Source organism: Petromyzon marinus (genome assembly GCF_048934315.1).
Source record: "Petromyzon marinus isolate PM22_M1 ecotype Great Lakes invasive population chromosome 68 unlocalized genomic scaffold, UKy_Petmar_22M1.pri1.0 chr68_unloc.1, whole genome shotgun sequence".
NCBI lineage: Eukaryota > Metazoa > Chordata > Hyperoartia > Petromyzontiformes > Petromyzontidae > Petromyzon > Petromyzon marinus.
The window spans coordinates 809,321-942,827 of NW_027422597.1; the positions used below are offsets into that span (position 1 = coordinate 809,321).

At 46.6% G+C, this 133,507-nt stretch overlaps 3 protein-coding genes across 7 annotated transcripts; 1 reads left to right on the top strand and 2 right to left on the bottom strand.

The window, feature by feature from the left end:
• Nucleotides 1–10,246: 10,246 nt before the first annotated feature.
• Nucleotides 10,247–39,616, bottom strand: LOC116958018 (uncharacterized). Of its 3 annotated transcripts, none has more exons than XM_076058085.1 (10): nt 37,985–39,616; nt 27,311–27,404; nt 24,932–25,060; nt 16,678–16,794; nt 14,876–14,998; nt 14,063–14,148; nt 13,638–13,926; nt 13,010–13,285; nt 12,413–12,591; nt 10,247–11,880 (listed from the first exon to the last, which is right to left on the bottom strand). In XM_076058085.1, the coding sequence occupies exons 1-10, from the start codon at nt 38,003–38,005 to the stop codon at nt 11,716–11,718; spliced, it is 1,479 nt and encodes a 492-aa protein (XP_075914200.1). In that variant the 5' UTR covers nt 38,006–39,616; the 3' UTR covers nt 10,247–11,715. The 3 variants fall into 3 exon arrangements, with proteins under 3 accessions (XP_075914200.1, XP_075914199.1, XP_075914201.1); XM_076058084.1 differs by having other exon boundaries at nt 16,675–16,794; XM_076058086.1 differs by lacking the exons at nt 16,678–16,794; nt 24,932–25,060; nt 27,311–27,404; nt 37,985–39,616 and adding an exon at nt 15,290–16,251.
• A 5,805-nt stretch (nt 39,617–45,421) lies between these two features.
• Nucleotides 45,422–85,328, top strand: LOC116958016 (uncharacterized). 2 transcript variants are annotated; one of them, XM_076058087.1, is made up of 11 exons: nt 45,422–46,566; nt 51,546–51,779; nt 61,605–61,701; nt 62,022–62,150; nt 69,458–69,571; nt 70,619–70,741; nt 71,437–71,522; nt 71,658–71,946; nt 72,308–72,583; nt 73,366–73,544; nt 76,961–85,328. In XM_076058087.1, the coding sequence occupies exons 2-11, from the start codon at nt 51,732–51,734 to the stop codon at nt 77,123–77,125; spliced, it is 1,506 nt and encodes a 501-aa protein (XP_075914202.1). In that variant the 5' UTR covers nt 45,422–46,566; nt 51,546–51,731; the 3' UTR covers nt 77,126–85,328. The 2 variants fall into 2 exon arrangements, with proteins under 2 accessions (XP_075914202.1, XP_075914203.1); XM_076058088.1 differs by lacking the exon at nt 45,422–46,566 and having other exon boundaries at nt 51,384–51,779.
• Nucleotides 85,329–102,384: 17,056 nt separating this feature from the next.
• Nucleotides 102,385–127,103, bottom strand: LOC116958027 (uncharacterized). 2 transcript variants are annotated; one of them, XM_076058090.1, is made up of 10 exons: nt 126,997–127,103; nt 119,964–120,057; nt 117,903–118,031; nt 110,328–110,444; nt 108,518–108,640; nt 107,705–107,790; nt 107,292–107,580; nt 106,657–106,932; nt 106,060–106,238; nt 102,385–105,529 (listed from the first exon to the last, which is right to left on the bottom strand). In XM_076058090.1, exons 1-9 carry the CDS (start codon nt 127,015–127,017, stop codon nt 106,171–106,173), a joined length of 1,203 nt encoding a protein of 400 aa, XP_075914205.1. In that variant the 5' UTR covers nt 127,018–127,103; the 3' UTR covers nt 102,385–105,529; nt 106,060–106,170. The 2 variants fall into 2 exon arrangements, with proteins under 2 accessions (XP_075914205.1, XP_075914204.1); XM_076058089.1 differs by having other exon boundaries at nt 110,325–110,444.
• Between the last annotated feature and the right edge of the window lie 6,404 nt (nt 127,104–133,507).

The window sequence follows — 133,507 nt, forward strand, 5'->3', positions numbered from 1 at the left end:
TCTTGGCTTCCAGGAGGACATCACCTCTCCCATCTAGCAGAAGTGCGGGACGCAGAACCGCACACGGTTTGTCGATATGTCGAGGTCACTTGGAGACAGCTTCTGTGACGGCCCAATTGGCTTGCACGCCTTCACGGGCTGCGACACTGTCAGTGCATTCGCCGGTCGACGGGAGCCGAATGCCCTGGAGAAGGTGAGAAAGGACACCGCCTGCCAAGAGACTTTTAGTCGACTGGGGCAGTCATGGAACGTGAAGCGATGAGCTGTCCCAGAAAAATGAGCAGCTCACCTGTCGCATGAACGTCGCTAACAGCTGCGCCGGCGAGGTGAACGAACTGCTCTACACCAGCTCTTCAGCACCAAAAGGTGGAGAAGTCGAGTCCAGCCAGCTGCCACCGTGTAGAGAACTGTCTCTCTTCACGCATGTTCAACGAGCCGACTATCAGGCAGCAATATGGAAGTGCTGTCTGCAGGCTAACCCCGTGGTGCAAAGCACGACCGAGTATGGGTGGACAGACGATGATGGCAAGCTGGCCATCTACTGGATGCGCTCCACCACCTGCACCAGATGTGGTCTTGGAACTGCTGGCGTGCAAGTGTGTGCGCGTTCATGCAAAAATTCCAAGCTGCACGTGCCTGTCCAATGGACTGACATGCACAGACACGTGCCGGTTACAGACCTGCAGTAACCAAAAACTGCAGGATGATCCAGAACCTGACTTTGAACTCGGGGAGTCAGATGACGAGATAGACGGGCAGTTTGATCAGTGACAGAGGGTGGTGATTCTGATGGTATTACTGTGGTAGTAGTAGTATACATTGATGCACAGTGTGGTGATTCTGGACTTGGTTACCCTTGTTAGCACCATCTAAGTACTCACAGAGCTTTATAACAATAATGTAACCTTCTTCACATAAACCCATCACTAATGATATATATGAGATTTCATGTATCATTGACTAAGTATATGCGAATGCGAATGTCAATGTTTATAATATCCAAGTAGCTCCTTACCCCACTATGGTGTTCCTTATTATCCTGTATTTTCATTGTGTATTTAAACCAATAAAGACCAAATTTTGATTTAAAGCTTTCGTGACTGCAGTAATTCATATTCTTAGTTTTTTCGGTAAAGTCACGTTGAAGAGAAACAACAGAATAACAAAATATATATAAAACAATAAAAAAAATAAAAAATTCTCACGACGTTTCGACCATAACTCAAACGGTCATCATCAGGTGTGTCGGTTTGCATAAATTTATTTTGAAAACGGCATATTTATTTATATATATATAAAAAAAACGTTTGCGTCACGCGCAGCGATTGGCAGTTTGCCCAGGACTAGTCCATCTATTTTTTGAAAAGAGGAGGGGGGAGACGAAATTTGTTTTTATGTATGCTGTCTGAAAGCCACTGTAAGCGTGAACAATCAATCAAGAACTGAAATGATTTATCAAATCTTTCCAATGATTGCTAAGATAGAATCCATCTTCTCGGTTGAAATTGTCTCTGTGCTTGTATATGTGGATAGCCTCATGAACAAATCTCTCATGGAAGCCAGATGGCTTACAAAGAACCTCCGTCTTGGAAAAGTCAATGGCATGTGAGCCTACTGAATTAGAACAATGATCTGCTACGGCCGAGGTGTTGGTCCTACCGTGTTTAAGGTCTGCTTTATGTTCACGAATGCGGTCCGAGATATGGCGTTTGGTTTCTCCAATGTAACTACTACCACAGAGGCAACTTAGTTTGTAGACACCAGTGTATTGTATGTCCGGAATCACATCTTTTACAGACGGAACCAGATCACGGATTTTATGTAATGTGTTGAAACGGACCTGGATCTTGTGTTTATTCAAGATTTTGGAGATCTTTTTTGTGATCCCAGCAATGTAGGGTAAAGTGATGGTTTTGAAAGGCTCCTCAAGAGGGTTCTTCTTCATGGTTTGAGTGATAGCTTTGCGGATTGTATAGTCGGAGTAACCATTAGCCCTAAGAGCTTGGTGTACGTGCTTGAGTTCACTGCTTATGTGTTCCTGGTCGGATATGCATTGGGCTCTATGATACAGAGTCTTGATGAGAGAATTCTTCTGTGATGGATGGTGGTGGGAATCCGGTTTCAGATAAGCATCCGTATGGGTAGCTTTCCTGTAGACAGAGTGGCTCATTGAACCATCAGGTCTCTTTTTAATTAGGACATCCAAAAAAGGTATCTTGCCATCTATTTCGACTTCCATGGTAAATCTGATGGCTGGGTGTATGGAATTGATGTGGTCGAAGAATTGGTCTAGAGCAGGCCGGCCATGTGGCCAGATGACAAAAGTACACTGAGGTACCCCCCCTGGTGAGACACTGTTTAACCAATACATACTTCACTTGGAATGGAACTTTCTACAAACAAACTGAGGGCACCCCAATGGGCTCCCCCCTTTCTCCAGTTATAGCTAACATTTTCATGGATAAATTTGAGACTGACGCCATCCAGACTGCCACTCTGCGCCCAACCTTATGGAAGAGGTACGTGGATGACACTTTTGTCATCTGGCCACATGGCCGGCCTGCTCTAGACCAATTCTTCGACCACATCAATTCCATACACCCAGCCATCAGATTTACCATGGAAGTCGAAATAGATGGCAACATACCTTTTTTGGATATCCTAATTAAAAAGAGACCTGATGGTTCAATGAGCCACTCTGTCTACAGGAAAGCTACCCATACGGATGCTTATCTGAAACCGGATTCCCACCACCATCCATCACAGAAGAATTCTCTCATCAAGACTCTGTATCATAGAGCCCAATGCATATCCGACCAGGAACACATAAGCAGTGAACTCAAGCACGTACACCAAGCTCTTAGGGCTAATGGTTACTCTGACTATACAATCCGCAAAGCTATCACTCAAACCATGAAGAAGAACCCTCTTGAGGAGCCTTTCAAAACCATCACTTTACCCTACATTGCTGGGATCACAAAAAAGATCTCCAAAATCTTGAATAAACACAAGATCCAGGTTCGTTTCAACACATTACATAAAATCCGTGATCTGGTTCCGTCTGTAAAAGATGTGATTCCGGACATACAATACCCTGGTGTCTACAAACTAAGTTGCCTCTGTGGTAGTAGTTACATTGGAGAAACCAAACGCCATATCTCGGACCGCATTCGTGAACATAAAGCAGACCTTAAACACGGTAGGACCAACACCTCGGCCGTAGCAGATCATTGTTCTAATTCAGTAGGCTCACATGCCATTGACTTTTCCAAGACGGAGGTTCTTTGTAAGCCATCTGGCTTCCATGAGAGATTCGTTCATGAGGCTATCCACATATACAAGCACAGAGACAATTTCAACCGAGAAGATGGATTCTATCTTAGCAATCATTGGAAAGATTTGATAAATCATTTCAGTTCTTGATTGATTGTTCACGCTTACAGTGGCTTTCAGACAGCATGCATAAAAACAAATTTCGTCTCCCCCCTCCTCTTTTCAAAAAATAGATGGACTAGTCCTGGGCAAACTGCCAATCGCTGCGCGTGACGCAAACGTTATTTTTTTAATATATATAAATAAATAAATATGCCGTTTTCTAAATAAATTTATGCAAACCGACACACCTGATGATGACCGTTTGAGTTATGGTCGAAACGTCGTGAGAATTTTTTATTGTTTTATATATATTTTGTTATTCTGTTGTTTCTCTTCAACGTGACTTTACCGAAAAAACTATCAATAAAGACCAGTTTGTCACCTAACTGGTTTTGCTCTAGGTAGTTTTTCATTAATAATAATAATGCCCGTTTCATCGTTCCGGACGCCTGTCATAGGGTATGGGTTATACAAGTCATGGTAACTACAACTAAGCTGCCACTCCGCAAAGGTTATCATATCAGAATGTGTCCCACACACACGTGGAGGATTACAAAAAAACAACTACTGGACTTTTACCACCTCAGGTGGTACCAAGAAGTGATTGTGTTTTGGTCTGGGCCCATCGACTACCTGGGCTCTGACCAACGTTCGCCAGCCCCCAAAAGCCCTCCTCACTGGCTGACCCCGTTGAGTCCAAACTGTGCCATTGCTACTACAGGCCACATGAAAGTTACAGCCCGATGTCTTCCCTTTGGTTGAAGTTACACTACAGGTGACTGTCTTATTGTTACATTGCCTTCCTGCATCAACTCCTTATCAGTGCCCCTACCTTATTACAGACAAATTCAGACCTCATTGGTCACCCTGTGCCCCTTAAAACTCAACGTTCATCCTACAAAGTCCCATCGCAAGGGGGAAACAAAAGCACCAACAGACTCAACACATTTTTTGCAACGTACTGGAACGGCTGTACGCCTGCAGAACAATACGGGTAAACCGTGGTGGGGTTGGCAACTACGACACTGCGTTCAACGGTCCGGTGTTGAAATTCGACGTTAAGTTGGTTGTGACGATGTTGGTAGCGCTTGTGCCAGGCGTATTGTCCACCTCATTGGCCACCCTGTGCCCCTTAAAACTCAGCGTTCATCCCTACAAAGTCCCATCGCAAGGGGGAAACAAAAGCACCAACAGACTCAACACATTTTTGCAACGTACTGAAACGGCTGTACGCCGCATGGACTTGAAAACGCAATTTCCCTGCACAACAATGCGGGTAAAACCGTGGTTGTGGGTGGCAACTATGACACTGCGATCAACGGTCCGGTGTTAAAATTCGACGTTAGGTTGTGCCGATGTTCTCCAGGTCACTTAAGGGAGCTTCCCTCTGGGTTGTGGAGCGAAACGCCAGGCACCGTGCACGGACGACAACAACAACAACACAGGCCGTGGAACCCGAAAACGCATCGGAGGAACTTTTCAGCACAAACTGCGAAAAACCTCCGCTAGTGCAGCATTTCAGAAAATAATTTTCCGCGAGGCAAGACAGCGGCACAGAGCGTATGCTGCGATACAGACACACAGCTGATTCGGGAGTGTTTGCAAGTTCCTATTTATTGAAACCCTAATACGTTGTTGTTGTTGTTGTTTTTTTAAAACGATAGATATTCAGTGTCGATTTGAAGCTTTCGTGACTGCAAGGATTCATCTTCTTTGGTTCCGTCGGTAAAGTCGCCACCACGTAGAATGAGAATTAAAATAATAAATTTATTTTATCAATTTATTTTATCAATTAAATTTATTTTATCAATTTATTATCACGTAGAATGAGAATAAAATAATAAATTGATAAAATACATTTATTATTTTATTCTCATTCTACGTGTTGACTTTACCGAAAGAACCAAAGAAGATATTCAGTCACCGTGGCCAAATAAGCAAGTTACAAAAGAAGACATTCTAGACAGAATCTCAACAAGTCCCAAGGCTTCGCTACTAGGCAAGTTAAGATGCATTGATTCCTAAACAAATTTCTTTTTAAAACTACAAAAAATAAACAATTGTTTTATTTTACCAGGCAATGCCTCCCTAAAGCTGTGTATCTCTTTTTTTTTCAGAAACGACTTGGCTATCACAAATGATGGCTCAACGAAGTGGCTTATCACGTGGAAATTTACAGCAGCCAAATGCACGTTGATCCTGAACGTGGAAGGGACAAAAAAAATCGGAGGCACCCGAAGGAAAAATCCACGCCACCGTGCGGAGAGACACGGACACTCCAAATATACAGCAGCAGGCGTCAGGTTCGGGATCGATCCCAACACACCCTGTACACCAGGCGAGGTAGTTAACATCTCGCCACCGTGGCGGCCCTTAACAAAAAAAAAACTAAAACTAGATTCCCACGCTTACTATACACGCTTCTAAATTGCCGCTCGTCACAATTCTTCGACCGTGCATATGATTCGCCAATGCCGCGTTTAGGCTTATGGAGAAAATACACGAGATGACGAAAAGAATCAATGGAGAAGAAGCGCATGGGACACACGGAACACTTTCCAGCTTTGCATCTGGCTTCAAAAGAACTCAGGTTAGCGATGATGACGATGTTGGCAGCGCTTGTGCCAGGCGAATTGTCCATAGGCTGGTGGTTTTGGAGGTCCTGACGTGCCACGGCCGCGGAGCGACTCCGCAAGCGCCGCCACTCCCCCCTGCCAGACACCCTGAGCACGCACACACACAGACACACACACACAGACACACACACAGACACACACAGACACACACACACACACAGACACACACACACAGACACACACACAGACACAGCACACACACAGACACACACACACAGACACACAGACACACACACAGACACACACACAGACACACAGCACACACAGCACACACACAGACACACACACACAGTACACACACACAGCACACACACACGCACACACACAGACACACACACACACAGACACACAGCACACAGACACACACACACACTCACAGCACACACACACAGCACACACACAGACACACATACAGCACAAACACAGCACACATACACACACAGTACACACACACAGCACACACACAGCACAAACACACACACAGCACACACACACAGCACACACACACACACAGACACACACACAGACACAGACACACACACACAGACACACATACACAGACACACACACAGACACACACACACAGACACACACACACAGACACACACACACAGAGACACATACACAGACACACACACACAGACACACATACACAGACACGCACACACAGACACACAGCACACACACACAGCACACACACACCACACACACAGCGCACACACAGCACACACACAGCACACACACAGACACACAGCACACATACACACACACAGCACACACACAGACACACAGCACACACAGCACACACAGCACACACACACGCAGCACACACACACAGACAGCACACACAGACACACACACAACAACAACCGCCATTCGCCACTAAGTGGCGGTGACGTCACCATGACGCTTGTGCCAGGCTATGTGCACCCTGAGGCCACGTGAAGTGTCGAACGCCCGCTGGCAGGAGGTCACGGGGCAGACCCAGGTGCCCTCCGTTGTTGTTGGAGGGCGACTACCTCCAACTGCCCAGTAGCATCCTTCACGAGCCTCCTCCAAAGAGGCCGATCTTGACACCGCTGGTACCAGTCATCGGCAAGTCCACTCAGCTCCACGTCCTCCTGTACCACATCACTCCATCTCTTCTCTAGCCCGTGCCGCGCCCGCTTAGCCCCCTCAATCCGGCCGAACAAAAGCTGTTTCGGCATGCGGTGGCTGGGCATGCGGGCTACATGACCCAGCCATCGCAGCCTTGCCCGCCGGAGGAGCTCACCGATGGGACCTTGCCCAGATCTTTCAAGGATTTGGGAGCTCCTCACACAATCCAGTCTGGTTAAACCCAGGATGGATCGTAGGCAGGCCAGCCTAAATGTTTCTAACCAGCGAAGATGTTCCATTAGGGGGGTCCACGTTTCGCAAGCGTAGAGAAGGGAGGGAATGACCGTGGCCGAGAAGACCTGTAGCTTAGTGCGGAGCGACAGACCAGGTAGCTTCCACACAGCGTTACGCAACCGATGAAAAGATATTGCCGCTCGACTGATTCGGAGTGAGTCCTCTGCTGTTAAACTGGAGCCAGTCATAAGCACACTGCCCAGGTATGGGAAACTCTCCACTCTCTCCACAACTGCCCCATCACCGATTGGGAGTTGTGGGGGTGGAGTGTCGGGCAAAACAACCCCCTACCTCCTCGAGGTGCCGGATGGGCAACTCTGTCGTGGACAGTGCTGTGGGGGGAGATCCAATTTTGATTGGCTCCTCCCCTCATGGCATATGTGTCCACCACAGGGGCTAAACGGGGGCTCTGGACGGGTGCGAGGGGCTGGTAACCCCTCCACCTTCAATTTATTACCACGAAACCACGAGTTAAACACACACACAGACACACACACACACACGCAGCACACACACACAGACACACAGACACACATACAGCACAAACACACAGACACACACACAGCACACACACACACGCAGCAGACACACACACACAGCACACACACACAGCACACACACACACATACACACACAGACACAGACACACACACACACAGACACACACACGCAGCACACACAGCACACACACACACAGCACACACACACACGCAGCACACACACACACGCAGCAAACACACACACGCAGCACACACAGCACACACACACAGCACACACACACACAGCACACAAACACTTAGCACACACACACACACAGCACACACACACACGCGCAGCACACACACACACACACACGTAGTGTCCCGGCAGGGGATTGCCGGGCACAACGGGTTTTCATCCGAAGGGCCCCTAGGTGGGATGTCCCGCGGTTTCCCGGTGCCAGCAGATTACCTGACCCTCCCAGGACAAATCACATGGTAGCGCCCCTAAATTGGGTTAAACTTGAATGGGCATACGAAGGTTTACCCCGGCCAGCCACAATGAATCATGCACGACATCGGGGAGAGGGCTGGGGTGAAATATTAAGCGAGCAGAGCAGACAATTAGGGAGGGGGACCGGCTAGTGTGTATTTGACAGCCGGACGCCCTCCCAGGTTATACCGGCTGAGTCAGGGATGAAGAGTACAGTGAGGGAAAAAAGTATTTGATCCCCTGCTGATTTTGTACGTTTGCCTACTGACAAAGAAATGATCAGTCTATAATTTTAATGGTAGGCTTATTTGAACAGGGAGAGACAGAATAACAACAATATCCAGCAAAACGCACGTCAAAAATGTTATAAATTGATTTGCATTTTAATGAGGGAAATAAGTATTTGACCCCTCTGCAAAACATGACTTAGCACTTGGTGGCAAAACCCTTGTTGGCAATCACAGAGGTCAGACGCTTCTTGTAGTTGGCCACCAGGTTTGCACGCATCTCAGGAGGGATTTTGTCCCACTCCTCTTTCGCAGATCTTCTCCCAAGTCGAAGTACCGGGACGCTGCACGGGCATCCCCTCGCAGTCCTCCTGCTGCATCATTCGCAGCTAAAGCGGTGACGGCGGCCAGGAGGTCTCCCATAATAATGCCTTTGGTGAGGTTTTCGGTCGTCTCCTTGCATCGCTGGCATAACAGCGTCCCGCTCCATCTCCGGCTCCTGAGCGCCCAGGGTCGATTGTGGGAGAGCCCCGTCGTCGTGGTCGTCCTCGTCCGAAGACTGAACGTGAACTCCACCCCAGGCAGAGTCACGGTACGTGGAAGCAGGAAAGCGGACGGGCTCGCCTCCGGGGCGAGCCGCGTCTGTCGCTCGGGCGGCACCGAACTGAGCAGGACACCGGGGGGGGGGGGGGGTGGCGCGTGCTGAAGCCGAGCGTCGCCGTCACAGGGCGAGAGGCCACGTCTGTCACCCGCGCACGCGACTGAGAACAACCGGGAGCACGGAGTGGCTCAAGAGCGCCTGACGAAAACCCAGGTTCATCCAGTCTGGCGGAGGAACTCGATTTTTTTTTTCCTGTGGAGGGGGTGGGGATGCTGCTGGCAAGACCCCTTGTCGCCCGCCAGGCTAGCAAGAAAGAAGCGGAACGGGGGGAGGGGCCCGAATGTCCGCTCGTGGCGGCCATCGCAGTTATCATGGCAAATGCCTGGTCAACAAACAAACACAAATTCAAGAGGGGTAATAATAACCTCAGTAGCCCCTTACCAACCCTTTACAAAACTATCCATAGCTACCAAATCGAATAGCCGTGTGGTACCCATTCATACTGCCGATGTCCTAAAGCGTTACTTAAATTGCAGCGCTGGGACATTGAATCAAAACCGGTGACCTCGAGATAGCAAGTCCAGTGTTCAAATTTACAGCACAGCAGCATTCTGGAAGATGCTTAATTTCTCCAGTGTTGTCTCCCATGATAAATGAACAGCACACACGGTGTGTGAACCTTCATTCTTAAAGGTGCTATATGAATGCAACGTTGTTGAATGTTATTGCGGGAAAGTTGGATGTCCTTAAATATGCTTAATAATCATAATGTACAGCCCTTGGTCAAACAACGACTTAGTGCAAGGTCCCTCTATCTGTCTCAGTCGCGGGGGTAGTTTGACCACAGTTCACTTTGGAAGTGGAGCTTCTTGGTCAGGGAGGATGGGGACACAGGACCCGTTCAGATGTCCCTCACTGGCGATGTGGCCCGTGGCTGGGATGAAAAATCTCGCTTGGAAAAGATAAAACATCGGCATCAGGGGTTGCCGAGCACAGGCTCAATATATATTAAAAAAAAGTAATGTTTGTGTCACAGACAATAATCAGAATCAGAATCAGAAAGGGTTTTATTCGCCATGTAAGTTCACACCGACACGGAATTTACTTTGGCAGGATGGTGCATACATTCAACATATAGGAATCTAAAATCTTAAAATAAGTTTTAAACAAGTCTTACTATAATAAGGGTCAAAAGTCTAACACCAAGGGGCTGAAGTATGTAAAATTAAATAAATATCGAATATAAAATCCGGCAAGGCTATACGAACTTGGGGAAAGCAGCTGATGGGACGGGAATGACAAAGTCAGGCACTGTGCTCGTGCAAACGCCTGTAATCGGGCACTGTAAAGGCAAGGGTTGGTGGATCAGACGAATGCTGAGACCTCCTTCCTGTGGACACCTGCCAACAGAATGCAGTCGAGCAGAGTGTGGACTGATATCTGTCCCTCATCTGTCAGAATTAAAATCTAACTTCATACTGGAGGAATTCAATGAGGTATATGCAATATTCACAGATGCCCGGTAGAGGCAGGTGAGAACGTAAAAACGACAAGCAAACCAAAAAAAAATGATAGCAGTACAAAGTATAGGAAAGGGAAACAAATAACTTAAAGAATAAACACAAATAAAACTATTTTTTGTGTATATATGTATCTTACGAAGGCTCACTGAGCTATGCAGCTCTTTTTCAGAAGCCACCTGGCCACAAATGATGACTCGACAAAGCGTCTTATATCACGTGGAAATGTGTATAGCAAGCCAAATAATCTAAATGCGAGGAACGATGGTCCGACTTACGATATTTCGATCTTACGGTGGCGATAGCGATGCGACAAAATTGCCATCAGCAACCTAAACATCGTTCAGGTATGCAGACGACGGACAGAATCTTGGTCAGTACAGTTACAATACGTTACGATCCGTTCAATGCGTCTATGATACGTAGCTTTAGCGATTTCATTTTAGGGTTACCGCGATACTTTACGTTCAATGCGTGTTAAAAGTTTTTTTTTATAGCGGATAAGGATTGTTTCCTGAAAAAAACTTTCGATGAAATTGCAGTTCACATCGGTAGGCTAAGAATTTACCTTGTTTTTTTACTTTACATTTTGCTGTGCAATGCAGTATTGTATTTAATAAATACATACAGTATATATTGTATATAGTACGGTACTTTAAATTGCTCTGTTTTGCTAAATTATCACCATTCTTTAAGACTCCATGGTAGGCTAGGCCAGGCCATCTTCGACCTACGATATTTTTGACTTACGATGGGGTCGTCCTTACACATCTCCATCGTAAGTAGAGGACTACCTGTACACAGCAGCCGTCAGTCAGGATCGAACCCAAGACCTCCTGCATATCAGCCGAGCGAAATAATTTCTTGCCTCAGCAATTGTGAGATGCAATTGTCGTGAACGCTCGTTAAAATGTGTCGATATAATTTGGGTGTCTCAATGCAGCGGTTATTACACGGTGCTAACCACTCCGCCACCTCTCTCCCAAACGAGATTAGAACTTCTCAAAGACGTACTCCAGGTCTGGGTATCTTTCCCTGAGGTCCCACAGCGCCTCCCAGAACTGCTTGACCCTGGGTCGCCCCCTCGCCATCACCAGCTCCACCATGTGCTGTGTCGCCTTCTCGCTGCCTTGCCGAGCTTGCATCTCCTTCACGGCCTGCGAGTGGACACACGAACGGAACGACGCGACGTTCAGAGCGGAACGACGTTTCTGTAGCGATGGCGGTTCTTCAGAGCCGCTTGCCTGCAACACTCCAGAAGCACTCTGTGTTTGCGTTGTAAAGCAGCAGCGTTTATGACCAAGTGTGACTCTTGTAAAGATGATCCAACATGACCAAGACTTCCAGATAAAGTTGTATTCCTATTCCCCGAGCTCTCATACTCTGATGGTGCATTGTCTTTGAGTTGTGTGCCTTTTGGCGTCTTCTGGTCCAACACCAACGTGAGACGAGGCTCTAAAGAAAGCTGTCTCGGGTGTGGACCAATCAATTTCAAAGACAGTGCCACATACATTATCAGAGTTGTTGTTTTTTGTTTGCGTTCCGACCGCAGGTATTGTGGTCAATGTAAACATGACTCCTTGTAAAAAAAAGGTGTCAGTTTTGTTACCAGATTAAAAGGGTAAAACACCAATTATCATATTTTGTTACTGGCAAATGAGGTTTCCAATGGTGTTAGTTGGACATTACCCGCACGCTGTTGTCGGTGAGGATGTTCCTGATCTGCAGTTGGGAGAGCAGAGGCGTCAGGTCGTCGCGCAGCGCCACGAGGAGCTCCCTCGTCTTGAAGCGGATTTTGTCTCGGAGGACAAAGTCGCTGTACTTGTTCAGAACCAGGGGGGACTTGTTGGAGAGTCTCCGGAGGAAGTCTGCGGCACCACAAAAGGGGGTAAAACGCAGCGGCAATTGGCGCCGTTTCAGCCTTCAAAGGTGGATGAGAGCAGGTTGGAGTGCTTTTGGAAAATTGAACAAAATAATGAAATGTAACGTAACCAATGTGCCTGAAGAATAAAGTTTTAATCGGCCCGCATTACCTGCTATGACGTACGAATCAGACACGTGGACACTGACAATTTAAAGGAACAGCACTGCAAGAGCATGAAATAGTACACGGTTTCAAGTTACGTAGAAAAACAGAACGACAGTGCATGGGTTATAGGACATTGCTTTGTTAATTAATTGCACCTGGGCAGGACATGTCACCAGAAGGAATGATGGCCGGTTAATGCGACAAATGTGGATTGTGTCTGAAATTAAACGTTAATTATAAATGTATTATTTTGTTACCAAGGCCTCCCAGCCACTCCTTGAGTCCAGGATACTCGTTCTGCCCGGCCTGCAGGGCAAAGAGCAGCTTGAGGCAGTCGTCATTCCCTCTCTCTTTGAAGAAGTTGAGCAGCAGCTCCGTGCACTCCACGCCATCCCGGATGCCCTTGGCCTCAGTGAAGAGCTCGTTCGGGATCCGTCCCCGACTCATCAGCTGCAGCAGAAGATGCTTGGGGTCTCTGGCGATCCAGAGCTTCAGATCCGACTCCTTATCTCGAATGGCCCTCAATGCCTCGCCTGCGATCGACAGAGGTTCATATGAATTCCACAAGTATCGTTCTACACAGACTTATTTGATTTTTTATTAAAATTAGGCCACGATTGTGAACCAAGGCACAACGTATAACATATTTAGGTTCATATTGGTACTTAAACAGTCAAGTGTGACGTGAAGTCGTTCAGTCACGCACAGCATGACATCATTCCTGTGCGGCTTTAAACGTAGCGACGTTGTCTCCGATCACTTCCCCGAGGACGAACTCGTGTTGGAAAGCATTACGGAAGCCACGCATATGCATGGTTCTTCTTCCTCGACTCTCACAAAATGGCATTCGATATCAATACACCGGTGCGTTCACGTGGGTCGTACCGTGTGTCTGAATCCACTTCCACAGCTGCACGTATTGCTTCCTCACAGAGTAGAGGGCGTCCCACAGCGTCTCACAGCGTGCCTCTCCCTGGCTGAGGAAGTGGTCCAGAACGAGCTCCACACTCTCCTCTCCGCCCTTGTCGACGGCCGCTTGGTGCACGTGTCGTGGAATCAATTTGAAGCCGTTGAGATGCTCCAGGAAAGCCGAGGGATCCGCTCCGATCCAGGCCTTGAGTTTCTCTTTGTTCTCTCGGATCTGTTGCATTGTCTCGCTGCTCTCATTGCTCCTCTGTAGCGTGTGGAGAAGACACGGTCACGATTATTTCTGTATCTCTGGGATGGAGTTTTCAGTGTACTAGTGCACGCCTACACACGGAAACAATGTAGAGTAGGGTCATCATGCCACCATGTTGCGTTGAGTTTACCTGAACTCCATATGGCACCTCGTGATCATTTTGCACGATAACAAGCGGTAGATTTTCATCATGCTCATTATTTGTATGAGTAGTGTCTGAAAGAAATCAGATAAAGTTAGTTCATCACTGATTCATAGCACAGTCGATGCGGTTGTATCATTTGATTATCGGTCCAAAACGAAAAACTGTTTTATTGTTCGACACAGAAAACTAAACATGGCGATCTTGGAGTCAGGGAGAACCTTTAAATGTTTCCTATAATTTTAAGATTGGATAGACCTTAACTGGAATGTAAAGTTGCATAATTTCATAGCCAAGATGAAGATGTCATCACCTGCGGCTAAAGACCATGAACAGACAGTTTTGAGGTCGTTTTTGAATCAGTCCAAATCCTACCTCGATGCCCCTCGGGACCTCGACAATTGTCAACTTCCTCCCTTTGTCACAAGAGCGGTAAGCACAGAACGAAGTAACGACGACGCTTCAATTGAGCGTCCTGTCCAACACGACTTTACTCGGGTGTGAAATATTGTCGGATGAGTGGAGGCACGGCAGAGGTGACTGTCACCAGTAGCAACACTCTCCAAGGGACTTTCAAATGACACCGAAGCCAAAGTTCTCAAAAGGGATGTAACTCATTTTCATCATTCTGTGCAGTGGTGTCTGCAGAGAGCATTCAGAGGCGGCTTTGTGCCGAGACGTGATTTCTCCACGCATCTTAATTCACTGTATAATGAGTAAAACACATTTTGGCAGATGTATAATTGCAGCCCCAATAACAGGATGTGATCTTTGGATTAAGCACAGAACGTTGCCACTTACCTGATTGCTTCACCATCGTTTTTAAAGTCAACCCCTTCTGCTTCATGTTGAAGTAAACTATGAGCAACACGAGTGCAGTCAGGACGAAGATGAGGACTGCCGCCAACACGACTGACGTGGCGTCTGAAAATTTTATGAAGGGAAAAAAAACAACAAGCTGTGAACAACAGTCCCCTCTCCACCAACTTATCAGGTCTATATGATACATTGCGATGAATACGAATGCAGTACGTTGCATTAACACAACCTCTATCAAAATCAAACCATCAAATCACTGCTCATAATAAAGGTTTTTGGGTTAGATCGCGTTATTTATGAATGTGTCGTAACCCTCCACCACCCGACAGGGCCAATCAGCAAAAATAAAAGTGTCACGTTGACAAAAGACACAAATAGTTCACTACTTTAGCCCACCGGTGTGTTGAAGAGTGAATCCACAACATTTACAGTTTGAGTTGTACTGTGACGTTTCGCTGGTAAATACATCCAGCATCATCGGGCAATTCGCCAGAATGGTAAAGCCCTCGCTTGCTCCCGGTTTTATATAGAGCAGGGTGACGTCATCACTTAACTCATATCAGGTGCAGTGATTAGAGGCGGAGGGGGGGGGGTATTGTAATTATGTAATCGATTAGTAATCAGTCAATGGTTATGATTAGTAATGAGTTGTAGATTAGTAATTAGTTGTAATGTGTGTTATTGTGATTATATGCTACGTTAGTAATCCGTTAATTAGTATGCGTTTCCCCTATGAGGAATTGTAATATGCATTATTTAATAATACGCCTCCAGGCCGCACTAAATCACTGCTCTTTGCATCATTTCTATAGTTTCTTTAAGCACGAAAATTTTCTGCGAAGGCGCTTTTTCACAGATTATCATCTGCAGCAGTTTCACAGTTGCGGGTGATGTTATTTTTTTTTTACGATTTGCCTTCCCCCCATAAAGGAACTTTGCAGATAATTTCACATTCGAACCACGATGCCAGAACACATGGCATTCTATTTTCAAAACAGGTCCCTGCAGGGTGGGCTGGTAGGAACATTGGCAAAGTAACGTCACGGTGCCTTCGAACTGCGCCTCGCAAATTGTATTCGGCTGTGGGCTGTCTGTGAATTTGCCACATCCCCAAAAGCGAAGTTCGCAAATGAGATAACGTCACTTCCAAATGTTGGGTGCAATAAGACATAATATCAAGTCTCTGCGCTGTCTATTGCTGATTTTATACACCCCAACAGCACGAGATTTCACTTCGTTAAAGTATTGAAAGGGGACGGACAGACGGACGGACGGAAGGACACATTAATCTATTGCAGGCTGGTACACTCAGTTTACAACCTCGTTCCTACCAGCATAAGGTTACCAGACCACTATCATTCACTGTGAAGCAGATGGCGCATTTCAATTTGTTGAATGCACCAGTCGCATTAACCAGGGTAGCCGATGGGGTTTTGAACTACAAACCTCCGAAACGAGCAGTAAAAGCGCTACTACCCAGTGTGAATATTTGGAGGCAAGGGGACTCCAGTCTAAAACTTGAGCGTAGATAAAATAAATAAAAAATTCGGTGTTCAGTATCTCACAGGGTCGTGAATTGATAACGTCACACGTGGCTGTGTTTGACCGTGCATGCAGTTCCTGAAGCTTTCAATAGACGTGAGGTTGAGTTTGAATTTCGTGCTTCTACTGCAGAATGCTTCTGCGGTTTCAGTGGACCAGGCTGTCCAGTGCTCTCCCTGACAGCTGAGAAATCAAACGGCGTGTTGCGGTTGACTTGAGCGGCTTTGTAATCCTACTACTACCTGGGGTTTGCAACTCCTGAGGCACACAAATTCCCAAGTCGTCGTCTCTCTTGAGGCCCTCTGCGCACCGACACACCGTGTCCTGGGCCACGGAGCAGTTCACAGCCGCCTCCTCGCCTGCGATTAGGAAACACCAACAAAAAGCATCCCAAGGGGGGTGAGAGGTGGTGGTTTAGATCGCGTAAATATGAATGTCGCGTCGTCATTTCAAGTTTTCAAGTTTTCATTTATGAGGCATAGAGCCCTGTGAGCCACGCGGCTCTTGAGTCGGGTACAACCGCAACAAACAAAACATGAACAGAGAAACATCTTAAAGCGACGACGCGCAACAGAAGCATCCTGGGATGAACCTGCAAATCATCATCGTCATGAAACCTGCCACCACCATCCGACACAGCCAATCAGTGGAGGGGTTTGTCACGTAACACAAAAACGTTGCCAATTAGTTACTAGTTTCAGTACTAACCGGTGGGTCAACTCCGCAAGAGCCACGATTCCCCCACTACCCCTCCCCCGGAACACGCACACACACACGCAGCACACACACACGCAGCACACACACACACACGCAGCACACACACACAGCACACACACACAGCACACACGCAGCACACACGCATCACACACACACGCAGCACACACACACGCAGCACACACAAACAGCACACACACGCAGCACACACACACGCAGCACACACACACACACACAATACACACACACACACACAACACACACACACGCACACAGACACACACACAACACACACACACAGCACACACACACAGCACACACGCAGCACACACACACACAACACACACACACACACAGCACACACACACACACACGCAGTGTCCCGGCGGGGGATCGCTTGGCACAACGGGTTTTCATCCGAAGGGCCCCTAGGTGGGAAGTCCCGTGGTTTCCCGGTGCCAGGAGGTTGGCCGACCCTCCCAGGACAAATCACCTTGGTGGCGCCCCTAAACTGGATTCAAATTGTAGGGGCGCACCAAGGTCCACCGGGCCAGCTGCGATGAGTTACGCATGACATCGGCAAAAGGGCTGGGGTGAAATATTAAGTGAGCAGAGCAGACAGTGAGGGTGGGTGGTGGGGGGGATCCTAGTGCCACCGACCAAGTACACACCGGGTGTGTATTTTTGCCAGCCGAACGCCCTCCCAGATATTAAACCGGCTGTGTCAGGGATTAATGGCCACGGGCGCAGAGACAATGGCCTGAACAATAACGTAACGTAACGTGACGCTCCACGTGAGGGCGGAGAATTCTTTGAAAATTTACCGGTAGGCCGCACGATCGTCTGCGCAGGCTATAACGTTAACCCCGGATGGGTTTTTTTTTTTTTTTCCGAAATCAAAGGGCCGTTAAAAAATGGGCGAAACCCGAAACTTGTTCAAGCGAGTTGTCTCATCCCCGACCCGCCTGGGCCGCCCAGACCGACTCCCCGCCCGCCTCCTCCTCCTCGAGCCGCCCGCAGCGCCCGCGCGACGCCGGCAGGGTGCGTCCGCGAGGTCCGCGACAGGGCGTGTGAGTATCTGGGGGGGGGAATTGGGGAGCGATGGGAGAGGCTCTAGCTCAGCGTCGGCGCAGTGTTTGCGACTCGAGTGTGCGGGGTCGTGCATGACCACCCGCCAGCGTTTGTGCAGTCGCCTTGGCGCCGCCGCTGTAGTGTTAACCGTGGGGCGTGCGCGTCGCAGAGTTCGATCACCAGCGGGAGAGTGGGCGTTGCGTGGAATAGCCCCATGCGGCGGTGAGCCAGCCCATTTAGCTGGGGGCCCGGCGGTGAGCCGATCGAGGCCGTGGTGGAGGGAGGGCGGTGGGGTGGATGCCGGCCCCCGCGGCCACCTCCTTTGAGGCGGTGAAGACGGCAGCGGTTTGCAACGCGGCCGATGGTTTTGGATTGATGGCCGCGATCGCCGGGCCCCACCGAATATTCCACGCGCTTCATTGCGCATCAGGTGGCCGCTTTGGCCATGCCCCGTCCTGATTCGGTTGATGGTCGGCCAGCGGCAGCGTGGATGGTTTGAAGCCGGGAGGCCGACGGAAGAATCCTGTACGAGAAGTTTACTACATTCTTAGTTTTATATATATTTTATTATTTTGTTGTTTCCCTTCAACGTGACTTTACCGAAAGAACTAAGAATATGAATTACTGCAGTCACGAAAGCTTTAAATCGAGAAGTTTACTTTTGATGTCGGCCTCAGTTCAGACTTGCATGCGTCTCTTGGCTTGATTTGTATTCGTGGCATGGAAGTCGTTGCCTGTGAATAAATCCTGCTGCGTCTCTTGGCTTGATGCACGATTCGAGTAGCCAGACTGTTTAGCGTGGCCCTTGGAATCGGCGAGGATGGCCATCATCATAGGCCCTTGTGTCTCGAGAGGCAATTCTTTTTTGCGCCTTACGAGGTCAGCTGTAGGCTTTGCAGCGCCTAGAATGACTTAGTAGGCCAATCCTTGAGTGACAATCCTTGCCAAAGCAATTGCAAGTGAATGCGGTTGCTTTTTCTTGACGTCGCTCCCTCTTGGTCTGCCAAGCGGTGCGTCTTTTCTCCTCGCCTCTCCCGAGGCCCGTCTTCACAGCCTGCTGCCAGCTGAGTCGGTCGCCGGCAGTTTTCTCCCAGTCACTTGGGTTGATGTCGCAGCTCTTCACGTCCCGTTCACAGACATCTTTGAAGCGTGGGACCGGGCGACCAGCGGCCCGTTTGCCTGATGCCAGCTCGCCGTACAAGACATCCCCTTGGGTATTCTGCCATCCTACATGCGGCGCACGTGTCCAAGCCATCTTAGGCGCCTACGACTGAGTAGAGAGTACATTCTGGGAATGTTGGCCAAGTTGAGAACTGAGGCGTTGGGAATGCGATCTTGCCATCTGATATCGAGGATGCGCCTGAGACATCGGAGGTGGAATGTGTTTAGTCGATGTTCTTGATGGGCGTATGTTGTCCAGGACTCAGACAACATAGAGGAGGGTGCTAAGGACGCAGGCCCGGTACACTTGTACTTTGGTGTTGAGCGTTAGGGATTTGTTCTCCCACACTCTTTTAGTCAACCTGAACGTAGCTGTTGACGCCTTCCCAATGCGCTCGTCAATCTCTGTGACAAGGGACAAATTGTTGTAGGTGATGGTAGAACCCAAGTAGGTGAAGTCCTGAATGACTTCCAGGGTGTAGCTCCCAACGTTTATGGAAGGGGTGTCTCTGACATCCTGGCCCATGACATTGTATCTTTTTTAGACTGATTGTGTAGGCCAAAGTTGTTGCAGGCATTGGCAAGGTGGTCGATGAGTGTCTGCAAACCGTGTTCTGTGTGAGGATGTACCCTGGAATGTTCAATTGTAGAGTGCCGCTTTTCTCCACACGCGTCTTGGATACATTGAGGATGTGAATGTTTTCTTGCCGGATGATCTTTGTGAGGATGCATGTTTCTGCACGGAATAGGCTCTCAACATTTAGCTGGCATAGACGAACCGATGGGGTTGATGGAACGGCTCGTCTGGCCCCGAGGAGGAGCTTCGTTGCCAGGCTCTGTTCTTTCCGCTGTAACCTCAGAGGTCGACTGGCAACAGACGGCTTCCTTAGTGATGTCGTTCGTTATGAACTTTGGTGTGGACTTCGTTCCACGTGACAGGGTGGGCCGCGAGAAGGCTGACATCACCCGCCCGCCGCTCTTAGAAGCTGCAGAGGTTTGAGTCTGGACAGAGTTTGTATGGGCGACCACCGCGCAAACTGAAAAATGCAAAAAAAGTTTTGCCTACTTTTCGACATTCCTTCGGTTTGCTGAAAAACCAAATCAACCGGTGCTTTTTTTAGCCACCTGACAACTTGAGTTTCTTTGTCGGGTGGTGGTGGATTTCAGGTTTTTTTTTTTTATTGGCTTCATACCAACACTATGTAACTTCAAAAACAAACTTAGTGTGAGCAATATTGGTAGTAAAAGCGCATGTACACAGGTAAAACAGTCGCTACAGGCTGATGCATGGGCTTCATTATAGGCAGTTCATAATTTTTATTTATTTATTGTACTATGTGCCCACGCCTGCTTCTACCTTTCCCAAACCTGAAGTATGGTCAAATAACTCCAGTTAAAATAAAAAAAAATAAGATATTGGCACTAGAAATATATCGCTATAGAAGATCACTCTGCTGTATCTAAGCTGCTGTATCCAAAGGATTCGCTAAACTCTTATATATATGAAAAAAAAGTATCTGCGCGTGCGTGCTTGCGAAGGATTTGTCTCTCAACCGGTGGGGTTCACGTTGAAAAAAAAAATTTGACGGGCAGCACGCCCTAAGCCCCACCGTGGGCATAGCCTAATTCCTTTCTCACGTCCGTCACCTTTACATTAGTTGAATTAGCGATGTAGTGGGATTTAGCTTTAGCTACTTATTTATGGCGTGACTTCGACCGTACCAACTCACGCCAATTGGGTGGGTGGGGGGGGGGTGGACCCTACCAAGTGATGCGTGTTCGGTCGAGCTCACATTTTGTTTGACGCGTTGAACATGCAATAAATATACACATAGCCCTGCGGCTATTTCTTCACAGTGTGATGTCCTCTTTACCCCTCCCCCCCAAACACAATGCGTGCAGGTTAATACTACAGAGTCCGTAGCTAATACTATTATAGTGTTATACGCTTAGTTCTTTCGGTAAAGTCACGTTGAAGGGAAACAACAAAATAATAAAATATATATAAAACAATATGTAAAAATAATATATACATATTTTATTATTTTGTTGTTTCCCTTCAACGTGGTGACTTTACCGAAAGAACTAAGAATGTGAATTACTGCAGTCACGAAAGCTTTCAATCAAAACTATTATAGTGCTTAGATAGCATTATTGTTGCACGGGCGGGGGGATGGTGGAGGGGTGGGTAGCGGCCCAGCCCCCAGCCTGCCAACGTGCCACCTCCGCCGGCTCGGCAATGTAGGTCAGGACGGGGGCTCCACACGGGACTAGGCCTCACCACGGCTATGGTAAGTACAAGTTTCCTTGCTTCTTACGCTACAATCACGCACGTACAAAAGTGTTGTTTTATTCATCACCTTGAAAATATTCTATTATTTTTGTTTGTGTGCTCACAACAAGACGATGTATTGCTTACTTTCATCTTCATTATTTGTGTGAACTCACGTTCAAATATCTGCTTTATTGTTGTGTGAACTCACGTTCTAATACACCTACTTTAAAAAAAAAATATCACCTTCCGATTATTACATTACTTCTCTTCACTTACAGCTTTCGTGACTGCTGGATTTCAACATCTTTGCCTCTTTCTCTTACGTCACATACCTACAAACATTTCAAGCAATTTTGCATTTATCACAATGCCATACACACCATAGTGTGTGCAAACAACAATTGTTTTTGCTTTGTAATTTGCCCATTCCTTTCATCTTCATTATTGTTTCAACTCACGTTGAAATTCACCTATTTATGCAAATATAACCTTCCCATTATTACATTACATTACCTCTTTATGCAACTATAACCTTCCCATTATTACATTACTTCTCTTCACTACAGCATTCGTGACTGCAGAAATTCATATCCTTTGCCGCCCGGGTAAAACCACATGGCCGGGAGTCGGAGCCATTCCCTCTACACCTTCGACTGCGACAGGGATGTCCTCTGGCCCCCACATTATTTTACATATATTTTTTTTTACCACGTACTTAGTGAAGCCTTCAATCTGCTACAGATACAATGGGAGGCTGATCGATGCCCGGGTGCCGTCAAGGGATGCCTCCTTATTGCTCAACCATGTTATGTATGCACATGATCTGGTAATTGCTGCTCACTCAGAGGACGAGTTGGAGGCCCTGCTGCTGAACCTTGGAGCTTGCCACTAAGAGGTGGGCCCTTGCCATCAGCCCCACCAAAACTAAGCACCTGCCTTGTTTTTTTGTACCATTGGACACTCCACCCCCACAACTCCCAATTGGTGATGGGCCGGTTGTGGAGAGAGTGGAGAGTTTGCCATACCTGGGCAGTGTGCTCATTACCGTCTCCGGTTTGACAGCAGAGGTCTCACTCCGAATCAGTCGAGCGGCATTATCTTTTCATCGGTTGCGTAACGCTGTGTGGAAGCTGCCTGGTCTGTCACTCCGCACTAAGCTTCAGGTCTTCTCGGCCACAGTCATTCCCTCCCTTCTCTACGCATGCCAAACATGGACCCCCCTAATGGAACATCTTAACCGGTTACAAATATTTATGCTGGCCTGCCTACGATCCATCCTGGGCTTAACCTGCAGGCTGGATTGTGTGAGGAGCTCACAAATCCTTAAAGGCTGCGTTGGCTGGCCCATGTAGCGCACATTTCCAGCCACCGCATGCCTAAACAGCTTTTGTTCGGCCGGATCGTGGGGGATAAACGGGCGCAACACGGGCTAGAGAAGAGATGGAGTGATGTGCTATAGGAGGATGTGCAGCTGAGTGGACTTGCTGATGACTGGTACCAGTGCTCTCAAGATCGGCCTCTGTGGAGAAGGCTCGTGAAGGACGCTACTGGGCAGTTGGAGGCATTCGCCTTCCAACAACAACGGGGGGCAGAGGAGCGATGCTCACAACAATGAGCGGAGCGCCGGGTGGCTAAAGCACAGCAAGTTGGCACAGTAGGGGGCACAGGTGGTGCATCAGCCAGTCATCTCAGTCATCTCAGCCAGTCGACCTGTGGCACCTAGGTCTGCCCCGTCACCTCCTGCCAGCAGGCATTCGACACTTCACGTGTCCTCAAAGTGCACCTAGCCTGGCACAAGCGTCGTGGTGATGTCACTTAGTGCCGAATGGCGGTTCTTGTTGTTGTATGGTATTGTGTGATTTTTTTACACTTTTCATTATTTTTCTATCCGTGTAACTTTGCCAAAAAGACAAAATCAATGTACATTCATAATGTGTTGTGGCTGAAACGTCGTGATTTTTTATTTTGATTTAAAGCTTTCGTGACTGCAGTGATTCATATTCCTGGTTCTTTCGGTAAAGTCACGTTGAAGGGAAACAATAAAATAATAAAATATATATAAAACAATAAAATTCTCACGACGTTTCGACTGTAACACAAACAGTCATCATCAGCGTGACTTTACCGAAAGAACCAAGAATATACATTAATAAAGTTTGTGTGCAGACAACAAATGTTTGTATTAAATTTTGATTTAAACCTTTCGTGACTGCAGTAATTCATATTCTTAGTTTTTTCGGTAAAGTCACGTTGAAGAGAAACAACAAAATAACAAAATATATATAAAACAATAATGATGACCGTTTGAGTTATGGTCGAAACGTCGTGAGAATTTTTTATTGTTTTATATATATTTTGTTATTTTGTTGTTTCTCTTCAACGTGACTTTACCGAAAAAACTAAGAATATAAATGTTTGTATTATTTTATTATTAACTTGCTCTGCGTTCCTTTTTTTTGGTGTCAAATCATCTTCACAGAAACCAATTTTTTCAATAATCACCTTGCTAATATTACAATCATAATGTTTGTGTGCCGACAAATGATATTATTGTTCCTTGCTTCTTCCACTAAACTCATGTACATAGAAAGCGTGTCTAAGTCGATGTGTGTGTGTCTGCCTTTTTCGCCCGGGCAACGCCGTGTACTTACCGCTAGTATAGAATAAAAAGGTTGCATTGTAGTATAAGACAACATGATGATGATGCTGATGCTGATGATGCTGATGATGATGCAGGGAGCGATGAGAAGGAAATTGACACTATTTGGAAAATGGAAGGAAATGGAAAGAGAGGAAGACCTAACAGATAACGGCTTGATGACATCGCAAGAGGGCGTTGCCAGAAAAATGTGCCACGACTTTAGCATATTGCCACAAGACGGAAGGTGAAAACATCAAATGACGATATTTTCAGTGAACACATACTACCATGGGCTATCTGCCCATGGATTGTAATTATGACGATACACTACACTACTAAACACTACACTACCAAACACTACACTATTGCACTATGCACCACTGCAATACGCTCCGCTCTACACCACTCATAAACTACAGTAGTATACACTACACCACTATGATGTAGCACTACAAGATAGGAAATTGGAAACGACCAATGATGAAATGTGCAGTGTGACCACCTACTACGGGCTCTCTGTCCATGGATCCTGACGATGATGAAGCAATATCTATGCCGCATGCAAGAAGACACAATTCTGAAACGCACAATGCATAGAGAGGGGAAACGCCTACTCTGCTGTGCTGACACTCACCTGGCCCACAGCTGCTGCACCACGAGCACACCTTCTCCTGGTTGTCTCTGTCCATGAATGTGCCCTTAGGGCACGACTCACACATGGCAGCACGACCATTAGCTATGCAGTCCGACATCTTGTACATCCCTGAAGGACAAAGGAGTTGTTGTTAGAACACAGACAAAGATCTCCCTGTATAGCCTTTAACAGACTCTTGGGGCAGATGCTCTACCGCCTTTTTCTCCACCGGTGGCGTTGTTTACACACTGCACCAGGTAGTCATTTGAGTCTGAGTCGACCTAGGGGAGGCCCAGGTCCGGTTCAGATAATCGTCACTGGCGTTGGCCCTGAGCTGGAATTCAACACTGGACACCGGGTTGGTAGCGCAGCGCGCTAACCGCTGCACCACCGCTCACACACACACACACACGTGATCACAAGTTGGTTTTGGGAGTCACGGGCTGCACTGACAGTCAACCAGCGTTTAAGTTATGTGACGGGCAGTGGCTCAACTGAACACGAATTTCTTCAGTCATCATCACGATCCATGGGTTTTCCACCGCACATTTCGTCGTTTGTATCACGCATTCCTGAGCCTTGTCGTGCAAATACGGCGAAGTAGTGGCCACCCGCATGGGACGTGGGCAATCCTGCCTCTCCCGCTGGCATTATTATTTTACTACTATTCGCATTAATCTGAGCTACTTTTAAGCTGTATTTGATTTTTTTCAACGTTCAGCACTTTATTAACTAGTTATTAATATGTTGCGATTTCGTTTTTGTCAAGAGTTTCTTACTTACAAGCTGGTGTAGCCGCCTTCCCTCATCGTCTCCATACACAGCCTGCACAAGGGATCATGTTTGCAATAACCACAACACAAGAGTTGTACGCCTTTTGGCGTCTTCTGGTCCAACACCAGTGGAGAGACTAAGGGGCTCTAAGAAAGGCCGTCTCGGGTATGGACCAATCAAATTCAAGGACAGTGCCAATATTATTATCAGAGTTGTCTCTTTTTTTGTTTGCATTTGGACTGCTTGTGTTGTGGTTATTGCAAACATCATGCCTTGAATAAAGGTGTCAGTTTTTGTGCCAGTTAAAAGGGTAAAACATATTACTATATCTTGTTACTGGCAAAGGAGGTCTCATAATGTAAATGCTCAATCCCGAGCCCTCAATAACTCTGATAGTGCGCTGTTTTTGAGTTGTACGCCTTTTGGCGTCTTCTGGTCCAACACCAGTGGAGAGACTAAAGGGGCTCTAAGAAAAGCCGTCTCGGGTGTGGACCAATCAAATTCAAGGACAGTGCCAATATCATTATCACAGTTGTCTTTCTTTGTTTGCATTTTGACTGCTTGTGTTGTGGTTATTGCAAACATGATGCCTTGAATAAAGGTGTCAGTTTTTGTGCCAGTTAAAAGGGGAAAACATATCACTATATCTTGCTACTGGCAACGGAGGTCTCATAATGTAAATGCTCACCCGGAGCCCTCAATACTCTGATAGTGCGCTGTTTTTGAGTTGTACGCCTTTTGGCGTCTTCTGGTCCAACACCAGTGGAGAGACTAAGGGGCTCTAAGAAAAGCCGTCTCGGGTGTGGACCAATCAAATTTAAGGACAGTGCCAATATCATTATCAGAGTTGTCTTTCTTTGTTGGCATTTTGACTACTTGTGCTGTGGTTATTGCAAACATGATGCCCTTGTATAAAGGTGTCAGTTTTTGTGCCGGATAAAAAGGGTAAAAACCTATTCCTATATCTTGTTACTGGCAAATGAGGTCTCATAATGTAAGTAACAACAACACACTTATGCATTTCTTGTCGTTGCCCGTCCGACGACACATGTGCGTCCAAATAGCACACCTGTCAACCCATATGTCTTACCGGGAAATTGAGTTTTCAGGTCCATACAGCGTTCAGCCGTTTCAATACAGGCAATTGTTGTGTCTATTTGTTGGTGTTTTGTTCGTTGTGATGGGATTTTGTCCTTTCAAATCTTAACGTTTATCCTACAAAGGGGTGACCAATAAGGTCTGAATTGACCTGTAATAAGGTAAGGCACTGAGATAAGAGGTTGACAGGTATGAAGTAGTGTCAGTTTCCCTTTGATCCCTGCCTGCATCATCATCATCAGGTTGTCTTCTTCTATGGCGCTACCTTTTTAATTGACTTCTACGTCGGTCAACTCTTTGACGCAGCAAGTATCCACCTCGACAGCAATACATTTCTCAAGTGGCAACATCTCTCATTTCTCATTTCTCCAGTAACCACCAACCCCATAGCCTAGAATGCAGTGAGAGGAGCTGACTTGGGTGGAGGAAAGGAAGCATCCGGTCACCACACTTTGTCATTCCACAGAGGCGCGTAGATCGGAAGCCTCCGTGTCTGTGTTGCTTTACCTGCACGGCACAGCTCACAGCAAACTCCTTGCGGTGTTTTGTAGAATCCATCGCCGCACTCCCCGGCGGAGGACAGTTGCTGCGGGAAAAGCATCTGCAGGGGAAGATTCGCGGCGGAATTGAGCGGCTGATTGTAGAGGGCAGAGCGACAGCTGCAAATTTCACATTCAGACGGAGCCACAGAGGCGAGTTCACTCGGCTGCACATGGGCCAATTCGGGGGCTCTCTCCCCCCTCGCCTTGCCCATTTTAAGGGAGGGCCTCGTTTGTAGTTGATGAGAGAGGCACAAAAACAAAGCGACCACCCCCCACCCACCGCCGACCAGGATGGCCCCACACACACTGCCGCTTGCTGTGACGGGGAAGCGCTGGTGGGGAGTGGTGGCGCAGCGGTTAGCGCACCGCACTGTGAACCCGGCGACCCGGGGTTTGATCCCCGCTCACAGCCATCACCAGTTGCGATTGTCTGAACCGGTCCCGGGCCTCCCCCCCCAAGGTCGACTCAGCCTCAAACGAGTACCTGGTGTAGCGGTGTGTGAACATGTTGCCGCTAGGGAGACAAAGGTGGCCACCCACTTCCCTCGTGTGACGTTACCGGCCTTCATAGGAGCTCGCCGACAGCACTTGCCCCGACAGTCTGGTAAGGCTATACGGGGAGTCGTTACCTTTGTCGTTACCTTTGTCGTGGTCGGCGCGTGGGCAGGACCACACCCCACGCCCACGTGCCAATGATGATAAGCACTAGTACACCGTACCAGGTCTATCTGTGTGTTTAGTTGCTGTTGTTGTTGTTAAGGCTGAGTCGACCTCCGGGGGATGCAGGGTACAGGTACCAGGTGGTGGTGGGGGGAGGGGTTTCTCGGAATTTTCCCGAGGTTGCAATCTCCGGACAGAATTCATTGAGTCTGGATGGAATGACACGTGGCTAAACATTCATCGGCGTCAATCAATGATTGATTATAATCAATCTGCTGCCTGATGAAGGCCTTACCCGAAGCCGTCTCAAATGTTTCACGGCTCTGCGATGCAAAGGATCCGCCAAACGCCGCGTCTCCTACGTTTGGACGTACTTGTACCCCTGCTACTTACTCCGTGTTATTTTACCAGGCAAGGTTCACAATGAGTTGCTGTGCAGATTTGATTTCAGGAGCGACCTGGTCGTCACAAATTGATAGAAGCTCAAGCAAGAGGCGCAAAGCATAAAGCTACGCATGGAGACTCATAGAGATGAATAGAGACCCATAGAGATGCATAGAGACCCATAGAGACTCAGATTCCCATAGATACACACAGAGACCTGTAGATACACACAGAGACCCAAAGAGATACAGACACCCATGGATACACAGAGACCCAGAGAGATACATACACATAGAGACCCATAGAGATGCATAGAGACCCATAGAGATGCATAGAGACCCATAGATACACACAGAGACAAGTAGATACACACAGAGACCTGTAGTTACACACATAAACCAATGGATACGCATAGAGACACATAGAGCTACAGATACCCAAATATGCACAAAGAGACCCATAGATACACACAGAGACCCATAGATACACACAGAGACCCATAGATACACACAGAGACCCATAGATACACACAGAGACCCATAGATACACACAGAGACCCATAGATAAACACAGAGACCCATAGATACGCATGGAGACCCATAGAGATGCATGGAGACCTATAGAGATACACACAGAGACCTATAGAGATGCATAGAGACCCATAGAGATACATACACGTAGAGACCCATAGAGTTACACGTAGAGACCCATAGAGATGCATAGAGACCCATAGAGACTCAGATTCCCATAGATACACACAGAGACCTGTAGATACACACAGAGACCCACGGATACACACAGAGACACATAGATACACACAGAGACACATAGACACACACAGAGACCCACAGATACACAGAGACCCACAAATACACAGAGACCCATAGATACACACAGAGACCCACGGATACACACAGAGACACATAGACACAAAGAGACCCATAGATACACACAGAGACCCATAGACACGCACAGAGACCCACAGATACACACAGAGACCCATAGCCCCACAGAGACCCATAGATACACACAGAGACCCAAAGATACACACAGAGACCCACAGATACACACAGAGACCCATAGATACACACAGAGACCCACGGATACACAGAGACACAGATACACACAGAGACCCACAGATACACACAGAGACCCATAGACGTACACAGAGACCCACAGATACACAGAGAGACCCATAGATACGCACAGAGACCCATAGATACACACAGAGACCCATAGATACACACAGAGACCCACGGATACACAGAGAGACCCACAGATAAACAGAGACCCACAGATACACACAGAGACCCACAGATACACAGAGAGACCCACAGATACACACAGAGACCCATAGATACACACAGAGACCCATAGACGTAGACAGAGACCCACAGATACACACAGAGACCCACAGATACACAGAGAGACCCACGGATACACAGAGACCCACGGATACACATAGAGACCCATAGATACACACAGAGACCCATAGATACACACAGACACATAGACACACAGAGACCCACAGATACACACAGAGACCCATAGACACACAGAGACCTACAGATACACACAGAGACCCACAGATACACAGAGACCCACGGATACACAGAGACCCATAGATACACACAGAGACCCACAGATACACAGAGAGACCCACAGATACACACAGAGACCCATAGATACACAGAGACCCACAGATACACAGAGACCCATAGATACACAGAGACCCATAGACACACAGAGACCCACGGATACACACAGAGACCCACGGATACACACAGAGACCCATAGATACACACAGAGACCCATAGATACACACAGAGACCCATAGACACACAGAGACCCACAGATACATACAGAGACACATAGACACACAGAGACCCATAGATACACACAGAGACCCATAGATACACACAGAGACCCATAGACACACAGAGACCCACAGATACACACAGAGACCCACAGATACACACAGAGACCCATAGATACACACAGAGACCCACAGATACACACAGAGACCCATAGATACACACAGAGACCCATAGATACACATAGAGACCCACAGATACACACAGAGACCCACAGATACACACAGAGACCCACAGATACACACAGAGACCCACAGATACACACAGAGACCCATAGATACACACAGAGACCCATAGATACACATAGAGACCCACAGATACACACAGAGACCCACATAGACACACAGAGACCCACAGATACACACAGAGACCCATAGATACACACAGAGACCCACAGATACACACAGAGACCCATAGATGCACACAGAGACCCATAGATGCACACAGAGACACATAGACACACAGAGACCCACAGATACACACAGAGACCGACGGATACACACAGAGACCCACGGATACACACAGAGACCCATAGATACACACAGACCCATAGATACACACAGAGACCCACGGATACACAGAGACCCATAGATACACACAGAGACCCACAGATACACACAGAGACCCATAGATGCACACAGAGACCCATAGATGCACACAGAGACCCATAGATACACATAGAGACCCACGGATACACCCAGACACCCACAGATACACACAGATACCCACAGATACACACAGAGACGCACAGATACACACAGAGACCCATAGATACACACAGAGACGCACAGATACACACAGAGACCCATAGATACACACAGAGACCCATAGATACACACAGAGACCCACAGATACACAGAGAGACCCATAGATACACACAGAGACCCATAGATACACAGAGAGATCCACGGATACACACAGAGACCCATAGATACACAGAGACCCACAGATACACACAGAGACCCACAGATACACACATAGACCCATAGATACACAGAGAGACCCACAGATACACACAGAGACCCACAGATACACAGAGACCCACGGATACACACAGAGACCCACAGATACACACAGAGACCCAAAAATACACACAGAGACCCACAGATACACACAGAGACCCATAGATACACACAGAGACCCATAGATACACACAGAGACCCACAGATACACACAGAGACCCATAGATACACACAGAGACCCACAGATACACACAGAGACCCATAGATACACACAGAGACCCACGGATACACAGAGACACAGATACACACAGAGACCCACAGATACACACAGAGACCCACAGATACACACAGAGACCCACGGATACACACAGCGACCCATAGATACACAGAGAGACCCACAGATACACACAGAGACCCACAGATACACAGAGACCCATAGATACACACAGAGACACATAGACACACACATAGACACACAGAGACCCACGGATACACAGAAACTCATAGACACACAGAGACCCACGGATACACAGAGAGACACATAGACACCCAGAGAGACCCACAGATACGCACAGAGACACACAGAGATGCATACAGCCCCATAGCCCCACAGAGACCCACGGATACACACAGAGCCCCACAGATACACAGAGAGACCCATAGATACACAGAGACCCATAGATACACACAGAGACCCATAGATACACACAGAGCCCCACAGATACACAGAGAGACCCACGGATACACAGAGACCCATAGACACACACAGAGACCCACAGATACACACAGAGACCCACAGATACACACAGAGACCCACAGATACACACAGAGACCCACGGATACACAGAGACACAGATACACACAGAGACCCATAGACACACACAGAGACCCACAGATACACACAGAGACCCACAGATACACACAGAGACCCACAGATACACACAGAGACCCACGGATACACAGAGACACAGATACACAGAGAGACCCACGGATACACAGAGACCCATAAATACACACAGAGACCCACGGATACACAGAGACACAGATACACACAGAGACCCATAGATACACACAGAGACCCACGGATACACACAGAGACCCACAGATACACACAGAGACCCACAGATACACACAGAGACCCATAGACGCACACAGAGACCCATAGATACACAGAGAGACCCACAGATATACACAGAGACCCATAGATACACACAGAGACCCATAGATACACACAGAGACCCACGGATACACACAGAGACCCACAGATACACAGATACTCATAGCCCTGCCACTCCGCCCCTGTTCGTGACCATCGGCCACAACGCATCACAGTGCAAGGCACTTCATTCATTATTTTTTTTAAATCCTAATCTGGTTGTCAACCTGTTTTTTTGGCCACTTGTTGAATTTGCATTTCAAGCCGAGTCGTTGGGACCCCACCCTTGCCTGTCGCCCCAACGTGGTTCTGAGAAATAATGTTAAGGGGCCGTCCATAAATGACGTCACGCGATTTTGGACGATTTTTTAACCCCCCCCCCCTCGTCACACGACGTCACAAAGAGTCAGACACCCCCCCCCTTAAATATGACGTCACAAAGCTCTGACCCCCCCCCCTCAAAAATAAAACACGCTTCAAATCGTATTCTTAGTTTTGAAAGGGAAACAACAAAATAAAATAATATATATAAAACAATAAAAAAATTCTCACGACGTTTCGACCATAACTCAAACGGTCATCTTCAGGTGTGTTGGTTTGGATAAATTTATTTATTAAACGGCGCATTTATTTATTTAAAAAAAAGTTAGCGCCACGCGCAACGATTTGGCAGTTATAAATAAATGCGCCGTTTAAAAATAAATTAATGCGAACCAACACACCTGAAGATGACCGTTTGAGTTATGGTCGAAACGTCGTGAGATTTTTTTAATTGTTTTATATATATTTATATATTATTTTGTTGTTTCTCTTCAACGTGGTGACTTTACCGAAAAAACTAAGAGTACGAATTACTGCAGTCACGAAAGCTTTAAATCAAAATTTTACGCTTCAAATCGCTTTAAACTATTGTCGTTGTAGTAGTTGCGTATTTAATGTGGCGCTGCACTCTGATGTTGTAGGTAGAAAACATTTATTTAAAAAAGTCTATTTAATTAAGTAGAACGTGTTGTCCGTATTTATTTATAAAGTTGCCGCGTTTTGATGTGACGTCACATTTCTGAACCCCTCTACCCCCACCCCCACCCCTCGTCACACATCGTCACAAATGTCTGACCCCTCACCCCCAAGGTGCGTGACGTCATTTATGGACGGTCCCCTAATTATAATCAACATCAAAAATATTTTTTTTTTCACGAAATCGTCCAAGTGTTACGTGCGGCCATACGCCAACCCTTCAAAGTAACCGCTTGACTCTAGGAAGCCCGCAAGCGTTGTTTGACGGTGGATGAGTTCACAAACGTCTTCAATACATCCTTCCGGGCTGCCGTACGGATTGACGTTTTTTTGATCGCGAGTTATCTTACAGAGGAGACTGCAGACTCCAAATCCGCAGCAGCGAGGGCCCCGGGGGGGAATCGAGATCGAAACGACGGAAAACCTCCCTGCATCCCAGGTGAGGACGATTCAATCACGCCATCGTGGCTGAACCAATGGGAGCGGGAATGCAGAGTTTGACGTCACTGACCTCATGGCCACCCAGGTGTGTGGGCAGGGTGGTGACCTTTGAGCTGCCTTAGTGGACGGGTGATTTTGTTTTTTTATCGCCGGTCCAAGTGTCCAAGTGTCCCCGGGGGGGAGTTGTAATGGCGGGCCTCCGGGTGGGTCGGCGAACAGCCTCATCGGGGGTTGACGGCTCATCGTGACGCCGGTTTTGCTCTCGTCCTCCTCCTCGTCCTCGTGGTCGTCGTCGTCGTCGTTGTGAATTTACCGGAGAAAAGTCACGGTGCACGATACGTAGACGTCGCGAGTGGCGTCGCCGTTTCGTCAGCGAAGTTGAGCTTGCAGGTCCATACGGCGTTGAGCTCTTGCTCAAACAATGCTCTTCATATTCGTTGGGTCTTTCGGTCAAGTCACGTGGATAGGTTCAAAGAAAATAACAAAATAAAATTACGAAAAAAAAAGCTACGACCACGTTTCGATCACAACACGAGCGATCTTTTATTTTGTTTTTTTCCTCCTGATGGCGATTGCTTGTTATTTTCTTTGAATCAATCCACGTGACTTTAACGTAAAGACCCAAAGAATGTGAATTCCTGCCATTCACGAAAGCCTTATTTAAGTCAAGAAAAGCCTTATTTAAGTCAAGAAAAGCCTTATTTAAGTCAAGAAAAGCCTTATTTAAGTCAAGAAAAGCCTTATTTAAGTCAAGAAAAGCCTTATTTAAGTCAAGAAAAGCCTTATTTAAGTCAAGAAAAGCCTTATTTAAGTCAAGAAAATCAAATATTGAGCGTGGTACAATTCGAGCCGTGAAAAAAAGGATTGTTTAAAAAATATATTTACATTTTTTTAATGATAGAATATGGTATTGTCATCCGTATGACATACATACACCAAGTTTTCAGTCGATACCACATTGGCAAGATGGTTGAAATTGAGTTACAAGATTTGAGAATACAACAGACAGTAAGTTAAATAAAAGCGTGTATAAAATGTTAAAAAATATATATATTTTAAAATTTTAACGATACAACACAGTCTTGTCATCAGTATGACATAAGTATACCAAGTTTTCAGTCGATACCACATTGGGAAGATGGTTGAAATTGAGTTACAAGATTTGAGGATACAACAGACAGTAAGTTAAATAAAAGCGTGTATAAAATGTAAAAAATATATATATTTTTAATTTTAACGATACAACACAGTCTTGTCATCAGTATGACATAAGTATACCAAGTTTTCAGTCGATACCACATTGGGAAGATGGTTGAAATTGAGTTACAAGATTTGAGGATACAACAGACAGTAAGTTAAATAAAAGCGTGTATAAAATGTTTCAAAATATATATTTTAAAATTTTAACGATAGAACACAGTCTTGCCATCAGTATGACATACATACACCAAGTTTTCAGTCGATACCACATTGGGAAGATGGTTGAAATTGAGTTACAAGATATGAGAATACAACAGACAGTAAGTTAAATAAAAGCGTGTATAAAATGTAAAAAAATATATATTTAAAATTTTTAACGATAGAACATAGTCTTGTCATCAGTATGACATACACACACCAAGTTTTCAGTCGATACCACATTGGGAAAATGGTTGAAATTGAGTTACAAGATTTGAGGATACAACAGACAGTAAGTTAAATGAAAGCGTGTATACAATGTAAAAAATATATATATTTTCAATTTTAACGATAGAACACAGTCTTGACATCAGTGTGACATAAGTATACCAAGTTTTCAGTCGATACCACATTGGGAAGCGGGTAAAAAATTTAGTCACAAGATTTTTTGAGGATAGGACAACACACTGAGTGAGTTAAATAAAAGCGTGTAGTAATAAAAAACAATGGTCTTTTTGTGTTTCTCCCACCTCATTGGACTTTGTCGTATGAGCTGTGAGATTTATGAGGGCATTGGGTGAGCAACGAGGTCTGAATTGGTCTGTAAAATGGGAGGCGCTAATAAGAGGTGGACATGTATTGGTATTTTTCAAGTAAGTAAACGATCCGGGTTTTCTCGATTTTATCAACTGCGCCATCTCTGCTGCTTGTTTACGTTCAGTCGGCTTCTTCTTTTCTCTGCAGACTTCTCCGGATTCATCTGAATAAAATCTCAATCGCGGAATGAATACCTGCCAACCCCTTATCAGTGCCCCTCCCTACCTTATTACAGATCAATTAAGACATTATTGGTCATCCCCGTGCCCCCTTTATTAATCTCAACGTTCATCCTACAAAGTCCCATCGCAAGGGGAGAAACTCAAACAACTAGACAATCACCACCACTGCACTCACAACTAGTACACACACCGCTACTGCCTGCATCAACTCCTAATCAGTGTCCCTACCTACCTTATTACAGACTAATTAAGACCCTATTGGTCACCCCCGTGCCCCCTTATAAATCTCAACGTTCATCCTACAAAGTCCCATCACAATTAGAGGTCTGAATTGGTCTGTAAAATGCTAATTCCTTTGTCAAGGCGCTTTGTTTCCTCTCACACAGCTTAAAGGTCGTGATCTGAACATGGCTTTTTTAACTCCAGCGCTGTCCTACCAGACAGTCTCGTCCCCTTCACCTGATGAAGGCCGCTTGTGTTGTGGCCGAAACGTCGTGAGAATATTATTGTGTTATTTTATTTTATCAATTTATTATTTTATTCTCATTCTACGTGGTGGTGGTGGTGACTTTACCGAAAGAACCAAAGAAGAAAAAAACAAATACTGTGTTTTTTTTTGTTTTGCCCGTAGCGAAACGGCTGTATGCTGTGTGGACCTGAAAACTCAATGTCCCTGTACAAGATCACGGAGCGATTCGTATGAATAGGGAGTACACGGTATGTATACTTGCTCTTGTTTCTTTCAGTAAAGCCACGTAGGTAAAGCAAAATAATAAAAACAAATAAAATAAATAAACATAGAAATAAACTAAAAGATATTAAAAAAATAAGTTAAATTAAATCACGACATTTTCATCGCAACACACGCAATCGTCATCGATGATGATTTGCTTGTGTTGCTACCGAAAGTCGTCATTTTAATTAGTAATCTTTTATTTTTCGATTTAAAGCTTTCGTGACTGCAATGATTCATCTTCTTTGGTTCTTTCGGTAAAGTCACGTAGAATGATAATAAAATAATAAATTGATAAAATAAAATAACACAATAAAATTCTCACGACGTTTCGGCCACAACACGAGATGAAGGCCGCTTGTGTTGTGGCCGAAACGTCGTGAGAATATTATTGTGTTATTTTATTTTATCAATTTATTATTTTATTCTCATTCTACGTGACTTTACCGAAAGAACCAAAGAAGATGAATCTTTTATTTTATTTATACCTTTCTTCGCCTACGTGACTTTACCAAAAGAACCAAGCGTAAGGATGCTTGCAGTCACGAAAACTTCAAATCTACAATAACCCGTACGTGTTGACAGTTGTGTAGTGGGGTTACTTTCCAACACAGAAACACGACCGGTTGGGTACTGAAACTAGTAACTCATTGGCTACGTTTTTAGTGTTACCTGACAAACCCCTCTTACTGACTGGCTGTGTCGGGTGGTGGTGGTGGCGGCTTGCACGACGACACAACATTAATATTCACGCGATATAACCACAACCTCTGCCCCCCTCACCCCCCCCCAAAAAAATAATAATATAAAACTCTTACGGAAGTGAAGTACAGGTTGCAATTACGCTCCAGAAATCTTGATTTGAAGCTTTCGTGACTGCAGGAATGAATCCATACTCTTTGGATCTTTCGGTAAAGTCATCACGTAGTTGGAAAAGCAAATAAATCACGACGTTTCGATCACAACGCAAGCGCTGTTTCTAGAGAACCCATGGGGCCCCAAAGAGATCCGGAGATCATCGTCACGTGGAGAAAAATCCACGCGACCATATTGTCGTGAGAGAGAGTGAGGGAGAGAGACACGCAAATTCTAAATAAACAGCAGCAGCAGCAGGCGTCGTCAGGGTCGGCATCGAACCCACGACATTCCCTGTGTACCGGGCGAGGTAGTTAACATCTCCTAGCCACCACCGTGACGATGACGAAGGTGAATGAATGAGGAGCGGTTGTCCTCACCATGAGAAACAGACGGAGCATCGCTGTCCAGGGGGTCGTGAGGATCTCCTGCCACTCGTCACGGACTCCGCTCAGTCTCCCAGTCGCTCGCCTCACTTTGCTGGCCGCCTGTCATGTGCGTCGAGTGTGAGTGTCTGAGTGTGTGTGAGTGACATTGAGTGTGTGTGTGTGAGTGTGTGTGAGATTGAGTGTGAGTGTGTGTGTGTGAGTGAGATTGAGTGTGTGTGTGTGAGTGTGTGTGAGATTGATTGTGAGTGTGTGTGAGTGAGATTGTGTGTGTGTGTGCGAGTGTGTGTGAGATTGAGTGTGTGTGTGTGTGTGAGTGTCTGAGTGTGTGTGAGTGAGATTGAGTGTGAGTGTGTGTGAGATTGAGTGTGAGCGTCTGAGTGTGTGTGTGTGTGAGTGTCTGTGTGTGTGTGAGATTGAGTGTGAGTGTGTGTGAGTGTCTGTGTGTGTGTGTGAGATTGAGTGTGAGTGTGTGTGTGAGATTGTGTGTGTGTGAGTGTCTGTGTGTGTGTGAGATTGAGTGTGAGTGTGTGTGTGTCTGAGTGTGTGTGAGATTGAGTGTGTGTGTGTGTGAGTGTCTGTGTGTGTGTGAGATTGAGTGTGAGTGTGTGTGTGAGATTGAGTGTGAGTGTGTGTGAGATTGAGTGTGAGTGTCTGTGTGTGTGTGTGAGATTGAGTTTGAGTGTCTGTGTGTGTGTGTGTGAGATTGAGTTTGAGTGTCTGAGTGTGTGTGAGATTGAGTGTGAGTGTCTGTGTGTGTGTGTGAGATTGAGTGTGAGTGAGTGTCTGTGTGTGTGTGTGAGATTGAGTGTGAGTGAGTGTCTGAGTGTGTGTGAGATTGAGTGTGAGTGTCTGAGTGTGTGTGTGAGATTGATTGTGAGTGTCTGAGTGTGTGTGAGTGAGATTGAGTGTGTGTGTGTGAGTGTCTGTGTGTGTGTGAGATTGAGTGTGAGTGTCTGTGTGTATGTGTGAGATTGAGTGTGAGTGAGTGTCTGAGTGTGTGTGAGATTGAGTGTGAGTGTCTGTGTGTGTGTGAGATTGAGTGTGAGTGTGTGTGAGATTGAGTGTGAGTGTCTAAGTGTGTGTGAGATTGAGTGTGAGTGTCTGAGTGTGTGTGAGTTTGAGTGTGAGTGTCTGTGTTTGTCTGTGTGTGAGATTGAGTGTGAGAGTGAGTGAGTGAGAATGAGTGTGTGGATGAGCGTGAGAGTGATTGAATGAGAGAGTGAGTGAGAGTGAATGAGAGTGAGTGAGTGTGAGAGTGTGTGAGTGTGTGAGTGAGTGTGAGAGTGAGTGAGTGAGTGTGAGAGTGAGTGTGTGGATGAGCGAGAGTGAGGGTGAGTGAGAGTGAGTGTGAGTGTGTGAGTGAGAGTGAGTGAGAGTGAGTGAGTGTGTATGGATGAGAGTGAGAGTGTGTGGATGAGAGTTAGTGTGAGTGTGTGAGTGAGAGTAAGTGAGAGTAAGCGAGAGTGAATGTGTGTATGAGCGAGAGTGAGTGAGAGTGAGTGAGTGTGTGGATGAGCGTGAGAGTGATTCGACTGGGATAAAAACGCGAGTGAGCTCCGCTTGGCCTTGTTCGTCTTCAACAAGCAACGCGACCCTTCCCGAATCAAATTAAAAACCCTGCACTGCGTTATATAATAAAAAAATAAACACCTGCCGCTTATCACAAAATATGCGGTCAGGTGAGCGTGACGTCAGTCGTGAGTTGCGCTAAGAGAAGGGAGTGGCAATGTACAAAGACAAAGGTTCTTCCCCGGTGTAGCCTGTAACAGACTGTTGGGGCAAGTGCTGTTAGCAGCAGCGCCTATGAAGGCTACCGGCACTGTGGCACACGAGGGGGTGGGTGGCCAGCACCAATCCCGCCCGCCCGTCCGCCTTTGTCTCCCCGGTGGCGATGTTTAGCGCGCACCACTGCAGCAGGTACTCGTTTGGGTCTGAGTAGACCTAGGGGAGGCCCAGCACCGGTTCATCTATTCCACCGGTGGTGGCGATGGCGGTGGCCGTGGCCGTGGGCGGGAATCGAACCCGGGTCTTAGGCCAGGTTGGTCGCGTAGCGCAGCGCGCTAACTGCTGCGCCACCGCTCCTCCGGTGGTTATGCACGCGTGGAATGCGAGGAATGCCCAGCGCCTCCTTGCCAGATGTGTATCTGCACCAAGGCCGCAATCTATATATACACATGTGTAAAAGGCAGAAGTTGTGATTATGTGTTGAAAATGTTTTAGCGTACTTCCCGACATGCAACAAACTTGAAATTTGGCACGTGGGTACTTTGCAGACTGTACACCATGCAAACATTATAAAAATAAAACTTTTGGATATTTTTTTTTGGGTGGGGGGGGGGAGGGGAGCTCATTAATGCATTTATTTTTTGCACGGGAAGTGAGCTGTGACGTCAATTCTGTCACGTGACCCGCGCACGTGGAAGCGTGACGCATTGTAGTGGAGTGGTTAGCGCGCTGTCTGTGTGTGTGTATGTGCATGTCTGTGTGTATGTGTGTGTGTCTGTGTGTCTGTGTGTTTGTGTGTCTGTGTGTGTGTCTGTGTGTGTGTCTGTAGCGGTTAGCGCTACGCTGCGCTATGAACCTGGCGACTCGGGTTCGATTCCCGCTCACGGCCAACACCAGTGACGATTATCTGAACCGGTCCCGGGCCTCCCCTAGGTCGACTCAGCCTCAAATGAGTACCTGGTGCGGTGTGTAAACATTGCCACTAGAGAGACAAAGGCGGTCGGGCGTGGTGCTGGCCACCCACCCCCTCGTGTACCGTTCCGGCCTTCATAGGTGCTCGCTAACAGCACTTGCCCCTACAGTCTGTTAAGGCTATACGGGGGATCTTTGTGTGTGTGTCTGTGTCTAGTGGGGAGCGATAGTGTAGCGGTTAGCGCTACGCTGCGCTATGAACCTGGCGACCCGGGTTCGATTCCCGCTCACGGCCACCACCAGTGACGATTATCTGAACCGGTCCCGGGCCTCCCCTAGGTCGACTCAGCCTCAAACGAGTAACTGGTGTGCTGTGTGAACATTGCCACTGGGGAGACAAAGGCGGCCGGGCGTGGTGAATCCAAGTCCCGGGCATAAGCCGGGTAGCACAGCTAGTTTTAATATATATTGGGGCGGAAACATCCCCCCCCCAATATTCAAATATGCTCAAAATGCCCCCCCTAATATATTGCTATAATAATTGCTATGCTATGTAAACAAAAATAACAATTTGCTAAACCTTGGCCACAATATCTGGACTCGTCTTCATATAAATCAACGCGTAGATTTATGTTTACTTGATTGTGGTCATGGTTGTACTTTATTAATCCCGAATCTTTGCCACATACATACAATGAAACAAAAACAAATACGGAGCAATGTAAATACAATGAAACACTATTAGACATTATTGTTAAACATAAATAAAAAAAATGTCCATCCCGTGTGTTAGTGAATTTTTTTTAAAATATATTTTAGGAAGGAAATGAATTTTTTAATGTCGATATTTCTCTGAGTTGGGACCCCCTCCCCCTCCCAATGTTGACTCCATGGCTACGGCCTTGATCTGCGCAGAGACTAAAACTAACTAACATTCGTGTTCATTTGACCAGGTGTAAGGCCCCACCCGAGCTATTGTGTAGCCATTTTATCAGAAGTGACCTGGCCATCACCTTCGGGCTACTATCAAAGGTGTGTTCATGAAGCCATCCAGGTATATAAACGTAACTTCAACCCGTGAAGATGGATACAAATTAAGCAATCATTGGAAGGACGTCATTAACCAGGTAAAAACCCTGGACGGCTTCATGGCTGTTGCCTTCATATCCGCGTCTCCAGTTTCTTCATCCTCCCAGTCCCAGCCACGCCCACTCCCAGCCCCGCCCACTTCCCCCTGCCTCCCCCTCCCCCGCTGTCTCTCCTCCTTGGCTCCTCCCCCCCCTCTCTCTGACCTATAAAGCCTCTTGTCACGGCAGCCCTTTTGCCCACTTCAGCAAATTGTTTATTGCTGCGGTCGTCCCACCCGGCGACGGACGCTTGTGTTGCACCCGAAACGTCGTGATTTAGTTAATTTTTTTTATTTTCTACCCAACTACGTGATGACTTCACCGGAAAAAAAAAAAACAGAGTATGGATCCCTGCAGTCACGAAAACTTCAAATCACAAATGGTAGGAGCTCAACAAAGTGGCTGATATCATCAGCACGTGGAAAATGTATGGCGGGCAGCCAAATAACTCTAAATGCGTGGTGATGTTGGTTCTGAATGTGGATGGGAGAACCGGAGGACCCGGATAAAGATCCACGCGACCACGGGGAGAAAGAGAGAGTGACATGCAAACTCCAAATATGCAGTAGGCGTCATGGCCGGGATCGAACCCATGACCTCCTGTATACCGGGCGAGGCAGATGACATCTTGCCACGTAATCATTTTATTCATGAATGTGTTTTTTTACGTTACGTGGATTGTTGACATGAACTTAGCAATGTCGTTCTTTAATGCAGTCGATGTTCGGTAAATAACCCGTCTCATTTTCATAGGCCTAACTGAGGCGTGGCGGTCCGATTGAGTTTGGCGTCCCTGCTCGTGACGCATGACGATGATTTTAAATGTAGAGGGAAAAACCCGGAGGCATTCTCAGAGTCGCTATCGAACCCATACCAGACGAGGAAGTTGATGTCTGCCTCACCGCCTTGGCAACAAATGAACGAATGTGATTGGCAATGTTGGTTCAATACAAGCGAAACTCTGGACTGGTTTTGACATCGAGTGTCTGGGCAATATAGTCAGGTGCGTTTTTTTAACCATTGTGTAGGGGACTGAATAGGGAATAAAACGTTCCATGGAGCTACTAAAGATTTATAAAAAAATACTAGCAGGAAGTAGCCGGCTGTTCACGGGGTAAAAAAATGTATTTCAAAACTTGTCTTCTCTTAAAAAAAAACATCGGTTATACTTACACAAATACTAGGCTGTTGTGAAAGCCCGGTGTTCCGTTTGTCTATCCATTTGTCCGTCAGAAGGAATTATAAGAGCCTTTCCGAAGTCCTGAATCAAAAAGTAATAGATGGTGGGGGGGGTAAATAGTTGATCTAAAATGTTTCCAAAAATTGTCAACCCCCACCCAAAATCATTTGACCACCCCCAGGAAATTTGTATCTTGTAGACATGTATACCTTACACGACCTACATACAATAGAGTCAGCAGTATCTAGTGACTCTGTAGTAGTAGTACCTATTGATAATACAGTAGTATATACTGACTCTACAGTAGTATATACTGACTATCGTAGTAACCAACGATGGTATTGTCGTAAAATACTGACTGAAATCTAGATTTGAAGTTTCCGTGACTGCAGGGATCCATGATCTTTTGGTTCTTTCGGTAAAGTCACGTGGGGGGGGCATAAAATAAAATCAGCTAAATCACGACGTTTCGGGTGCAACACAAGCGTCCATCATCAGGTGGGGACAGCCACAGCAATACACTTATTGCTGAAGTGGGCAAAAAGGGGGTTTGCTTGTAACAAGAGGCTTTATAAGTAAGAGAGGGGGGATAGGGGGGAGGAGGAGCCAGGGTGGAGAGATAGAGAGAGTTGGGGACGTGGGGTAGGGGGAGTGGAGAGGTGCTAGCTCCAACACCGAGTAGAACACAATGCCGGGGCTGGTGGGTAGGAGGCTGAAGAACTGGAGATGCGGATAGGTATTGAGGCAAACTATGAAGCAGTTAAGGTTGTACCTATATATCTTAGTTTTTTCGGTAACGTCACCACGTTGAAGAGAAACAACAAAATAATATATAAATATATATAAAACAATAAAAAAAATTCTCACGACGTTTCGACCATAACTCAAACGGTCATCTTCAGGTGTGTTGGTTTGCATAAATTAATTTTTAAACGGCGCATTTATTTATTTATAAAAAAACGTTAGCGCCACGCGCAACGATTTGGCAGATTATTTAGGACTAGTCCATCTATATTCTGAAAAGAGGAGGGGGGAGACGAATTTTTTTTTATAATGTATGCTGTCTGAAAGCCACTGTAAGCGTGAACAATCAGTTAAGAACCGAAATGGTTTATCAAATCTTTCCAATGATTGCTAAGATAGAATCCATCTTCTCGGTTGAAATTGTCTCTGTGCTTGTATATGTGGATAGCCTCATGAACGAATCTCTCATGTACCTGTGAAAACCTTAACACCCCCACTCGCTCTATCCCTCCTTCTTGGCTCCTCCCCCCCTCCCCCTTACTTATATAGCTCTCGCTGCGATTTTGGACGATCACATGACGTCACAAAAAGTCAGACCCCCCCTCAAATATGACGTCACAAAGGTCTGCCTCCCACCCCCAGCCAAAAAAAAATATGAAACATGCTTCAAATGGCTTTAAACTATTGTCACATTGTAGTGCGTATTTAATGCGGCGCTGCACCTTGATGTTGTAGGTAGATAACATTTGTTTAAAAAAGTCTATTTAATTAAGTAGAACGTGTTCTTAGTTCTTTCGGTAAAGTCACGTTGAAGGGAAACAATAAAATAATAATATACATAAAACAATATATATGTAATATATTTTATTATTTTATTGTTTCGCTTCAACGTGACTTTACCGAAAGAACCAAGAATATGAATCACTGCAGTCACGAAAGCTTTAAATCAAACTTTAAATAGAACGTGTCGTCTGTATTTATTTATAAAGTTGCGCATTTTGATGTGACGTCACATTTCTCAAACCCCCTCCCCATCCCCCCCCCCCCCTTCGTCACAAACGTCTGACCCCCCACCGCCCCTCCCCCAGGTGCGTGACGTCATTTATGGACGGCCCTTAATGGTCATCAGTGACACGATACTGAAACCCACTTGGCCGCATTCCAGGTGACCGTTTACCGGAAGTACTGAAGCGATCTCCGTATATGGCCAGGCCAATGTGATTCGTTTGTTCGAAGTGACATTTGTTCCAATGAGGCGCTTTGTGAAGACCCGCAATCGATCACCGCCAACGATGTTCGACAAAGATTGGTGACAAGAGACAGACTGACTGAGACACTCGTTCATACTCACACACACACACACAGCCCCCCAATCTCTCACACACACACACAGACATCCATACTCTAAAATCACACTTCTTACAGAGACACTCTCAAACCCACACACACACTCACCCACTCACTCACCCACTCACAAATACACACACTCACCCACTCACTCACCAACCCCCAAATACACACACTCACCCACTCACTCACTCATTCTCAAATACACACACTCACCCACTCACTCACCCACCCCCAAATACACACACTCACCCACTCACTCATCCACCCTCACATACACACACTCACTCATCCACTCTCAAATACACACACTCACCCACCCACTCATTCTGAAATACACACACTCACCCACTCACTCACCCACTCACTCACCCCCCCCCCCCCCCCCCCCCAAATACACACACTCACCCACTCACTCATCCACCCCCAAATACACACACTCACCCACTCACTCATCCACCCTCACATACACACAATCACTCATCCACTCTCAAATACACACACTCACCCACCCACTCATTCTGAAATACACACACTCACCCACTCACTCACCAACCCCCAAATACACACACTCACCCACTCACTCATTCTCAAATACACACACTCACCCACTCACTCACCCACCCCCAAATACACACAATCACCCACTCACTCATCCACCCTCACATACACACACTCACTCATCCACTCTCAAATACACACACTCACCCACTCACTCATTCTCAAATACACACACTCACCCACTCACTCACCAACCCACAAATACACACACTCACCCACTCACTCATTCTCAAATACACACAATCACCCACTCACTCACCCACCCCCCAAATACACACACTCACCCACTCACTCACCCGCTCTCAAATACACACATTCACCCACTGTCAAATACAGACACCCACTCACTCATCCACCCTCACATACGCACCCTCACATACACTCACCCATTCAATCTCTCACACCCACACTGAATCCTACACACGCTCATCCAATCTCAAATACACACATTCACTATCAAATACACACATACACTCACCCACTCACTCATTCACTATCAAATACACACACTCACCCACTCACTCATTTACTATCAAATACACACACTCACCCACTCATTCATCCACATTCAAATACACACACTCACCCACTCAATCTCTCAAACAAACACACCCACACTGAATCCTTCACACGCTCAAACACACAAACACCGATCCACGCTCGTTGAGACTGAATCTCACACGCACATTCATACTCACCCACACTCAATCACACACACACACATAAACAGCCTCAGCAACCTAATCACCCACTCGACATCTCACACACTCAAATGCACCCCAGCACATATCGATCCACTCACTCGTCCACACTAAAGCCTCTCTCACACACACACAACACAACACAAACACACTTCCACTCAATCGCAAGACCGACGGTCAACGCGTTAACGAGAGACTGCGACGAGGAGTCTGTGACGAGGAGAGGAGAGCGTCATGACCCCGGGGACAGAGACGCTGCTCTTATCACAACTACTGGTGAGGACGAACGCTCATCGTTCATTCACCACCATCATCATGGGCGTCGCGGTGGCTAGGAGATGTTGACTACCTCGCCCGGTGTACAGGGATGCTGTGTGGGTTCGCCTGCTGCTGGAATATTTTCAGTCTGCGTCTTTCTCTACCTTTAGGTGGTCGCGTGGATTGTTCTTACCGGGTCCTCCACATTTAGAAACACGCGATTGGAGTGATTGGCTGCTTCTATACATTCCCGCGTGAAAAGCCACTCCGTTGAGCTATCATTTGTACCTGTTAACATAACAAGATTTTTTTTATTATTTTGATTTAAAGCTTTCGTGACTGCAGGGATTCATATTCTTGGTTCTTTCGGTAAGGTCACCACCACGTAGACGGGAAACAATAAAATAATAAAAATATGAAACATTAAAATTCTCACGAAGTTTCGACTGCAACGCAAGCAATCATCATCAGGTGTGAAAACCACAGCAAGAACATTTTTAAAAAGTGGCGTTTTTTTTATAACGTTAGCACCACGGAGAGAGATTTGACAGTTTTGTTCAGGTGGACGAGTCCATCTATGTTCTGAAAAGAGGAGGGGGGAGACGAAAAATTAATGTATGCGGTCTGAAAGCCACCGTAAGCGTGAACAATCAATTAAGACCCGAAATGGTTTATCAAATCCTTCCAATGATTGCTAAGCCAGAATCCATCTTCTCGGTTGAAATAGTCTCTGTGTATATATGTGGATAGCCTCATGAACGAATCTCTCATGCTGGCCAGATGGCTTGCAAAGAACCTCTGTCTTGGAGAAGTCAATGTCATGTGAGCCTACTGAATTATAACAGTGATCTGCCATGGCTGAGGTGTTGGTCCTACCGTGTTTTAGGTCTGCTTTGTGTTCACAGATGCGGTCCGAGACATGGCGTTTGGTTTCTCCAATGTAACTACTACCACAGAGGCAACTTAGTTTGTAGACGCCAGGGTACTGTATGTCCGGAATCACATCTTTTACAGACAGAACCAGATCACGGATTTTATGTAATGTGTTAAATCGGACCTGGATCTTGTGTTTATTCAAGATTTTGGATATATTTTTTTGTGATCCCCGCAATGTAGGGTAAAGTGATGGTTTTGAATGGCTCCTCAAGAGGGTCCTTCTTCATGGTTGGAGTGATGGCTTTGCGGATTGTATAGTCGGAGTAATCATTAGCCTTAAGAGCTTGGTGTACGTGCTTGAGTTCACTGGCTATGTGTTCCTGGTCGGATATGCATTGGGCTCTATGGTGCAGAGTCTTGATGAGGGAATTCTTCTGGGATGGATGGTGGTGGGAATTCGGTTTCAGGTAAGCATCCGTATGGGTAGCTTTCCTGTAGACAGAGTGGCTCATTGAACCATCAGGTCTCTTTTTTTATTAGGACATTCAAAAAAAGGTGGCTTGCCATCTTTTTCGACTTCCATGGTAAATCTGATGGCTGGGTGTATGGAATTGATGTGGTCGAGGAATTGGTCTAGAGCAGGCCGGCCATGTGGCCAGATGACAAAAGTGTCATCCACTTACCTCTTCCATAAGGTTGGACGCAGAGTGGCAGTCTGGATGGCGTCAGTCTCAAATTTCTCCCTGAAAATGTTGGCTACAACCGGAGATATGGGGGAGCCCATTGGGGTGCCCTCAGTTTGTTTTGTAGAAAGTTCCATTCCAAGTGAAGTATGTATTGGTTAAGCAGTGTCTCACCAGGGGGGGTACCTCAGTGTTTAGTCCTTGATGAACCAAGTCTTCAATGATTGTGATGGTGTCAGGTACAGGAACCTTGGTGAATAAGGAAACTACATCAAAACTGACAAGCAGGTCGTCTGGGGCCAGGGGAATACCCTTGATTGTCGATACCAGGTGAGTATAATTTTGTACCGCAGAGGTGGTTTTCCCAGTGAAAGGCCGCAGGATTTCAGATAGAAAACGAGCCAGTTTGTAGGTGGGGGAGTTGATAGTAGAGACGATGGGACGATGGGGTGTATCTACTTTATGTATTTTTGGTAAGCCGTATAATCTTGGTGGCCTGGCAGCAGAAGGATTCAACGATAACTGTTTGGTTTGATCAATTCATGCGGTTGGTAGCTATACAAAAATAAAAAAAGAGATCCCACCAACAGCCTCGTCATACAAACCAACAAAATCATTTCTGCTGTAAAAATGTTCGCGTGATGATGATAGCAGCCACTTCGTTGAGCCGCTATCATTTGTGATGGCTGGTAAAATAAAATTTAGTTGGAGTTGACACAGGTGGCCGTGGGTGAAACGTAGGTGGCTGTATTTTTGTTGTTCTTATTGATCAAAGTTAGTTGGTGTTGACACAGGCGGTCGTGGGTGAAATGTAGGTGGCTGTATTTTTGTTGTGTTATTGATCAAAGTTAGTTGGTGTTGACATACGCGGTCGTGGGTGAAATTTAGGTGGCTGTATTTTTGTTGAGTTATTGATCAAAGTTAGTTGGAGTTGACACACGATGTCGTGGGTGAAATGTAAGTGGCTGTATTTTTGTTGTGTTATTGATCAAAGTTAGTTGGAGTTGACACACGTGGCCGTGGGTGAAATGTAGGTGGCTGTATTTTTGTTGAGTTATTGATCAAAGTTAGTTGGAGTTGACACAGGTGGCCGTGGGTGAAATGTAGGTGGCTGTATTTGTGTTGTTCTTATTGATCAAAGTTAGTTGGAGTTGACACGCGGCCGTGGGTGAAATGTAGGTGGCTGTATTTTTGTTGAGTTATTGATCAAAGTTAGTTGGAGTTGACACAGGTGGCCGTGGGTGAAATGTAGGTGGCTGTATTTTTGTTGTTCTTATTGATCAAAGTTAGTTGGAGTTGATACGCGGCCGTGGGTGAAATGTAGGTGGCTGTATTTTTGTTGAGTTATTGATCAAAGTTAGTTGGTGTCGACACAGGCGGTCGTGGGTGAAATGTAGGTGGCTGTATTTTTGTTGAGTTATTGATCAAAGTTAACTGGAGTTGACACAGGCGGCCGTGGGTGAAATGCAGGTGGCTGTATTTTTGTTGTGTTATTGATCAAAGTTAACTGGAGTTGACACAGGCGGCCGTGGGTGAAATGCAGGTGGCTGTATTTTTGTTGAGTTATTGATCAAAGTTAACTGGAGTTGACACAGGCGGCCGTGGGTGAAATGTAGGTGGCTGTATTTTTGTTGAGTTATTGATCAAAGTTAGTTGGTGTTGACACAGGCGGCCGTGGGTGAAACGTAGGTGGCTGTTTTTTTGTTGTGTTATTAATCAAAGTTAGTTGGTGTTGACACAGGCGGTCGTGGGTGAAATGTAGGTGGCTGTATTTTTGTTGTGTTATTGATCAAAGTTAGTTGGAGTTGACACACGCGGCCGTGGGTGAAATGTACGTGGCTGTATTTTTGTTGAGTTATTGATCAAAGTTAGTTGGAGTTGACACACGCGGCCGTGGGTGAAATTTAGGTGTCTGTATTTTTGTTGTGTTATTGATCAAAGTTAGTTGGAGTCGACACAGGCGGCCGTGGGTGAAATGTAGGTGGCTGTATTTTCGTTTGTTCTTATTGATCAAAGTTAGTTGGTGTTGACACAGGCGGTCGTGGGTGAAACGTAGGTGGCTGTATTTTTGTTGAGTTATTGATCAAAGTTAGTTGGAGTTGACACAGGCGATCGTGGGTGAAATGTACGTGGCTATATTTTTGTTTGTTCTTATTGATCAAAGTTAGTTGGTGTTGCTCATCCCATCTTGAGAACATTAAAAAACCCAACGTCGGAATGTGACAAGATGGAAAACCATCACGTTACCAATTCCCCTTGACGTGGTGTCTGTCGCCTCTGCATTTGGGCACATCACAAGTTGTTATTTCTCCGCGGCTAATGCTGTTTTACCCTTCCCTCGATTACCATCTCCGCTTTCTCTCCGCGTATGCTGGCCCCAGGGGGAGCTCGTTCCTCGCGGCGCTTCGCTCTGATACCGGCATGCTTGGCTAAGCCAATTTGAAACCTTTAAAAGATCCTGCTTTCAGTGGCCCCCACCCCACCCCCCCAACCTCACCCCCCTTATTTTCCACATGATAACGGTCAAATTAAAATTAAAATACTCGACAGCAACAACACGTTGAGATTGTACTCAGGCTTACACTCACATGCGAAAGACCCACGAAATTTGATTTGCCTGCAAGTCACGAAACGCTTTTGAATCGAAATAAAAATCTGAAATACAAGTTTAACATTTTTTTTTTACACAAATGTTAAAAAAATAATAATAATACAAACGGCCACCTGGAATGCGGCCAGGTGAGTTCTGGCGTCGTGTCACTGTTTAACTAATTCATCGTCAAGGTTTATCGATGATAGTTAGTTGGTGTTGACATAGTCAGCCGTGGCTGTCGTTGAGCATCGAATTGAGTGAGAAGTTGGGGCGACCGTCTGCGATCGGAGTAAATGTTCACGTGACATTAGGGGCAGTCCATAAATGACGTCACGCGATTTTGGACGATTTTTGACCCCCCACCCTCAAATATGACGTCACAAAGCTCTACCCCCCCCTCCCCCCAGAAAAAAACACGCTTCAAATCTCTTTAAACTATCGTCATTGTAGTAGCGTGTATTTAATGTGTAATTAAGTAGAACGTGTTGTTCGTGTTTACTTATTTATAAAGTTGCCGCATTTTGATGTGACGTCACATTTCTCAAACCCCCTCCCCCCCCCCCCCCCCCCGCATGGTCACACATCGTCACAAATGTCCGACCCCACCACCCAAGGTGCGTGACGTCATTTATGTACGGCCCCTTATTACGCAGACGTGCGTACAAAAACACACTGCGCGTGCTCCACTTGAAGTCTGGCAAGGAATGTGAAATGAGGTCACCTGTCACCTGCCCCGAAGGGTTTCCGAACGTCACGAAACCACCGTCGGGATGAGTGACGTGTCGCACGTGATTTCCAGGAATCTGAACGTGCCCCGATCACAGAGGAGCGTTTGTGCTCAACAGGCTCTTGTGTAGGACACAGCGGGACCAGAAACGTCAACAACAACAACAGCCACAACAACTGGGCGTGGGCGAGTGAATGAAACGTCGCGAGTTCGGCTATCTTGGGGTTGCAAGTGTGAACTGGGCAAGAGCTGGACTGGGTAGGAGTCGTGGGGAGTTGGTGGTGAGGAGAGACGGGGCAGCGTCATGCACCAGTGGAGGAGCATTCTGGTGCTGGGTGGAATGATCCTCGTGGTGAGTTACCTCTCATTATCATATATTACTTCTCATTAGCCCTATTACTTCTCATTACTCCTATTAATTCTTATTACTCCTATTACTTCTCATTAGTCCTATTAATTCTTATTACTCCTATGAATTCTTATTACTCCTATTACTTCTCATTAGCCCTATTAATTCTTGTTACTCCTATTACTTCTCATTAGCCCTATTAATTCTTATTACTCCTATTACTTCTTGTTACTCCTATTACTTCTTATTATCATATATTACTTCTCATTACTCCTATTACTTCTCATTAGCCCTATTACTTCTCATTATCATATATTACTTCTCATTAGCCCAATTAATTATTATTACTCCTATTAATTCTCATTACTCCTATTACTTCTCATTAGCCCTATTAATTCTTATTACTCCTATTACTTCTCATTAGCCCTATTACTTCTCATTATCATATATTACTTCTCATTAGCCCTATTAATTATTATTACTCCTATTAATTCTCATTAGCCCTATTACTTCTCATTATCATATATTACTTCTCATTAGCCCTATTACTTCTCATTACTCCTATTAATTCTTATTACTCCTATTAATTATTATTACTCCTATTACTTCTCATTAGCCCTATTAATTCTTATTACTCCTATTAATTCTTATTACTCCTATTACTTCTTATTACTCCTATTACGTCTCATTACTCCTATTACTTGTTATTACTCCTATTACTTCTCATTACTCCTATTACTTTTCATTATCATATATTACTTATCATTAGCCCTATTAATTCTTATTACCTCTTATTAATTCTTATTACTCCTATTACTTTTCATTACTCCTATTACTTCTAATACACCTATTACTTCTCATTAGCCCTATTAATTCGTATTACTCCTATTACTTGTTATTACTCCTATTACTTCTCATTACTCCTATTACTTTTCATTATCATATATTACTTCTCATTAGCCCTATTACTTCTCATTACTCCTATTACTTCTCATTAGCCCTATTAATTATTATTACTTCTAATACTTCTCATTACTCCTATTACTTATCATTAGCCCTATTAATTCTTATTACCCCTATTACTTCTTATTACTCCTATTACTTCTCATTAGCCCTATTAATTCGTATTACTCCTATTAATTCTTATTACTCCTATTACTTCTCATTACTCCTATTACTTCTCATTACTACTATTACTTCTTATTACCCCTATTAATTCTTATTACCCCTATTACTTCTCATTAGCCCTATTACTTCTCATTACTCCTATTACCTCATTACCCCTATTACTTCTCATTACTCCTATTACCTCTCACTCCCCCTATTACTTCTCATTACCCCTATTACCTCTCATTTCCCCTATTACCTCTCACTACCCCTATTACCTCTCATTTCCCCTATTACCTCTCATTTCCCCTATTACCACTCATTTCCCCTATTACCTCTCACTACCCCTATTACCCCTCTTTGTGGGGGGTTGGGAGAGCAGTGGTGGGGGATCCTGGAGGGGTGGACTCGGTAAGATGGATGAATATTTATATATACATGGTTCTTTTTAATATTTTATGGAATAGCCCAGGGTGCTTTTGCTGCTTCTGCGATGACAATACAACATTGCACCAAGACCTTAACAGCGAACTCAGCCTCCTGAACTTCCTCATGGCAGCCTGTAAAGGTAATGGCAATGCCTTTGTAGAGGCGACATTGGGGTTCGTGTGATTAAGCTCGGGACGAGTCAACTTCTAAACTGCGAGGTTTAACTCGCGAACTGAAATCGTGCCGAGCGGATGTCTGAATTCGCCGCTGCGTGGTTTGCTTGTGCAAACAGGGTCCCTGCAGGGTGGGCCGGTAGGAACATTGGAATTTTGCGCAATTTTAATTTTTACACCCCAGCAGCACGAGATTTCACTTCGTTAAAGTATTGAAAGGGGACGGACGGACGGACACATTAATCTATTGCAGGCTGGTACACTCAGTTTACAATCTTCGTGCCTACCAGCATAAAGGATGTCAGTGACAAGAGAGTGACTCTCAATGACGTCACTCACGTGGTTAAATAAAGGATGTCAGTGACAAGAGAGTGACTCTCAATGACGTCACTCACGTGGTTAAATAAAGGATGACAGTGACAAGAGAGTTAATCTCAATGACGTCACTCACGTGGTTAAATAAAGGATGATAGTGAGAAGAGAGTGACTCTCAATGACGTCACTGACGTGGTTAAATCAAGGATGACAGTGACAAGAGAGTGACTCTCAATGACGTCACTCACGTGGTTAAATAAAGGATGTCAGTGACAAGAGAGTGACTCTAAATGACGTCACTCACGTGGTTAAATAAAGGATGACAGCGACAAGAGAGTGAATCTCAATGACATCACTCACGTGGTTAAATCAAGGATTACAGTGACAAGAGAGTGACTCTCAATGACGTCACTCACGTGGTTAAATAAAGGATGTCAGCGACAAGAGAGTGACTCTCAATGACGTCACTCACGTGGTTAAATAAAGGATGACAGTGACAAGTGAGTGACTCTCAATGACGTCACTCACGTGGTTAAATAAAGGATGACAGTGACAAGAGAGTGACTCTCAATGACGTCACTCACGTGGTTAAATAAAGGATGGCAGTGTCAAGAGAGTGACTCTCAATGACGTCACTCACGTGGTTAAATAAAGGATGTCAGTGGCAAGGAGTGACTCTCAATGACGTCACTCACGTGGTTAAATAAAGGATGACAGTGACAAGTGAGTGACTCTCAATGGCGTCACTCACGTGGCTAAATAAAGGATGACAGTGACAAGAGAGTGACTCTCAATGACGTCACTCACGTGGTTAAATAAAGGATGACAGCGACAAGAGAGTGACTCTCAATGACGTCACTCACGTGGTTAAATAAAGGATGACAGTGACAAGAGAGTGACTCTCAATGACGTCACTCACGTGGTTAAATAAAGGATGTCAGTGACAAGAGAGTGACTCTCAATGACGTCACTCACGTGGTTAAATAAAGGATGACAGTGACAAGAGAGTGACTCTCAATGACGCCACTCACGTGGTTAAATAAAGGATGACAGTGACAAGAGAGTGAATCTCAATGACGTCACTCACGTTGTTAAATAAAGGATGTCAGTGACAAGAGAGTGAATCTCAATAATGTCACTCACGTGGTTAAATAAAGGATGACAGTGACAAGAGAGTGAATCTCAATGACGTCACTCACGTGGTTAAATAAAGGATGACAGTGACAAGAGAGTGACTCTCAATGACGCCACTCACGTGGTTAAATAAAGGATGACAGTGACAAGAGAGTGACTCTCAATGACGTCACTCACGTGGTTAAATAAAGGGTGTCGGTGACAAGAGAGTGACTCTCAATGACGTCACTCACGTGGTTAAATAAAGGATGTCAGCGACAAGAGAGTGACTCTCAATGACGTCACTCACGTGGTTAAATAAAGGATGACAGTGACAAGAGAGTGACTCTCAATGACGTCACTCACGTGGTTAAATAAAGGATGCCAGTGACAAGAGAGTGACTCTCAATGACGTCACTCACGTGGTTAAATAAAAGGATGACAGTCACACGAGATTTCACTTCGTTAAAGTATTGAAAGGGGACGGACGGACGGACACATTAATCTATTGCAGGCTGGTACACTCAGTTTATAACTTCGTGCCTACCAGTATAAAGGATGACACTGACAAGAGAGTGACTCTCAATGACGTCACCCACGTGGTTAAATAAAGGATGATAGTGAGAAGAGAGTGACTCTCAATGACGTCACTGACGTGGTTAAATCAAGGATGACAGTGACAAGAGAGTGACTCTCAATGACGTCACTCACGTGGTTAAATAAAGGATGTCAGTGACAAGAGAGTGACTCTAAATGACGTCACTCACGTGGTTAAATAAAGGATGACAGCGACAAGAGAGTGAATCTCAATGACATCACTCACGTGGTTAAATCAAGGATTACAGTGACAAGAGAGTGACTCTCAATGACGTCACTCACGTGGTTAAATAAAGGATGTCAGCGACAAGAGAGTGACTCTCAATGACGTCACTCACGTGGTTAAATAAAGGATGACAGTGACAAGTGAGTGACTCTCAATGACGTCACTCACGTGGTTAAATAAAGGATGACAGTGACAAGAGAGTGACTCTCAATGACGTCACTCACGTGGTTAAATAAAGGATGGCAGTGTCAAGAGAGTGACTCTCAATGACGTCACTCACGTGGTTAAATAAAGGATGTCAGTGGCAAGGAGTGACTCTCAATGACGTCACTCACGTGGTTAAATAAAGGATGACAGTGACAAGTGAGTGACTCTCAATGGCGTCACTCACGTGGCTAAATAAAGGATGACAGTGACAAGAGAGTGACTCTCAATGACGTCACTCACGTGGTTAAATAAAGGATGACAGCGACAAGAGAGTGACTCTCAATGACGTCACTCACGTGGTTAAATAAAGGATGACAGTGACAAGAGAGTGACTCTCAATGACGTCACTCACGTGGTTAAATAAAGGATGTCAGTGACAAGAGAGTGACTCTCAATGACGTCACTCACGTGGTTAAATAAAGGATGACAGTGACAAGAGAGTGACTCTCAATGACGCCACTCACGTGGTTAAATAAAGGATGACAGTGACAAGAGAGTGAATCTCAATGACGTCACTCACGTTGTTAAATAAAGGATGTCAGTGACAAGAGAGTGAATCTCAATAATGTCACTCACGTGGTTAAATAAAGGATGACAGTGACAAGAGAGTGAATCTCAATGACGTCACTCACGTGGTTAAATAAAGGATGACAGTGACAAGAGAGTGACTCTCAATGACGCCACTCACGTGGTTAAATAAAGGATGACAGTGACAAGAGAGTGACTCTCAATGACGTCACTCACGTGGTTAAATAAAGGGTGTCGGTGACAAGAGAGTGACTCTCAATGACGTCACTCACGTGGTTAAATAAAGGATGTCAGCGACAAGAGAGTGACTCTCAATGACGTCACTCACGTGGTTAAATAAAGGATGACAGTGACAAGAGAGTGACTCTCAATGACGTCACTCACGTGGTTAAATAAAGGATGCCAGTGACAAGAGAGTGACTCTCAATGACGTCACTCACGTGGTTAAATAAAAGGATGACAGTCACACGAGATTTCACTTCGTTAAAGTATTGAAAGGGGACGGACGGACGGACACATTAATCTATTGCAGGCTGGTACACTCAGTTTATAACTTCGTGCCTACCAGTATAAAGGATGACACTGACAAGAGAGTGACTCTCAATGACGTCACCCACGTGGTTAAATAAAGGATGCCAGTGACAAGAGAGTGACTCTCAATGTCGTCACTCACGTGGTCAAATAAAGGATGTCAGTGACAAGAGAGTGACTCTCAATGACGTCACTCACGTGGTCAAATAAAGGATGGCAGTGACAAGAGAGTGACTCTCAATGACGTCACTCACGTGGTTAAATAAAGGATGCCAGTGACAAGAGAGTGACTCTCAATGTCGTCACTCACGTGGTCAAATAAAGGATGTCAGTGACAAGAGAGTGACTCTCAATGACGTCACTCACGTGGTTAAATAAAGGATGGCAGTGACAAGAGAGTGACTCTCAATGACGTCACTCACGTGGTTAAACAAAGGATGTCAGTGACAAGAGAGTGACTCTCAATGACGTCACTCACGTGGTTAAACAAAGGATGACAGTGACAAGAGAGTGACTCTCAATGACGTCACTCACGTGGTTAAATAAGGGATGACAGTGACAAGAGAGTGACTCTCAATGACGTCACTCGCGTGGTTAAATAAAGGATGTCAGTGACAAGAGAGTGACTCTCAATGACGTCACTCACGTGGTTAAACAAAGGATGACAGTGACAAGAGAGTGACTCTCAATGACGTCACTCACGTGGTTAAATAAAGGATGTCAGCGACAAGAGAGTTACTCTCAATGACGTCACTCACGTGGTTAAATAAAGGATGTCAGTGACAAGAGAGTGACTCTCAATGACGTCACTCACGTGGTTAAATAAAAGGATGTCAGTCACACGAGATTTCACTTCGTTGAAGTATTGAAAGGGGACGGACGGATGGACGGACACATTAATCTATTGCAGGCTGGTACACTCAGTTTACAATCTTCGTGCCTACCAGTATAAAGGATGACACTGACAAGAGAGTGACTCTCAATGACGTCACTCACGTGGTTAAATAAAAGGATGACAGTCACACGAGATTTCACTTCGTTAAAGTATTGAAAGGGGACGGACGGACGGACACATTAATCTATTGCAGGCTGGTACACTCAGTTTACAATCTTCGTGCCTACCAGTATAAAGGATGACAGTGACAAGAGAGTGACTCTCAATGACGTCACTCACGTGGTTAAATAAAGGATGTCAGTGACAAGAGAGTGACTCTCAATGACGTCACTCACGTGGTTAAATAAAAGGATGACAGTCACACGAGATTTCACTTCGTTAAAGTATTGAAAGGGGACGGACGGACGGACACATTAATCTATTGCAGGCTGCTACACTCAGTTTACAATCTTCGTGCCTACCAGTATAAAGGATGACAGTGACAAGAGAGTGACTCTCAATGACGTCACTCACGTGGTTAAACAAAGGATGTCGTTGACAAGAGAGTGACTCTCAATGACGTCACCCACGTGGTTAAATAAAGGATGACAGTGACAAGAGAGTGACTCTCAATGACGTCACTCACGTGGTTAAATAAAAGGATGACAGTCACACGAGATTTCACTTCGTTAAAGTATTGAAAGGGGACGGACGGACGGACACATTAATCTATTGCAGGCTGGTACACTCAGTTTACAATCTTCGTGCCTACCAGTATAGGCGAGCGCCATCTCCCGCATTATTGTGGGGTCACATTCACACACCGTCAAGCAGTCCACGCATTATGAGCAGTCGGAGATTCTATCCCCGGGGGGGCGGGGGGGGGGAAAGGTGAATGGGCGGAGCTAGCATGGAAGCTTCCGGAACATTCTCCAAGGCTCCCAGAGGGGGCGTGGCCAGGGGCGTGGCCAGGGGCGGGGCTTAGCCTGAGGATCAAAGAGGGGCTCCCCCGTCACTGCTGGTCCTGCCATCTCCACCTGCTCCACCTGCTCCACCTGCTCCACCTCCACCTGCTCCACCTGCTCCACCTGCTCCACCTCCACCTGCTCCACCTGCTCCACCTGCTCCACCTCCACCACCTGCTCCACCTGCCACCTGCTCCACCTGCTCCACCTGCTCCACCTCCACCTGCTCCACCTCCACCACCTGCTCCACCTGCCACCTGCTCCACCTCCCACCTGCTCCACCTGCCACCTGCTCCACCTGCTCCACCTGCTCCACCTCCACCTGCTCCACCTGCTCCACCTGCCACCTGCCACCTGCTCCACCTGCTCCACCTCCCACCTGCTCCACCTGCTCCACCTCCACCTGCTCCACCTGCTCCACCTGCTCCACCTGCCACCTGCCACCTGCTCCACCTGCTCCACCTCCCACCTGCTCCACCTGCTCCACCTCCACCTGCTCCACCTGCTCCACCTGCCACCTTCTCCACCTGCCACCTGCTCCACCTCCACTTGCTCCACCTGCTCCACCTGCCACCTGCTCCACCTGCCACCTGCTCCACCTCCACCTGCACCACCTGCTCCACCTGCTCCACCTGCTCCACCTGCCACCTGCTCCACCTCCACCTGCTCCACCTGCTCCACCTCCACCTGCTCCACCTCCACCTGCTCCACCTGCTCCACCTGCTCCACCTGTCACCTGCTCCACCTGCTCCACCTGCTCCACCTGCTCCACCTGCCACTTGCTCCACCTGCTCCACCTGCCACCTGCTCCACCTGCTCCACCTGCTCCACCTGCTCCACCTGCCACCTGCCACTTGCTCCACCTTCTCCACCTGCTCCACCCCCACCTGCTCCACCTGCTCCACCTGCTCCACCTGCTCCACCTGCTCCACCTCCACCTGCTCCACCTGCTCCACTTGCTCCACCCCCTTCAGCTCGAGCCGCTCCACAACGCTTGGCGCCCGCCGGCGGTGCGGTTCAGAGCGAGGTCGAGCACCAGCAGCACCACCACCAGCACCATGACAGCGGGTCGGCGTCAGCGGAACGAGAGGAGTGGCTGTGCCAGAGACTTTGAAAATAATAATAATAATAATGACCAAATTTTGATTTAAAGCTTTCGTGACTGCAGTAATTCATATTCTTAGTTTTTTCGGTAAAGTCACGTTGAAGAGAAACAACAAAATAACAAAATATATATAAAACAATAAAAAATTCTCACGACGTTTCGACCATAACTCAAACGGTCATCATCAAACCGACACACCTGATGATGACCGTTTGAGTTATGGTCGAAACGTCGTGAGAATTTTTTATTGTTTTATATATATTTTGTTATTTTGTTGTTTCTCTTCAACGTGACTTTACCGAAAAAACTAAGAATAATAATGACCAAGTTAAATTTTGACTTAAAGCTTTACTGACTGCAGTAATTCATATTCTTTGCTCTTTCGGTAAAGTCACCACGTTGAAGGGAAACAATAAAATAATAATAATATATCTTCTTTGGTTCTTTCGGTAAAGTCACGTAGAATGAGAATAAAGTAATAAATTGATTTATTATTTAATTTATTATTTTATTCTCATTCTACGTGGGTGGTGACTTTACCGAAAGAACCAAAGAAGATGAATCATTGCAGTCACGAAAGCTTTAAATCGAAATAATAATATATATATAAAACAGTAAAAATTCTCACGACGTTTCGACCATAACACCTGATGACGACCGTTTGTGTTATGGTCGAAACGTCGTGAGAATTTTTTTATTTTATATATATTTTATTATTTTATTGTTTCCCTTCAACGTGGTGACTTTACCGAAAGAGCTAAGAATATGAAATACCGAAGTTATTTACCGTGTCGGAGTCACTTATTGCACTAGGGCTGATCTTTCCATCGGAATGTGCTTTTATTTCTACCCATTAATCATCAAATCATTCCGGCAGGGTGATGATCGATTCGACATACAAGGCGTGCGTGTGTCTTGTCTGGAGACAATTCTCCGCCCAATTTTGTTTTTTTATTTTTTTACCCGAGTTGGTGAACACCAGGTATGGATGGATTCGGGACACAAAGTGGCAATACTCACAAACTCATCGCGGAAACAACAGCGGCAAAGCCTTCCTGAAAGCACCGGGACTGTCGCAGCTGGCAGAGTGGCGAAGTCTCGCGACGTCGCCCGCGGTGACTCCATTCAGAATCAGAATCAGAAAGGGTTTTATTCGCCATGTAAGTTCACACCGACACGGAATTTACTTTGGCAGGATGGTGCATACATTCAACATATAGGAATCTAAAATCTTAAATAAGTTTTAAACAAGTCTTACTATAATAAGGGTTAAAAGTCTAACACTAAGGGGCTGAAGTATATAAAATTAAATAAATATCGAATATAAAATAGCTTTAAGATATAATTTAAAAATACAAATAGGGAAACATAGTTAATATCAGCAACGTGTCGTTATGTAGATCAAATGTTAAAAACAGTGTTAGCCCTTGGCCTTGTTTAACAGGCCAGCAGCAGATGGGAAGAAACTGTTTTTATGGCGTGAGGTTTTGGTCCTGATGGACCGAAGCCTTCTGCGTGGATGTTCTCTGCAGGTGTGTTATGCACTGCAGGAGCTGTCAGCCGGTGACTCCATTCTGCGTGGATGTTCTCTGCAGGTGTGTTATGCACTGGAGGAGCTGTCAGCCGGTGACTCCATTCTGCGTGGATGTTCTCTGCAGGTGTGTTATGCACTGCAGGAGCTGTCAGCCGCCACAGAGTGTGGAAATGGATTCTACAAATCGCCACAAGGAGTCTGCTGTGAGCTGTGTCGTGCAGGTAAAGCGACGCAAAGACACGGAGACCCACAATCCCTGTGGTGACCGGTTGCTTCCGTTAAACCACCAAGTCACGGCTCAGCTCCTGTGGAAAGGAAACTAAAATGGAATTAACTTTTCCCCCCCCCCGTGACCTGGCAACAATTTGGATGTCAATGGTGGATACTGAAAGAAAGAAACGTGTTTTCAGTCGAGGCATTGTGCTCTTGATCACACCTAAGACATGTTGACTTGCCAGTGCAGCTCGATCTCACCAACTTGTGGCCGTGTGTTTGTGTTTGCAACAACTCCATTGCTTGCTCACACCTCTTTGCCTTTCAGGGATGCACAAAGTGGCGGACTGCATCAGTGATGGAATGGGCGCCTTGTGTGAGCCGTGCCCGAGAGGCAGATTCATGGACAGGGACAGCCAGGAGGAGGTGTGCTCGCAATGCAGCAGCTGTGGACCAGGTAGATGACAGCACAGCAAGTGGGTTGTTGCCGTAAATTTGAATTGTGTTTGACATTTGTATTTTTTCAATGCGTGGCAGGTTTGGTCTGCATACTCCCAACTTCAACCAGCATTAAAAAAAAAAACACGGGGAAAACTTAACGAGGAACCTGAACGAATAGTCCAAGCAAGACAATCCCACCTCAAATTATATTCCAATTGTTGTAATCAGAAATCTTGAAAATAGAGCTGGGCTCATAGTCTTGATCGGACGAGACACAATTCGCCTCCTTCTAATGAAATTAAGTGGAGGATCATGCCCCGCAGTGAATCGCTCAGCCAGACGGTCAGAAAGGCGAGGACCAACAGGCTGCACATCTAAAAACGCCAATCCCAAAGGGAATTACAGGGTGGAGGGTGTGACCATGTCTGCGAGTGGGTACATTCACATGGTGGGTGAGACCAAAGCAATCAAATTTCGATTTAAAGCTTTCGTGACTGCAATGATTCATCTTCTTTGGTTCTTTCGGTAAAGTCACGTAGAATGAGAATAAAATAATAAATTGATAAAATAAAATAACACAATAATATTCTCACGACGTTTCGGCCACAACACAAGCGGCCTTCATCAGGTGAAGGGACGAGACTGTCTGGTAGGACAGCGCTGGAGTGAGAGAGCCACGTTCAGATCACGGCTTTTAAGCTGTGTGAGAGGAACAAAGAGCCTTGACAAAGGAATTAGCATAAAATTTAGCATTGAAATGGCTGAATGATTAGCTTGTGACTGGTCACAGAAATAGCTATGTTAAAAGTTAAAGCATACACATCCGCAGAGGCACCCATTGTTAAAAGAAATTAGCATAGAATTTAGCATTGAAATGCTAAATTCCATTGTCAAGGGGTGCCTCTGCGGATGTGTATGCCTTAACTTAGCTATTTCAATGCTAAATTCTATGCTAATTTCTTTGTCAAGGCTCTTTGTTCCTCTCACACAGCTTAAAAGCCGTGATCTGAACGTGGCTCTCTCACTCCAGCGCTGTCCTACCAGACAGTCTCACCCCCTTCACCTGATGAAGGCCGCTTGTGTTGTGGCCGAAACGTCGTGAGAATATTATTGTGTAATTTTATTTTATCAATTTATTATTTTATTCTCATTCTACGTGACTTTACCGAAAGAACCAAAGAAGACAAAGCAATCAAGTGGAGCCAAGATGCCCCCCGCAGACAAGGAGCAATTCCTGGTATCGACACGGATGTTGAAGTCACGTGGGTAAAAAATAAAACAACAAAAATCACGACGTTTCGGCCACAACACAAGTGGCCTTCATCAGGTGAAGGGACCAGACTGTCTCTTCACCTGATGAAGGCTACTTGTGTTGTGGCCGAAACGTCGTGATTTGTGTTGTTTAATTTTTTTACCCACTACGTGACTTTACCGAATAGAACCAGAGAGTATGGATCCTTGCAGTCACGAAAGCTTCAAATCTAGAACGGATGTTGAAGTCGTCCAGAATAAGCATCCTGTCATAGGTTGGGCACATCACGGTGATGAGCTCGGCAAACTCGTGGAGGAGCAGAGTGGTTGACTTTGGAGGACGATATCTCGGTACCAGTAGCACGGCACCGGGATACTTATCCATGCAAAAACAAAAAACACTCAAACTCTCGGCTAGGAGGGATAGTAGTGTAGTACATAGCCTAATGTATATTATTGTAGTGTATAGTGCAGTGTATAGTGTCGTTTGTAGTACTGAAGTGTAGTATATAGGAGTGTATAATTTAGTATATGGTGTAGTGTATAGCGTAGTGTATAGTGTAGTGTATAGTGTAGTTTGTAGTTCTGAAGTGTAGCATATAGGAGTGTATAATTTAGTGTATGGTGTAGTGTATAGCGTAGTGTATAGTGTAGTGTATAGTGTAGTTTGTAGTACTGAAGTGTAGTATATAGGAGTGTATAATTAAGTATATGGTGTAGTGTATAGCGTAGTGTATAGTGTAGTGTATAGTGTAGTTTGTAGTACTGAAGTGTAGTATATAGGAGTGTATAATTAAGTATATGGTGCAGTGTATAGCGTGGTTTATAATCGTGTAGTGTATAGTGGAGTGCATCATCATCATCATCACGATCCATGGGCAGATAACCCGTACATTTCGTCTTTGGTTTCCACTTGCCATTGTCTTGTACCAATTTGCTCGTGGCCACATCGTCCTGGCACCAATCTCTTTCAATGTCGTCAACCCATTTACTCTGCTAGCTCTTCCTCTCTTTCCGGTTACTTCTATTTTTCCAAACAACAACAACAACAACACTTTTATTTTATTTTTATTATAAGACCTCTTTTGCCAGTAACAAGATATAGTAATAGGTTTTTACCCTTTTAACTGGCACAAAAAACTGACACCTTTATTCAAGGCATCATGTTTGCAATAGTGCCCTGATTTGTAATCACCGTGCATATGAATTATATATATATAAATAAATCTTGCTTTCTATTCAACATTCGCCAAATTTTCTGCAAAAACAAAAAACCTCCCAAATCAATCGGCACATGTGTCCACGTTACAACTTGATTTTATTTTATTTCTTGGGCGGTGGAGGGTTATAGTTGTCTAAAATCTACGTACAAAATCTACCCCCAAAAATCTTCTTCATGAAAGCCTACGTAATGAAAACAAAACAGATTCTATAGCCTGGCGCGGCACCACATTACAGGGCACTGCGGCGACAACCATTGTTGTAGTGTACTATGCAGCCACGTCTATGGGCCTTTCCTGCATCAAGACGCTTCGACCAGTGTGGAGACGTGTGGAGCCAAATAACCCCGAAAAGGGACGAAATGGCTGTGCAACTCGTGAAACGACACCGATACAACTCTAGGCCCGGCTTCTATCTCGCGTACCCACCCCCCCCCCCTTGTGCTCCCTCATTGTATCCCTCTCGAGCCCTTTCCCTCCAACCTTCTGCTCAGCAAATCTGCAAACCTGTTCATGGGGGGGTCGGAGATTGGATCACCGTTTTTTTCCCCCTAATGATGGCAATAGGAGAAACAACAACAACAACAACCGCCATTCGCCACTAAGTGGCGGTGACGTCACCACGATGCTTGTGCCAGGCTATGTGCACCCTGAGGCCACGTGAAGTGTCGAACGCCCGCTGGCAGGAGGTCACGGGGCAGACCCAGCAGGTGCCACGGGTCGACTGACTGAGATGACTGAGATGACTGGCTGATGCACCACCTGTGCCCCCTACTGTGCCAACCCGCTGTGCTTTAGCCACCCGGCGCTCCGCTCGCTGTTGTGAGCGTCGCTCCTCGGCCCTCCGTTGTTGTTGGAGGGCGACTGCCTCCAACTGCCCAGTAGCATCCTTCACGAGCCTCCTCCACAGAGGCCGATCTTGACACCGCTGGTACCAGTCATGGGCAAGTCCACTCAGCTCCACGTCCTCCTGTACCACATCACTCCATCTCTTCTCTAGCCCGTGCCGCGCCCGCTCAGCCCCCTCAATCCGGATAAACAAAAGCTGTTTCGGCATGCGGTGGCTGGGCATGCGGGCTACATGACCCAGCCATCGCAGCCTTGCCTGCCGGAGGAGCTCACCGATGGGACCCTGCCCAGATCTTTCAAGGATTTGTGAGCTCCTCACACAATCCAGTCTGGTTAAACCCAGGATGGATCGTAGGCAGGCCAGCCTAAATGTTTCCAACCGGCGAAGATGCTCCACCAGGGGGGTCCACGTTTCGCAAGCGTAGAGAAGGGAGGGAATGACCGTGGCCGAGAAGACCTGAAGCTTAGTGCGGAGCGACAGACCAGGTAGCTTCCACACAGCGTTACGCAACCGATGAAAAGATATTGCCGCTCGACTGATTCGGAGTGAGACCTCTGCTGTTAAACTGGAGCCAGTCATAAGCACACTGCCCAGGTATGGGAAACTCTCCACTCTCTCCACAACTGCCCCATCACCGATTGGGAGTTGTGGGGGTGGAATGTCCGATGGTACAAAATACCCAGGCAGGTGCTTAGTTTTGGTGGGGCTGATGGTAAGGCCCCACCTCTTAGTGGCACGCTCCAGTCTCAGCAGCAGCGTCTTCAACTCCTCCTCTGACTGAGCAGCTATTACCAAGTCATCAGCATACATAACGTGGTTGAGCAATAGGGAGCCATCCCTTGACCGCACCCGGGCATCGATTAGCCTCCCATTATATCTGTACCATATGGAGATTCCCCCGGTACAGCTATTGAAGGCTTCACGAACTACGTGGTCAAAATAGATGTTAAATAATGTGGGAGCCAGAGGACATCCCTGTCGCACCCCAAGGTGTACAGGGAATGGCTCTGACTCCCGGCCACGTAGTTTTACCCGGGCCCGCTCACCATCATGAAGGTCCTTAATGATCGTGAGCAGAGGGTCAGGTACTCCAAAAGCACGAAGAACGACCCAGAGCCCAGGCCTACTGATGGTATCATAGGCCTTGACCAGGTCAATAAAGCAGAGATGTAGGTCTTGTTGGAATTCCCTACACCTCTGCTGTAGCAGACGGACAGAAAATATGGCATCTGTGCAGGACCGCCCTTTCCTGAAACCGCATTGGGGCTCCGCAAGCCTCTCCTCAGCGTGCCTGGCAAGGCGATACTGAATAATCCTTGCCAGGACCTTTCCCGGCACACTGAGGAATGAGATGCCCCTGTAGTTGTTACAGTCTGTGCGGTCCCCCTTCTTAAAAAGGGGGACCACCAGGGCATCCTTCCAATCCTGCGGAACCCGTCCAGTGGTCCAGACTGTTGTTATGATGTCATATAGGGCAGTCTGTGCACAAACGCCACCCTCCCTCAGCATTTCGCTTGGGAGATCATCTCTGCCCGCTGCCTTTCCTGGTCTCAGACTCCGGATCGCCTTCAATACTTCCTCAGCAGATGGCACCTCAGCCAGCCACTCACAGGGGGTGACTTCATCCAATATTTGAGGCACCGCAGCCTCAGCAGGGTCATCCTCACTTTGTGCCACGATGTTTTCCTGGCTGAGGGATTTTCCCTCCCCCAGGAACTCACAGAAATACTCAGCAAATCTGCGAACCTGTTCCTGGGGGTCGGAAATCGGATCACCGTTTTTTCCCCTAATGATGGTAATAGGTGTGGCGCTGCAGGTTACTTTTTTGATGGAGTTAAATAGAGATTTGTGATCACGGGCCACTGAGGCAGACTCCATCTCCTCAGCAACCCGCGACCACCACCCATCCTTGCAGCGCCTCACGGCTCTCCGAACCTCCGAGCGAAGGCTGCGGTAAGCCTCCTCATTCTCTGACGTGGGATTCTGTAGCCGATGACAGTGGGCCTGTCGCTTTTTCTCAACCATCGCGAACAACTCCTCTTTCATCCAGGGTGTCTGGGGAGGTCTGGACCGCGTACCCAAAGCAGCCATTGCAGCTGCATGAGTCACAGTCCTAAACCTCGCCCATTTACCCTCGACATCAGGAGGAGTCGGGGACGATGCCAATCCCAGCCGCAAGCGATGATGAAATTCTCGCTTGCAACTTTCATCAGATAACTGAGACCAGGCCACTTTAGGTTGGAATGGGGTCCTGGGTGTACACCCACCACCGGAGTGGAAGAATGGCAGGCGCATCTTACAGATGACTAGTCGATGGTCAGAGGGCAGATCAGCTCCACGGTAGGTCCTGGTGTCAAGGACATGGGCTCGCATTCGCTGGTCCGTCACTATGTAGTCCAGCAGATGTTCTTGCTTGGACCCGGCATGCATCCATGATGTTGTGTGGATGCGCCGATGCCGGAACAGCGTGTTGGTAATTACAAGCCCATGGGCTGCACAAAAAATCTAGCAGCCTCCTACCGTTGTTATTGAGCTGATCTGGCCCATGCCCTCCAATCACTCCAGACCAGGTGCCAGTATCATGACCAACTCGGGCATTGAAGTCACCCAACATGATGACTCTATCCCGAGGGGCCACTTTAGCCAGCACCTGTGACAGGAGGTCATAGAAGGCATCTGACTCATCGGCTTTGCCTGCATCCCTCCACGGATGTTCATCTTCGGTGGGGGCATAAGTAACCACGACCACCATTCCTCGCCTCCGGTTGATGGGAAGGCGAGCCCAAAGTAGCCTGGGGCTTACAGCTTCCCACACCTCACCGCCACGCTCCCACGCCCCCTTCATTCTTTTGTTCAAAAGAAGACCCACACCCTGTTGTTTGGCAGTCTGCTGCCCCGAGTAGAGGACTGTCCACCCCTCATGGTGGCAGGAGCCAGAGCCAGTCCACCGGACCTCCTGAATGCCGCATAGATCCAGGCGGTACCGGTCCAGCTCCCGACAGAGGAGTGGCAGCCTCTCCTCTGGAGTGAGCATTCGAACATTCCACGTGGCCAACCGTAGTGGCTTTTCGTTGTTTCTGGAGTAGCCCCGAGGGTAGGTATTTAATCTCCTGGCTCCGCCAATTGGGGTTTGGCCAGGAGACGTCATAGACGCCTGGCCCCCCGGGGCCTCCGGCACAAGCTTAGTTGTTACATATTTCAGTTTAATTCGTAGTTTCGTGGTAATTAATTGAAGGTGGAGGGGTTACCAGCCCCTCGCATCCGTCCAGAGCCCCCGTTTTGCCCCTGTGGTGGACACATATGCCATGAGGGGAGGAGCCAATCAAAATTGGATCTCCCCCCACAGCGTTGTCCACGACAGAGTTGCCCGTCCGGCACCGCGAGGAGGTAGGGGGTTGTTTTGCCGGACACAACAACAATAGGAGAAACACACACACACATACACACAGTGAGACACGTATAGAGAGAGAGACACACCTAGAGAGACAGAGAGAGAGACACGCAGAGAGAGACACACACAGAGACACACACAGAGACACACAGAGGGACACACACAGAGGGAGAGACACACAACAACATCACAGCCAGTTATAGTCTTCTAAAAAAACGAGAGCCACCGTCACATCAAGGGAAAAGGGACAACCTTGGTTTTGTTAGTGAGACATTTAGCCCGTTAATGCAAATACATTTAACTTGGTAATGTAAATTGGTAATGTAACTCAAAGAGTCGGAAATAACTGCTGACAATGGCAGGTAGAATGGAAACATCAACAACCAGTTAAGGCCCTCTCCCACCTGAAGACGATTACTTGCGTGGCGATCGAAACGTCGTGATTGATTTTATTTCTACCTACTGGACTTTACGGGAAAGAACCAAAGAGGATGGATTCCTGCAGTCACGAAAGCTTCAAATCAAGATTGCAAAAAAATCCATGTTGAACTTTTTTCACACCGTACGTAGCCAACCATCCGCGTTGAGACTGATCAACTTTCTCATTGCAGGCGAGGAGGAGGCTGTGAACTGTTCCGTGGCCCAGGACACGGTGTGTCGGTGCACGGAGGGGCTCCAGAGAGACGACGATTCGGGATTTTGCCTGCCAGAGGATCCACGATCAGGTAGTAGTCGGCTTACAAAGCCGCTCAAGTCAACCACAATAAGCTGTTTTGTTTCTCAGCTGACAGTGGGGGCAAGGGGACAGCCTGGCAACTGAAACGGCAGAAGCTGTCCGCAGTAGAAGCCCGAATTGAAACTCAACCTCATGTCTATTGCAGGCTTCAGGGACTGCGTGGCATGATTTAAAGCTTTCGTGACTGCAAGGATTCATCTTCTTTGGTTCTTTCGGCAAAGTCACCACCACCACGTAGAATGAGAATAAAATAATGAATTAATAAAATAGCACAATAAAATTCTCACGACGTTTCGGCCACAACACAAGCGGCCTTTATCAGGTGAAGGGACGTGGCTTTGTTCGCTCCAGCGCTGTCCTCCAGACAGTCTCGTCCCTTCACCTGATGAAGGCCGCTTGTGTTGTGGCCGAAACGTCGTGAGAATTTTATTGTGTTATTTTATTAATTCATTATTTTATTCTCATTCTACGTGACCTTACCGAAAGAACCAAAGAAGGCTGCATGCATGGTCAAGCACAGCCACGTGTGTTGTTATCAGCTCACTACCCTGTGCAATACTGAACACCAAATCTGTATTGTCCCTACAAAGAAGTTTTAGGCTGGAGTCCCCTTGCATCGAAATCTGCACACTGGCTAAGAAAGCGTATTTACTTCTCATTTCAGAGGTTTGTGGTTCAAGCCAAACGGATATGCTAGTTAATTCTACTGGTGCATTCAACACAATTAAATGCGCCATCTCCTTTTATGGTGAATGATAGACGTCGTTCTTGGGGAAAGGCGAATGATTAAAAAAAAAACGTGAAACTGCTGCAAATGATCATCTTTGAAAAAGCGCATTCACGATATTTTTCGTGATAAAAAATGATAGAAATGATGGAAAGGGCACCGATTTAACGGGTTGATTTTGCTACAGGTTGTGTTAATGCAACGTACTGGATTCCCGTGCATTTCAATGCATGGAATAGACCTGAAAAGTAGGCGTAGAGGGGACTGTTGTTGACAGCTTGTGCTTTTGTCTCCTTCATAAAATTTCAGACGCCATAGTAGTCGCGTTGGCAACAATCCTCGGCTTCGTCCTGACTGGAGTCCTGCTGTACATATTGTGCTTAAAGATGAAACTGAAGGGGTCGACTTTTAAGAAGATGTTGAAGCGTCCCGGTAAGTGGTCATGTTCCGTGATTAATCTAAAGATAAAATCCTGGAATTGTGGATAAAATTATACGTCGACTGAAAATATATTTTTACTCTCATTATACAGTGAATTAAAATGCGCGGAGAAATCTCGTCTCGGCACGAGCCACCTCTGAATGCTCTCTGCAGACACCACTGCACAGAATGATGAAAATGAGTTACATCCCTTTTGAGAGCTTTGGCTTCGGTGTCATTTGAAATAGTCCCTTGGAGAGTGTTGCTACTGGTGACAGTCACCTCTGCCGTGCCTCCACTCATCCGACAATATTTCACACCCGAGTAAAGTCGTGTTGGACAGGACGCTCAATTGAAGCGTCGTCGTTACTTCGTTCTGTGCTTGCCGCTCTTGTGACAAAGGGAGGAAGTTGACAATTGTCGAGGTCCCGAGGGGCATCGAGGTAGGATTTGGACTGATTCAAAAACGACCTCAAAACTGTCTGTTCATGGTCTTTAGCCGCAGGTGATGACATTTTCATCTTGGCTATGAAATTATGCAACTTTGCATTCCAGTTAAGGTCTATCCAATCTTAAAATTATAGGAAACATTTAAAGGTTGTCCCTGACTCCAAGATCGCCATGTTTAGTTTTCTGTGTCGAACAATAGAACCGCATCGACTGTGCTATGAATCAGTGATTAACTAATTTTATCGGATTTCTTGCAGACACTACTCATACAAATAATGAGCATGATGAAAATCTACCGCTTGTTATCGTGCAAAATGAACACAAGGTGCCATATGGAGTTCAGGTAACTCAACGCAGCATGGTGGCATGATGACCCTACTCTACATTGTTTCAGTGTGTCGGCATGCACCAGTACACTGAAAACTCCATCCCAGATAGACAGAAATAATCGTGACCGTGTCTTCTCCACACGCTACAGAGGAGCAATGAGAGCAGCGAGACAATGCAACAGATCCGAGAGAACAAAGAGAATCTCAAGGCCTGGATCGGAGTGGATCCCTCGGCTTTCCTGGAGCATCTCAAAGGCTTCAAATTGATTCCACGACACGTGCACCAAGCGGCCGTCGACAAGGGCGGAGAGGAGAGTGTGGAGCTCGTTCTGGACCACTTCCTCAGCCAGGGAGAGGCACGCTGTGAGACGCTGTGGGACGCCCTCTACTCTGTGAGGAAGCAATACGTGCAGCTGTGGAAGTGGATTCAGTCACACGGTACGACCCACGTGAACGCACCGGTGTATTGACATCGAATGCCATTTTGTTAGAGTCGAGGAAGAAAAACCATGCATATGCGTGGCTTCCGTAATTGCTTTCCAACACGTAGTTCGTCCTCGGGGAAGTGATCGGAGACTACGACGCTACGTTTAAAGCCGCACAGGAATGATGTCATGCTGTGCGTGACTGAACGACTTCACGTCACACTTGACTGTTTAAGTACCAATATGAACCTAAATATGTTATACGTTGTGCCTTGATTCCAGAAGCACAATTGTAGCTGAATAGGATATAAACTCAATTAAAATCTGTGTTAAACGATTCGTTTGAAATTCATATGAGCCTCTGTCGATCGCAGGCGAGGCGTTGAGGGCCATTCGAGATAAGGAGTCGGATCTGAAGCGGTGGATCGCCAGAGACCCCAAGCATCTTCTGCTGCAGCTGATGAGTCGGGGACGGATCCCGAACGAGCTCTTCACCGAGGCCAAGGGCATCCGGGATGGCGTGGAGTGCACGGAGCTGCTGCTCAACTTCTTCATAGAGAGAGGGAATGACGACTGCCTCAAGCTGCTCTTTGCTCTGCAGGCCGTGCAGAACGAGTATCCTGGACTCAAGGAGTGGCTGGGAGGCCTTGGTAACAAAACAATACATTTATAATTAACGTTTAATTTCAGACGCAATCTACATTTGTCGTATTAACCGGCCATCATTCCTTCTGGTGACATGTCCTGCCCAGACGCAATTAATTAACAAAGCAATGTCCTATAACCCATGCACTGTCGTTCTGTTTTTCTACGTAACTTGAAACCGTGTACTATTTCATGCTCTTGCAGTGCTGTTCCTTTTAATTGTCAGTGTCCACGTGTCTGATCCGTACGTCATAGCAGGTAATGCGGGCCGATTAAAACTTTATTCTTCAGGCACATTGGTTACGTTACATTTCATTAAGAATAAGGGGGATTTCACATTTTATTTCTGGCAACAAAACTGAACCCTTTCTTTACAAGGAATCACGTGGTGCATTAACCACAATACTTGTGGTCAAAATGTAAACAAAAAACACACTGATGATATATGATGCATTGTCCTTGAAACTGATTGGTCCACAACCATAGACAGCTTTCTTTCGAGCCTCGTCTCCATTGGGGCTAGACCAGAGGACGCCACAAGTATTGTGGTTAATGCACCACGTGATTCCTCGTAAAAAAAGGTTTCAGTTTTGTTGCGAGAAAAAAAGGGGAAAACCCCTATTCTCATATTTTGGTACTGGCAAAAGGAGGTCTAATGATGTAGTTACCATTCATTATTTTGTTCAAATTTTCCAAAAAGCACTCCAACCTGCTCTCATCCACCTTTGAAGGCTGAAACGGCGCCAATTGCCGCTGCGTTTCCCCCCCCCCTTCTGTGGTGCCGCAGACTTCCTCCGGAGACTCTCCAACAAGTCCCCCCTGGTTCTGAACAAGTACAGCGACTTTGTCCTCCGAGACAAAATCCGCTTCAAGACGAGGGAGCTCCTCGTGGCGCTGCGCGACGACCTGACGCCTCTGCTCTCCCAACTGCAGATCAGGAACATCCTCACCGACAACAGCGTGCGGGTAAAGTCCAACTAAGATCACCGTCATCACAATCACGCGTAGCCTCATGAATAAGGACGTTTGGTGTTTGGCCAGTCCTTTTGGCACAAAGGCTATCACGACGGACCTACTTTCTAGGCTGCACAGAACATTTGCATCTTGAGTCTGCCGCGGGATTGGTTGACAGTGAGCAATCACAATGAGGTCCATGCCGACGTTAGGGTTGGACAAGCTGAAATAAGTTCCGAGAGCACAGACAGATGTAAGAAGCACAATTGAACAGAGCATTAAACATAGGTCATAGCACACATAGGTAGTGGCACACGTGATCTTATAATGATGACGTTTCTAAGACGACCGTTACCCCTGTTTGCATCGGACTGTATAGTAACATAATAGTATTTTAAAGATATGCTTAGTATCTTTTTTTTCATGATACTCATGATAGAGATGTGGTTTTATGCCAACTGGTGACACAACTGCCTTGTCAATGCTTAATTCGAGAGACATTTTCTACAGCCATAATACCGCAGTACATAAAGTTCGTTTGTGAATGTTGCTGCAAGCTCTTTGCACGAGTCGTTATTTTGATGTGCACGTCATCAGCATGCAGGGATACTCTTGACCCATTGGCTCCTAAATGTCACGCGGTAGCACTCGGTATATATTAAACAAAGAAAGGTCCCTGGGCAGATCCCTCCAGGACACATACAAAAGTGACACGTTCCTCTATTTTAGCATCTTGACAAAAAAACGATGTTTTTTCATTGGTAAGATAATCACACAGCCAAACAAGTGGCGATCCAGATCCTCAAATACGCTGGTGCAATGTGTCATTAATAATGCTCATTTTTTTTTATATACTGAATGCAATTGAAGGACCCAAAAGCAGCACGTGTAAGTGTATGTAATGGACAGTGTGAATGTACAGCTAATCCCTCGCCTACCGCGGGGATTAGATTCCCGGAAAAGGCCGCGGTTGGCAAATCCGTGGTTGGTTACAAATACCGGGGGCCTATGGGAAATAGGGAGTTAGGGGGAACTACTCGCCATAGTCTGACTCAGTTGCCTGTTTTTTTTTTAACGAAACACCGAATAAGATCCAGTATATTACACAGCACAATAAAATCGTAACCACGCATTACGTAAACTTGACACACCTTTAATGTTAACGACGGTGATCATGATCGATGGCAATGAGATAATTGGGGGGGGGGGAAGGGTTTGTTAGAAGGAGGAGGGGACTCGATCCACCCTCTAACTCGTCCGTGCTGAAGACACAACTCTCTGTCACCTCCACCACGCGCTACCACGCTTCGGGTCCATGGTTAAGCCATGCAGAGCGTCTTTCAATTGCATTCAGTATTTAAAAACAAAATGAGCATTATTAATGACACTTTGCACCAGCGTATTTGAGGATCTGGATCGCCACTTGTTTGGGCTGTGTGATTATCTTACCAATGAAAAAACATAGTTTTTTTGTCAAGATGCTAAAATAGAGGAACGTGGGAATAGGTTTTTACCCTTTTAACTGGCACAAAAACTGACACCTTTATTCAAGGCATCATGTTTGCAAAAACCACAACACAAGCAGTCAGAATGCAAACAAAAAAGACAACTCTGATAATATGCACTGTCCTTGAATTTGATTGGTCCACACCCGAGACAGCTTTTCTTAGAGCCTAGTCTCCATTGGTGTTGGACCAGAAGACGCCAAAAGGCGTACAACTCAAAAACAGCGCACCATCAGAGTATGTGTCCTGCAGGGATCTGTCCAGGGACCTTTCTTTGTTGAATATATACCGAGTGCTACCGCGTGACATTTAGAAGCCAATGGGTCAAGAGTATCCCTGTATGCTGATGACGTGCACATCAAAATAACGACTCGTGCAAAGAGCTTGCGGCAACATTCACAAACGAACTTTATGTACTGCGGTATTATGGCTGTAGAAAATGTCTCTCGAATTAAGCATTGACAAGGCAGTTGTGACGGGGAACCCCGCGACATTGGTAACGATGACGCCGCGCGTTACAATGTGATGCAATGACGCAATACCTACGTCACTCGACTTCCTTAACACCGTGCTTAACCGCGGATACTCAAATGTCCAGGCCGCGGTTGGTAAATCGGTATAGAAATAATAAAACCCTGTGTACATTCAGCTGCGGTTAGCAAATCAGTGGGTGGCAAGGGATTCCTGTACGTTAAAAAAATATTGAGCAAAATTACGGGATGTGGATTTGGGGAAAATGTTGAAATGAAAAGGTCATGGAGATTACGATAGAGTGTGAAGCATGTCTTACTGATTACACTGTAACAAAAAAACATTGTTCCTGGGTAGTAAGTGTTATTTCCTTGTTGCTTATGCCTCTAAAGTACAGAAAATGGCTATCTATTACCCACAAACTTTGCTTTTGTGACCAGGACAATGATTTTTTTTTATTTAAAGCTTTCGTGACTGCAGTAATTCATATTCTTAGTTTTTTTCGTGACTTCACCGAAAACAAACTAAGAACAGGCCAATGATGTTTTGACATTTACCTATTTTCAAAATCGAAAACGTGGCGTGCATTTGTGTCATTCCTTCACGTAAAGTCCTGGTCACAAAAGCAAAGTTTGAGGGGAACAACAACAATAATAATAATAGCAATTTTCTATACTGTTGAGGCATAAGCAATAAAAAAATAACACTTAGCAACCAGAAACAAAAATCGTGTTACATGTCTTACTATCTATACGTACAGGATTCTCCCTATTGTCCTTATAAATAACGTAGCTAAAACAACTCGTGATTGTCCTCGGAAGTATGTAATTACACTAAAACAAAACCTGAACATTCATCAAGAACTCTGTGGCCTTATCTTAACAAAATTTACAGAACGTTTTTTTTCTTACGCGCTTCACAGCGATGATACAATTGTACGTAAGATGATAGTGGTCTGAGATGAGGAATGTGGTTTTTAAAAATGTTGGTGCTATTTGAGTGACGGAACAGAACAGGCGTGAGTGTCGAGGAGGGGGCTGGGGTAGGTTTGGTTGGAACTGGGGGGGGGAGTGATGAGGCATTGCATTGGGAAGACAAAGAGAGTCGGCCGGGGGAGCTGGGTGGGTGGTAGAAAGAGATGGAGTGGACGCTGAGGTGAATACTTTTATTGCTGGGTTTGTCTCCCGAGTTTTAAGAAAACCCTTCGATGAGTGTGGCCAGTGTTCGATAGGGGTAAGTCCCGAATAGGAATACAACTTTACCTGGAAGTGTTGCTCATGTTGGATCATCTTTACAAGAGTCACACTTTGTCATAAACGCTGCTGCTTTACAACGCAAACACAGGGTGCTTCTGGAGTGTTGCAGGCAAGCGGCTCTGAAGAACCGCCATCGCTACAGAAACGTCGTTCCGCTCTGAACGTCGCGTCTTTGCGTTCGTGTGTCCACCCGCAGGCCGTGAAGGAGATGCAAGCTCGGCAGGGCAGCGAGAAGGCGACACAGCACATGGTGGAGCTGGTGATGGCGAGGGGGCGACCCAGGGTCAAGCAGTTCTGGGAGGCGCTGTGGGACCTCAGGGAAAGTTACCCAGACCTGGAGAACGTCTTTGAGAAGTTCTAATGGGTGGAACCGGAGAGAGAGAGGGGAAGACCCTAACGGAGAATGGCTTGATGATGACCTCATAACGAGATTGGTGCCAGAAAGATGATGCGGCCACTACTTTAGCATATTGGCACGACAAGACAGGGAGAGAGGAAAGTGGAAACAAACCACCACCTACGACTATGGGGATATCTGCCATATGGATCGTGATGATGATGAATGGTGCGTGGGGGGTAGTTGTGGTCCAGTGGTTATTGCACTGCACAAATCACGGTGGCTAGGATATGTTAATTACCCTGCCCCATATACAGGACAGGAGGTCGTGGGTTCGATCGCGACCCAGACGCCTGCTGTTTATTTGGAGTTTGCAACATCTCTCTCCCCGTGGTCACGTGGATTTTTATCCAAGTCGTCCTCATTTCCCTTCCGCATGAAGAATCAACGTGACGCGTTTATAATATTTTGCTGCCATAAAATTCCACGTGATGATGTTGATAAGATTTCGTTGAGCTATCGTTTCGGATAGCCATGTCGCTTCTGAATAAGAGCTACTGTATAGCTCATTGGGCCTGTACTGGAAAGATAACTAAAATATTTTTTTTTTATAATTTATGAACCCAACTGCTCTGTCTGCTTCTTCCCTGGCACCGCTCCGCTTTGTAATTCCCTCCCATCGTGTCAAGTTTTTGTAACAACCCTTGCCCAATTCAAGAAAGGTATTGTCCATTGACAGCCACGCAGAGGAATGTGCATGATTGCCGTGGGGGGGTGTTTAGTCAACGAGACCAAATTAATCGGTCGTATTCATTAAGTCACGGTTGGCTTATTTTAACTTTGTTTTATTAATTTATAAATAGCATCACGATACATATCATAATTATTTAATCACGGGCCAAGCAAGATGTATTCACTTGCATTAGATCGCTGCCACTTCCAGAGCAGATCACTTTGCCAGGCTCCCTCACTACCAGGCCGGGGATGCCTGATATGGCCATGGTCGCCATTTAACAAAAAAATGGCCGCGAGTTATCAACTCCGAAAAACATTCGTAGAAGATTACAATTCTTAATTCTATATTTGAAGCTTTCGTGACTGCTAGGATCCATATTCTTTGGTTCTATTGGGTAAAGTCAGGTAGGTGAAAATAAAACAACAAAAAATCACGACGTTTCGGCCACAACACAAGCGGCCCTCATCAGGTGAAGGGACGAGACCGTCTGGAGTGAGGAAATCCGATGAGCTGTGAAGCTCTTTCGTTCACTCATTGATTAGCTTGGGGGTCGTGATCTGGGCGTGGCTTTTCTCGCTCCAGCGCTGTCCTCCAGACGGTCTCGTCCCTTCACCTGATGAGGGCCGCTTGTGTTGTGGCCGAAACGTCATGATAATTTTATTGTGTTATTTTATTTTATTCATTTATTATTGTTATTTTTTTGTTGTTTTATTTTCACCTACGTGACTTTACCCAATAGAACCAAAGAGTATTACAATTCTTAGTTGCATTACTTGATTCATGATCATCATCATCATCATCAGCGATTGTCATCTCCTTGCTCTCTATTCATCATCATCGGTGATTATATCACCTTACCATAATCATCATCAGTGATAACATCACCTTATGTATTCATCATCGGTCATGACATCATCCTGCTCTATTCGTCATCATCAGTGATGACATCAACTTATGTATTCATCATCAGTGATAACATCACCTTGCTCTATTCGTCATCATCAGTGATGACATCACCTTGCTCTATTAATCATCATAAGTGATGTCATCAGCTTGCTCTATTCGTCATCTACAGTGGTGAAATTACCTTCACTATTTAAGACCGGAAACAGGAAGACTTCTTCACAATTCTGGCAAATCCTCTGATGAAGCTGCTGGTTGTTGTTGTTGTAATCGCCAGCTAAACATCGCAGCAGTACTGAGGAAGGAAGCTCTCCCTGGCTATTGCGTTTCAAAAGGGGTCGGGGGTAGCAGGGCGTGCTGATATTCTCAGTCACCACCGTGCCTGGTTACGGTGCAAGTCTTTTGTTTTGCATCTCCCCCGTACCCCTTCTCTGGCCTTTATCCACCCAGAAGTGTCAAAGGAGGTTGCGCGTGGTGGGACAAACAGTGGCTATCTCTGATGTGTTTTTTTTTAAGGTATCCGACCAGCATGGAAGAGAAGGCGAAATATTTTTTCACGGGGGAAGGGGCTTTCTTTTTGGGGCTCCATGGTGGCTAGGAGATGTTGACTACATCGCCTGGTATACAGGAAGTTGTGGGTTCGATCCTGACCCTGACGCCTCCTGTATATTTGGAGTTTGCATCTCCCTCCGCCGTGGTGGCGTGGATTTTTCTCTGGGTCCTCCGGGTTTTACCCTCCACATTTAGGAATCAACATCACACGTTTCGAGTTTTTTTTGGCTACTGCTCTAAATTTCCACACGACGTTGATGATATCAGCCACTTCGTTGGGCGATCATTCATGATAGCCAGGTTCCACTTCCGAAAGAAGAGCTATGTAGCTTAGTGGGGCCTTACCTGATGAAATAGTGCAACATATACTCTGGGGGGAGAGGCTTTCTAGAGCCCCCTCTCGTGGAGGCCTTTCCACCAGCAGTGGCCCAGGTAAGTGATTTTAAGACTGCCTCTTTAGCTTTCAGAATAGTTGTCTTCATACTGGAGGAATCCGATGAGCTACAAAGCTCTTTTTTTCACAGATGTCCAGTGTGACCCTTGGTAGTCATACAGTCACGTGACAAATTCCCTTCACTTCTATTCCTTCCACCGAGCCTCGTTCCACGAACGACGTTTCGTTAACGGTGCTTGTAGTCGACACATTTTAGAGACCCTTGGGCCAGACCAGATATCGGTACCACCCAAGTTGGCCAAACTTCATTGGTGCCATTGTATTTGTTACACCAACAGAAGTAAAATAATACACGATAACCTTTCCAAATGAGCAGCTGTTTAATTTTTCTCCCAGGAAAACTGCTTTCGCACCTATCGCATTCACGCCTATTTGCCCGAACGTTGCAAATAAAACATTCCAACACCTCTGCTGTTAATTAAGATAAGAAATAACTTACGAAATGGATGTTTGCCCCCAACGGATGTATTTCATACACATTCTTGCATCTATTCACGCTTGTTCTTCAATTTCAGTGACTTAGTTAAGTCTGGAATAGATTGGCGCTATCTGTTTTCCTTCTGTTTCCAGCGGCTTGTTTGCTCATGATCATTTACTGGCAGGTGAGGCAAGTACTAGTGGTTGTGTATTATTTCTGTTCATAAAATATATCTAAAGTGCCAACTTTACCCTCAATATACTGTTAATGTACCTTCTTTGGTTCTTTCGGTAAAGTCACGTAGAATGAGAATAAAATAATAAATTGATAAAATAAAATAACACAATGAAATTCTCACGACGTTTCGGCCACAACACAAGCGTCCTTCAGCATGCTAAGTCCGCCAATTAAATGCTAATTTTTTATGCTAATTCATTTGTCAAGGCGCTCTGTTTCTTCTCACACAGCTTAAAGGTCGCGGTCTGAGCTTGGCTCTCTTCGCTCCAGCGCTGTCCTCCAGACAGTCTCGTCCCTTCACCTGATGAAGGCCGCTTGTGTTGTGGCCGAAACGTCGTGAGAATTTTATTGTGTTATTTTATTTTATTCATTTATTATTTTATTCTCATTCTACGTGACTTTACCGAAAGAACCAAAGAAGATGAATCCTTGCAGTCATGAAAGCTTTAAATCGAAAAGTTAATGTACCTGTTAAGATTATTAGTTAAGGCCAGGTACTACAGGCAAAAGTAATTATTTTTGTTCAGTTTGTCAATGTTGATCTTTTTGATATTTTGCTTCCATAAATTGTAAACTTTCATAACATGCACACAATTATTACCAATAACTTTGTTAGTGGTAATCATTGGCACTCCTTGACTGGTTCTAGACTGATCTGACTTCTAGCCTGGTTGCTTCAATGAAACTCTCTAGGCATTGTCCAAGTCAAGGAATCAACCAAGAAGCACACAAGGCGAAAGCTGGAGAGGGCGTTTGCTGGAGCCTTGGGCGTCTTCCCTGATGGGAAAGGAAAACTCCTCCTCTATCCAGCTAACCTGTCCATGAGGGAACTTACCAAAGAAAATCAGTCTCTAAAAATGGAGCTGCAGACCCTGAAAAGTGTCGGTGATGAAGATGTTATAGCCAAAGCAGCCGTCAAATTGAAAGAGGACATCAGGAGTCAAGATGTTCCTCAAGCCTGGCCACCTGAAGTCAAACCAGAAGCAGAATGTCCTACCATTCCAGAGTCGCTCATTGTCTTCCTGAACTATCTACTCACAGGCGCTCATGATCCTGATCATGCATCCCATAGAGTTCAGCGGCTTCTGCAATCATTTGTCCATGACATAGTTTATGCAGTGACATGTGCAACGACCAAGCCTTCCAAACACATTGTTCTGCCATTCAATGTCAAGTCATTGTCAGGGAATGTAGAGCTGATAAACATCCTCAACCGACTTGGTCACAGTGTGTCCTATCCACGGATGGAAGAGATCGGCACTGCCCTGCGTCTTCAGAAACTCTCATCATCAGGGAGTGACATTGCCCTACCAGCTAACATCCATCCTGGTATATTCACAACTTTAGCCTGGGACAATATCGATCGTCTTGAAGAAACCGTCACTGTCAGCGGTGAGGGATTGCTGTGCAAGCAAAGCGAGCCAGCCCAGGTCCTGTCCAACCCATTGCCCACTGTTGCCAAAACAAAGCAGAGAAGCATTAATGCACCCCCGCCAATGGTACCAACTTACAACGCTGGACAACGGGTGGAGGCCACCACAAAGCAACAGTGCAGATGGCGATACCGCAGCCAATACTCAGCTTGCCAGGGAGAAGAACCTTGTTCGGGTCCTAACACGCACGTCACAACAGGAAGACCAGCCAATCAGCAGCTGGACAGGCTTCTACATCCTGACTCGAGGTGAGACGACGGTCATCCCCGACAATGCAGGCTCTCTGCCCGCCATCAGTGCTCCAGCGACACAAGTGTCTACCGTCAACGAGGTGCTTAACCGGTCACCGAGCGTCGTGTGGTACTTAAGCCTGACAAAGATTGTCCGCCTCTTTGAACCAAGCCGTGCATGCGACGGCCGTCGAGATCACATGGAAACACCGTGACAGGCTCCATGATATCGTCGCCAGGCTTGGGGTATTCCACACCATCTGCACACTGCTGGCAATAATTAGGAAAGCGTTTCCAAAATGCTGGACTCCGAGATCTCTGCATTGAGTCTGGCATGATCGCAGAAGGCTCCATTGTTTCTGGTGTTATGGATGGCCGCAAGCACAACAGGGCAGTGCGACTACACAAGCTCCTGTGTGAGGCTCTCGTGCGACTGACATGGAATGGTTTCCTGTCCTGGTTGGAAGCAACTCACATGAACCGCATGGTTCACCTGGATGAGACGCTGAGGACCGTTGACAACCTTGGGAAAGAAGTCTCGCAAGCCGCTTTGAAGGAGGTCCTCGAGAACAGCTCGTGTACACGTGTCGTGGAATTGTTTGAAGTCTACCGCGAGTTCCTCAGAGGTTGGAAACGGCAGCCTCTCGACCTTCTGGACGCCCTATTTGGACACGGTTGAAATATTGTCGGGGCACATCCGAGCATCCAGAGAGGGAGACTGGATGCTACACTTGGCAAGCATTCGAGCAATGATCCCGTGGTGCTTCGCTTATGATAGGATGAATTATGCACGCTACCTCCCCTACTACTACGCCCAGGTGTCTCAGCTGCCCATCACACACCCAGATGTGTACACGGAATTCATGGAAGGAGGCTTTTCGGTTCAACTGAGCTCCGCCAATCCATTTGGCCGAATCCCTGTTGACCAAGCTATAGAAAAAACGGTGAACAAAGACACCCAGACAGCTGGAGGGACAAAGGGATTCAGCTTGAAGCCAGGAGCCGTGACCAAATATTACCTAACAGCTGAGTACAGAAGCATGTACCTGAGACAGTTGAGAGACCTGATAGGTCACGGCAGGTCCAAACTGTCCAATCCAGATCTACAGGGTCCAGGGGTCAAGAGAGATGAAGCAGATGTCCAGTCTCTCTTTGACCTTATGGAGAATAACTGCATCAATCCTATGTCCCCAGATGAGACAGATCTGGTTAGCCTCTCCACTGGCACCATAGCTCCACCTGATGTGACCAGGGATCCGTTGAGAGCTCTTGAGATAGGAGAAGAGGCCTACCAGGTATTCAATCAAGCAAGGTTAGATGAAGACCCACAATCTGTGAAGTTCCACGACAAGGTGACCAAGCAAAGTCTGAAGACATTCTCCAATATCAGTACAAAATACGGCACATGGAAAGAAAGCACAGGATGTGGTCCTGAAGGCAGATGGAAACCTGTTCAGCCACATGATCCTGGTGGCTGAAAGCAGGAAGGTGAATATGAAGGATGTCTTTGCCCACCCACTGGGCCCACTGCCATAAGCACTGGCAAATGCTGATGGGTCCCTACAAAAACAAACAAGGCTGCACTTTCCAGAGAGCTTGAGAAGAATGTGTCTCCTGCAGAAGACATCCCAACCCCATCTACTGCCATCATTGATGGGATGAGCCTGGGCCAAAAGAATGAACGGCAACAACAAAACCTTTACCACAGGTGGCAGAAGTCAGCCTTGATCCAGGTCCTCCACGAGAGGGGCCACAGAGTGAGAGGATTGATGTCGTGTTTTACGTCTACCGAAAGACTTCGATCAAAGATGCTGAACGACTGAACCGGGGTGCAGACACCACTCTCCAGTACAAGAACCTTGCAGGGGGACACCACGTCCAGCAGCGGAGAAAACTCCAGTGCGGTCCCTCCAACGAGACCAGTCTCATCAATTTTCTGGTGGAAGAGTGGAAACTGCCACGATACAGAGAGATGCTGCATGGCGAGGTGTTGTTCGTGGCCCGGGAGGAAACCTGCTACAAGTTGACGGAAGATGAGTGTGAGGAAGTAGCAGAGCTGCACTCCACGCACGAAGAAGCTGACAGCCGTCTGCTCCTGCATGCATTGCATGCGGCAAATGTGGTCTCAAAGGCAGTTATCATCACAGCTGAGGACACTGACGTCTTGGTGCTTTGTCTTGGCTTCCAGGAGGACATCACCTCTCCCATCTAGCAGAAGTGCGGGACACAGAACCGCACACGGTTTGTCGATATGTCGAGGTCACTTGGAGACAGCTTCTGTGACGGCCCAATTGGCTTGCACGCCTTCACGGGCTGCGACACTGTCAGTGCATTCGCCGGTCGAGGGGAGCCGAATGCCCTGGAGAAGGTGAGAAAGGACACCGCCTGCCAAGAGACTTTTAGTCGACTGGGGCAGTCAAGGAACGTGAAGCGATGAGCTGTCCCAGAAAATTGAGCAGCTCACCTGCCGCATGAACGTCGCTAACAGCTGCGCCGGCGAGGTGAACGAACTGCTCTACACCGGCTCTTCAGCACCAAAAGGTGGAGAAGTCGAGTCCAGCCAGCTGCCACCGTGTAGAGAACTGTCTCTCTTCACGCATGTTCAACGAGCCGACTATCAGGCAGCAATATGGAAGTGCTGCCTGCACGCTAACCCCGTGGTGCAAAGCACGACCGAGTATGGGTGGAAAGACGATGATGGCAAGCTGGCCATCTACTGGATGCGCTCCCCCACCCGCACCAGATGTGGTCTTGGAACTGCTGGCATGCAAGTGTGTGCGCGTTCATGCAAAAATTCCAAGCTGCACGTGCCTGTCAAATGGACTGACATGCACAGACACGTGCCGGTTACAGACCTGCAGTAACCAAAAACTGCAGGATGATCCAGAACCTGACTTTGAACTGGGGGAGTCAGATGACGAGATAGACGGGCAGTTTGATGAGTAACAGAGGGTGGTGATTCTGACGGTATTACTGTGGTAGTAGGAGTATACATTGATGCACAGTGTGGTGATTATGGACTTGGTTAGCCTTGTTAGCACCATCTAAGTACTCACAGAGCTTTATAACAATAATGTAGCCTTCTTCACATAAACCCATCACTAATGATATATATGAGATTTCATGTATCATTGACTAAGTATATGCGAATGCGAATGTCAATGTTTATAATATCCAAGTAGCTCCTTACCCCACTATGGTGTTCCTTATTATCCTGTATATTCATTGTGTATTTAAACCAATAAAGACCAGTTTGTGACCTAACTGGCTTTGCTCTATGTAGTTTTTCATTAATAATAATAATAATTTCGATTTAAAGCTTTCGTGACTGCAATAATTCATCTTCTTTGGTTCTTTCGGTAAAGTCACGTAGAATGAGAATAAAATAATAAATTGATAAAATAAAATAACACAATAATATTCTCACGACGTTTCGGCCACAACACAAGCGGCCTTCATCAGGTGAAGGGACGAGACTGTCTGGTAGGACAGCGCTGGAGTGAAAGAGCCACGTTCAGATCACGGCCTTTAAGCTGTGTGAGAGGAACAAAGCGCCCTCAACTTTAGCTAACAGCTTAAAGGCCGTGATCCGAACGTGGCTCTTTCACTCCAGCGCTGTCCTACCAGACAGTCTCGTCCCTTCACCTGATGAAGGCCGCTAATGTTGTGGCCGGAACGTCGTGAGAATATTATTGTGTTATTTTATTTGATCAATTTATTATTTTTCTCATTCTACGTGACTTTCCCGAAAGAACCAAAGAAGAATAATAATAATGCCCGTTTCATCGTTCCGGACGCCTGTCATAGGGTATGGGTTATACAAGTCATGGTAACTACAACTAAGCTGCCACTCCGCAAAGGGTTATCATATCAGAATGTGTCCCACACACACGTGGAGGATTACAAAAAACAACTACTGGACTTTTACCACCTCAGGTGGTACCAAGAAGTGATTGTGTTTTGGTCTGGGCCCATCGACTACCTGGGCTCTGACCAACGTTCGCCAGCCCCCAAAAGCCCTCCTGACTGGCTGACCCCGTTGAGTCCAAACTGTGCCATTGCTACGACAGGCCACATGAAAGTTACAACCCGATGACTTCCCTTTGGTTGAAGTTACACTGCAGGTGGCTGTCTTATTGTTACATTGCCTTCCTGCATCAACTCCTTATCAGTGCCCCTACCTTATTACAGACAAATTCAGACCTCATTGGTCACCCTGTGCCCCTTAAAACTCAACGTTCATCCCTACAAAGTCCCATCGCAAGGGGGAAACAAAAGCACCAACAGACTCAACACATTTTTGCAACGTACTGAAACGGCTGTACGCCGCATAAACCTGAAAACTCAATTTCCCTGCACAACAATGCGGGTAAAACCGTGGTTGTGGGTGGCAACTATGACACTGCGTTCAACGGTCCGGTGTTAAAATTCGACGTTAGGTTGTGCCGATGTTCTCCAGGTCACTTAAGGGAGCTTCCCTCTGGGTTGTGGAGCGAAACGCCGGACACCGTGCACGGATGACGACGACAACAACAACAACACAGGCCGTGGAACCCGAAAACGCATCGGAGGAACTTTTCAGCACAAACTGCGAAAAACCTCCGCTAGTGCAGCATTTCAGAAAATAATTTTCCGCGAGGGGCAAGACAGCGGCACAGACCGTATGCTGCGATACAGACACACAGCTGATTCGGGAGTGTTTGCAAGTTTATATTTATTGAAACCTTAATACGTTTTAGTTTTTTTTTTACACGATAGATATTCAGTGTCGATTTGAAGCTTTCGTGACTGCAAGGATGCATCTTCTTTGGTTCTTTCGGTAAAGTCGCCACCACGTAGAATGAGAATAAAATAATAAATTTATTTCATCAATTTATTATCACGTAGAATGAGAATAAAAAAATAAATTGATGAAATAAATGTATTATTTTATTCTCATTCTACGTGTTGACTTTACCGAAAGAACCAAAGAAGATATTCAGTCACCGTGGCCAAATAAGCAAGTTACAAAAGAAGACATTCTAGACAGAATCTCAACAAGTCCCAAGGCTTCGCTACTAGGCAAGTTAAGATGCATTGATTCCTAAACAAATTTTTTTAAAACTACAAAAAATAAACAATTGTTTTATTTTACCAGGCAATGCCTCCCTAAAGCTGTGTATCTCTTTTTTTCAGAGGCGACTTGGCTATCACAAATGATGGCTCAACGAAGTGGCTTATCACGTGGAAATTTACAGCAGCCAAATGCACGTTGATCCTGAACGTGGAAGGGGGGACAAAAAAATCGGAGGCACCCGAAGGAAAAATCCACGCCACCGTGCGGAGAGACACGGACACTCCAAATATACAGCAGCATGCGTCAGGTTCGGGATCGATCCCAACACATCCTGTACACCAGGCGAGGTAGTTAACATCTCGCCACCGTGGCGGCCCTTAACAAAAAAAAAAACTAAAACTAGATTCCCACGCTTACTATACACGCTTCTAAATTGCCGCTCGTCACAATTCATTGACCGTGCATATGATTCGCCAATGCCGCGTTTAGGCATATGGAGAAAATACACGAGATGACGAAAAGAATCAATGGAGAAGAAACGCATGGGACACACGGAACACTTTCCAGCTTTGCATCTGGCTTCAAAAGAACTCAGGTTAGCGATGATGACGATGTTGGCAGCGCTTGTGCCAGGCGAATTGTCCATAGGCTGGTGGTTTTGGAGGTCCTGACGTGCCACGGCCGCGGAGCGACTCCGCAAGCGCCGCCACTCCCCCCTGCCAGACACCCTGAGCACGCACACACACAGACACACACACAGACACACAGCACGCACACACAGACACACAGCACGCACACACAGACACACAGACACACACACAGACACACACACACAGACACACACAGACACACACACACAGACACACACACACAGACACACACACAGCACACATACACACACGCAGACACACAGACACACACACACAGCACACACAGTACACACACAGCACACACACACAGCACAAACACAGCACACATACACACACAGTACACACACACAGCACACACACAGCACAAACACACACACAGCACACACACACAGCACACACACACACACAGACACACACACAGACACAGACACACACACACAGACACACATACACAGACACACACACAGACACACACACACACAGACACACACACACAGACACACATACACAGACACACACACACAGACACACATACACAGACACACACACACAGCACACACACACAGCACACACACAGCACACACACACCACACACACAGCACACACACAGCACACACACAGACACACAGCACACATACACACACACAGACACACATACACGCAGCACACACACAGCACACACACACGCAGCACACACAGCACACACAGCACACACACACGCAGCACACACACACAGACAGCACACACAGACACACACACAACAACAACCGCCATTCGCCACTAAGTGGCGGTGACGTCACCATGACGCTTGTGCCAGGCTATGTGCACCCTGAGGCCACGTGAAGTGTCGAACGCCCGCTGGCAGGAGGTCACGGGGCAGACCCAGCAGGTGCCACGGGTCGACTGACTGAGATGACTGAGATGACTGGCTGATGCACCACCTGTGCCCCCTACTGTGCCAACCTGCTGTGCTTTAGCCACCCGGCGCTCCGCTCGTTGTTCTGAGCGTCGCTCCTCCGCCCTCCGTTGTTGTTGGAGGGCGACTACCTCCAACTGCCCAGTAGCATCCTTCACGAGCCTCCTCCAAAGAGGCCGATCTTGACACCGCTGGTACCAGTCATCGGCAAGTCCACTCAGCTCCACGTCCTCCTGTACCACATCACTCCATCTCTTCTCTAGCCCGTGCCGCGCCCGCTTAGCCCCCTCAATCCGGCCGAACAAAAGCTGTTTCGGCATGCGGTGGCTGGGCATGCGGGCTACATGACCCAGCCATCGCAGCCTTGCCCGCCGGAGGAGCTCACCGATGGGACCTTGCCCAGATCTTTCAAGGATTTGGGAGCTCCTCACACAATCCAGTCTGGTTAAACCCAGGATGGATCGTAGGCAGGCCAGCCTAAATGTTTCTAACCAGCGAAGATGTTCCATTAGGGGGGTCCACGTTTCGCAAGCGTAGATAAGGGAGGGAATGACCGTGGCCGAGAAGACCTGTAGCTTAGTGCGGAGCGACAGACCAGGTAGCTTCCACACAGCGTTACGCAACCGATGAAAAGATATTGCCGCTCGACTGATTCGGAGTGAGACCTCTGCTGTTAAACTGGAGCCAGTCATAAGCACACTGCCCAGGTATGGGAAACTCTCCACTCTCTCCACAACTGCCCCATCACCGATTGGGAGTTGTGGGGGTGGAGTGTCGGGCAAAACAACCCCCTACCTCCTCGCGGTGCCGGATGGTCAACTCTGTCGTGGACAGTGCTGTGGGGGGAGATCCAATTTTGATTGGCTCCTCCCCTCATGGCATATGTGTCCACCACAGGGGCTAAACGGGGGCTCTGGACGGGTGCGAGGGGCTGGTAACCCCTCCACCTTCAATTTATTACCACGAAACCACGAGTTAAACACACACACAGACACACACACACACACGCAGCACACACACACAGACACACAGACACACATACAGCACAAACACACAGACACACACACACAGCACACACACACACGCAGCAGACACACACACACAGCACACACACACAGCACACACACACACATACACACACAGACACAGACACACACACGCAGCACACACAGCACACACACACACAGCACACACACACACGCAGCACACACACACACGCAGCAAACACACACACGCAGCACACACGCAGCACACACACACACAGCACACACACACACAGCACACAAACACGCAGCACACACACACACAGCACACACACACACGCGCAGCACACACACACACGTAGTGTCCCGGCAGGGGATTGCCGGGCACAACGGGTTTTCATCCGAAGGGCCCCTAGGTGGGATGTCCCGCGGTTTCCCGGTGCCAGCAGATTACCTGACCCTCCCAGGACAAATCACATGGTAGCGCCCCTAAATTGGCTTAAACTTGAATGGGCATACAAAGGTTTACCCGGCCAGCCACAATGAATCATGCACGACATCGGGGAGAGGGCTGGGGTGAAATATTAAGCGAGCAGAGCAGACAATTATGGAGGGGGACCGGCTAGTGTGTATTTTCCAGCCGGACGCCCTCCCAGGTTATACCGGCTGAGTCAGGGATGAAGAGTACAGTGAGAGAAAAAAGTATTTGATCCCCTGCTGATTTTGTACGTTTGCCCACTGACAAAGAAATTATCAGTCTATAATTTTAATGGTAGGTTTATTTGAACAGGGAGAGACAGAATAACAACAACAAAATCCAGAAAAGTGCATGTCAAAATGTTATAAATTGATTTGCATTTTAATGAGGGAAATAAGTATTTGACCCCCTCTCAATCAGAAATATTTCTGGCTCCCAGGTGTCTTTTATACAGGTAACGAGCTGAGATTATGAGCACACTCTTAAAGGGAGTGCTCCTAATCTCAGCTTGTTACCTATATAATAGACATCTGTCCACAGGAGCAATCAATCAGATTCCAAACTCTCCACCATGGCCAAGACCAAAGAGCTCTCGAAGGATGTCAGGGACAAGATTGTAGACCTACACAAGGCTGGAATGGGCTACAAGACCATTGCCAAGCAGCTTGGTGAGAAGGTGACAACAGTTGGTGCGATTATTCGCAAATGGAAGAAACACAAAAGAACTGTCAATCACCCTCGGCCTGGGGCTTTATGTAAGATCTCAGCTCGTGGAGTTGCAATGATCATGAGAACGGTGAGGAATCAGCCCAGAACTACACGGGAGGATCTTGTCAATGATCTCAAGGCAGCTGGGACCATAGTCACCAAGAAAGCAATTGGTAACACACTACGCCGTGAAGGACTGAAATCCTGCAGTGCCCGCAAGGTCCCCCTGCTCAAGAAAGCACATATATATCCTTAGCTCTTTCGGTAGAGTCACGTTGAAGGGAAACAATTTTATTATTTTATTGTTTCCCTTCAACGTGACTTTACAGAAAGAGCTAAGAATATTAATTACTGCAGTCACGAAAGCTTTAAATCCAAATTTAAAAGCATATATACATGCCCGCCTGAAGTTTACCAATGAACATCTGAATGATTCAGAGGACAACTGGGTGAAAGTGCTGTGGTCAGATGAGACCAAAATGGAGCTCTTTGGCATCAACTCAACTCGCCGTGTTTGGAGGAGGAGGAGGAGGAATGCTGCCTATGACCCCAAGAACACCATCCCCACCGTTAAACATGGAGGTGGAAACATTATGCTTTGGGGGTGTTTTTCTGCTAAGGGAACAGGACAAATTCCCCGCTTAAAAGGGACGATGGACGGGGCCATGTACCGTCAAATCTTGGGTGAGAACCTCCTTCCTTCAGCCAGGGCATTGAAAATGGGTCGTGGATGGGTATTCCAGCATGACAATGACCCAAAACACACGGCCAAGGCAACAAAGGAGTGGCTTAAGAAGAAGCACATTAAGGTCCTGGAGTGGCCTAGCCAGTCTCCAGACCTTAATCCCATAGAAAATCTGTGGAGGGAGCTGGTGGTTCGAGTTGCCAAACGTCAGCCTCGAAACCTTAATGACTTGGAGAAGATCTGCAAAGAGGAGTGGGACAAAATGCCTCCTGAGATGTGTGCAAACCTGGTGGCCAACTACAAGAAACGTCTGACCTCTGTGATCGCCAACAAGGATTTTGCCACCAAGTACTAAGTCATGCTTTGCAGAGGGGTCAAATACTTATTTCCTTCATTAAAATGCAAATCAATTCATAACATTTTTGACATGCGTTTTTCTGGATATTGTTGTTATTCTGTCTCTCACTGTTCAAATAAACCTACCATTAAAATTATAGACTGATCATTTCTTTGTCAGTGGACAAACGTACAAAATCAGCAGGGGATCAAATACTTTTTTTCCCTCACTGTACGGGCGCAGAGATAATGGGCTGAAAAATAACGTAACGAAATGCTCCAGGCAAGGGCAGAAAAACGTTTGAAAATCACCGGTAGGCGCACGATTGCCTGCGCAGGATAACGTAACCCCGGATGGATTTATTTTTTAAATCAACGGGCACAAGAAAGGAGAGCTAGAAACGGTTCAGGGTGCGGGGTAGCGTATAACCGCCCGCAGGCGCCCGCGCGTGTTCCCGCAGCCGCTGAGCGTCAGTCTTAGTGCGGGCACATTTTATAATCTGATCGCCGCCAGGGGCACGCCGCGTTTGCCTTAGTGGTGGTGTGGCGCGTGTATGGTTTAACCCTGTACGGTGGTAAGCCGAGTCGCTCGGCCATGTCTCTCGGAGAGGGCGCTAGCGTGGGAGGGCCGATCGCCCGATCGGCGGGGGGTCCGGCGGGAGCCGTGCGAGGCGGTGGAGGAGGGAGCGGAGATGGCGAACGTAACGCCCCATCTGGCGTTACGTGACGCCTGCTGTATATTTGGAGTTTGCGTGCCTCCCCCCGGGAAGTCCTGGTAGTTGGGAATTCTGACAACGTGCCTTAACCCAACAGGGCGCTGACGTTGAGTTGATCACTATATTTATGGTGGCATTCATAACGCACCCGATTTTTTTTTAGACAAAGACAGCAACTCAGAGGCACATAGCCACGCCCAGGGCTGATCGAAAGCCCCTTGAAAGTCAGAGTGCACTTTGATGTTGCAGATGTGCAAAGGGGTTAGAGAGTTTCACACCCCGAGGGCGTGACGGCAGAGAACCAACGTGAGGCTGTAACAGTGTATAGCAGTGTATAGTGTCGAGTAGTGTATAGTGTAGAGTAAAATAGTGTATAGGAGTGTATAGTGGAGTGTATAATAGTGTAGTGTTTAGTTTATTGTATCGTAGTGCAATGTATAGTAGTGTATGGTGTAATGTATAATAGTGTATAGTTGTGTAGTGTAAAGTAGTGTAGTGTGTAGTAGTGTATAGTGTACTGTATAGTAGAGTATATAGTGTAGTGTATAATAGTGTATAAGAATAGGTTTACCCCTTTTTTCTGGCATATATTGGTACTGGCAAAGGAGGTCCCATAGTGTAGAGTATAGTTTTCTGTATAGTAGTGTAATGTATAGTAGTGTATGGTGTAGTGTATTATATTGTAGTGTATAGTGTAATGTATAGTAACATGAGGCTGTGACAGATTTTGACTGACGCTGCCGTGTTAGGGTTCGACCATGAGCCTTCAGTGCAAGGCGAGAGTAGTTGATGGCAGCTTCCAGAAAACTTTGCAGTCCGATTACAATCGTACCCGGATCGTCTTTATGCGAGTTATCACCGTGACCCAGTGGTACACCCACGTATGTACGCCACGACAATGCTACAGTCGTCATGGACAAAACCACATACAAAAACAAAATTCAGGACGTACTTAATGATGGTAGCTATACCAAAATTGAAAGAGATCCCACCAACTGCCTCGTTACGAAAACCAACAATATCATCACTGATTCGACATCTTTGATCGAACCAACCAAGCGGTTTTCCTTTAAACCCTCTGCTGCTAGACCACCCAGATTGTATGGCTTACCATAAATTCATAAAGAAGGGACACCCCTTCGTCCTATCGCCTCCACAATTGACCCACCCACCTATAAACTGGCCCCATTTCTGTCTGAGACCTTACAACCATTCACTGGTAAGACCACCTCAGCTGTATTTATCTCAGCTCACTTGGTATCGTTAATTAAGGACATCTCACTATCTCCAGAGCCGCATGACTCACAGGGCTATACCTAATAATAATAATAAAAGAATAATAAATAATAATCGAGGTGATTTGCTCGTTAGTTTCGATGTGGTCTCTTTGTTTCCCAAAGTTCTTGTGCTTGACGCCATTGCAATCATTGAAGGTTTAGTCCAACGAGAACTGAATGCTGATGAACTGACCCTGGTGAGATACTGCCTCACCAAGAGAGACACTGCCTCACCAACACTTACTCACCTGGAATGGAACATTCTACAAAGAAGTTGAAGGTACCCCAATGGGTTCTCCCTTATCTCCAGTTGTAGCCGATGTTTTCATGGGAAAAATTTGAGACAGATGGCATCCAGGCATCCACTCTACGTCCGTCCTTGTGGAAGAGGTATGCAGATGACACACGTTCGTCATCTGGCCACATGGCCGACCAGCTCTGAACCAATTCCTCAACCTCATCAATTCCATACACCCAGACATCAAGTTCACCATGGAGGTGGAAAAGGATGGCAAGCTACCATTCTTGGATGTTTTAATTGAAAAGAGACCAGATGGCTCAATGGGACACTGTCTACAGAAAAGCCACCCATACGGATGCCAAACTAAAACCTGACTTCCACCACCATACATCCCAGAAGAATTCCCTCATCAAAAGTCTACACCATAGAGCTCGATGTATTTCTGACCGTCATCACCTATCCAGTGAACTGGAACACGTACACCAAGCTCTCAAGATGAATGGATATTCAGACCACACAATCCATAAAGCTATCAAGCCAACCGTTGGGAAAGAACCATCTGAGGACCCAATAAAAAAAACATCACCTTGCCATACATAGCAGGGGTCACTAAAAAGATCTACAAAATCATGAGCAAACACAAGTTCCAGGTTAGATTTAACACAGTACATACAATTCGGGATCTGATACCATCTTTGAAGGACAAGATCCCTAACATGCAATACCACGGCGTCTACAGACTAAGCTGTGTCTGCGGCAGTAGTTACATTGGGGAAACTAAGCGACGTGTCTCGGACCGTGTTCGTGAACATGAGGCAGAATCTGAAACACGGTAAGACCAACTCCTCTGCCGTGGCTGATCATTGTTTACGTAGAGGAGTAAAATGGGGACGTGACGTCATGTGCGCCGTCCGGTGCGATGACGTCACGGAACGTGGCGTCATGCGCGCTGGCGCGGCTCGATGACGTCACGTCTCCTCTAGTATTGAAGGGGGTCACCGTGGTGAACGGGTGGAGCGAGAAGGGTGGAGAGGTGAACCAGGGGTAGAGAGGGATCGACGAGGGTCTGGGGTGAAGTCGGTGCTAGCCGTAGGAGGTTGCCGCTCTTCCCGGTCGGTGGGGTTTTGGCAAAGTGCCCCCATCCGACTGGAGGGAGAGAGACCGGAGCTAGCCCGGGCTGGACCAGGACTTGGTGTGGGACCCCCATAACCCCTGGGAAGTTGTCCCACCCTTTGTGCTATTGTGATATACTATAATAAACCTTTGGCGATAAGCCCTTCAAGCCGTCTCCCGAGTCGTCGTCGGGAGCTCCTCAACATAGATGTGTAAAAGGAAAAGTTGTGAATTTGTGTTCAAAATGTTTTAGTGTACTTCCCGACATGCAACAAACTTGAAATTTGCCACGTGGGTACTTTCCAGACTGTACAACCATGCAAACATTAAATATTTAAAAAAAATAAACTTTTGTGTTTTCTTTTGGAGGGCGGGCAGTGGGGGGGGGCGCATTAACGCATTTTTATTTTGAGCACGGCAAGTGAGCTGTGACGTCACATCTGTCACGTGACCCGCGCACGTGGAAGCCTATCGCATTGTAGTGGAGTGGTTAGCGCGCTATCTGTGTGTGTGTATCTGTGTGTGTGTGTGTCTGTGTGTTTGTGTTTGTGTGTGTATCTGTGTGTGTGTGTTTGTGTGTGTGTGTATCTGTGTGTGTGTGTGCTGTGTGTGTGTGTGCTGCGTGTGTGTGTGTGTGTATGTGTGTGTGTGCTGTCTGTGTGCTGTGTGTGTTTGTGCTGTGTGTGTGCTGTGTGTGTGTACTGTGTGTGTATGTGTGCTGTGTGTGTGTGTGCTGTGTATGTGTGCTGTATGCTGTGTGATGTGTGTGTTTGTGCTGTGTGTGTGTCTGTGTGTGTGTCTGTGTGTGTGTGCTGTGTGTGCTGTGTCTGTGTGTGTGCTGTGTGTGTGTGTATGTCTGTGTGTGTGTCTGTGTGTGTGTATGTCTGTGTGTGTGTCTGCGTGTGTGTGTGCTCAGGGTGGTGGGCAGGGGGGAGTGGCGGCGCTTGCGGAGTCGCTCCGCGGCCGTGGCACGTCAGGAGCGCCAAAAGAACCAGCCTATGGACAATTCGCCTGGCACAAGCGCTACCAACATCGTCACAACCTAACGTCGAATTTTAACACCGGACCGTTGAACGCAGTGACATAGTTGCCAACCCCACCACGGTTTACCCGTATTGTTGTGCAGGCGTACAGCCGTTCCAGTACGTTGCAAAAATGTGTTGAGTCTGTTGGTGCTTTTGTTTCCCCCTTGCGATGGCACTTTGTAGGATGAACGCTGAGTTTTAAGGGGCACAGGGTGACCAATGAGGTCTGAATTTGTCTGTAATAAGGTAGGGGCACTGATAAGGAGTTGAAGCAGGAAGGCAATGTAAGAATAAGACAGCCACCTGTAGTGTAACTTCAACCAAAGGGAAGTCATCGGGCTGTAAGTTTCACGTGGCCTGTCGTAGCAATGGCACAGTTTGGACTCAACGGGGTCAGCCAGTCAGGAGGACTTTTGGGGGCTGGCGAACGTTGGTCAGAGCCCAGGTAGTCGATGGGCCCAGACCAAAACACAATCAGTTCTTGGTAACACCTGAGGTGGTAAAAGTCCAGTAGTTCATATTCTTAGTTTTTTCGGTAAAGTCACGTTGAAGAGAAACAACAAAATAACAAAATATATATAAAACAATAAAAAATTTGCAATGCAAACCGACACACCTGATGATGACCGTTTGAGTTATGGTCGAAACGTCGTGAGAATTTTTTTATTGTTTTATATATATTTTGTTATTTTGTTGTTTCTCTTCAACGTGACTTTACCGAAAAAACTAAGAATATGAATTACTGCAGTCACGAAAGCTTTAAATCAAAATTTAAAGTCCAGTAGTTGTTTTTTGTAATCCTCCACGTGTGTGTGGGACACATTCTGATATGATAACCTTTGCGGAGTGGCAGCTTAGTTGTAGTTACCATGACTTGTATACCCATACCCTATGACAGGCGTCCGGAACGATGAAACGGGCATTATTATTATTAATGAAAAACTACCTAGAGCAAAACCAGTTAGGTGACAAACTGGTGTTTATTGGTTTAAATACACAATGAAAATACAGGATAATAAGGAACACCATTGTGAAGTAAGGAACTACTTGGATATTATAAACATTGACATTCGCATTAGCATATACTTAGTCAATGATACATGAAATCTCATATATATCATTAGTGATGGGTTTATGTGAAGAAGGCTACATTATTGTTATAAAGCTCTGTGAGTACTTAGATGGTGCTAACAATGGTAACCAAGTCCAGAATCACCACACTGTGCATCAATGTATGCTACTACTACCACAGTAATACCGTCAGAATCACCACCCTCTGTCACTCATCAAACTGCCCGTCTATCTCGTCATCTGACTCCCCGAGTTCAAAGTCAGGTTCTGGATCATCCTGCAGTTTTTGGTTACTGCAGGTCTGCAACTGGCACGTGTCTGTGCATGTCAGTCCATTTGACAGGCACGTGCAGCTTGGAATTTTGCATGAACGCGCACACACTTGCATGCCAGCAGTTCCAAGACCACATCTGGTGCGGGTGGGGGAGCGCATCCAGTAAATGGCCAGCTTGCCATCATCGTCTGTCCACCCATACTCGGTCGTGCTTTGCACCACGGGGTTAGCCTGCAGACAGCACTTCCATATTGCTGCCTGATAGTCGGCTCGTTGAACATGCGTGAAGAGAGACAGTTCTCTACACGGTGGCAGCTGGCTGGACTCGACTTCTCCACCTTTTGGTGCTGAAGAGCTGCTGTAGAGCAGTTCGTTCACCTCGCCGGTGCAGCTGTTAGCGACGTTCATGCGACAGGTGAGCTGCTCAATTTTCTGGGACAGCTCATCACTTCACATTCCATGACTGCCCCAGTCGACTAAAAGTCTCTTGGCAGGCGGTGTCCTTTCTCACCTTCTCCAGGGCATTCGGCTCCCCTCGACCGGCGAATGCACTGACAGTGTCGCAGCCCGTGAAGGCGTGCAAGCCAATTGGGCCGTCACAGAAGCTGTCTCCAAGTGACCTCGACATATCGACAAACCGTGTGCGGTTCTGTGTCCCGCACTTCTGCTAGATGGGAGAGGTGATGTCCTCCTGGAAGCCAAGACAAAGCACCAAGACATCAGTGTCCTCAGCTGTGATGATAACTGCCTTTGAGACCACATTTGCCGCATGCAATGCATGCAGGAGCAGACGGCTGTCAGCTTCTCCGTGCGTGGAGTGCAGCCCTGCTACTTCCTCACACTCGTCTTCCGTCAACTTGTAGCAGGTTTCCTCCCGGGCCACGAACAACACCTCGCCATGCAGCATCTCTCTGTATCGTGGCAGTTTCCACTCTTCCACCAGAAAATTGATGAGACTGGTCTCGTTGGAGGGACCGCACTGGAATTTTCTCCGCTGCTGGACGTGGTGTCCCCCTGCAAGGTTCTTGTACTGGAGAGTGGTGTCTGTACCCCGGTTCAGTCGTTCAGCATCTTTGATCGAAGTCTGTCGGTAGACGTAAAACACGACATCAATCCTCTCACTCTGTGGCCCCTCTCGTGGAGGACCTGGATCAAGGCTGACTCTGCCACCTGTGGTAAAGGTTTTGTTGTTGCCGTTCATTTTTTTGGCCCAGGCTCATCCCATCAATGATGGCAGTAGATGGGGTTGGGATGTCTTCTGCAGGAGACACATTCTTTTCAAGCTCTCTGGCAAGTGCAGCTTTGTTTGTTTTTATAGGGACCCATCAGCATTTGCCAGTGCCCATGGCAGTGGGCCCAGTGGGTGGGCAAAGACATCCTTCATATTACACCTTCCTGCTTTCAGCCACTAGGATCATGTGGCTGAACAGGTTTCCATCTGCCTTCAGGACCACGTCCTGTGCTTTCTTTCCATGTGCCGTATTTTGTACTGATATTGGAGAATGTCTTCAGACTTTGCTTGGTCACCTTGTCGTGGAACTTCACAGATTGTGGGTCTTCATCTAACCTTGCTTGATTGAATACCTGGTAGGCCTCTTCTCCTATCTCAAGAGCTCTCAAGAGATCCCTGGTCACATCAGGTGGAGCCATGGTGCCAGTGGAGAGGCTAACCAGATCTGTCTCATCTGGGGACATAGGATTGATGCAGTTATTCTCCATAAGGTCAAAGAGAGACTGGACATCTGCTTCATCTCTCTTGACCCCTGGACCCTGTAGATCTGGATGGGACAATTTGGACCTGCTTTGACCTATCATGTCTCTCAGCTGTCTCAGGTACATGCTTCTGTACTCAGCTGTTAGGTAATATTTGGTCACGGCTCCTGGCTTCAAGCTGAATCCCTTTGTCCCTCCAGTTGTCTGGGTGTCTTTGTTCACCGTTTTTTCTATAGCTTGGTCAACAGGGATTCGGCCAAAGGGATTGGCGGAGCTCCGTTGAACCGAAAAGCCTCCTTCCATGAATTCCGTGTACACATCTGGTTGTGTGATGGGCAGCTGAGACACCTGGGCATAGTAGTAGGGGAGGTAGCGTGCATAATTAATACTATCATAAGCGAAGCACCACGGGATCATTGCTCGAATGCTTGCCAAGTGTAGCATCCAGTCTCCCTCTCTGGATGCTCGGATGAGCCCCGACAATATTTCAACCGTGTCCAAATAGGGCGTCCAGAAGGTCGAGAGGCTGCCGTTTCCAACCTCTGATGAACACGCGGTAGACTTCAAACAGTTCCACGACGCGTGTACACGAGCTGTTCTCGAGGACCTCCTTCAAAGCGGCTTGCGAGACTTCTTTCCCAAGGTTGTCAACGGTCCTCAGCGTCTCATCCAGGTGAACCATGCGGTTCATGTGAGTTGCTTCCAACCAGGACAGGAAACCATTCCATGTCAGTCGCACGAGAGCCTCATACAGGAGCTTGTGTAGTCGCACTGCCCTGTTGTGCTTGCGGCCATCCATAACACCAGAAACAATGGAGCCTTCTGCGATCATGCCAGACTCAATGCAGAGATCTCGGAGTCGAGCATTTTGGAAACGCTTTCCTAATTATTGCCAGCAGTGTGCAGATGGTGTGGAATACCCCAAGCCTGACGACGATATCATGGAGCCTGTCACGGTGTTTCCATGTGATCTCGACATCCGTCGCATGCACGGCTTGGTTCAAAGAGGCGGACAATCTTTGTCAGGCTTAAGTACCACACGACGCTCGGTGACCGGTTAAGCACCTCGTTGACGGTAGACACTTGTGTCGCTGGAGCACTGATGGCGGGCAGATAGCCTGCATTGTCGGGGATGACCGTCGTCTCACCTCGAGTCAGGATGTAGAAGCCTGTCCAGCTGCTGATTGGCTGGTCTTCCTGTTGTGACGTGCGTGCTAGGACCCGAACAAGTTTCTTCTCCCTGGCAAGCTGAGTATTGGCTGCGGTATCGCCATCTGCACTGTTGCTTTGTGGTGGCCTCCACCCGTTGTCCAGCGTTGTAAGTTGGTACCATTGGCGGGGGTGCATTAATGCTTCTCAGCTTTGTTTTTGGCAACAGAGGGCAATGGGCTGGAGAGGACCTGGGCTGACTCGCTTTGCTTGCACAGCAATCCCTCACCGCTGACAGTGACGGTTTCTTCAAGACGATCGATATTGTCCCAGGCTAAAGTTGTGAATATACCAGGATGGATGTTAGCTGGTAGGGCAATGTCACTCCCTGATGATGAGAGGTTCTGAAGACGCAGGGCAGTGTCGATCTCTTCCATCCGTGAATAGGACACACTGTGACCAAGTCGGTTGAGGATGTTTATCAGCTCTACATTCCCTGACAATGACTTGACACTGAATGGCAGAACAATGTGTTTGGAAGGCTTGGTCGTTGCACATGTCACTGCATAAACTATGTCATGGACAAATGATTGCAGAAGCCGCTGAACACTATGGGATGCATGATCAGGATCATGAGCGCCTGTGAGTAGATAGTTCAGGAAGACAATGAGCGACTCTGGAATGGTAGGACATTCTGCTTCTGGTTTGGCTTCAGGCGGCCAGGCTTGAGGAACATCTTGACTCCTGATGTCCTCTTTCAATTTGACGGCTGCTTTGGCTATAACATCTTCATCACCGACACTTTTCAGGGTCTGCAGCTCCCTTTTTAGAGACTGATTTTCTTTGGTAAGTTCCCTCATGGACAGGTTAGCTGGATAGAGGAGGAGTTTTCCTTTCCCATCAGGGAAGATGTGCAAGGCTCCAGCAAACGCCCTCTCCAGCTTTCGCCTTATGTGGTTCTTCGTTGATTCCTTGACTTGGACAATGCCTAGGGAGTCCATTGAAGCAACCAGGCTAGAAGTCAGATCAGTCTAGAACCAGTCAAGAAGTGCCAATGATTACCACTAACAAAGTTATTGGTAATAATTGTGTGCATGTTATGAAAGTTTACAATTTATGGAAGCAAAATATCAAAAAGATCAACATTGACAAACTGAACAAAAATCATTACTTTTGCCTGTAGTACCTGGCCTTAACTAATAATCTTAACAGGTACATTCACTTTTCGATTTAAAGCTTTCATGACTGCAAGGATTCATCTTCTTTGGTTCTTTTGGTAAAGTCACCACGTAGAATGAGAATAAAATAATAAATGAATAAAATAAAATAACACAATAAAATTCTCACGACGTTTCGGCCACAACACAAGCGGCCTTCATCAGGTGAAGGGACGAGACTGTCTGGAGGACAGCGCTGGAGCGAACAGAGCCAAGCTCAGACCGCGACCTTTAAGCTGTGTGAGAAGAAACAAAGCGCCTTGACAAGTGAATTAGCATAAAAAATTAGCATTTAATTGGCGGACTTAGCATGCTGAAGGACGCTTGTGTTGTGGCCGAAACGTCGTGAGAATTTCATTGTTATTTTATTTTATTCATTTATTATTTTATTCTCATTCTACATGACTTTACCGAAAGAACCAAAGAAGGTACATTAACAGTACATTGAGGGTAAAGTTGGCACTTTAGATATATTTTATGAACAGAAATAATACACAACCACTAGTACTTGCCTCACCTGCCAGTAAATGATCATGAGCAAACAAGCCGCTGGAAACAGAAGGAAAACAGATAGCGCCAATCTATTCCAGACTTAACCAAGTCACTGAAATTGAAGAACAAGCGTGAATAGATGCAAGAATGTGTATGAAATACATCCGTTGGGGACAAACATCCATTTCGTAAGTTATTACTTATCTTAATTAACAGCAGAGGTGTTGGAATGTTTTATTTGCAACGTTCGGGCAAATAGGCGTGAATGCGATAGGTGCGAAAGCAGTTTTCCTGGGAGAAAAATTAAACAGCTGCTCATTTGGAAAGGTTATCGTGTATTATTTTACTTCTGTTGGTGTAACAAATACAATGGCACCAATGAAGTTTGGCCAACTTGGGTGGTACCGATATCTGGTCTGGCCCAAGGGGCTCTAAAATGTGTCGACTACAGGCACCGTTAACGAAACGTCGTTCGTGGAACGAGGCTCGGTGGAAGGAATAGAAGTGAAGTGAATTTGTCACGTGACTGTATGGCTACCAAGGGTCACACTGGACATCTGTGAAAAAAAGAGCTTTGTAGCTCATCGGATTCCTCCAGTATGAAGACAACTATTCTGAAAGCTAAAGAGGCAGTCTTGAAATCACTTACCTGGGCCACTGCTGGTGGAAAGGCCTCCACGAGAGGGGGCTCTAGAAAGCCTCTCCCCCCAGAGTATATGTTGCACTATTTCACCAGGTAAGGCCCCACTAAGCTACATAGCTCTTCTTTCGGAAGTGGAACCTGGCTATCATGAATGATCGCCCAACGAAGTGGCTGATATCATCAACGTCGTGTGGAAATTTAGAGCAGTAGCCAAAAAAACTCGAAACGTGTGATGTTGATTCTTAAATGTGGAGGGAAAAACCCGGAGGACCCAGAGAAAAATCCATGCCACCACGGGGGAGGGAGATGAAAACTCCAAATATACAGGAGGCGTCAGGGTCAGGATCGAACCCACAACTTCCTGTATACCAGGCGATGTAGTCAACATCTCCTAGCCACCATGGAGCCCCAAAAAGAAAGCCCTTCACCCGTGAAAAAATATTTCGCCTTCTCTTCTATGCTGGTCGGATGCCTTAAAAAAAAAAACCACATCGGAGATAGCCACTGTTTGTCCCACCACGCGCGACCTCCTTTGACACTTCTGGGTGGATAAAGGCCAGAGAAGGGGTACGGGGGAGATGCAAAACAAAAGACTTGCACCGTAACCAGGCACGGTGGTGACTGAGAATATCGGCACGCCCTGCTACCCCCGACCCCTTTTCAACGCAATAGCCAGGGAGAGCTTCCTTCCTCAGTACTGCTGCGATGTTTAGCTGGCGATTACAACAACAACAACAACCAGCAGCTTCATCAGAGGATTTGCCAGAATTGTGAAGAAGTCTTCCTGTTTCCGATCTTAAATAGTGAAGGTAATTTCACCACTGTAGATGACGAATAGAGCAAGCTGATGACATCACCTATGATGACGAATAGAGCAAGGTGATGTTATCACTGATGATGAATACATAAGGTGATGTCATCACTGATGATGACGAATAGAGCAAGGTGATGTCATGACCGATGATGAATACATAAGGTGATGTTGTCACTGATGATGATTATGGTAAGGTGATATAATCACCGATGATGATGAATAGAGAGCAAGGAGATGACAATCGCTGATGATGATGATCATGAATCAAGTAATGCAACTAAGAATTGTAATACTCTTTGGTTCTATTGGGTAAAGTCACGTAGGTGAAAATAAAACAACAAAAAATCACGACGTTGCGGCCACAACACAAGCGGCCCTCATCAGGTGAAGGGACGAGACCGTCTGGAGGACAGCGCTGGAGCGAGAAAAGCCACGCCCAGATCACGACCCCCAAGCTAATCAATGTGTGAACGAAAGAGCTTCACAGCTCATCGGATTTCCTCACTCCAGACGGTCTCGTCCCTTCACCTGATGAGGGCCGCTTGTGTTGTGGCCGAAACGTCGTGATTTTTTGTTGTTTTATTTTCACCTACGTACGTGACTTTACCCAATAGAACCAAAGAGTATGGATCCTAGCAGTCACGAAAGCTTTAAATATAGAATTAAGAATTGTAATCTTCTACGAATGCTTTTCGGAGTTGATAACTCGCGGCCATTTTTTTGTTAAATGGCGACCATGGCCATATCAGGCATCCCCGGCCTGGTAGTGAGGGAGCCTGGCAAAGTGATCTGCTCTGGAAGTGGCAGCGATCTAATGCAAGTGAATACATCTTGCTTGGCCCGTGATTAAATAATTATGATATGTATCGTGATGCTATTTATAAATTAATAAAACAAAGTTAAAATAAGCCGACCGTAACTTAAATGAACCATTGATGAATGTTTGTAATCTTAATGAATAGGACCGATTAATTTGGTCTCGTTGACTAAACACCCCCCCACGGCAATCATGCACATTCATCTGCGTGGCTGTCAATGGACAATAACTTTCTTTAATTGGGCAAGGGTTGTTACAAAAACTTGACACGATGGCAGGGAATTACAAAGCGGAGCAGTGCCAGGGAAGAAGCAGACAGAGCAGTTGGGTTCATAAATGATAAAAAAAATATATTTGAGTTATCTTTCCAGTACAGGCCCAATGAGCTATACAGTAGCTCTTATTCAGAAGCGACATGGCTATCCGAAACGATAGCTCAACGAATTCCTGTCAACATCATCACGTGGAATTTTATGGCAGCAAAATATTCTAAACGCGTCACGTTGATTCTTCATGCGGAAGGGAAAAGAGGACGACTTGGATGAAAATCCACGTGACCACGGGGAGAGAGATGTTGCAAACTCAAAATAAACAGCAGGCGTCTGGGTCGCGATCGAACCCACGACCTCCCGTCCTGTATACGGGGCAGGGTAATTAACATATCCTAGCCACCGTGATTTGTGCAGTGCAATAACCACTGGACCACAACGACCCCCCACGCACCATTCATCATCATCACGATCCATATGGCAGATATCCCCATAGTCGTAGGTGGTGGTTTGTTTCCACTTTCCTCTCTCCCTGTCTTGTCGTGCCAATATGCTAAAGTAGTGGCCGCATCATCTTTCTGGCACCAATCTCGTTATGAGGTCATCGTCAAGCCATTCTCCGTTAGGTCTTCCCCTCTCGCTCTCCGGTTCCACCCATTAGAACTTCTCAAAGACGTTCTCCAGGTCTGGGTAACTTTCCCTGAGGTCCCACAGCGCCTCCCAGAACTGCTTGACCCTGGGTCGCCCCCTCGCCATCACCAGCTCCACCATGTGCTGTGTCGCCTTCTCGCTGCCTTGCCGAGCTTGCATCTCCTTCACGGCCTGCGGGTGGACACACGAACGCAAAGACGCGACGTTCAGAGCGGAACGACGTTTCTGTAGCGATGGCGGTTCTTCAGAGCCGCTTGCCTGCAACACTCCAGAAGCACTCTGTGTTTGCGTTGTAAAGCAGCAGCGTTTATGACCAAGTGTGACTCTTGTAAAGATGATCCAACATGACCAACACTTCCAGATAAAGTTGTATTCCTATTCCCCGAGCTCTCATACTCTGATGGTGCATTGTCTTTGAGTTGTGCGCCTTTTGGCGTCTTCTGGTCCAACACCAACGTGAGACGAGGCTCTAAAGAAAGCTGTCTCGGGTGTGGACCAATCAATTTCAAGGACAGTGCCACATACATTATCAGAGTTGTTTTTTGTTTGCGTTCCGATCGCAGGTATTGTGGTCAATGTAAACATGACTCCTTGTAAAAAAATAGGTGTCAGTTTTGTTGCCAGATTAAAAGGATAAAACACCAATTATCATATTTTGTTACGGGCAAATGAGGTTTCCAATGGTGTTAGTTGGACATTACCCGCACGCTGTTGTCGGTGAGGATGTTCCTGATCTGCAGTTGGGAGAGCAGAGGCGTCAGGTCGTCGCGCAGCGCCACGAGGAGCTCCCTCGTCTTGAAGCGGATTTTGTCTCAGAGGACAAAGTCGTTGTACTTGTTCAGAACCAGGGGGGACTTGTTGGAGAGTCTCCGGAGGAAGTCTGCGGCACCACAAAAGGGGGTGAAACGCAGCGGCAATTGGCGCCGTTTCAGCCTTCAAAGGTGGATGAGAGCAGGTTGGAGTGCTTTTGGAAAATTGAACAAAATAATGAAATGTAACGTAACCAATGTGCCTGAAGAATAAAGTTTTAATCGGCCCGCATTACCTGCTATGACGTACGGATCAGACACGTGGACACTAACAATTAAAAGGAACAGCACTGCAAGAGCATGAAATAGTACACGGTTTCAAGTTACGTAGAAAAACAGAACGACAGTGCATGGGTTATAGGACATTGCTTTGTTAATTAATTGCACCTGGGCAGGACATGTCACCAGAAGGAATGATGGCTGGTTAATGCGACAAATGTGGATTGTGTCTGAAATTAAATGTTAATTATAAATGTATTATTTTGTTACCAAGGCCTCCCAGCCACTCCTTGAGTCCAGGATACTCGTTCTGCACGGCCTGCAGGGCAAAGAGCAGCTTGAGGCAGTCGTCATTCCCTCTCTCTTTGAAGAAGTTGAGCAGCAGCTCCGTGCACTCCACGCCATCCCGGATGCCCTTGGCCTCGGTGAAGAGCTCGTTCGGGATCCGTCCCCTACTCATCAGCTGCAGCAGAAGATGCTTGGGGTCTCTGGCGATCCAGAGCTTCAGATCCGACTCCTTATCTCGAATGGCCCTCAACGCCTCGCCTGCGATCGATAGAGGCTCATATGAATTTCAAACGAATCGTTTAACACAGATTTTAATTGAGTTTATATCCTATTCAGCTACAATTGTGCTTCTGGAATCAAGGCACAACGTATAACATATTTAGGTTCATACTGGTACTTAAACAGTCAAGTGTGACGTGAAGTCGTTCAGTCACGCACAGCATGACATCATTCCTGTGCGGCTTTAAACGTAGCGTCGTAGTCTCCGATTACTTCCCCGAGGACGAACTCGTGCTGGAAAGCATTACGGAAGCCACGCATATGCATGGTTTTTCTTCCTCGACTCTCACAAAATGGCATTCGATGTCAATACACCGGTGAGTTCACGTGGGTCGTACCGTGTGTCTGAATCCACTTCCACAGCTGCACGTATTGCTTCCTCACAGAGTAGAGGGCGTCCCACAGCGTCTCACAGCGTGCCTCTCCCTGGCTGATGAAGTGGTCCAGAACGAGCTCCACACTCTCCTCTCCGCCCTTGTCGACGGCCGCTTGGTGCACGTGTCGTGGAATCAATTTGAAGCCGTTGAGATGCTCCAGGAAAGCCGAGGGATCCGCTCCGATCCAGGCCTTGAGTTTCTCTTTGTTCTCTCGGATCTGTTGCATTGTCTCGCTGCTCTCATTGCTCCTCTGTAGCGTGTGGAGAAGACATGGTCACGATTATTTCTGTCTATCTTCAGTGTACTAGTGCATGCCGACACACGGAAACAATGTAGAGTAGGGTCATCATGCCACTATGCTGCGTTGAGTTTACCTGAACTCCATATGGCACCTTGTGATCATTTTGCACGATAACAAGCGGTAGATTTTCATCATGCTCATTATTTGTATGAGTAGTGTCTGAAAGAAATCAGATAAAGTTAGTTCATCACTGATTCATAGCACAGTCGATGCGGTTGTATCATTTGATTATCGGTCCAAAACGAAAAACTGTTCTATTGTTCGACACAGAAAACTAAACATGGCGATCTTGGAGTCAGGGAGAACCTTTAAATGTTTCCTATAATTTTAAGATTGGAAAAACCTTAACTGGAATGTAAAGTTTCATAATTTCATAGCCAAGATGAAGATGTCATCACCTGCGGCTAAAAACCATGAACAGACAGTTTTGAGGTCGTTTTTGAATCAGTCCAAATCCTACCTCGATGCCCCTCGGGACCTCGACAATTGTCAACTTCCTCCCTTTGTCACAAGAGCGGCAAGCACAGAACGAAGTAACGACGACGCTTCAATTGAGCGTCCTGTCCAACACGACTTTACTCGGGTGTGAAATATTGTCGGATGAGTGGAGGCACGGCAGAGGTGACTGTCACCAGTAGCAACACTCTCCAAGGGACTTTCAAATGACACCGAAGCCAAAGCTCTCAAAAGGGATGTAACTCATTTTCATCATTCTGTGCAGTGGTGTCTGCAGAGAGCATTCAGAGGCGGCTTTGTGCCGAGACGTGATTTCTCCACGCATCTTAATTCACTGTATAATGAGTAAAACACATTTTGGCAGATGTATAATTGCAGCCCCAATAACAGGATGTGATCTTTGGATTAAGCACAGAACGTTGCCACTTACCTGATTGCTTCACCATCGTTTTTAAAGTCAACCCCTTCTGCTTCATGTTGAAGTAAACTATGAGCAACACGAGTGCAGTCAGGACGAAGATGAGGACTGCCGCCAACACGACTGACGTGGCGTCTGAAAATTTTATGAAGGGAAAAAAAACAACAAGCTGTGAACAACAGTCCCCTCTCCACCAACTTATCAGGTCTATGTGATACATTGCGATGAATACGAATGCAGTACGTTGCATTAACACAACCTCTATCAAAATCAAACCATCAAATCACTGCTCATAATAAAGGTTTTTGGGTTAGATCGCGTTATTTATAAATGTGTCGTAACCCTCCACCACCCGACAGGGCCAATCAGCAAAAATAAAAGTGTCACGTTGACAAAAGACACAAATAGTTCACTACTTTAGCCCACCGGTGTGTTGAAGAGTGAATCCACAACATTTACAGTTTGAGTTGTACTGTGACGTTTCGCTGGTAAATACATCCAGCATCATCGGGCAATTCGCCAGAATGGTAAAGCCCTCGCTTGCTCCCGGTTTTATATAGAGCAGCAGCAGGGTGACGTCATCATTGAACTCATATCAGGTGCAGTGATTTGAGGCGGAGGGGGAGGGGGGTATTGTAATTATATAATCGATTAGTAATCAGTCAATGGTTATGATTAGTAATGAGTTGTAGATTAGTAATTAGTTGTAATGTGTGTTATTGTGATTATATGCTACGTTAGTAATCCGTTAATTAGTATGCGTTTCCCCTATAAGGAATTGTAATATGCATTATTTAATAATACGCCTCCAGGACGCACTAAATCACTGCTCTTTGCATCATTTCTATAGTTTCTTTAAGCACGAAAATTTTCTGCGAAGGCGCTTTTTCACAGATTATCATCTGCAGCAGTTTCAAAGTTGCGGGTGATGTTATTTTTTTTTTACGATTTGCCTTCCCCCCATAAACGAACTTTGCCAATAATTTCACATTCGAACCACGATGCCAGAACACATGGCATTCTATTTTCAAAACAGGTCCCTGCAGGGTGGGCTGGTAGGAACATTGGCAAAGTAACATCACGGTGCCTTCGAACTGCGCCTCGCAAATGGTATTCGGCTGTGGGCTGTCTGTGAATTTGCCACATCCCCAAAAGCGAAGTTCGCAAATGAGATAACGTGACTTCCAAATGTTGGGTGCAATAAGACGTAATATCAAGTCTCTGCGCTGTCTATTGCTGATTTTATACACCCCAACAGCACGAGATTTCACTTCATTAAAGTATTGAAAGGGGACGGACAGACGGACGGACGGAAGGACACATTAATCTATTGCAGGCTGGTACACTCAGTTTACAACCTCGTTCCTACCAGTATAAGGTTACCAGACCACTATCATTCACTGTGAAGCAGATGGCGCATTTTAATTTGTTGAATGCACCAGTCGCATTAACCAGGGTAGCCGATGGGGTTTTGGACCACAAACCTCCGAAACGAGCAGTTAAAGCGCTACTACCCAGTGTGAATATTTGGAGGCAAGGGGACTCCAGTCTAAAACTTGAGCGTAGATAAAATAAATAAAAAATTCGGTGTTCAGTATTGCACAGGGTCGTGAATTGATAACGTCACACGTGGCTGTGTTTGACCGTGCATGCAGTTCCTGAAGCTTTCAATAGACGTGAGGTTGAGTTTGAATTTCGTGCTTCTATTGCAGAACGCTTCTGCCGTTTCAGTGGACCAGGCTGTCCCGTGCTCTCCCTGACAGCTGAGAAATCAAACGGCGTATTGCGGTTGACTTGAGCGGCTTTGTAATCCTACTACTACCTGGGGTTTGCAACTCCTGAGGCACACAAATTCCCAAGTCGTCGTCTCTCTTGAGGCCCTCTGCGCACCGACACACCGTGTCCTGGGCCACGGAGCAGTTCACAGCCGCCTCCTCGCCTGCGATTAGGAAACAACAACAAAAAGCATCCCAAGGGGGGTGAGAGGTGGTGGTTATATCGCCTGAATATGAATGTCGTGTCGTCATTTCAAGTTTTCAAGTTTTCATTTATTAGGTATAGAGCCCTGTGAGCCATGCGGCTCTTGAGTCGGGTACAACCGCAACAAACAAAACATGAACAGAGAAACATCTTAAAGCGACGACGCGCACGAAGCATCCTGGGATGAACCTGCAAATCATCATCGTCATGAAACCTGCCACCACCATCCGACACAGCCAATCAGTGGAGGGGTTTGTCACGTAACACAAAAACGTTGCCAATTAGTTACTAGTTTCAGTACTAACCGGTGGGTCAACTCCGCAAGAGCCACGATTCCCCCCTACCCCTCCCCCGGAGCACGCACACACACACGCAGCACACACACACATGCAGCACACACACACAGACACACACACACACGCAGCACACACGCATCACACACACACGCAGCACACACACACACGCAGCACACACACACAGCACACACACGCAGCACACACACGCAGCACACACACACACACAATACACACACACACACACAACACACACACACGCACACAGACACACACACAACACACACACACACACGCACACAGCACACACACACAGCACACACAGCATACACACACACACAGCACACACACACACACGCAGTGTCCCGGCGGGGGATCGCTTGGCACAACGGGTTTTCATCCGAAGGGCCCCTAGGTGGGAAGTCCCGTGGTTTCCCGGTGCCAGGAGGTTGGCCGACCCTCCCAGGACGAATCACCTTGGTGGCGCCCCTAAACTGAATTCAAATTGTAGGGGCGCACCAAGGTCCACCGGGCCAGCTGCGATGAGTTACGCACGACATCGGCAAAAGGGCTGGGGTGAAATGTTAAGTGAGCAGAGCAGACAGTGAGGGTGGGTGGGGGGGGGGATCCTAGTGCCACCGACCAAGTACACACCGGGTGTGTATTTTTGCCAGCCGAACGCCCTCCCAGATATTAAACCGGCTGAGTCAGGGATTAATGGCCACGGGCGCAGAGACAATGGCCTGAACAATAACGTAACGTAACGTGACGCTCCACGTGAGGGCGGATAATTCTTTGAAAATTTACCGGTAGGCCGCACGATCATCTGCGCAGGCTATAACGTTAACCCCGGATGGGGTTTTGTTTTTTTTTTTTCCCGAAATCAAAGGGCCGTAAAAAATGGGCGAAACCCGAAACTTGTTCAAGCGAGTTGTCTCATCCCCGACCCGCCTGGGCCGCCCAGACCGACTCCCCGCCCGCCTCCTCCTCCTCGAGCCGCCCGCAGCGCCCGCGCGACGCCGGCAGGGTGCGTCCGCGAGGTCCGCGACAGGGCGTGTGAGTATCTGGGGGGGGGAATTGGGGAGCGATGGGAGAGGCTCTAGCTCAGCGTCGGCGCAGTGTTTGCGACTCGAGTGTGCGGGGTCGCGCATGACCACCCGCCGCTGTAGTGTTAACCGTGGGGCGTGCGCGTCGCAGAGTTCGATCACCAGCGGGAGAGTGGGCGTTGCGTGGAATAGCCCCATGCGGCGGTGAGCCAGCCCATTTAGCTGGGGGCCCGGCGGTGAGCCGATCGAGGCCGTGGAGGAGGGAGGGCGGTGGGGTGGAAGCCGGCCCCCGCGGCCACCTCCTTTGAGGCTGTGAAGACGGCAGCGGTTTGCAACGCGGCCGATGGTTTTGGATTGATGGCCGCGATCGCCGGGCCCCACCGAATATTCCACGCGCTTCTGTGCGCATCAGGTGGCCGCATTGGCCATGCCCCGTCCTGATTCTGTTGATGGTCGGCCAGCGGCAGCGTGGATGGTTTGAAGCCGGGAGGCCGACGGAAGAATCCTGTACGAGAAGTTTACTTTTGATGTCGGCCTCAGTACAGACTTGCATGCGTCTCTTGGCTTGATTTGTATTCATGGCATGGAAGTCGTTGCCTGTGAATAAATCCTGCTGCGTCTTTGTGATGCATGATGCGACTAGCCAGACTGTTTAGCGTGGCCCTTGGAATCGGCGAGGATGTCCATCATCATAGGCCCTTGTGTCTCGAGAGGCAATTCTTTTTTGCGCCTTACGAGGTCAGCTGTAGGTTTTGCAGCGCCTAGAATGACTTAGTAGGCCAATCCTTGAGTGACAATCCTTGCCACGGCAATTGCAAGTGAATGCGGTGGCAGCTCCAGAGGCGTTTGTTGCTTTTTCTTGACGTCGCTCCCTCTTGGTCTGCCAAGCGGTGTGTCTCTTCTCCTCGCCTCTCCCGAGGCCCGTCTTCACAGCCTGCTGCCAGCTGAGTCGGTCGCCGGCAGTTTTCTCCCAGTCACTTGGGTAGATGTCGCAGCTCTTCACGTCCCGTTCACAGACATCTTTGAAGCGCGGGAGCGGGCGACCAGTGACCCGTTTGCCTGATGCCAGCTCGCCGTACAAGACATCCCCTTGGGTATTCTCTCACCCTGCATGCGGTGCACGTGTCCAAGCCATCTTAGGCGCCTACGACTGAGCAGGGAGTACATGTTGGGAATGTTGGCCAAGTTGAGAACTGAGGTGTTGGGAATGCGATCTTGCCATCTGATATCGAGGATGCGCCTGAGACATCGGAGGTGGAATGTGTTCAGTCGATGTTCTTGATGGGCGTATGTTGTCCAGGACTCAGACAACATAGAGGAGGGTGCTAAGGACGCAGGCCCGGTACGCTTGTACTTTGGTGTTGAGTGTTAGGGATTTGTTCTCCCACACTCTTTGAGTCAACCTGAACGTAGCTGTTGACGCCTTCCCAATGCGCTCGTCAATCTCTGTGACAAGGGACAAATTGTAGTAGGTGATGGTAGAACCCAAGTAGGTGAAGTCCTGAACGACTTCCAGGGTTTAGCTGCCAACGCTTATGGAAGGGGTGTCTCTGACATCCTGGCCCATGACATTGTATCTTTTTTAGACTGATTGTCAGGCCAAAGTTGTTGGAGGCATTGGCAAGGTGGTCGATGAGTGTCTGCAAACCTTGTTCTGTGTGAGGATGTACCCTGGAATGTTCAATTGTAGAGTGCCGCTTTTCTCCACACGCGTCTTGGATACATTGAGGATGTGAATGTTTTCTTGCCGGATGATCTTTGTGAGGATGCATGTTTCTGCACGGAATAGGCTCTCAACATTTAGCTGGCATAGACGAACCGATGGGGCTGATGGAACTGCTCATCTGGCCCCGAGGAGGAGCTTCGTTGCCAGGCTCTGTTCTTTCCGCTGTAACCTCAGAGGTCGACTGGCAACAGACGGCTTCCTTAGTGATGTCGTTCGTTATGAACTTTGGTGTGGACTTCGTTCCACGTGACAGGGTGGGCTGCGAGAAGGCTGACATCACCCGCCCCTCTTAGAAGCTGCAGAGGTTTGAGTCTGGACAGAGTTTGGATGGGCGACCACCGCACAACTGAAAAATGCCAAAAAAGTTTTGCCTACTTTTCGACATTCCTTCGGTTTGCTGAAAAACCAAATCAACCGGTGCTTTTTTTGGCCACCTGACAACTTGAGTTTCTTTGTCGGGTGGTGGTGGATTTCAGGTTTTTTTTTTTAAATTGGCTTCATACCAACACTATGTCACTTCAAAAATAAACTTATTGTGAGCAATAGTGGTAGTAAAAGCGTATGTACACAGGTAAAACAGTCGCTACAGGCTGATGCATGGGCTTCATTATAGGCAGTTCATAATTTTTATTTATTTATTGTACTATGTGCCCACGCCTGCTTCTACCTTTCCCAAACCTGAAGTATGGTCAAATAACTCCAGTTAAAATAAAAAAAAACAAGATATTGGCACTAGAAATATATTGCTATAGAAGATCACTCTGCTGTGTCTAAGCTGCTGTATCCAAAGGATTCGCTAAACTCTTTTATATATATAAAAAAAGTATCTGCGCGTGCGTGCTTGCGAAGGATTTGTCTCTCAACCGGTGGGGTTCACGTTGAAAAAAAAAATTTGACGGGCAGCACGCCCTAAGCCCCACCGTGGGCATAGCCTAATTCCTTTCTCACGTCCGTCACCTTTACATTAGTTGAATTAGCGATGTAGTGGCATTTAGCTTTAGCTACTTATTTATGGCGTGACTTCGACCGTACCAACTCACGCCAATTGGGTGGGTGGGGGGGGGGGGGGGGGTGGACCCTACCAAGTGATGCGTGTTCGGTCGAGCTCACATTTTGTTTGACGCGTTGAACATGCAATAAATATACACATAGCCCTGCGGCTATTTCTTCACAGTGTGATGTCCTCTTTACCCCTCCCCCTCCCAACACAATGCGTGCAGTTAATACTACAGAGTCCGTAGCTAATACTATTATAGTGTTATATATCTTAGTTCTTTCGGTAAAGTCACGTTGAAGGGAAACAACAAAATAATAAAATATATATATAAAACAATATATAAAATAATATATACATATTTTATTATTTTGTTGTTTCCCTTCAACGTGGTGACTTTACCGAAAGAACTAAGAATATGAATTACTGCAGTCACGAAAGCTTTAAATCAAAACTATTATAGTGCTTAGATAGCATTATTGTTGCACGGGCGGGGGGATGGTGGAGGGGGGGGGTAGCGGCCCAGCCCCCAGCCTGCCAACGTGCCACCTCCGCCGGCTCGGCAATGTAGGTCAGGACGGGGGCTCCACACGGGACTAGGCCTCACCACGGCTATGGTAAGTACAAGTTTCCTTGCTTCTTACGCTACAATCACGCACGTACAAAACCGTTGTTTTATTCATCACCTTGGAAGTATTCTATTATTTTTGTTCGTGTGCTCACAACAAGACGATGTATTACTTACTTTCATCTTCATTATTTGTGTGAACTCGCGTTCAAATATCTGCTTTATTGTTGTGTGAACTCACGTTCTAATACACCTACTTTTTTAAAAATATCACTTTCCTATTATTATACTAGTTCTCTTCACTTACAGCTTTCGTGACTGCTGGATTTCAACATCTTTGCCTCTTTCTCTTACGTCACATATCTACAAACATTTCAAGTAATTTTGCATTAATCACAATGCCATACACACCATAGTGTGTGCAAACAACAATTGTTTTTGCTTTGTAACTTGCCCATTAATTTCATCTTCATTATTGTTTCAACTCACGTTGAAATACCTTCCCATTATTACATTACATTACCTCTTTATGCAAATATAACCTTCCCATTATTACATTACTTCTCTTCACTACAGCATTCGTGACTGCAGGAATTCATATTCTTTGCCGCCCGGGTAAAACTACATGGCCGGGAGTTAGAGCCATTCCCTCAACACCTTCGACTGCGACAGGGATGTCCTCTGGCTTCCACATTATTTTACATATATTTTTTTTACCACGTACTTAGTGAAGCCTTCAATCTGCTACAGATACAATGGGAGGCTGATCGATGCCCGGGTGCCGTCAAGGGATGCCTCCTTATTGCACAACCATGTTATGTATGCCCATGATCTGGTAACAGCTGCTCACTCAGAGGACGAGTTGGAGGCCCTGCTGCTGAACCTGGAGCTTGCCACTAAGAGGTGGGCCCTTGCCATCAGCCCCACCAAAACCAAGCACCTGCCTTGGTTTTTTGTACCATTGGACACTCCACCCCAACAACTCCCAATTGGTGATGGGCTGGTTGTGGAGAGAGTGGAGAGTTTGCCATACCTGGGCAGTGTGCTCATTACCGTCTCCGGTTTGACAGCAGAGGTCTCACTCCGAATCAGTCGAGCGGCATTATCTTTTCATCGGTTGCGTAACGCTGTGTGGAAGCTGCCTGGTCTGTCACTCCGCACTAAGCTTCAGGTCTTCTCGGCCACAGTCATTCCCTCCCTTCTCTACGCATGCCAAACATGGACCCCCCTAATGGAACATCTTAACCGGTTACAAATATTTATGCTGGCCTGCCTACGATCCATCCTGGGCTTAACCTGCAGGCTGGATTGTGTGAGGAGCTCACAAATCCTTGAAGGCTGCGTTGGCTGGCCCATGTAGCCCACATTTCCAGCCACCGCATGCCTAAACAGCTTTTGTTCGGCCGGATCGAGGGGGCTAAACGGGCGCGGCACGGGCTAGAGAAGAGATGGAGTGATGTGGTACAGGAGGACGTAGAGCTGAGTGGACTTGCTGATGACTGGTACCAGTGCTCTCAAGATCGGCCTCTGTGGAGGAGGCTCGTGAAGGATGCTACTGGGCAGTTGGAGGCAGTCGCCCTCCAACAACAACGGGGGGCAGAGGAGCGACGCTCACAACAACGAGCGGAGCGCTAAAGCACAGCAAGTTGGCACAGTAGGGGGCACAGGTGGTGCATCAGCCAGTCATCTCAGTCATCTCAGTCAGTCGACCCGTGGCACCTAGGTCTGCCCCGTCACCTCCTGCCAGCGGGCGTTCGACACTTCACGTGGCCTCAAAGTGCACCTAGCTTGGCACAAGCGTCGTGGTGATGTTACCACCACTTAGTCCCGAATGGCGGTTTACTTGTTGTTATATGGTATTGTGTGATATTTTTTACACTTTTAATTGTTTTCTATCTGCGTAACTTTGCCGAAAGACACAATCAATGTACATTAATAATGTTTGTGTGCAGACAACAAATTTTTGTATTTTTTTTTGGTGCCAAATCATCTTCATAGAAACCAATTTTTTTCAATAATCACCTTGCTAATATTACAATCATAATGTTTGCGTGCCGACAAATGATATTATTGTTCCTTGCTTCTTCCACTAAACTCATGTACATAGAAAGCGTGTCTAAATCGATGTGTGTGTGTCTGCCTTTTTCGCCCGGGCAACGCCAGGTACTTACCGCTAGTATAGAATAAAAAGGTTGTATTGTAGTATAAGACAACCTGATGATGATGATGATGATGCTGATGATGATGCAGGGAGCGATGAGAAGGAAATTGACACTATTTGGAAAAATGGAAGGAAATGGAAAGAGAGGAAGTCCTAACAGATAACGGCTTGATGACATCGCAAGAGGGCGTTGCCAGAAAAATGTGCCACGACTTTAGCATATTGCCACAAGACGGAAGGTGGAAACAGCAAATGACGAAATTTTCAGTGAACACATACTACCATGGGCTATCTGTCCATGGATTGTAATTATGACGATACACTACACTACTAAACACTACACTACCAAACACTACACTATTGCACTATACACCACTGCAATACGCTCCGCTCTACACCACTCATAAACTACAGTAGTATACACTACACCACTATGATGTGGCACTACAAGATAGGAAATTGGAAACGACCAATGATGAAATGTGCAGTGTGACCACCTACTACGGGCTCTCTGTCCATGGATCCTGACGATGATGAAGCAATATCTATGCCGCATGCAAGAAGACACAATTCTGAAACGCACAATGCATAGAGAGGGGAAACGCCTACTCTGCTGTGCTGACACTCACCTGGCCCACAGCTGCTGCACCACGAGCACACCTTCTCCTGGTTGTCTCTGTCCATGAATGTGCCCTTAGGGCACGACTCACACATGGCAGCACGACCATTAGCTATGCAGTCCGACATCTTGTACATCCCTGAAGGACAAAGGAGTTGTTGTTAGAACACAGACAAAGATCTCCCTGTATAGCCTTTAACAGACTCTTGGGGCAGATGCTCTACCGCCTTTTTCTCCACCGGTGGCGTTGTTTACACACTGCACCAGGTAGTCATTTGAGTCTGAGTCGACCTAGGGGAGGCCCAGGTCCGGTTCAGATAATCGTCAATGGCGTTGGCCCTGAGCTGGAATTCAACACTGGTCACCGGGTTGGTAGCGCAGCGCGCTAACCGCTGCACCACCGCTCACACACACACACACACGTGATCACAAGTTGGTTTTGGGAGTCACGGGCTGCACTGACTGTCAACCTGCGTTAGAGTTATGTGACTGGCAGTGGCTCAACTGAACACGAATTTCTTCAGTCATCATCACGATCCATGGGTTTTCCACCGCACATTTCGTCGTTTGTATCACGCATTCCTGAGCCTTGTCGTGCAAATACGGCGAAGTAGTGGCCACCCGCATGGGACGTGGGCAATCCTGCCTCTCCCGCTGGCATTATTATTTTACTACTATTCGCGTTAATCTGAGCTACTTTTAAGCTGTCTTTGATTTTTTTCAAAGTTCACCACTTTATTAACTAGTTATTAATATGTTGCGATTTCGTTTTTGTCAAGAGCTTCTTACTTACAAGCTGGTGTTGCCGCCTTCCCTCATCGTCTCCATACACAGCCTGCCCAAGGGATCATGTTTGCAATAACCACAACACAAGAGTTGTACGCCTTTTGGCGTCTTCTGGTCCAACACCAGTGGAGAGACTAAGGGGCTCTAAGAAAAGCCGTCTCGGGTGTGGACCAATCAAATTCCAGGACAGTGCCAATATTATTATCAGAGTTGTCTTTTTTTTTGTTTGCATTATGACTGCTTGTGCTGTGGTTATTGCAAACATGATGCCTTGAATAAAGGTGTCAGTTTTTGTGCCAGTTAAAAGGGTAAAACATATTACTATATCTTGTTACTGGCAAAGGAGGTCTCATAATGTAAATGCTCACCCCGAGCCCTCAATACTCTGATTGTGCGCTGTTTTTGAGTTGTACGCCTTTTGGCGTCTTCTGGTCCAACACCAGTGGAGACTGGGCTCTAAGAAAAGTCGTCTCGGGTGTGGACCAATCAAATTCAAGGACAGTGCCAATATTATTATTATCAGAGTTGTCTTTTTTGTTTGCATTTTGACTGCTTGTGTTGTGGTTATTGCAAACATGATCCCCTTGAATAAAGGTGTCAGTTTTTGTGCCGGATAAAAAGGGTAAAAACCTATTACTGTATCTTGTTACTGGCAAATGAGGTCTCATAATGTAAGTAACAACAACACACTTATGCATTTCTTGTCGTTGTTCATCCGACAACACATGTGCGTCCAAATAGCACACCTGTCAACCCATATGTCTTACCGGGAAATTGAGTTTTCAGGTCCATACAGCGTTCAGCCGTTTCAATACAGGCAATTGTTGTGTCTATTTGTTGGTGTTTTGTTCGTTGTGATGAGATTTTGTCCTTTCAAATCTTAACGTTTATCCTACAAAGGGGTGACCAATAAGGTCTGAATTGACCTGTAATAAGGTAAGGCACTGAGATAAGAGGTTGACAGGTATGAACTAGTGTCAGTTTCCCTTTGATCCCTGCCTGCATCATCATCATCATCAGGTTGTCTTCTTCTATGGCGCTACCTTTTTAATTGACTTCTACGTCGGTCAGCTCTTTGACGCAGCAAGTATCCACCTCGACAGCAATACATTTCTCAAGTGGCAACATCTCTCATTTCTCATTTCTCCAGTAACCACCAACCCCATAGCCTAGAATGCAGTGAGAGGAGCTGACTTGGGTGGAGGAACGGAAGCATCCGGTCACCACACTTTGTCATTCCACAGAGGCGCATAGATCGGAAGCCTCCGTGTCTGTGTCGCTTTACCTGCACGGCACAGCTCACAGCAAACTCCTTGCGGCGTTTTGTAGAATCCATCGCCGCACTCCCCGGCGGAGGACAGTTGCTGCGGGAAAAGCATCTGCAGGGGAAGATTCGCGGCGGAATTGAGCGGCTGATTGTAGAGGGCAGAGCGACAGCTGCAAATTTCACATTCAGACGGAGCCACAGAGGCGAGTTCACTCGGCTGCACATGGGCCAATTCGGGGGCTCTCTCCCCCCTGCCTTGCCCATTTTAAGGGAGGGCCTCGTTTGTAGTTGATGAGAGAGGCACAAAAACAAAGCGACCACCCCCCCCACCCACCAGGATGGCCCCACACACACTGCCGCTTGCTGCGACGGGGAAGCGCTGGTGGGGAGTGGTGGCGCAGCGGTTAGCGCACCGCACTGTGAACCCGGCGACCCGGGGTTTGATCCCCGCTCACAGCCATCACCAGTTACGATTGTCTGAACCGGTCCCGGGCCTCCCCCCCCCAGGTCGACTCAGCCTCAAACGAGTACCTGGTGTAGCGGTGTGTGAACATGTTGCCGCTAGGGAGACAAAGGTGGCCACCCACTTCCCTCGTGTGACGTTACCGGCCTTCATAGGAGCTCGCCGACAGCACTTGCCCCGACAGTCTGCTAAGGCTATACGGGGAGTCGTTACCTTTGTCGTTACCTTTGTCGTGGTCGGCGCGTGGGCAGGACCACACCCCACGCCCACGTGCCAATGATGATAAGCACTACTACACCGTACCAGGTACATCTGTGTGTTTAGTTGTTGTTGTTGTTGTTAAGGCTGAGTCGACTTCCGGGGGATGCAGGGTACAGGTACCAGGTGGTGGTGGTGGGGGGAGGGGTTTCTCGGAATTTTCCCGAGATTGCAATCTCCGGACAGAATTCATTGAGTCTAGATGGAATGACACGTGGCTAAACATTCATCGGCGTCAATCAATAATTGATTATAATCAATCTGTTGCCTGATGAAGGCCTTACCCGAAGCCGTCTGAAATGTTTCACGGCTCTGCGATGCAAAGGATCCGCCAAACGCCGCGTCTCCTACGTTTGGACGTACTTGTACCCCTGCTACTTACTCCGTGTTATTTTACCAGGCAAGGTTCACAATGAGTTGCTGTGCAGATTTGATTTCAGGAGCGACCTGGTCGTCACAAATTGATAGAAGCTCAAGCAAGAGGCGCAAAGCATAAAGCTACGCATGGAGACTCATAGAGATGCATAGAGACCCATAGAGACCCATAGATACACACAGAGACCTGTAGATACACACATAAACCAATGGATACGCATAGAGACACATAGAGATACAGATACCCATAGATACACAGACACCCATGAATATACAGAGACCTTGAGAGATACAGATAGCCAAAGACACACACAGAGACCCATAGATACACACAGAGACCCACGGATACACACAGAGACCCACGGATACACACAGAGACACATAGACACAAAGAGACCCATAGATACACACAGAGACCCATAGACACGCACAGAGACCCATAGATACACACAGAGACCCACAGATACACACAGAGACCCACAGATACACACAGAGACCCATAGATACACACAAAGACCCATAGATACACACAGAGACACATAGACACACAGAGACCCACAGATACACAGAGACCCATAGATACACACAGAGACCCACGGATACACACAGAGACACATAGACACACAGAGACCCATAGATACACACAGAGACCCACAGATACACACAGAGACCCATAGCCCCACAGAGACCCATAGATACACACAGAGACCCAAAGATACACACAGAGACCCACAGATACACACAGAGACCCATAGATACACACAGAGACCCACAGATACACACAGAGACCCACAGATACACACAGAGACCCACAGATACACACAGAGACCCACAGATACACACAGAGACCCATAGCCCCACAGAGACCCATAGATACACACAGAGACCCAAAGATACACACAGAGACCCACAGATACACACAGAGACCCACAGATACACACAGAGACCCACAGATACACACAGAGACCCACAGATACACAGAGACCCACAGATACACAGATACTTATAGCCCTGCCACTCCGCCCCTGTTCGTGACCATCGGCCACAACGCATCACAGTGCAAGGCAGCTTCACTTCATTAATTTTTTAAAATCCTAATCTGGTTGTCAACCTGTTTTTTTGGCCACTTGTTGAATTTGCATTTCAAGCCGAGTCGTTGGGACCCCACCCTTGCCTGTCGCCCCAACGTGGTTCTGAGAAATAATGTTAAGGGGCCGTCCATAAATGACGTCACGCGATTTTGGACGATTTTTTTTAACCCCCCCCCTCGTCACACGACGTCACAAAGAGTCAGACACCCCCACCCCCTCAAATATGACGTCACAAAGCTCTGACCCCCCCCCCCTCAAAAATAAAACACGCTTCAAATCGTATTCTTAGTTTTGAAAGGGAAACAACAAAATAATAAAATATTTATATAAAACAATAAAAAAAATCTCACGACGTTTCGACCATAACTCAAACGGTCATCTTCAGGTGTGTTGGTTTGCATAAATTTATTTTTAAACGGCGCATTTATTTATTTATAAAAAAAGTTAGCGCCACGCGCAACGATTTGGCAGTTATAAATAAATGCGCCGTTTAAAAATAAATTAATGCGAACCAACACACCTGAAGACGACCGTTTGAGTTATGGTCGTAACGTCGTGAGAATTTTTTATTGTTTTTATATATATTTATATATTATTTTGTTGTTTCTCTTCAACGTGGTGACTTTACCGAAAAAACTAAGAGTACGAATTACTGCAGTCACGAAAGCTTTAAATTAAAATTTTACGCTTCAAATCGCTTTAAACTATTGTCGTTGTAGTAGTGCGTATTTAATGTGGCGCTACACTCTGATGTTGTAGGTAGAAAACATTTATTTAAAAAAGTCAATTTAATTAAGTAGAACGTGTTGTCCGTATTTATTTATAAAGTTGCAGCATTTTGATGTGACGTCACATTTCTGAACCCCCCACCCCCACCCCTCGTCACAAATCGTCACAAATGTCTGACCCCTCACCCCCAAGGTGCGTGACGTCATTTATGGACGGTCCCCTAATTATAATCAACATCAAATATTTTTTTTTTCGCGAAATCGTCCAAGTGTTACGTGCGGCCATACGCCAACCCTTCAAAGTAACCGCTTGACTCTAGGAAGCCCGCAAGCGTTGTTTGACGGTGGATGAGTTCACAAACGTCTTCAATACATCCTTCCGGGCTGCCGTATGGATTGACGTTTTTTTGATCGCGAGTTATCTTACAGAGGAGACTGCAGACTCCAAATCCGCAGCAGCGAGGGCCCCGGGGGGGAATCGAGATCGAAACGACGGAAAACCTCCCTGCATCCCAGGTGAGGGCGATTCAATCACGCCATCGTGGCTGAACCAATCGGAGCGGGAGTGCCGAGTTTGACGTCACTGACCTCATGGCCACCCAGGTGTGTGGGCAGGGTGGTGACCTTTGAGCTGCCTTAGTGGACGGGTGTTTTTATTTTTTTATCGCCGGTCCAAGTGTCCAAGTGTCCCCGGGGGGGGAGTTGTAACGGTGGGCCTCCGGGTGGGTCGGCGAACAGCCTCATCGGGGGTTGACGGCTCATCGTGACGCCGGTTTTGCTCTCGTCCTCCTCCTCGTCCTCGTGGTCGTCGTCGTCGTCGTTGTGAATTGCCGGAGAAAAGTCACGGTGCACGATACGTAGACGTCGCGAGTGGCGTCGCCGTTTCGTCAGCGAAGTTGAGCTTGCAGGTCCATACGGCGTTGAGCTCTTGCTCAAACAATGCTCTTCATATTCGTTGGGTCTTTCGGTCAAGTCACGTGGATAGGTTCAAAGAAAATAACAAAATAAAATTACGAAAAAAAAAGCTACGACCACGTTTCGATCACAACACGAGCGATCTTTTATTTTGTTTTTTTCCTCCTGATGGCGATCGCTTGTTATTTTCTTTGAATCAATCCACGTGACTTTAACGTAAATACCCAAATAATGTGAATTCCTGCCATTCACGAAAGCCTTATTTAAGTCAAGAAAAGCCTTATTTAAGTCAAGAAAAGCCTTATTTAAGTCAAGAAAAGCCTTATTTAAGTCAAGAAAAGCCTTATTTAAGTCAAGAAAAGCCTTATTTAAGTCAAGAAAAGCCTTATTTAAGTCAAGAAAATCAAATATTGAGCGTGGTACAATTCGAGCCGTAAAAAAAAGGATTGTTTAAAAATATATTTACATTTTTTAATGATACAACACAGTCTTGTCATCAGTATGACATAAGTATACCAAGTTTTCAGTCGATACCACATTGGGAAGATGGTTGAAATTGAGTTACAAGATTTGAGGATACAACAGACAGTAAGTTAAATAAAAGCGTGTATAAAATGTAAAAAAATATATAATTAAAAATGTTTACGATAGAACACAGTCTTGTCATCAGTGTGACATACATACACCAAGTTTTCAGTCGATACCACATTGGGAAAATGGTTGAAATTGAGTTACAAGATTTGAGAATACAACAGACAGTAAGTTAAATAAAAGCGTGTATAAAATGTAAAAAAATATATCTATATTTTTTTAATTTTAACGATAGAACACAGTCTTGACATCAGTGCGACGTAAGTATACCAAGTTTTCAGTCGATACCACATTGGGAAGCGGGTAAAAAATTTAGTTACAAGATTTTTTGAGGATAGGACAACACACTGAGTGAGTTAAATAAAAGCGTGTAGTAATAAAAAACAATGGTCTTTTTGTGTTTCTCCCACCTCATTGGACTTTGTCGTATGAGCTGTGAGATTTATGAGGGCATTGGGTGAGCAACGAGGTCTGAATTGGTCTGTAAAATGGGAGGCGCTAATAAGAGGTGGACATGTATTGGTATTTTTCCAAGTAAGTAAACGATCCGGGTTTTCTCGATTTTATCAACTGCGCCATCTCTGCTGCTTGTTTACGTTCAGTCGGCTTCTTCTTTTCTCTGCAGACTTCTCTGGATTCATCTGAATAAAATCACAATCGCGGAATGAATACCTGCCAACCCCTAATCAGTGCCCCTACCTACCTTATTACAGATCAATTAAGACATTATTGGTCACCCCCGTGCCCCCTTATAAATCTCAAAGTTCATCCTACAAAGTCCCATCGCAAGGGGAGAAACGCAAACAACTAGACAGTCACCACCACTGCACTCACAACTAGTACACACACCGCTACTGCCTGCATCAACTCCTAATCAGTACCCCTACCTACCTTATTACAGACTAACTAAGACCTTATTGGTCACCCCCGTGCCCCCTTATAAATCTCAACGTTCATCCTACAAAGTCCCATCACAATTAGAGGTCTGAATTGGTCTGTAAAATGCTAATTCCTTTGTCAAGGCGCTTTGTTTCCTCTCACACAGCTTAAAGGTCGTGATCTGAACGTGGCTTTTTTTAACTCCAGCGCTGTCCTACCAGACAGTCTCGTCCCTTCACCTGATGAAGGCCGCTTGTGTTGTGGCCGAAACGTCGTGAGAATATTATTGTGTTATTTTATTTTATCAATTTATTATTTTATTCTCATTCTACGTGGTGGTGGTGACTTTACCGAAAGAACCAAAGAAGAAAAAAACAAATACTGTGTTTTTTTTTTGTTTTGCCCGTAGCGAAACGGCTGTATGCTGTGTGGACCTGAAAACTCAATGTCCCTGTACAAGATCACGGAGCGAATCGTATGAATAGGGAGTACACGGTATGTATACTTGCTCTTGTTTCTTTCAGTAAAGCCACGTAGGTAAAGCAAAATAATAAAAAACAAATAAAATAAATCAACATAGAAATAAACTAAAAGATATTAAAAAAAATAAGTTAAATTAAATCGCGACATTTCTATCGCAACACACGCAATCGTCATCGATGATGATTTGCTTGTGTTGCAACGATGATTTGCTTGTGTTGCTACCGAAACTCGTTATTTTAATTAGTAATCTTTTATTTTTCGATTTAAAGCTTTCGTGACTGCAATGATTCATCTTCTTTGGTTCTTTCGGTAAAGTCACGTAGAATGATAATAAAATAATAAATTGATAAAATAAAATAACACAGTAATATTCTCACGACGTTTCGGCCACAACACAAGATGAAGGCCGCTTGTGTTGTGGCCGAAACGTCGTGAGAATATTATTGTGTTATTTTATTTTATCAATTTATTATTTTATTATCATTCTACGTGACTTTACCGAAAGAACCAAAGAAGATGAATCTTTTCTTTTATTTATACCTTTCATCGCCTACGTGACTTTACCAAAAGAACCAAGCGTAAGGATGCTTGCAGTCACGAAAACTTCAAATCTACAATAACCCGTACGTGTTGACAGTTGTGTAGTGGGGTTACTTTCCAACACAGAAACACGACCGGTTGGGTACTGAAACTAGTAACTCATTGGCTACGTTTTTAGTGTTACCTGACAAACCCCTCTTACTGACTGGCTGTGTCGGGTGGTGGTGGTGGCGGCTTGCACGACGACACAACATTAATATTCACGCGATATAACCACAACCTCTGCCCCCCCCCACCCCCCCCCCCAAAAAAAAATAAAACTCTTACGGAAGTGAAGTACAGGTTGCAATTACGCTCCAGAAATCTTGATTTGAAGCTTTCGTGACTGCAGGAATGAATCCAAACTCTTTGGATCTTTCGGTAAAGTCATCACGTAGTTGGAAAAGCAAATAAATCACGTCGTTTCGAACGCAACGCAAGCGGTGTTTCGAGAGAACCCATGGGGCCCCAAAGAGATCCGGAGATCATCGTCACGTGGAGAAAAATCCACGCGACCATATTGTCGAGAGAGAGACACGCAAATTCTAAATAAACAGCAGCAGCAGCAGGCTTCGTCGGTCGGCATCGAACCCACGACATTCCCTGTGTACCAGGCGAGGTGGTTAACATCTCCTAGCCACCACCGTGACGATGACGAAGGTGAGTGAATGAGGAGCGGTTGTCCTCACCATGAGAAACAGACGGAGCATCGCTGTCCAGGGGGTCGTGAGGATCTCCTGCCACTCGTCACGGACTCCGCTCAGTCTCCCAGTCGCTCGCCTCACTTTGCTGGCCGCCTGTCATGTGCGTCGAGTGTGAGCGAGTGTCTGAGTGTGTGTGAGTGACATTGAGTGTGTGTGAGTGTGTGTGAGATTGAGTGTGAGTGTGTGTGTGAGTGAGATTGAGTGTGTGTGTGTGAGTGTGTGTGAGATTGATTGTGAGTGTGTGTGAGTGAGATTGAGTGTGTGTGTGCGAGTGTGTGTGAGATTGAGTGTGTGTGTGAGTGTCTGAGTGTGTGTGAGTGAGATTGAGTGTGAGTGTGTGTGAGATTGAGTGTGAGCGTCTGAGTGTGTGTGTGTGTGAGTGTCTGTGTGTGTGTGAGATTGAGTGTGAGTGTGTGAGTGTCTGTGTGTGTGTGTGAGCTTGAGTGTGAGTGTGTGTGTGAGATTGTGTGTGTGTGAGTGTCTGTGTGTGTGTGAGATTGAGTGTGTGTGTGTCTGAGTGAGTGTGAGCTTGAGTGTGTGTGTGAGTGTGAGATTGAGTGTGAGTGTGTGTGAGATTGAGTGTGAGTGTCTGTGTGTGTGTGTGTGAGATTGAGTTTGAGTGTCTGAGTGTGTGTGAGATTGAGTGTGAGTGTCTGTGTGTGTGTGTGAGATTGAGTGTGAGTGAGTGTCTGAGTGTGTGTGAGATTGAGTGTGAGTGTCTGAGTGTGTGTGTGAGATTGATTGTGAGTGTCTGAGTGTGTGTGAGTGAGATTGAGTGTGTGTGTGAGTGTCTGTGTGTGTGTGAGATTGAGTGTGAGTGTGTGTGTGAGATTGAGTGTGAGTGTCTGTGTGTATGTGTGAGATTGAGTGTGAGTGAGTGTCTGAGTGTGTGTGAGATTGAGTGTGAGTTTCTGTGTGTGTGTGAGATTGAGTATGAGTGTGTGTGAGATTGAGTGTGAGTGTCTAAGTGTGTGTGAGATTGAGTGTGAGTGTCTGAGTGTGTGTGAGTTTGAGTGTGAGTGTCTGTGTTTGTCTGTGTGTGAGATTGAGTGTGAGAGTGAGTGAGTGAGAATGAGTGTGTGGATGAGCGTGAGAGTGATTGAGTGTGAGAGTGAGTGAGTGAGTGTGAGAGTGAGTGTGTGGATGAGCGAGAGTGAGGGTGAATGAGAGTGAGTGTGAGTGAGTGAGTGAGAGTGTATGGATGAGAGTGAGAGTGTGTGGATGAGAGTTAGTGTGAGTGTGTGAGTGAGAGTAAGTGAGAGTAAGCGAGAGTGAATGTGTGTATGAGCGAGAGTGAGAGTGAGTGAGTGTGTGGATGAGCGTGAGAGTGATTCGACTGGGATAAAAACGCGAGTGAGCTCCGCTTGGCCTTGTTCGTCTTCAACAAGCAACGCGACCCTTCCCGAATCAAATTTAAAACCCTGCACTGCGTTATAAAATAAAAAAATAAACACCTGCCGCTTATCACAAAATATGCGGTCAGGTGAGCGTGACGTCAGTCGTGAGGTGCGCTAAGAGAAGGGAGTGGCAATGTACAAAGACAAAGGTTCTTCCCCGGTGTAGCCTGTAACAGACTGTTGGGGCAAGTGCTGTTAGCAGCAGCGCCTATGAAGGCTACCGGCACTGTGGCACACGAGGGGGGTGGGTGCCCAGCACCAATCTCGCCCGCCCGCCCGCCCGTCCGCCTTTGTCTCCCCGGTGGCGATGTTTAGCGCACACCACTGCAGCAGGTACTCGTTTGGGTCTGAGTCGACCTAGGGGAGGCCCAGCACCGGTTCATCTATTCCACCGGTGGTGGCGGTGGCGGTGGCCGTGGCCGTGGGCGGGAATCGAACCCGGGTCTTAGGCCCGGTTGGTCGCGTAGCGCAGCGCGCTAACTGCTGCGCCACCGCTCCTCCCGTGGTTATGCACGCGTGGAATGCGAGGAATGCCCAGCGCCTCCTTCCCAGATGTGTATCTGCACCAAGGCCGTAATCTATATATACACATGTGTAAAAGGCAGAAGTTGTGATTATGTGTTGAAAATGTTTTAGCGTACTTCCCGACATGCAACAAACTTGAAATTTGGCACGTGGGTACTTTCCAGACTGTACACCATGCAAACATTATAAAAATAAAACTTTTGTATATTTTTCTTTTTGGGTGTGGGGGGCGAGCTCATTAATGCATTTATTTTGTGCACGGGAAGTGAGCTGTGACGTCAATTCTGTCACGTGACCCGCGCACGTGGAAGCGTGACGCATTGTAGTGGAGTGGTTAGCGCGCTGTCTGTGTGTGTGTATATGTGTGTGTGTGTCTGTGTGTTTGTGTGTCTGTGTGTGTGTCTGTGTGTTTGTGTGTCTGTGTGTTTGTGTGTCTGTGTGTGTGTCTGTAGCGGTTAGCGCTACGCTGCGCTATGAACCTGGCGACCCGGGTTCGATTCCCGCTCACGGCCAACACCAGTGACGATTATCTGAACCGGTCCCGGGCCTCCCCTAGGTCGACTCAGCCTCAAATGAGTACCTGGTGCGGTGTGTAAACATTGCCACTAGGGAGACAAAGGCGGTCGGGCGTGGTGCTGGCCACCCACCCCCTCGTGTACCGTTCCGGCCTTCATAGGTGCTCGCTAACAGCACTTGCCCCTACAGTCTGTTAAGGCTATACGGGGGATCTTTGTCTGTGTGTGTGTGTCTGTGCCTAGTGGGGAGCGGTAGTGTAGTGGTTAGCGCTACGCTGCGCTATGAACCTGGCGACCCGGGTTCGATTCCCGCTCACGGCCAACACCAGTGACGATTATCTGAACCGGTCCCGGGCCTCCCCTAGGTCGACTCAGCCTCAAACGAGTAACTGGTGTGCTGTGTGAACATCGCCACTGGGGAGACAAAGGCGGCCGGGCGTGGTGAATCTAAGTCCCGGGCAAAGCCGGGTAGTTAAAGCTAGTCTATATATATTGGGGGGGACACATCCTCCCCCTATATTCAAATATGCTCAAAATGCCCACCCCTAATATATTGCTATAATAATTGCTATGCTATGTAAATAAAAATTTGCTATACCTTGGCCACAATATCTGGACTCGTCTTCATATAAATCAACGCGTAGATTTATGTTTACGTGATTGTGGTCATGGTTGTACTTTATTAATCCCGAATCTCTGCCATTACATACAACGAAACAAAAACAAATACGGAGCAATGTAAATACAATGAAACACTATTAGACATTATTGTTAAAAATAAAAAAAAAATGTCCATCCCGTGTGTTAGTGAATTTTTTTAAAATATATTTTAGGAAGGAAATGAATTTTTTAATGTCGATATTTCTCTGGGTTGGGACCCCCTCCCCCTCCCAATGTTGACTCCATGGCTACGGCCTTGATCTGCGCAGAGACTAAAACTAACTAACATTCGTGTTCATTTGACCAGGTGTAAGGCCCCACCCGAGCTACTGTGTAGCCATTTTATCGGAAGTGACCTGGCCATCACCTTCGGGCTACTATCAAAGGTTTGTTCATGAAGCCATCCAGATATATAAACGTAACTTCAACCCGTGAAGATGGATACAAATTAAGCAATCATTGGAAGGACGTCATTAACCAGGTAAAAACCCTGGACGGTTTCATGGCTGTTGCCTTCATATCCGCGTCTCCAGTTTCTTCATCCTCCCACTCCCAGCCACGCCCACTTCCAGCCCCGCCCACTTCCCCAGCCCCGCCCACTCCCCTCCCGCTGTCTCTCCTCCCTGGCTCCTCCCCCCCCTCTCTCTGACCTATAAAGCCTCTTGTCACGTCAGCCCTTTTGCCCACTTCAGCAAATTGTTTATTGCTGCGGTCGTCCCACCCGGCGACGGACGCTTGTGTTGCACCCGAAACGTCGTGATTTGGTTTATTTTATTTATTTTCTACCCAACTACGTGATGACTTCACCCGAAAAAAAAAACAAAAAAACACAAAGAGTATGGATCCCTGCAGTCACGAAAACTTCAAATCACAAATGGTATGAGCTCAACAAAGTGGCTGATATCATCAGCACGTGGAAAATGTATGGCGGGCAGCCAAATAACTCTAAATGCGTGGTGATGTTGGTTCTGAATGTGGATGGGAGAACCGGAGGACCCGGATAAAGATCCACGCGACCACGGGGAGAAAGAGAGAGTGACATGCAAACTCCAAATATGCAGTAGGCGTCATGGCCGGGATCGAACCCATGACCTCCTGTATACCGGGCGAGGCAGATGACATCTTGCCACGTAATTATTTTATTCATGAATGTGTTTTTTTACGTTATGTGGAGTGTTGTCATGAACTTAGCAATGTCGTTCTTTAATGCAGTCGATGTTCGGTAAATAACGCGTCTCATTTTCATAGGCCTAACTGAGGCGTGGCGGTCCGATTGAGTTTGGCACCCCTGCTCGTAACGCATGACGATGATTTTAAATGTAGAGGGAAAAACCCGGAGGCATTCTCAGAGTCGCTATCGGACCCATACCAGACGAGGAAGTTGATGTCTGCCTCACCGCCTTGGCAACAAATGAACGAATGTGATTGGCAATGTTGGTTCAATACAAGCGAAACTCTGGACTGGTTTAGACATCGAGTGTCTGGGCAATATAGTCAGGTGCGGTTTTTTTAACCATTGTGTAGGGGACTGAATAGGGAATAAAACGTTCCATGGAGCTACTAAAGATTTATAAAAAAATACTAGCAGGAAGTACCCGGCTTTTCACGGGGTAAAAAAATGTATTTCAAAACTTCTCTTCTCTTAAAAAAACATCGGTTATACATACACAAATACTAAGCTGTTGTGAAAGCCCGGTGTTCCGTTTGTCTATCCATTTGTCCGTCAGAAGAATTGTAAGAGCCTTTCCGAAGTCCTGAATCAAAAAGTAATAGATGGTGGTGGGGGGGGGGGGGGGTAAATAGTTGATCTAAAATGTTTCCAAAAATTGTCAACCCCCACCCAAAATCATTTTACCGCCCCCAGGAAATTTGTATCTTGTAGACATGTATACCTTACACGACCTACATACAATAGAGTCAGCAGTATCTAGTGACTCTGTAGTAGTAGTACCTATTGATAATACAGTAGTATATACTGACTCTACAGTAGTATATACTGACTATCGTAGTAACCACCGATGGTATTGTCGTAAAATACTGACTGAAATCTAGATTTGAAGTTTCCGTGGCTGCAGGGATCCATGACTTTTGGTTCTTTCGGTAAAGTCACGTGGGGGGGCATAAAATAAAATCAGCTAAATCACGATGTTTCGGGCGCAACACAAGCGTCCATCATCAGGTGGGGACAGCCACAGCAATCAACTTATTGCTGAAGTGGGCAAAAAGGGGGTTTGCTTGTAACAAGAGGCTTTATAAGTAAGAGAGGGGGGATGGGGGGGAGGAGGAGCCAGGGTGGAGAGATAGAGAGAGTTGGGGACGTGGGGTAGGGGGAGTGGAGAGGTGCGAGCTCCAACACCGAGTAGAACACAATGCCGGGGCTGGTGGGTAGGAGGCTGAAGAACTGGAGATGCGGATAGGTATTGAGGCAAACTATGAAGCAGTTAAGGTTGTACCTATATATCTTAGTTTTTTCGGTAAAGTCACCACGTTGAAGAGAAACAACAAAATAATATATAAATATATATAAAACAATAAAAAAAATTCTCACGACGTTTCGACCATAACTCAAACGGTCATCTTCAGGTGTGTTGGTTTGCATAAATTTATTTTTAAACGGCGCATTTATTTATTTATAAAAAACGTTAGCGCCACGCGCAACGATTTGGCAGATTATTTAGGACTAGTCCATCTATATTCTGAAAAGAGGAGGGGGGAGACGAATTTTTTTTATAATGTATGCTGTCTGAAAGCCACTGTAAGCGCGAACAATCAATTAAGACCTGAAATGGTTTATCAAATCTTTCCAATGATTGCTAAGATAGAATCCATCTTCTCGGTTGAAATTGTCTCTGTGCTTGTATATGTGGATAGCCTCATGAACGAATCTCTCATGTACCTGTGAAAACCTTAACACCCCCACTCGCTCTATCCCTCCTCCTTGGCTCCTCCCCCCCCCCTCCCCCCCTCCCCCTTACTTATATAGCTCTCGCTGCGATTTTGGACGATCACATGACGTCACAAAAAGTCAGACCCCCCCCTCAAATATGACGTCACAAAGCTCTGCCTCCCACCCCCCCCCCCACCCCCGCCCAAAAAAATATATGAAACATGCTTCAAATGGCTTTAAACTATTGTCACATTGTAGTGCGTATTTAATGCGGCGCTGCACCTTGATGTTGTAGGTAGATAACATTTATTTAAAAAGTCTATTTAATTAAGTAGAACGTGTTCTTAGTTCTTTCGGTAAAGTCACGTTGAAGGGAAACAATAAAATAATAATAATATATAAAACAATATATATGTAATATATTTTATTATTTTATTGTTTCCCTTCAACGTGACTTTGCCGAAAGAACCAAGAATAATAATTTTATTGTTTTACAATAATTTTATTGTTTT

What these genes read in the sequence shown, in the direction of transcription:
- LOC116958018 (XM_076058084.1), bottom strand. Translation starts at nt 38,005, where the DNA reads ATGCTCCGTCTGTTTCTCATG. An exon ending in CTGTGAGCTGTGCCGTGCAG is followed by an intron (nt 25,061 to 27,310) that starts GTAAAGCAACAC and finishes TTTGTCCTTCAG; the next exon opens with GGATGTACAAGATGTCGGAC. An exon ending in AGGTGCCATATGGAGTTCAG is followed by an intron (nt 13,927 to 14,062) that starts GTAAACTCAACG and finishes CACACGCTACAG; the next exon opens with AGGAGCAATGAGAGCAGCGA.
- LOC116958016 (XM_076058087.1), top strand. Translation starts at nt 51,732, where the DNA reads ATGCACCAGTGGAGGAGCATTCTGGTGCTGGGTGGAATGATCCTCGTG. An exon ending in ATGCAGCAGCTGTGGACCAG is followed by an intron (nt 62,151 to 69,457) that starts GTAGATGACAGC and finishes TTCTCATTGCAG; the next exon opens with GCGAGGAGGAGGCTGTGAAC. An exon ending in TCACCGACAACAGCGTGCGG is followed by an intron (nt 73,545 to 76,960) that starts GTAAAGTCCAAC and finishes GTCCACCCGCAG; the next exon opens with GCCGTGAAGGAGATGCAAGC.
- LOC116958027 (XM_076058089.1), bottom strand. Translation starts at nt 127,017, where the DNA reads ATGCTCCGTCTGTTTCTCATG. An exon ending in CTGTGAGCTGTGCCGTGCAG is followed by an intron (nt 118,032 to 119,963) that starts GTAAAGCGACAC and finishes TTTGTCCTTCAG; the next exon opens with GGATGTACAAGATGTCGGAC. An exon ending in AACGATGGTGAAGCAATCAG is followed by an intron (nt 107,791 to 108,517) that starts GTAAGTGGCAAC and finishes GATTTCTTTCAG; the next exon opens with ACACTACTCATACAAATAAT.